Here is a 143,868-nt window from a genome sequence, read left to right as displayed (position 1 = left end):
ACTTCATAGGCATATACCCCAGCATGCAAGGTCCTGAATGCTCTAAAGAAGCCTTCCAGCAGCAGTAACCTCAGCTGCACTACATCTGAGAGAGGACTGGTACCCATCTTACTATCACAAATCTCACTAATGCCTGGGAAAAGTTAGTTTAACTCAAGTGGGGTTGGATTTCCTACTGCACAGCTCCATCAGGCAAATCACAGGACACATGCAAGGTGGAAAGGCAGGTACTAAGCACCTCTAGGAGTTAAACCCAACTACAACTAGTAGTACAACAACATTGAAGCATCTCTTCAGGCTTCACAAGCATCAAAGGCTGAATGCTGTACCAGGCAGACCAAGGAGAGCATTTTCACTAAATCTATACCCACCAGCTCAAGCCTCAACCTATTCACTCTCCCAGCACCGTGGTAAATAAGGTATGATGGTCCATTGCTGAAAAAAGCAAATGGTTTGAGTCACTCTCTTGCCATCTGATGGAGATGTCACTTTCATTTATCTCACCAGTGATGGGTCACACGTGACTTGCCTTAGGACACTGGAGATGCCAGCGCATCTCTTCTAGGACACTGCAGAGACTGCAGTTAAACACTAGGGCCTGCTGCCGGCACATCGCATGGTATCTTCCAAGGTCCAGTGGGATGTCTCTAGTGGCTGTTATTAGAGAAGAGGTGGATGCTGATTCACTGGTTCAGATGCCAGGCTTGTCTTCAGAAGACCATCCAAAAGATAGCCTGTTACTCCCTATGAGATGCGTAAGGGAAGGTTCTTACAGGTTTCTCAGTACCTTATCTCCTACTGAAACCAGATAGATTATAAAGGCCAGTTTAAGCCTGTCTCAAATTAACTTCTCATTTAAATGACAGGTTAAAACGCCACTTTTACTCACAGAGATAAATATAATATGGTCTACTTGGCCACCTGAGGACTTCACAGACTTGAGGATGCCAAGTTGCAGAGAGAACACTCCTCTGGCATGTCAGCAGTACTCCCTCATTCATCCCACTGCAGTCTGTGACACGAGTGCTGCCCAGCCAAAGCCATTTAAAGGTGCACTCCATGTACTTCTACTTGCATGGGCACTTCCATCAGCATCAATGCCTGGAGTCACAGAATAGTTGAGGTTGGAAGGAACCTTTGGAGATGGTCTAAGAATGAAGGTCTGTGACATTACTACTGTATTTGGTCATAAGATAGGATCTTATCTCTTGTGATGCTAAGGGTCCTCATAAATAATCCAGGATACATGTTCATTTGTCGTTTTTCTCCTCGTGCTCACCATAAGTAAAGACCAAAGCGGTATTCTGGAGGGAAGGGACTTGTGACTGGAAATCACATGAAGAGTGGCATCAAACAGACAGATAATATAATCTTATGTGATGGCTTTCAGGTTCCTGGTCAACCCAGGGTTTTTTGAGGATCAAGTTTCAGATTGTGAAGCATAATCACTAAAGACTATTCCCAGCACTAACTTGTCTCACATGGACAGTCCCAGAATCGAGGTGCTGTGGCACACCGCCACTGGCACGATCAGCAGGATGAGGTGGGCATCTCCATACACCTAGAGACATCCTTAATGGCTTCATGAAGCACAAAATTTTCACCTGGATCTAGTATTTGGGTTGGGGCCTGGAGCAGAAACCTGGGCAAGATGCTTGCTCCAGACAGCTGCTGGATCAAGGATAAACTCTACAATAAGCATTGCCCTGTAATTGTCCAGTATAGAGAATTATAGTCCTTCATCCTGCAATACTCCAGCTGTTAAAATAGAAGAAAAATAGGAAATGGAGGATTGTATTATTTTTTCAGGTGTAGATCAAAGAGGTTTTTCATCACGGCAGCTCCTTACCCCTTCAAAACAAGCCAAGAAATCACCTGGAGACAAAGGTGGTTCAATGGCAGGCCAGCAGTCAACCAAATAAAAGAGTTCTGTGGAAGTAGGAACAGGTTCTTCGGGAAGCCTTCTCACTGCAGCACAACTACACTGCTCCCAAAGGACATCTCTGCCAGCAAACAGACTCAGTATAAGACAACCCAGAGCATCACAGCTAAAACCCCTCTCTTCCTGTCGAAGATGTCCACATCCTCCAGAGCACACAGGCCAGCCGCGTGAAGCTGGGAGAAGAGCCGCTGCGACTGATGAGCAGCTGTAGCAGAACAGGCTGCTACCTACATCTGATGGGTCAGGTAAGGAGAATGAGCAGCACTATCCTCACGAGAGTTCAGCTCAGGACAGACAACCACCATGACTTGTCGTGGCTTGACACAGATGAAGGCATCACAACACCTTCCCACTAGGCCCCAACATCTCTGACAGCGCAGTCTTGGGATTGAATGAGAAAAGATCTCCTAGAAAAATCTGCCAACGTGGTCACACGTGCATGCCCTTGACTGATGATGAACTCGTACATCAGCTTCCTTTCTGTCCCATGTCCTCATGTGACATCACGCACATGGAACTGAAGAACTTAAACAACTGGTGGTTGAGGGAGAAGCCGGTCTCAAACAATATCCTTGACTGTGATGGGCTCTGCTTGAAGACAAAGTCCTTTCTTCAAAGCTTGCTCTGATCTTCATCAGTCAAGATTTCAAACACTTTGAATGCTACGGACCAGAGCCACAGACACTACCATCACTGTCTATATGAGCCACGTACACCCAGGAAGAGTATCACCTACCCAGGTACTTGGTTCTCATGCTCCTGAGACAGCATCTCCAGGCAGGAGACCAAGAGATGGTTTCCTATGGGCCATGCTGGGCTCTAGTGCTGAGTGACCCTGCTAGTCAGTAAATCATGCAGTAAGAGGACAACTCTGGAGAAATAAGGCACTCTTGTGAGATGAACCTCTACAGGTTGAGATGGACATCAATGAATAGAGAAGAAAAAATACATGAAGAAAAAAAAATATGAGTGCATTACAAGCCAAAGGAGGGCAACAGAAGCCCTCAAAAATGGAAAATTTGAACCCAAGGCATGACATAGACAGTGCTCTAAGCTGTGACTGCAGATGATGCAAACACACCGAGTTCACCTAATACCAGATAGGGGGCCATTCCTACACAGGTTGCCACATGCACAGAGTGACAATTTCTCCCCAAAACGGTCAGACCCCATTTCACTTCTCCCGGGACCCCCTGAAAACCAGAAGAGGGAATGCGTGCAATGCCCACGAGGCTCAGACAAAGCACGTACGTGTTTGAAGGAAGTGTGGGGAGCAGCACTGGCTCCGGTTTCCTCCAGGAACTCATCCCAGTTGAAGTCTGCATCCTCAATGCTGGAGCCTTCATCTGTTCAAAAGAAAAAAAAAAAAAACAAAGGAAAAAAAAAAGGAAAGAAAAGCAGCCTAAAACACAGCCAAAGAAGGTAAAAGTTGTGTCAAAGAGTTCAGGGTGAGAACAGCAACCAGTATCAACATCAACACAAGTGAAAACAGAAAGCTTGTTTTAAAGATCTGTGCTGATCTGTTTTGACCGGCTCTTACTACGCTTTCAGCGGACTTTAGGACTTCAGGAGCCAACACTTTAAGACCAGAAATGACTCTGCTTTCATGGCAGTGGGAAACAAACGCATCATACTAAAACAGGCACTTGTGCTCTTTTATTTTGTATTTGATGACTCTCTTGCTGCAAGGGAGGTGGCTGCTTGCCCACTATCACAAGGGTGCAATGGCCTTGCTCATGCCCCAACAGTGGGTCACCCAGCACTGTTACTTAGAGCAGTGTCCTAGCAATATCAGAAGTTGCTTCTGTTGGCTGAGCGGTATGTAAAGAAAACACCCCAACCCCTGGGGGCTGGGGACACCCATTTTCAGTCCTGTCACCCTTTCTCTCCTTCCTCATCAGCCCTCCACCCAGAAATACCAGCCAAGGCCCCCATGCCTCCCTCTTCCACCGAGACTACAGCTGATTTCCCCCAAATCCCCCAGCACCCCTCACCAGATCACTATTGACTTCTTGCTCTCTGAATTTGTCCTTGACCCATTTCAGATCTGGGGCTCTGCATCATGCTGCCCCCATCCACACCACTGCCCCACACAATCCTTCCCCACAGTGAAGGACTTGACATTACTACTCTTCCTTTTATTTATTTTTGTTTTATAACTGTGTTGAGTAGAGCAGAGCTGAGGCCTCAAACCATTGCTGAAACACACACAATAATTAAAAATAAATCTTCTTTCACTTACAGAAAAATCAGCCAAATCTGATTGTTTTCATTTTGTTCCCAAGCAATCTCACAAACTCAGTTTCATCCCCAGAGCAAAAATATTTACAGTCTAGCAATGAGCTCTTTGCAATAAGCATTTATCAGGCCAAACTCTGCGAGACCCTTACCTGCCCAAACATTCATCAGCGTGGTCATGATGTAATTAAAGTGACTCACGACAAACTGAATTAAGAAACCTCCCCAGACAGTTTTATGAAGAAAACGGCAGGGTTAATTTATTGCAATTATTGCTACAGGTCTTCAGTTTTCAGGACCAGAAAATTATGCTGTGCAATGGGAATCTCTTATTATTAAAAGGGGAAGACACAGGTTTTATTTGCTGCCTATGGAGCCAGATATACACCAGCAAGGGGAAGAAAGTGGATCAGAAGAAGGGTTTTGAGACAGAGCTGGTGGAGGGTAAAGATCTGTCTGGGAGTTCAAAGAGGAGCACTGAGCTGTCAGTGCTGTTAAACACTTTGCACACTGCTGCATCAAGTCTTAAGGTCTGGTTCCTTGCCTTAAACTCAAATAGCCTGCTTAAATATGGAGATGTAAATCAACATTTACTCCTGTGATAAAGTGGCTACCAGATGACTTTTCAACTCAGCAAGACAAGAAATAACCCAACCCCATGATTACAACCTGAAAATACACAAATTCAATGTAGAATAAGGGATGAGCTTTGTTTTGTTTCTTGCAATTATTGCAAAAACCTCCAGGCATAGAAGCTGGCTCTACTTGAGATATTTGACCTAAAATGAGGGGTTTGTTCATTCTTGACTGAAAGATAAGCCACAGCTTAACCACAAGGTAGGAGCTTGGTGCAAAAATTGCTAAGAGTTTCCTTTATCTGTATCATGCAGGCAGGCAACTTAGATGATCAGGGAAATTTTTCAGCCTTAATGTCTGCAGCCCTGGGGAGTTAATGTTTTAGAAAAGAGCCAGATCCAGAGATTTCAAAGGCTGAGCCTCTAAAATAAAGTATGTTAGTCTGTGAGTAGATGGGCAGATATGGTTATCCAACCCAGGCTTAAAATTACTCCTGTGCTTAAGCAGCTTTTTACCCTGAGTACAACCGATCCCTGTCCCACTAAAACTCAGAACCATCTGACATGAAAAGCTAAAACTTCATCTCCTCTGCCTGGCTGCTCCCTACCTCTGCATCCATCTACACCTGCGGTGTTAGGATGGGCTGCTCAAGAACTGCAAGGACATCTTCAACTCAGGACATCTGACATGGACAGGACATTTCCTGTCCTCTCTTCTCTTCTGCTCAGATACTTCCATTTCAATGCTTGAGGCATTTCCCTCAGCACATGATGCTGTCTGTATATTCTCAGTTGTTATTCCTGCTTTTTGCTCTAACCTGCTGGGTGAATCCAGGCAAGTATCTCCTTTTCTCCAGCCTTCCTTGGTAGTCTTATGGGAAGGAGTCATTCCACAGAGCAATGGAAGCAAAGATTTTTATACAGTTCAGTAGATAACCTCCAGCCCTTGCAGGGATCAACATTTCCAGGGTGGCAAAATCGTCTCCAGAATTTGGCAACAGCACATTAATTATGTTAGCGTTACAGATGCTAGTTATGGATGTAACAAGTCCTCCTATACTTCATAATGTTATTACCCGTGACCTGCCACCTGCCAACACAGAGAGGTTCAATGTCCCCAATGTTCCCACAACCCCACCAGCAGGTTCATTCACATGCAGTCCAGCAAAACTCACAACAGCACCTGTTTAAAAAAATATCACCCTGATCTCTCCTTTCTAAACCCAAACAGAGTCGTCAAGACCCTAGGGGGAGGCTGCATGAGAGCTGCAGCCTTCCCTCCCTGTCAGTTCATTTCTCTCTGACACATCACAAGTATGACTCCTCTACAGTGTTTTATCTGCAGACTTTATCAGGAAATTACTTTTACAAGGTCTGTAAAATAATGTCAGAGTACTCATTTATCACAGCATCAGTGTTTTATTTTGTTTTATCACAAAGGACTTTGAACGGACTGTAAGTTTCCAAAATTTTTTTTAATAGAATTTGTTCCCTTCTAGAAACCTGTCGGGGGGCATCCAGAGCAGAAACAGCGTGGCCCAAGGATGAGACCAGCCCAAGGGACCCAACCCCATCCACACACATAACAGGACTGTGCACAAATTTCTTCATCAATCAGAAAAGCCCTACTGCTGAGGAGCAGAGGACACCTCTTACCAACCTCTCTCAATTGCCTGGAGATCCCCCAAATTAAGAGGCAGACAGAGAAATGCAAAGTCTCTTAGTATATGACAACAAAGATTGTGCCCACTTGAGAAGCAGCTATCACAAAGCCGATCTGTTCATCACTCCAAGTCACGCACTCCAAGAACAAAGTCCTGGCTCTGCTGGAGAGCTGCAAAACCCCAGGTGCCAACATTTCACAGAGTGCCCTGCGAGATGATAAATTTGGCATTAGGCCTGTTTTACTTATCAGCTCCCTTTCCAATTATTAGTACTTAGGCCCAGTGCTCTTTCTTAATGAAAAAGTCAAGGCTGGCTAGCCTACAATACAGTGATGTATAAACAAGCCCAGGATGGCAAATAAAATCAACAAGTCATTATCTGTGAGCCTCTCAGTAGCTTTAAAGTGCTCGTGCACAGTCACTATAAAAAATGCAACTGTTCCAGCTGTTAACAGCCTCCTGGGATGTCTGGCTATGGGAAATAAAGGGGATAAAAGACCCAAAACCCGTGGCTCCAGAAACACAGATTTTTCTCAGGCTTCACTGAAGGAGAACATATTTGTGGCAAATTTCTTAGTCAACTTATTTAGCACATAGAGACATTCATGACTTTTTGAGTGAACAGAGAACTGAAATGCTTTAACAGTTAACCCATCAAGCGAGGCAGGGCGGGGAACCCAATCAACCATAAACTTCTAGCACGGCCTTGGGAGAGTCACCAAGATCCATATCCCCAAAGAAACTGAGTCAGTTCTTCTCATTTGAAAACCAACATCTGTGGTTGGCCAACTGAATCTCATCCTAGAGGCTTCTACCTCTCTCCTATGGATATAAATGGTGACTAGATCAGGCTGCAGGTGTCCACTCTGGAAATGTCTGAATTAGAGGACATGAATCCCACCTCAAGAGAAGGGTCTGCCTCTCGTGAGCAACAAGGATTGAGATGTTCCCCTCTGCTCCAGTCAGGGTTAGCTCTCTTCATCCTCAGTGGGGAGAAAGAGCCAGCTCCAGATGGCAACTCAACCCAAAGGCAACCCGGCACCTGTGTTAAAATGGGATGACTTGCTTTCTGGAGCTGTATCTTTCTCATCACTGGTGATACAGTCAGCATCAGATGACTAGGTTTTGTAAGGTGTTTTAAGGCACCTCAGCTCCAGATTCAGATGTTTAACTCTAGAGAACCCTCAGTAGTTACCTCTATGAGTCACACTATAGAAGGAAGGGTCTTTCATGTCTATAGGAGAATTCAGGGTAATATTATGTTCTTACCTAAGGCAACACAAGAGTGTCCAGCTTTCTTTAGATGGGCTGAATCCATGCTTCTCATCACAACCACTCCATACCTACACATCCTCCATTTCACAGTGCACTTTTCTTGTATGATTTGCCTCCTCCTGGATGCCTAGAGACATCCACTGGATGAGGGTAACCATCTATGATTCCCCCCACAGGTAAGTTCCTATTATTCAACTATTTCTGGTTCAGGGATTTCCGTGAGACAAACATGGTTTCTAAGCAGTTAGTACGCTGCATCTTTCTTCCTTAAGCATGTCCAATTTCCCTTTGAAGCCATCTGAAATAACCAGAACCACTGCATATACCATGGGAAAAAAACCAAAACTTTGGCTGGGCTAACAATCCCACAGCACAGGAAAGTTTCCATTTCTCTGTGTCCCACCTAACATGCAGAACTTAAGAGCCCCGTTAAATCTACAAGCATCATGGCAAGACCAATTGGACTACCCCACATTTCAAACATGTTTTCAGTGCAACACAGCCAGTTTGCATTTTTTATAGGACAGTCCTCTCATTTTTCCCTACTGCTGCTGACCTCTTGAAAGCCCACCTGCATTTCCATTTCAGTTGCATAAGCATAATGGAGTTGCTTGCTAAAAGCTGCCCAGGTGGTCAGTGTCAACCTGCAGGCCAAATGTCCCACCCCTGTTTATTATTTACATGGTAAAAGTTGCAGAAGATGGTTGCATTGCATGAGGGGTTGTGCAACACACCTCACCCTAAAAAGCTTACAAAGTCACCTCAAGGACCACAGCTCATAGTTTAACTGGCATGGTCTCACATTGCTCTGAGTCTTCTCCTCACCCTCAACTCATTAGCAAATGTGGCAAAGGTTCAAAGACCAGTCACAGCTTTCCAATGGTGTCCATGGAAATAGGAAAATCACCAAGTCACTACTAGAAGTCAAGAAACTAAAGGCTGGGTGGCCAAATTTCTGAGGTGCTGAGAGAGAAAGTGAAAAGCAGAAAGACACAGCTTTGCAAAGAACTTCAGCACGGAGCTGACCAATAAAACAAAAACAGCACCACCGGAGAGAAAAGATGCAAAAGACACTGAAGGTAAAGCTTGCAGAGTTTTAAAGCAGTCACCCCAACACTGATAACACTGCATTTGAGGAGCGTTGAACCAGTGATTCACCACTGGTGAGGGCACCTATTTCCATGGAAGTAGACTTAACACATCCCTTCAGGAGGCCCATCTGCAAGCACAGACTCATCTGCCGTTTACATCTTAGGATCCTTTTATCACGAATAGCTCTTACAGAAGTGCTAGCAAATTCTGGAAAAGCATTCAAGCATATGAGCACCAACACAAGTACCACAATGCAAAATGTGTATAGATTAACTGACCGATAGCTCAGTGTTGTTCCCCACAAGTTCATCAGTTGAGCTTTCCCATGCAAACACAGAGCAAGGATGAAGTTACAAGTTATAGCTGAGCCAAATTAATAATTCCGTGCCACTGGGAGAGGTCCCATTCCCACCAGCATGTGCTCTAGCCCTCCCTCTTCCTCCAGCCAGTTCAACTCACAAAGCTGGCAGAAAAGTATTGGCCTTTTAATTACCTTTCTGCTGTGTTAGTGAGCCAGCTCAGGGTGTGATGGGCAGCTGAGGTGGTGCAAGAGAAGAGCTGATATAAAGAGGGGTCTCCCAATTTGGCATCAGAAAGAAAGTAGATTGGGTCTAGCAATAATGTGCAACTTCACCATAAGATACAGTCTCCTCCTGTTAACACTAGATATGGGAAGTTAAAGCACCTAATGCCAGAAGAAATCACCAGAAGTTAGCACTTATTTTTCTGTGTCTACCATGACGATGCCCAAATTTAGCACAGTGAATCCTCACCTTTAGGTGCCCATCCCAGAGCATCCAGTCATACGAATGAGTACAAGGACTACATGCTGCCTAGTCTAATGTCTAACCCTCTCACCTGAAGCACTCCCCTGCCTAGTCTAGCCCTCTCACCTGAAGCACTCAAAAAAATTCTGGAGGAAGTGAGAGTGAAAGGTCAAAACAAGGGAGAAATACTGTAATTTCTGAATGGTCATTTCCTCCCTTTAACCACAAAACTCCAACAAAGTAAAAAAGGGTGGGGAAACAGGAAGAACATGATATGATGTCCTGGGAAAGGTTTTCCATTGCTTTTTGTTTAAATTTTGAATAGCTGATACATACTGTAGAAGAGATCCAGAAAAAGAAAAGCTCAAATTTTCCAACCCATCACCCATGGGACACAGTCTAACCCATAAGACCCAAAAAAGGCCTTCAAGCTGTACAACCATTCCCAATGCTCCCCTGATGACATGGCTCTCCCCACCCCTACCTATGACCAGCTGGAGGGCTGTACCAGTGAAGACAACACATGGGGGTGAAGGAGAGCTCACCTGAATCAAACTGCTCCATGCTGCCATTGGCCAGGCTCTGACCCTTCTCTGGGGAGAGATGCTGGGTCTCTTGCATGGTGGCGATGAAAGACGCTCTTGTCTCCATGGTTCAGAGGAAGAGGCCTTGACTTCCTAATTCATCCTGCAGCAGGGAGTGTCTAGAGGACAAGCTAAAAGAAATGAAAAAACCCAATGAGTGATTCGTTCTGCCTACACCAACCCATTCCCTCAGCCTTTCCAAATGGTTTTCAAGTTATCCCATGTTGATTGTGACCCATGTTGATCCTGCTCTCTCCTCCAAGGTGAAGCTAGAGTTGGATGAGGAGCTGCAACAAAGGACATCTCCCCTTAGTGGCAATAATACCAAAGCAGCAATAACAACATACAAGCTAGTGAGGTAATAAACTACATCCACAGTATTCAACACAAAGGATTCACATCTCAAAGGTAAGTCCAGCTTCCTGTATCACCAACAGAGAGGGAAGGACCAGTCCATAAGGTGGCATAACCCATGCCAAAAAAAGGCACCCAAGAAAGGGCAACTCAACCATTCTCCAACAAGTCCAGCTCTTGGCATTCAACTTCTTGATGGTTAACACTGCGTGAGCTGTATCCCACTCCATAAATATTCAAACTTCCGAAGGGGGATATTTCCAATAACAAAAACAGGAAACACTGAAGGAAGAATGCTGGGGAGAGACTAGAAAAACTCTAGAAAATAAAGTTCAGCATGCAAAATACAGATATCCTAATGAAATAGTGCTGGCTGCAAACTGTTTTTCAAATGAAGACTGACCTAAGGTAACTGCACCAGTTAGTACCATAGAGGGTAGCAAATATTAACTCAGGTGTAGATTGCACTCTGTTGGCAGAGGAGATTATTCTAGAAGGAATGGCCACAGTAAATACAAAGTGGAATAAAAACACGCAGAGATGAAAAATGATGTGAGAAAGGGAATACAGACTGACTAGATCTTGAATCAGACACCAGACTAAGTAAGAACTGTATTTCTAGCTACAGTAAGCCACTAGGCAAGCAATACCCAGAGATACACCTTTAGGAGTAGATTAAAAAGAACTCCAAAGTGAGCTTTTCAGTAAAACTCTCTGAGATGGTGATGAATTATGAGGTGTCAAAGGAGGACTGAAAAAGAGAAACCAAGAGCTTGGGTTATGGGCACAGAGGGAACCAGCTATTCACACAAGATATGCTAAAGCAAAGACAGATAGTAGGGAAAGTGTGTGTCCAGAATATACGATGTGGAGGACTGGTCCTGCTTATTAGTGGATGCCTCCAAGACCTGCATGACAGAGAGGACTACGCTGGCAGCACCGGCACCAAATGCTCTGCAAGAATCGTGACTTAAGTAGGAAAAAAGTTTACTGCCAGAGGCCAAGCAAAGCAGGAGGTAATAAGATTGTAAAAATATTATGGGATTTTTTCAACTTTTACTACTCAGGAGGCATATTCAGCAAGACTAGATATGGTGGTTATAAAATAGAAAGAGGGAGAGTGTTCTGTCATAGATTTTTCATTCCCAGTTTTTAAGGCTGTTCCAATGAAAATTGCGAGGAAGAAATGGACATGTGTGAGCAGTTATAGGAGGGAAGAACTGAAAAAGATGAGGAGCATGTCAAGCTTAAGTGGAATATCCATTAACCGAACCATGGTGGGACTGTCAGCTGGAGCAATCACAACAGCATCGTGGTGACTGCAGTTAAACCATGCTAAAACCGTGGGTGTTTCACAAAGCAGGTGATACAACACCCAACTGAAGGTTGTTTGGGCAAAGTTAGATCACCATCAGCTATTTGTGTTCCCCACCCCAAAGGACCCTGCTAACGAAACGAAAAAAATATTTCTAAAAAAATGAGACCGTAAACCAATTCAGAGCAATATGCTTGTTGGTCTCTTTGCAAAGTGCTTAGTATACTTCAAGCACTCCATAAATAATAATGATCACTTCCCCACTGTGATGGCCACTACAGCACTTCATCTTTATTCTTTGTTGACATGAGACTTGCTAATGAATAAAGTGTATTATATACTATGAGTATTTTGAGTGCAGCTAACCTCAGAATATATGTATCACTCATCCCCAGTGTATATTAAGTTTCAATTAACTATGAAACTAGAAGCAATCAGTCTACTGCAAGTCAAAAAACACTTCTCCTTTGGTAGAGAATACTTCCGTAAATATCATTAATAATAAATTGGTTAAGTATCAGGATTTTACATCAAGCTTGTTAAATGTGAGAGGAGGGTAGGTGTCAGATAAAGCTAAACCCTGCGTCGATTCAGCTGTTTTTATTTTTGCCTAGGACCAGACAATGATGGAAGGTAATCTGGGTCTATTAAAAAAAAAAAAAAAAAAAAATTCTGAGGACAGAAAGAAACAGAGAGATCAATTTAAACACAAAAAAAAAAATCCATCATCTTAAACAGAACTCAAGGATAATGATATAAAATACCAAGAAGAAAGATAAGCCTCTTGGTAGTGTAGTTAAATCTTGTGACGCTCCTATGATGCTGATAAGACAAAGTTATGAGCTGATAAAAGTGTCCAATCAGACAATGACAGTATTTGCTGTTTCTTACGCAGTCAAGCCCCAAATCTGCCACCAGATCCATGAGAAAGGCCCATTCCCCTGGGTCAAGGAACTTCCCATCAGAAATGGAAAATGGATGGGAACCTGGATGGTGTCTGCAACACGGCTGGAATCCATCCTTGGTGGCCACATCTAGGGCTGGGCTTAAGCCCACTTTGATTAAGAGGGGCCAATGCAGAATCTCTTAGCCATATTCAGCAATGTCATCAATATTTTTGTTTGTTTAACTCTATTTTAATGTATTTTTTGCTTAAGCTACCCACAACTTATTGTTTTTGAAACGTCATGTCAAGAGCATCCACATCCCAAGAAAACTGAATCTGTCAGAGGCTGTAGTTTATCTTCTTATTTTGGGAATTAACTAGTTTACCATTTATGGTAGGAAAGCATTTAAGTATTTTCCCAATACTATGTGTCAACAAGACCAAACTCTTATGCAAACATAAGCTTCAAGATAGCTCTGAGCCTTGGTGTTGATATAACTAACTAGCAAAGAAAGCTGACATAGGGTATTAATTTTTCACTTCTTATTAATTGCTGCTAATTAACACTTCAAACACAGTCCCCAGCCATACTGTTAACAGTAGCATGCTGACTGGCCTGCAATCACCAACATTAAACAAGCAGCACACACGGTTGTACTCTGATTTCTCTGTCAGTCTGAAGAAACCTGTGTCCACTGGAAACCGAATTAAGGACCACAAGCCACACTGCCAGCCTGTAAACCAGGGGATGGGAAACAACAGCAAAAGAGGCTCAAGGTGACACTACACTAGGCAGGAACACAAAGGAAAATATTATTAAATGCATCTGAAAGAGCAGGGAGGGGTGAAACTCCCGGGTTTCAGATCCCTTGTTCATTGTTTCTGCACAGTGGTGGTTCAAACCGATCCGATTCTTCCCCCACACAGCTCCCTTTCCCCTGGTATTTAATTCAGATCCAGACTCTTAATTCACAGGCAGAAAGAGCCAGCCAATATAAAAAAGAATCTCTTTTATTTCCTCCTTCCCACGGCTGTCAGTCTCAGCCGCACCATTATCGCAAGCACGCTGCCTTGTCATCTGTATCAATATTGGCTCTTTGTATAAGTGCCGGAGTGTTTCTCATCTCCTGTTGACTCCACCCTGGTTTTCCTTCCCTTGGAGTAAGCCCCTGTAGGGAGAGGTCCCCTACCCACACACAGAAATCCAGCACCCTTGGGCTCTCCCTTACAGTTATTTCGGAAAAACCTACTTTCTCGCTCCAACATACGCTTGGTTATTTAGGAATGACATAAAAAAAGGCAGGCTACTGAAACAGAGGATGTAAAAAGATCCTACATCCTTGAAACCTTCTACCTGGACAACGCATCCGTTGTGCCAACATACCGCTGAGTCCTGAATGGTGGAGAAGTAGAAATCCCACTGCTTCCCCAATGACCTGACCCCTGCCTCCAAAACAGAGCAACATTCTTTGACCTGAGACGGTCCCACCTCTCAGTAAGAAGCCACTTGATGACTATAGCAGGGGTGCAGTAAGGGCCACCAACATGACCCCACGTCCTTGGTAAAGGGATGTGGCCAGTAGGAGGGTGGGTCCATGGACTCACTGCATTTCCAGAGCTTGCCCCTAGGTATGTTGGGATATAAGGAATCCACATTTCTTTTTCCAGCCAAGTTGGAGGGAAGCTGAACATGGGGTGGCCCCAGCAGACTTTCCCAGTGAATGTACCTGCTGATTTCACCCAGTCCTCTCAAAGACAGGTGCTACCATGTGCAATTTCATGTAGCCTTTACAATCTTCAAGCCTTTTGCAGGACCATGAGTGAAAAAGCCACTGCAAAGCAATCAAGGAAACCATTTTGACAGAGCTGTGCTGAGACCTGCCCTGCCTCAACCCAATCTCGGAGCCAAGACACCAATCCAGTTGTCTCCTCTTCTGTGCTGTTTCCAGAACACATCATGTCCCCCACCTGGTCAAATGGCTTTATATCAGGTAAAATGGGGGCACCTAGGCCTGAGCAGATGGAGCAAAAGTCTAGGTAGGACACAGGTGATACTGGACCAGGTCCTGACTTCATTGTTGACTTCACCTTTGGGTTTTCCAGCACAGCAAATTCCCACAAAACAGCACTACAAGAAACCATGCCCCCCAATCCTACCCACCTCAGGTGGGATTTACCTCAGCTAGTCAACCATAACTGAGAGAAAGCAGTTCCAAAGGACAGTTTGTGTGGTCCAAGTCAGACACCCAAAATTCAGATGAGATGAACAATCCTTGGGGGGATGCCTGCGTTTGCACAGCACCTGCTAAGATTTTAGACATCCAAATTTGCCAGCAAACAAACTGAAGAAGTGAGATGCTCAGATGCCACATGGTACTGGCCCTGTACGTGGAGCAGAGTGAAGGGGGACTCAGCCCTGTGGGACTAGATCTAGGATGCATGCAAGCTGGCTGCCACAAGAGTGATCCTGAATCATGCTCTCCCTCCTCAGGTGACCTACTAAGGCACCTTCTCACCCACAGGACACAATATGAGACCAGACGTCACCCAAGAGTTAGGGCTAAAAATACCAAGTTGATACCCTGCCCACCCTCAAGCACTCTTCTCCACAGCATCTCCTTTCCCCTTTGGGACTCTGACCCCACACTGTGCTCCTGCGGCCCTTCTGGTTGCCTCCATGGCCTGCTAGCCTGGAGATACCCATATCCCAGTGGATCTCAAATGCAGTAAACACTGAGATCAGTCTTCCCAGTAGCCACACTGCAAAACACATCACACACAACCTCTGATTTTTACAGCTCAAGTCAAGAGTCTAAAAGTCTGTAACTCCATTCCTTGCTTTAAGCAATGCAGATGACCTTTTTCAATGCTCAGAGACCACCTCCAAGAGCGTGCAGGCAGTGTAAGGCAATAAACGCAGTCTCCAGCTCCCCAAAAAGCTAATTCATGGGCAATGCTGCAAATCATCCCATTGCATTTAACATGAGGATGCACAGGACTAGCACTGTCACTGAGAAGAAAGTCTGCCTCTCTAGGCAGAGGTCCCTAAATAAAACCGTACTTCAGGCAGGATTGCTAGTGGCAGCCTGCCACAATATTTACACCCCCTGAGCATCTGCACAATGCAAATGGAAGCTCATTTGGAAAGGCTATTGAACACATCAAGGAACAGCTTTCACCTCCTAGAGAAAGAGCCTGTCTCTCTTCTCAGACAAAGTACCAGTTGGAAACCTTTTAAGGATCACTTCTTCCAAATTCCTGTCCTTTTTTTAATTATTTATTTGAGAGCTTCCCTCGCCAAATGTTTTCACTTATATCAAGTGACAATTTCTCTTTCATATTGAACACCCTACAGGATTTTATTAGGGGAAAACTACTGCTTTGAACAGCACTGTATTGGTTCAGATGTACTCTGGGGTGGAAGAAACAAATCCCATCTAATCTGGAAAACTAGGAATGTTCACAATATTCAAATATATAAAAAATAGCTGAACATGGAAGAAGTATAATCTGTTTTCCATGTTCTCGGTGGATCGAAGAGGAAGGCTTGGGTTTAAACTGCAGGAAGGGACATTTGATTTGGACGTGAGAAGAAATTGCTAATAATGAATCTGGTGAAGAAGAGGGACAGACTGTGGGAAGGGCACAGAGCCTTGCTTTTTGGAGGGGTTGGGATGCTGATCTGTTCAGAAACAGATCTTGGTACAGTTAATCCTGCCCTGGGGTAAGAGATGGTCTGTACAAGCCATGAAGGTCCCTTCCAGCCCTCCTGCTCCAGCCACTCAACAAAGCTGATCCTTCTGCTCTTGAAGCCAAGCATCAGGATCATTTGTGCACAGAAAAAAAAATTACTAAGCCTGGGGGGAACACATGCAAAAATGGGAAACTAGAGGAACCATCAGAGTAGGGATGGTCTGCATTGTCCATCCCAAAGGGAAGAAGGACAGGAACAAAAGTTCTCCGAAGACACATGGTGAAGAAGGGATGACGTGAGGTGGTGACAGCCCTTTGTAACTCAGCAGGTCCTTGCTCTCCTCTCTTCTTGCACCGAATACCTCATACATTTTATGCCAACAGAGACAAACCTGTTTCACAAAGCAATTTTCTCATCCTCCCTACCTGGCACACCCCGGAGTCTAGGATACACACAGAGATAAATAGCGGTAAGATAAGATAACAGAAAGTAAAATAAACCTAATTAGAGAAACTAACTTGTTTACAGCAAAAATCCCTGCAGTATTAGGCAAAAACAAAGAGAAACAGATAACAGGCAGGCACACAGCCTTAGGTATACATCCCACTTAGCTGTCCTATGTGTAAATACAAGCTAAGGACCTAGAGCTGGACTTAAAGCAAAAACCTGCCACAAACTTCACTGAGGACTAGATCAAACCTCTAAAATTAAAAGCACTTTTTCATCAAATTTCCCTTCTCCCGAGTGAGCTGGACGTTTCAGAACCAAGGGCTATAAGGCATTGCTGCCACACCTGTACCCCTGCCATCGCCCCTGGACATCCCCACCTCCAGCATCCCACAAAGCACATGTGCATGGCACGATACTGTCCTCAGAGCCCACGTCAGCTGGTTGGGGGAACCTCCCCGATTCAGCTGCCAACAGCAGGATCTTGCCCCAAACCACCCCGCAGCATTGTCACAAAGAGCTGGGCAAGGCAAGCAGCTGCCTCCCCTCTGCCCTGCATTTACGTTACTGATGCTCGTTCCATGCAGCTGTAAAATCCCCTCCTGTCACAGCACTGATCTCTTACATCCTCTTTCCATAGATATAAATGTCAGTGTAAGGTGCCAGGCCAGGGAGAGGGAGGTCATCATGTACTAATCTTGTTCTTCCACTTACCAGGTGGCCATCACCTTCTCCACGACTCAAGAGGCCATTTCCATGATCTATCCCCGCTTTGGTAAAGCACTTCTATCCATGATAAGGACCCAACATATACCAACTACTTTGGAGATATGGCATATTTAAAATTAGGCATCTTCTAAAGCTCTCAGTTGAATCAGGGCCATGAAGAAGACTGAATTAGTACCCCCAATGCCCTTTACAACAGGCAAAAGAACTGCAGGGAAGAAACACAATGGGAGCATCAACCATCTGCAATGCCCTGTCTTCTCCCACCTCCATGTTTGAAAGGGAGCTGAAAAGAGGAAGCCTTTTAGATGGGTAACTTGAACACACACAACTGCTTATCATCCTGAAACATCTCATCTGACGTTTATCATCTCAAAATACCAATGGACCAAAAAAAAAAAAAAAAAAATATCAGTCAGACCCCCTAAACTGGACTGATCAGCCAAGCGATAGAAGTCACCCAGTGGGAAACACAAAACACTGTTTTCATGGACTTAATTTAGGGCCCAATTGAGAAGTCCCTCATCAGCCAAAACTCCCATTGCCTGAGGCAATCAGTTCTGCCTTCTACGTTGCAGCGCTTTGCAGCAGTCAGAGTTGTTTGCAAAAAAAAAAATACGAGATGCAAACCAGAATCCAGGAAACATCTGCCATCTGATTCCAACACTTTTTAGGAAAAATGACATTTTAGGTCTTGGCACTGTTTGGTTCATTTAAACAGCACAGCTGATCAGCATTTGGGCTTAGTCCTACAAGCACCTTACATCCCTCTCAGCACTTCACATCCAGAAGCAGCTTCACTGACTGGCAGGATCTGCCAAAAAAATAAGATCCAGCCTTGCAGCCATCCCCTGCCACCCCTTGGTACAACAGCAGGAAGAGGAGGACCCTTCCCTTCGCCAAGGGAACGTGAGAGCAGCCAGCAGACCCTTGCCAAGGTCTATCCAGAACCACAGTCCACAAGACAATTTAACTCAAAGTTCTGCAAGTCACATTTATGGTGCTAATTCCAGCCCATTTCTCCAAGAAGAGCCAAATTGTATTCCCTTTCATTGCACAAGTGGCCTCTAAGACATGCCATGGTGAACATGGGAGCTGCTTGCCAAGACATCCAGGTTTAATGCCCCACCATCACCCAAACAACAGTGCATCATGGAGTCTGGTCTTCACCTACACCTTGCTCAAAACACCTTCCAAGAAACAGTTAAATAATACTTTTTCTTGTCTTTTCTTTAAAGGAGTATTTTTAATGCATCCACAAAAGCTAATGCTTTCCACCCAAAAGTCTCCACAAGGGACTTACAGCTCCTTAGACTTTAACGATCCTCAGCCCATGGTCATCTTGTCTGATCTCCTACACTGCAGGGGCAAGGATAACATCACCCCCTGGATTTTAGTGGAGGGAATTCATCTTCCTTTCCAAGCAAATAAACACAAAGCTTTCCAATAGCTTATAGTCAAACTGGGTCTCAGGACTTTGCCCAGGAAAACAGGACTCCCTTGCACAAACCACCCAGTGATGTCAAGAGTATTCATCATGAAAGCAAGAATCATGAGTAAAAATAGCAAGGATACTGCCCCTACCTTTTTTTAAGCCTCACACCTACTCTCTCGGTCAGCTGTCAAGAACTGCTTGGGTTTTTTTCTTTCTTTTATTACTATTTAATTTTAGAGAAAACACTTCTGATTCTTAAAAATGGAGAAACTGTGAACATATTTTCCAAACCAGCCCTCTCAAGAACGCTTTGTTTAGGTCTTGCAAAAGGCCAATCTCAAAATAAACTTTTTCAGGAGTTTTTTAAATGTCAGTGACAGAGTCTTTCTCATACTTCTGCACTCCCCTGTTTTGCAACCCAAACATTTTTAATCACTGTCAGAGTCATACCTGAGGCATAGAAGATAAACTAAAGAGAAATCTTCTGGTAAAAAACCCATAGGATGGATTTGACTGTTTTCATCAGAGATGACTGTCATTCAAAGATCAACAGTTTCAAACGATGAGTTTTAAATATTGACAAGGTACCACTGGCTGCTCTAATCCTAAAAATAACACGCTCCTGGGGACCAGCATATTACAATGATAGAACAAACTCAGTATTTGCAAATAGCATCACTATTAACGACAGCATTTCATTTTCAGCACTGAGGACCCTGTTGCACCAGCTGATATACTCTGTATGTGTCAATATTCACAGTAAGAAAATACTCCTGACACCTCCATCGCCTTCAGGTCATCTAAAACACGGGCCCTGCGGTCACCACATTAATTTTCTCTGTGCACCTTCAGAAACAAGCCTCTGGCTCCTCTGCTTCCAGTTTTGGCTACTTGTCCCAGGTTTTGGAGCTTTCCACAACTCCTTTACTTCATCACTTGGACACGGTCAGGGACCAGCCACCTCCTTCAACCACCACCACCACCCTTGAAAATGCCCTCGGCTGCTCTCCATACATCCCCTTACTCCACATTAACATGAGTTTAGCCAGCAAAAAGTCCTTGAAGAAACAAGACAGCACCTTCTCTACCATGTCCCATCCTTCAGCAAGGTAATGTCACACCCCCTTGCTGATGCTCTCACATCAGGCCAGCATCCCCACAACTGTGAAAGGCCAGGAACGGTGACCCAAAATACAGATATGTATTTCATGGGCCAGCAGCACGCTCAGCACAGCACAAGCCAAGGGTGTAGGAAAAGCAACCCCAGTCTAAAGACTTGATGGTTGTGGTGTTTATTCTATTTCTAGTAACACTACCATAAAGTTTTAATAAATGCTTCATTAAAACATCAACTGTCTGTCCAGCCAGTCATTTATCACTCATAATCACAGCTACATAACTACATACTGTCTCCTACAGATGTTCTTACATCTGTGCGAAACACACTCTCCACCTCTGCAACATCCTTATAACATCTGTTGAATATCTGTAAATGTTTTCTCAATATATAAATGAGATTATACTGTCTTGCTTATAATGCATCTACTGTCCCACTACCCCGTGCACCCCCTTAAATCATTAAAAAGGTATTTCCTTGTTGTTTACGATGTACTAGTCTCTTGGCAGCCCTTTGCTGTATCTATTTAAATGGCTTTTAGATTTTCACTTAGTAACAGATTACACCAAGCCTCCATCTTATCACAGGAGTTATTAGGACCTAATCCTTTATAAGCACTAAAGTTATTAGACTTGTGAGAATATTTTCTTCCCTTCCATAAATAATCTGTTGGAGAAGAAAAGAAAAGGAGGAGAAAAAAGCCATTTGCATCCCTGCTCACCCAGGCAGCGGTCCCAACCCCGGAGAGAAACCCTGCCTTGCCTGCTCCTCCTTTGACCCCCCAAAGGAAATCAAATTTGTACCTCAAGGCTTCTTAGGAGGAAAAGCAAACTGCACTAAATCCCTGCCACTGCACAAAAAAAGTCCTCAGAGGAGGTTTGCCTGGTGCGACCAGAGCTAACCCTAATGCAACCTCGCTGGCGCTACAGGAGGGGCACACGTGGGCTTGGTGCAGCAACAGGACCTCCTCTCTTTGAGGGAAATAGGAGCAAAGATGGGGGGAGCAAAGCAGTCCCATAAATACAGCCCCTTTGGCTGAGATGGGTGTCCCCTGGCTGGCAAAGAGACCAGGGCAGGGGGTGGGAGGGGGGGGTCACCCCAACTTTGGTGAGGTGTTGGCTGCAGAGCCTGGAACAGGCAACGCTGATGCAAAGCAATGTGTTCCCATCAGAGAGCGCAGTAAAGAACCATTTTAGGCTGCTTTTTCCATTTTTAAGCAGATCCCTCCAAGGCAAAGAGGAAAAAAAAGTGATGACAGGGAGGAGGGGTGAGACCCCAGGTACAGAAGGATCCCCAGAGACCGTTGCACCCCCTCCATCCCCACGTCCACCGCATGCAACCAGGCGAAGCTGCTTCTCTGCTCATGCAGCAGGTCTCTCTGCTACAACATTTTCTTCCCCAAGAGCACCAGGGGCACAGACTGATTTTAAAAGCTGTCCTGTCCAAAGGGCGGCAAACCTGGGGATACAGAGACGCCCCGCGGGGGGACTGCTTCCATTTTGCAATGGCTCCATCCCTTCCCACCCCACAGGCTGACACTACCCCACTGCAGCTCTTGGGTTTTGCCACCCAAGTCCCACCACTGTTCCACAGCTGCCTTCCAAGCTGCTCTGCTTATAATTAACCCTGTTTTCCGCTACTTTGATAAGAGATCACAATCCTTTCCCCCTCCGGTCTCCTTTGCCCCCCTCCCCACCACCATACCCTGCGATGTGAGTTTGCTGGCTCCCTGAGCAGCGAAGCTTGGTCCTGGCAGGGGCTGGAGAAAGGTGGGGAGAAATGGGGTGGGAAGATAGAGCAGAGCCCCTTTGGAAGGGGAAACCTCAACCTGCATGACAGTGTGTGCAAACATCATCTCAAACTGCTTCTGCTAATTAAAAGCATGGTGGGTTTCTGGAGAGCATCTCCAAGAGGCACAGGGAAATGAGCAGGCAGATCAACTCTCTTCCTCCCCCCACCCAGGATCCTCCCTGGCTCCTCCATCCCCACTTGGGCACCGACAGCCTGCGATGCTGGAGCATCCCATCACCTCCCACGGCTACACAACACAGATGCTCCAAAGTTAACATCTCACAACCGCAGTGAAACAATCCCAGAACAGCAGCAATGAAGCGCTCCCTGCCCGGGAAAAAGGAAGTTTCTCCTCACTCTGAAGCAGCCTCTCGCTCCTCCACTCCCCTGGAAAATACATTTGCAAAAGGCAGCTGGGAAGGGCACAAACAACTCCCTGAAAACTCCTAACAAACTCTCATTTGCTTGCTTTGCAAAAGCTGCAATTCGCCTCCGTCGTCATGGGCTTTTTAGGGTCTCTCTGCAAAAAGCGACGCTCGTTGCAGCACGCACGGGTAAAGCCACTTGTTTGGCAGCCCCAATTTCCGTGCGTAGCAATTTCAGAGCGTTTTTTGCTAAACAACAGAAAAGAAAAAACAACAAACCACCACGCATCCCCAGTTGACTGCGCCGAGGCGAGCGGGGAAGGCTTGACAGTTCCAACAGGACATCTCATCCCACGACATGTCTACTGGTAATGCAAAATAAATCATTGCTGTGTCTCTCGGCATTTTTTTTTTCTTTTTTTCTCATGGCACGTCTGTAATTTTGGCATTCAAAGGCAAATCGGCCGGGCTGTGAAGTCTGCATGTCCTTTTCTCATGGTTTCTCCCCAGCACTCACAAATGCCCTATACTTTTCCCACCAGTGAGTCCTGTAGTGGGGGGGGGGGGGGGGGGGGGGGATGACCCCTTGGACAGATCCCATCCCCTTCCCTCCGCATTTAATTCACCAGCGCACCTCTCCGAGCAACAAAAGAGAGTTCAACCAAACGTGTGGCACCTGGTCTTTCCTCTTTTCTTCCTCCCAAAATGTTTATTTTCAGTTTTTAAAAGACACCTTAACCCGCCATGTTGAACTGACAAGCTTTATAAATATTCATTTACCGCAGTTCGGGAGCGCTACGGGAAAATATGTATAGATCAGGGCTGCACATTTTGGCACAGCCGATTGCTTTCTTTTCTTTTCTTCTCTTCCCCTCCGCCTTTTGCAGCAGATTTTTTTTTTTCTCCCCTCTCCCCTGCAGATTCAGAAAAAACCCACCCGCACACCCAAAATAACTCTTACCGAGACGTGCATCACCCTAGTAAATTTGAAAGGAGGTCGCACAAGCATTCATCAGAAAAGCACCAAAATGATAGATATTACTTAAATAAAAAAATTAAAAAAAAAAAAAAAAAAAGCGGGAGGAGGGGGAAGAGAGAAATGAGAGCATCTAAAATACGATACGCTGAGGCAAAAAGAAAACCCCTGCACGCCTGCGATTAATTGCACAGGCACTGCAAACCCTGTCCGTGACAACTCCGGCGTGCTCTGCCCACGGGGGGCAGCGGGGGTGGGGTGGGGGGGGCACCCGCGGACCCGAGCGCAGGTACCGGCTCCGCCGGGGGACCTGCCCGAGCCGCCCCGCCACCCGCACGCCAACACTTCCCAACAACTCCACCGCCGTCTGTCCCCCTTTGGAAGAGGGAAAAAAAAAAAATCCACAGCTAGCTTCCACTGGTAAAAAAAAAATAAAATAAAATAAAAAGATTTTTAATATATCTTAGAAGGGGAAAAGCGACTCTCTCCACCCAAGCGGTGCAAACCCCAATAATTAAAATAAAGGGAAATGCCAGCCGGGAGAGGTTTGGAGGAGGGTGGTACCTTACCTGGGTAAGTTTGGCTTTTTTGGGGTGTTTTTCTTTTTTTTTTTTTTTCCGCGCTTCAGCGGTGAGACCCCTGCGGTGCGCGGCGCTGCGCGGCGCGGAGCCGACCCGTCCCTCTGCCCGCACTCGCGGCAGACTCATTCCAATATGGCATCCGCGCAGTGCGCATGCCTGCCGCTCTTTTTAGGGCTGCTTTTTTTTTTTTTTTTTTTTTTTTTATTTAGCAGCCAACTCCTTCAGTGACCTTTTTCAGCAGTTTCAAAAAAAAAAAAAAAAAAAGAAAATCACACACACACCCCAACCACCATCGCCCCGGCTGCGCCGCGCTGCGCGCCCGCGGTGCCTCCGCGCCCCGAGCCGTGCCTCCGCCGGGGACATGGACTAAATAACCGAAGGGAGGATTGAAATTCACTCGTGAAATTGATGCCGCGGTTCCGCCGCGCTCCGCGGAGCGGGGCAGCGGTAACACGGTCTGGCCGCCCGCGCGTTAAATGCGATAAAATACCATAAAGCTTTTTATACCGCCAGCAAAGTGGGAGCTCTGCCTCCGATCTTCCCCTCCCCACCGCTCTCCGCATCCTTTTATTTCGGTTTTTCCCCACATTTCGTGTCGCGAAGAAACTTCCAGGGAGGGAGATGGGGAAAGGAGGGAAAGCAAAAAGGCACCGCGTCCTCCAGCCCGCCCGTCCCCTCCGCTTCCCCAGGCTCCTGCATTACCTGTTTATTCCCTGGTGCAGAAAATAAATAAAAAAGCAGGCGAAGAAGGCACAAGGCAAGATGTAAAATCAACTGGTGCGCACCCCTCCGCCCCTCCCGGCGCGCAGGCACACTCACAACTTTCTGCCGTTTGCACGTTGGGTTCTTTTTAATATTTTTTTGTTGTTGTTATTTCTTTATTTAGCGGTTGCAGGGGATTCACGGCAGAATTGAGCTGAACGCCGGTGTGCGAGGCTGAGCTTGTGTGGGGGTGTTTGCACGTACGGCCACACTGCGGGATTTTTCTGATTATATATATATTTTTTTTTTCTTTCTTTTCTTTTTTTTTTCCCCCCGAGAAAATCGGCCCCTATGCAGGGCTGGAAAGTCTGGCCAGACACTATTGCCCATGCCCACGACTGTTCCTGCTCCCGGGGGTGCCAGAGAAATCCCCAGAGGCGGGATGGGGATAAAAGCCCCGTCTGCACCCGGGGTTTTTCGGGATGCTCCGAGCGGTGGTACCCGGCCGGCTCCGGAGCTTTCCCTACTCGGGTTTGCTCAGCTGCGGGGCTCTGGGTGTATTTTGCAGGGATTTCGCTCCTTCTCTTGAAGCCCTGCCCATGCTTCTTCCTGAGGATTTTTGGAGCCCTGATCGGGCTGAGGATGTAAGTGGATGCTTTTGGAGCATCCTCCGGGACGGGGGCTGGCGCAGCGCACACATATTCAACAGGTCTGGAGGGGAGAGGAGGGAAGGAGCATCGTTGCTGCCAGGCAGCAACCAGCCCTGGGCTTTGTCCTTTCCACCGTGAAATTCACCCCAAACGCTGCTGTGTCCGTCCCCACACCCGGGCTGTCAAATTTGCATCTCACCCCACAGGCTCAGACGCAATCGCTGTCTCCACTTGCTTTTCTCCGGCCATTTCTGAGCCGAGGTTTGAAGTTTCTGGGTGATCTTGTGAGCACCCCTTCTTGCAGGAACAGGGGGGTGTGCAGGGAGGGGTGGTCTCACACCTCGGGACGCGGCAGAGCAGTGGCACTGATTTCCCACAGTGGCCACAGCTCTCCTCTGTCCCACTGCAATCTCCCTTTGCACTGGTTCTTACTGGGGATTCATCACTGACCCTCCCCATCCCCTATCTCTTCCACTCTCCCCACACTTTCTTTTCCACCAGCCTCTCACACCACAGGCAGTTTGTTCAAGAAGACAAGTGAAGAGTGTAACAGAAATGAAGAAAGGTGTGATTATTTTTTTTCTGGGATGCATTCATGGAAAAGATACCAGAGACTGGAGAAAAGAGCAAATATTGCAGACAGTGCATTTCTTCACTGCAACCCACCTTCTTGCCATTCACTGTCCATCTCTAAAAGGTCATGGAGATGGGTTCAGCCCCTCCTATTCCAACAGAGTTCCTGTAAAACATACAAATCAAGCAGTTCATATTTTTCAGGCTTTGGGTTGGATGGGCTTTTAAAACAGCAAGGGAACACTGTCAGAACTTCAAAATAAGACCAAAAACCCAACAGATGCCAGGAAAGCATTGAAGTCCCATTTCTCCAGATGATAGTGGAAGTGGTTGACATTTTCAGCATGGTGACATTTCAGATTTTCAACATACTTTTGAAAGGAAGATGCTCTGCAAACGCGATGTCTGTGTTTTCGCTCCTTATAACCTGCTCTAAATTAGGTTACACTGAGATTCGTCTTGCTGCAGCAGATTTTGATCTAAAGCTGGTGACAGGTGACACTACCATCATCCAGCACAGGGACACAGCCACCGTGGCTCTCACAGCATTTCAGATGTTTCTCCATCTCCTTTCCATTAACACCGGATGCCTTTGTGCTTTATTTCCATTCACACTTAAGTGCTCTTCGCAGGAGCTTTGGTTCCACTGACTTCTCTGGAGCTTCTTCTTCCCCCTTGGCCTTGGTTTTCTCTGCCCTACCTTCTTTATTTTTATTCACCGACTATTTCTGAAGCACTGACAGTGCATTTGGCCCTGCACAAAGAGATGTAGAAGAAAGCATTATTCTTATCCAAAGAGTTTGTGATCTAAATTAGCTCTGTGGAAGGTGTCCAAAGAGGTGGATTTAAAAAAAAAAAAAAAAAAAAATCAAGGCTGAGGAAGAAAATCCCTTTGGAATTTTTTCTAAGTGGCTGCTACAATAAGACTTTCAGATATGAATGAAAAGGTGCAGATTTATTTCAGGTCTGATCTGAAAATGATTGTAACAGCTCCTGTTAGCAGCAAATACTTTGGATCTTGCTCATAGCTGAGAATATAAATTGGTTTAGTGGACATGAACTGCAGTAATAGCTGAGAGATTTCATTTTAATACTACCTTTTAGAGCATCACTGGGAAAAAGAAAGCACTTTGAGGAAAAACTGAATTGTCCCAGCATAGTATCCCAAGATATAAAATGGATTTAATCCCTGGTGAAGAAAACACACTGAGGTGAGCTCCAGTTTTAGTCTCAGTGACACGGTGTTCTCAGGGATGTATCTCCAACTGATCAAAAGCAGCTTGGCTCCATTAATTTCACTGCTATCCACGCTGTTTAATGCCACATCTGTTGGCAGCTACATGACACCCAAATGAGTATTCCAAGCTGGGAATAGAAGTTTCACATCTGAAATTTTTTGTTGCTGGTTTTAACAAAAACACTTTTATGCAAATAGCACTGATAAAAAAAGATATTTACCTGAGCACCAAGTCCCCAAGTTGCTATGGTCGTCCATCTGTCCTTGCCTCTGATGATCACCCCCAAAGGATATAACTGTTCACACCCCAATTTTTTCATAGCTGAACAAGAGAAACGTGTCCAACCCAGTGAAATTCAGCCAGTCCCATTACTTTAGATCAGATATCAGCAGTTTCTGATCTCTGGGATAGATTATCAATACACAAAACCTCTCCCATTTTCCAGGCTGTCATCTTCAGCAGGCTCAGGTTTTTGGAGGAAAGGGGGGATGTTAAGAGATTCCTGCACAAAGAGACCCAAGCACGTACACACACATAAATGTTACAGCGTTAGCACTCCCAATTTCTCTCTTTTCTCCTGGCTCAGGAAGATACATGCCCTGGGGAACATTATACGACTTGTAGATGAATGTGCATTTGGGTATCCATTTCTGGCCCCAATTTAACCAGGTGCCTGAAGGACTCAGAGTACTCCACAAGCTCAACATGGTGCTGAGGTCTGTATTTGCACACAGTGTCTAGACATGTTCATAAACAGGAGGAAATGGCATTAGCCTCACAGGTAGTGCAAATGGTAGGATCTGAGCCAACCTTCCTGTAGGTGAAATGGCAAAACTCAGGCTCTGGAGGTTCATCTGTGATAAGCACTATCAGACTGGGCAGAAGTTTCTGGGCAGCAGCCAGGTTTATACTCAGAGGAGCTCCAGTTTGGGGAGATACTTGCCTGCTTTGGGATGCTGCCGTCAAGTCGCACAGCACTGCAAGAAGGAGTAAGGCTGTGCAGCTGACAATGGTGAATTATTGGGGGATGGTTAGGGGTATCTAACCTGAGTCAGCTGAAGCAAGGAGACTAACAGAAGATTGGTGTCAGAGAGGAGACTCGTGGGACATCGTCTGGGCCATCTCCATTGCCAAGCACAGCTCCTATGACTTGTTCCCCTGACACAGGCATTTCCTTTCCGCAGGACTGCTCCTGGGTTCATAGTGAAGGTACTCTGCATTTTCTCCCCTCCACACAACAAACCATGGCCTTCAGCTTCTAAGTCTTACAGCATTCAACCCACCTTATACTCAATCTTTAGAAGAGGAAAAAACACCATAAGGCCCTTATTTCGTGCCAGCCGAGGTCTTGGGGCCAGGGCTATCACTTACTTACACCTTCGTTTTCTTTTTATTCACCAGCCCTAATTCAGAGAGAAGTTGGTCCTTGAAAGCTGGCACTTTGATGCTGAAAGACTAGTTTCACAGTGCCATCTCCTGGAGAAGGATATCACACTTAGGCTGCATTTTGCAGATACCTTTTTTCCTCCGATTTACCGTTGAGTGCCGGGCGCTTTGAAGGCAGGTGTTTAAGGCATGATCTAAAGAAGAGATTAGCATAAGTGAAGTTAATCCAAAATTTAAACTCCCTCGTTACGCTTCACAGTAAAAGTCCTGCTCCTTAAATGCTGTGAACAGCAATGAGATTATTGGCTTGGGATTCATAAAATGTTCACCGGGTTATAGTCTCACACGGCTTTGCACCTCTTTCTTGACAGCACCAGCCCTGCGTGCAGTGGTTGTAGAGGTAAAAAGCCAGTCCCTTGCTGTACCCCTTCTCCGGCAGCAGATCAAGGGATACCGTGGCAGAGGGATCATCACCTCTCAAATGGGAGGTCTCAGGGCCAAGCATCCCCGCAGCCTCCAGCAGCAGCTGCCTTGCAGACCCCCGCCTGGGACACACACAGCATGCAGAGACCCACACATCAAGTCCACAGTCCAAAACAGTCTTCGTTGCAGCTTACTTACCAAATTTTATTTATTTTTATTGCCTGTTGATTAGAAATCACTGTGCAGGGGTTGTGACTATTCAGTAGAGGGGCAATGACGAGCTTTAACACTAACAGGAAAATCTGAGCCAGTGCGTCATGTCTGCAGCTCAAGAATGCCTAGAAAGGATGGTCTCAGCTCTAAACAGTAGCTCTTCCACCTTAGGAGCAAATGAAAAGGAAGCACACGTTATATCCAATAAATCACAGCACTGAGGTTCAATACTGAGGCTCATAGCTATGAGTCTTATTGATCATGCCTGCACTATGGAAGGCATCCACTCCCGTATCAAGAACTTGCTCATTTCTACCATTTATTAATAGTTTTCTTATTTATTTCAAGGATTTACAGGCTTTTCCTCAGCAGGAAAACACCTCCTGGTTTGTTTAGTCTCTATGAGCTGGTGTTGGGGAGAGAGGCTGGGGACACTGAGGCAGGAGGAGCTGAGCTCTCACACACAGATGTGCAGTCCCGGAGAAAGGCTGCAGTAATGGAAATGGATGTAGACCTCAGATGTGGGGCAGCACGACACAGTGGTTATAGCTTTCACTTAACAGGGGTTTTTCTGCCCAACTCTGTGATGCTAAACAAGTCATTTCTCCATTTCCCTTCCCTTTAATACAGGAGTGTCCATAATGGCAGAAGAAGGCCAAAACCCTGACTGACAAGGATGACCAGGAGCTCACATCTTGCAAATTGTGCCTCATATCTGCATTTTTCATCATTGCTGCAGCAATCCAACAGGGGATCAGAGCAGTTGCTGCACACTGAGTGAATTCTGTATCATAGTATGCAAAATACTGAGTTGTTGCAGTTCTCCATGTGCCCTGCTTGCACCATGGGCTCGAAAGCCAGCCCAGGCACTTCCAAGGTTTTGGTACTGAATCAGATTTATGAAATGGTCAGTTATGGGCAGAAATGCCCTGGCAGGTTCCCACAACAGCCCAAAAGCCCATCCACGACATGCTTTGTGCTCCAGTTTCTCTGGCCAACATCTCCCCTTGCGACAAAAACTATCTTGCAACCATACTCTTGACCTTCTCCTCCCTCCTTCCAGCCCCCATTCACCACAACAGCCAAAATAACAGTGAAGAACTGAAGGGGCATATAAGTGAATTTTTTTATTTACAAAACAAAGATGAAAATGATGCATTTGGAAGCATCTCTCTGAAGCTGACTGTGAAATGGGCTTGAGGATGGCTTTTACTCTTTTAATGGCTCTTTCTGTATTAAGGAGGAAGATTAAGAATGAAATGCCACTAATTGCACATAAAGGCCCCGGCTTCCACAACAGTGTAAATGTACATTGTATTCAGTTTAATCTCCATCTGCCCCTAAGAGCATAATTGATTTTTTATTTTAATTTGAAGAAGCTGACACTTCTATTTCTTCACTGCCAGGTGGCTAAGCACATTTAATAAGAATGCATATGAATGGAGGAGTCTACAGTATGCCATTAAAGGTAATAGGTAACATATTTAAGGTCATAATGAGCTCGGGACTAAGTATTTCAGTCCAGGGATCAGGAGGGAAGGTGTATAAATACTTTCCTTACTAGGACTCTGTTGAGCAAGATATGGCTGTGGGTTAATAGATAAAGAAGGAAGCAGAGCTTTTTTTCACCAAGAGGATTTTCTGATCTCATTTCAGACAATGCCCCTTTGGTAGTTCACGTCCTGCCTACAGGTGACCATGGTTTTACTCTAGACTGGCTGAACTCTGACAGCCTCTGTGCCTCAGTTTGTCCATCTCTAAAATGGAGAGAGGAATATTGCCCCAGCTTTATAAACTGCTTGAAGAATTCACTGCAGAAAAATGCCAGTATCCTGTACCTTATAATTGAGTCTTGCCAACCCAGTGAGCCTTTTACTCCAAAGCAAATCCTGTGGTCCTTTCCTGTTACATCCCTCTTCTCCACTCTCCAGGATGGAGATATGCAGGATCCACTCCCTCTTGAGATAATGCAAAATCTCTGAAATATACCTAAAGCCACATCGTTTTTAAAAACATCGTGTGCTCATAGGTCTTACCTGCACCTCTGATAAACCACAAGCCTTGAAAATACTGTTTCTTGAAAAGAAAGATTTGAAAAACTAATATTCCTGGCCAGCTTGCATGCACAGATAATCCTCAGCAGCAACATGGTGATTTCTGGTGTCCTGCTTTTCCTCTTCCTCAGCCTTGGTGAAGGCTTACTGCTGGGCAGCTCATTGAGGTGCACAGGGCTGGGGAGGTCAGTGAGGATGAGGAAGGCAGCAGTTATGATGACCCACATCAGCTTTCCGCCCTTATAGATGGAGGGGTTTTTAACAGAAAATAAAATACATCCCTGTTAAATGAGATGTTTTCTCATTCTCATGTGAAGCTAGAGGCCACACAGCAGGATGGGCAACAGCCATTACAGCTCTGTACACACAGCAGCCTGGGACTTCACCTTCACCACACCCTGGAGCTCTCAGTGGACTGCTGGGGAATCAAACCACGCTGATTTAATTTCAATGACAAATATACTAAAAGGTATTTGCAGCAAGAGCTTGATTCTGCTCCGGTGCTGTTTGGATCCAGAGGACCCAGAGGAAAAAATAATCCTTGCTTCCCCCAAAATCTTGCCTCTAGAAAGGAAGCACTATACAGCTTGGAGACTGAATTCTAGGTGAACTAAAAGCTAGGTCCATAGAGGTATTTACAAATTTAAATCCTTCTTTGATTTTCTTTTGTAAACAATAGGCTTGAGGAATGTAAGAAAACTTTTAAGAAACCCAAAATGCTGTAACCAGCTGTGGAAGTGACCCCAGGATCTCAACTTCTAGGCAAGCATCAAGGCAGTTTCCTCAAAGTCCTTACTTTTAGTATGACACTGATATCCTTTTCTCCACTTTTGGACTACCATAAGCCTGCCCAGGACATGTCTGGTTACATTCAATCACCCCCAGGCTTCTACAGAGCCTTAGTAAGATTTAGTCCGATAGCAGCATCTGGTATCTTTGAAATTTGCACTCGCTCTGAAATCATCCAGAGAGACTCAGCTCCTACGTCTGTCACAGAGTTGCAGCCAAACCCAAAAAACTCAAGCTTGAAAAAAAATTGTAGCTGCTGCCACGTGTAGAGCCAGGCAGACAGAGAGGGTGAAAATCCACAGCACCCATCCTGGCTGCCCAGAAATACCTATAAAGGGGATGAGATAATACAACTTCAACCCCAAAATGCAGGACTCTTTCCTCTGTACCACTCAGTGAAAAGTGACTTAGGTTTTTCTGGATCCCAGTGGGCACAATAAAGGCTGCGCTCTCCCATAACCCAACCATAGACCCTGAAAGGATCATGGAAAAAAACCTGGATTTTGGCTGTGTGCAGACATCCTCACCCAGAGCCTGTGGTGCCAGCAGAAGAAGATGCTCACAGTCACCCAGCTGTGCCATCTGAGACAACTACTCTGATTTATACAGTGGCACCGATCTGATACCCTAAAAACACGGCATGGGACAGGTCAGTGAGAATTGGTGACATTTAATATGTCATAGATATTGTGCAGTTCAACTGTATTGTGACTTCCCTTTTGATTTCATTAACTGGCATGGCTGGAGGCCAGGAATGACAATGGATCTGGACAGTGCTGTTTGTCCAGCTGTGGGCCAATGTGAACATCTGGCCATCATCTAAATCCTACCTCAAAGTCAAGGAGCAGAGCAGGAGCAGCTTCTGACATTCATGCTAGCCTGACTTTTCCATGGGCTCAGCTGTACTGTGGAAAAAAACTACTTTCCCAGCTTGTTCCTGCCACTCTCACACCATAAATATTGACCAACTACACACCATAAACATTAATTCTGTCCCAGGTTTTCTTTTGGATGGAATCAACCAGTTCCCTGTGAGATGAAACCCAAGTGCGTTCAGGGGTTGCTTGAAGGATTTTCCTTTGTAAGCAGAATGATCCATGATAAATTTACCTCCCTCTGTCCTACACAGCTCTCCAACCCTAACCCAGCAAGACTCAACCTCAAGTACCCTTAGGACAGTCTGCCAGGATCCCATGGGAGGGATGAGCCATAAAAGTGCCACTCCACTGGGCTGCATTTTCAGGCTTTTTGCACTGAAATTTAACTCTTAGGGCCAGAAAGATGCCACAGGACTACCAGAGGAGACCATGGCCAAGTGCTAATGCAAGTTGACCATGGCCAGTGGCCTTGAGAAGAAGCCAGCCATGAGCTGGATGGACGGGACTTGGCCTGGAGACTAAACATCTCCTCTTACAGCAAACAAGCAGGGTAGATGCAGTGATTCACCAGCACCAGATGTGTCTTTTGGGGTGTTCACCAGAGAAGATACGCCACCAACAGCTAAAATATTTTAACATGAAAAATATCTCCTCCCTCCCCATTTTGACCACCTCATATTATAAGTCTGTGGTATAAATGTAAAACCTTCTTGGTACAGTGTTTTGAGAAAATAATAGGCTTTAGTACTCTGAAAAGTTTTTATCTAAAGGAGCGTGTCTTTTTGCACTGGGGGAATCACATTTTTCCTCGCTCAATGCAAACAACTTCTGTTTTCTTGTTCACATCTACAACTTCATATTGTAAAATGAGAGGTTTTACCCTGACAAATCTTCTTAGTGCTTGTCTCAATGTCCTTTAATTTGCCTTCTTACACACAAAAGGATGTTGCCCAGTCCTGTCAAGAGGAACTGCTTGCTAAAACACATTGGATTTAAAGTAGTGTTTAGGTAAACCAATCACGCTCACAGTCTAGTGTTAATTGATTATGTTACTGTCTATGAAATATCCTATTTATCCAGGATCCACAAAAGACAGCTCATTACATTAGCATAAATAAAGAGCGCAAAGTAGGAGCCATGGCAAAGGGGGACTTGGCAAGAGATGCCAACAAGGCAGGGCCAGGACAAATATTCTCTGTTTAAAAAGCAAGAAGTTAAAAATGTCAGGGATTAAAGCTTATGTGACAATGCCTTCTTAAACTGGCAAGTGTAATGTCACTGTCACATAATTGGGATGTGTCAACGGATGTGCTTGAAAGGTTTATTTCAGTGGGTTGCACTTCCCTCCATCAGAACAACACAGTCTTCACAGCCAGTGCTCTTGACTCCTATTTGGTTTTACAAGAAGAGTATCTACAAACCCTGCCAGTGTTTGTAATGATGCCTTTTAACAAGGTTTCTCCAAGCATAATTCTGTGATAAGCAGCAAACAAGCTTCACATATTTATAACTGGGGTAGAAGACTGTTTCTCTTAGCTTGACCAGCCTCAGCTGGCCTAGGAAAATGTTCTGGAGAGCAAGGTAGAGCAAGCAGTGAGGGAGAAGGGCTGTGGACAGGTCATTCTGCATTGCCTGTCTACCTCCATTGACTGGCTTCAGAGTCTGGACAATTAGTCTGACGAGATGCCTGAGATGTAGCTCCAGATTAACACACAGAGATCTCGGATTCACCAATGTAGGCATCTCCATGTGGGTCAGGAGATGGATTCAGATGCCTGAATGGAGATGTCCAGTGCCATTTGTTTTGTTTTAGGGTGTCCCACCTGGTCTCCAACTACTGCTCTGGAAGGGTTGGATCTCTGACACGTCTTCTGCCACATCTGCTAGAAAGTCTTCTAGTTCAGGTCACTGACACCTACCCTAGGTGTCCAAAGTCAATGGAGATCCAGCAGTCAGCTGGTCAGGGGGATCTGGAGAACAACAAACAAATGCAGCTACCAAACTTAAGGGTGAGATGAACTGCTTTCTAGACTTGACTGTCTGCATTGACCAGGTATCTACCAAGTGTAATGGGAGCTCAGGCATATGGAGGCATCTCAAGTTGATTTTTCAGATTAATCTCACTCCTTACATACTTCAGTAACACCTTTGAGACCTTCTGGGGTACCGACGACCACATCCAAGAAGCAGGAATTGGGATTCTCTTCTGGGGAAATGTCAGTAATTTGGGGAAAGTGTCATAACTTATTATGAGCACTGTGGAAAATCAGGAAACTGAAGTAGCTGGGGGTTTTGGTCTGACAACTCTTACGTTCTTCTATTCTTATAAAATGACTTGTGCCCACCCAGCAGTAGGGTGGGAGCAGTGAGCTATGTCGATAGAGACAGATCTTGATCTGATCAGTGTGACAGCACAAGGCAGAGAATTTACATTCCTTCTCTGCTGAGTGACAACAGAAGCCAAGGCAGGGAAGGAATTTGACTTCCCTCATGACAAGCTTTGAAACGGACTTGCTTTTCACCTCAAATTTTCAAAAAATTGAGCCACTAGAAGTAGCTTTCCAGTCATGGATGGGACTGCACCTCCTGGCAGAACAGACTCCAAAGACATTTCTCCAGCTGTTTTAGAGCGCTCTGCTACAGCAAAAAGCCAGAAAACACAGCATGCAAAGTCATTCAAAGGTATTTGCACAGCAAAGGCAGAATTTTCAAAGGAGCCAGAGCAAATTCAGACCCAGTGGGAGAGGGGTAACATTTCCTTTGGACTGCGTGGAAAATCCTCCCTGTGTGTGCTTAGAAAGGTAGCCCTTGTGAGGGCAAACCATGCACTTAACAGAACAATTTTCCAAAAATATTAGCGCCAGCACTTGCACATCCTTGTTGGAGGCACAGAAAGGTGACTTTCCCACGTGACTGGTCACAGCCCAAGGAACCATCATCAGGCCATTCTGCCTCCCCATTTTTCATCTCACCAGGTAGTTTTAATGCTAATCTGCTTAAATGCCTTTTTATAGCTGGTAGCTGGAGGCTAGTTGAGTTAAGAAACCTTTACAGTTGTACAGTCGTTTACAGGGCTGCTTTAAGACATGGCATGTTTTATGTATGAAGTTTTATAACAACCATCCATATCAGAGCTGATGGAGAACATGAAAGCAATACAGCAGCACTCCTTCCTACAGCACTTTGTTACAGGTGACAAGAGATAGGAGATCCAAAGACCGAGTAAAAACGGTAGCAGGAAATTATCTTCCTAAGAGACTCCTAAAGAATGTAATGATAAATAAGACTTTTAAAGTTACTGTGAAACAAAGAGCTCCTTTAATTAAAAAGAAATCTGATCCCATAAAACGTTTAAGGTTGTATTCATCTGTCCGAACTAGGATATATTGAGATAACACTATCTGGGGTATTAATCCCCTTTGTAATTGGTGAAGAAAATCACTGTAGGGACTTGGATAGGAAACTCATATCACTCTAGGGTAAATAGCAAATGTTGTATCCATGCTTGAGACTTCCTAACTCCCAAGTTTGAGTATTCACTCCTGTTATGCCCTGTCTCAGTGCACGTAAAACTGGCTCCTAGGACAAAAGCAGCCTGTGAGGCCCCTTGGTCTGGACCTTCAGGTGAAAAGAGTCCCAAATCCAACCCAAAGCCAAGAAGAAATCCTGGTCCCACAGATTCTGGTAGGGAGCAGAGATTCCCCATAGGGTCACTACTCATATGACAAAATTATGCATGTAGTTATAAGTTTTGCTACACTGGACCTACACTCCTTTGAATCTCTTTGAATTAAACCCTAAATGAGTGCCATCACTGCGAGGAGTTTTGCTCCCAGAAGTCAAACTAGAGTCTGCAAAACTACCTTAACTTCACTGTCACTGTAATCCTTCCCAATGCACACAGAAGTTCAAATCATCCTCCTCCCTATCCCAAAACACAGCTGTCAACTCCCATCTCCATTTCTCAAGGCTGATTATAAACAGAAAGTCTTGCTTCTCCTGGAGTTTAACCAGTTTTTCTTTCATGCCAAAGTGGAGCACAAAAGTTGAGTTTCACTCTTAGTGATATCAGCCTTTCCATTTCCAGAGAGCTCAAAGTCCAGCTCCTGTGAATAAAACCACTTCCCCTCACTAAATGCTTCTTGTTTACACCCACAGAGCACCTGGGCAGGTTTTCCAAGAAATGCATTTGTGTTCTCACTCCTTCCCATGGTGGTCTACCTCCAGGTAAAGCAAACTTGCATAAAGGCATTATAAGAAGTTCATAAGGAAGACATGTAGTGTCATGAGACTAAGTGAAAATATATGTAATGAAAGCTTGGAGTAAAAGCATTCTCTCCTAGGAGTGTTATCGCGTTAGCAGCACACACTGGTTACGAAGAGCTAATGTCCACTTTAGGTGGTATCAAGAGCTGGAGCAATTGAAAGATAATAAGAAGAAAATAAGTAATGAATCAATTTTATTGTGTGCCGTTGAGCAGTCCTTGCTGGAAGAGTGTGCGTTGATACTGCCCAATAAAAGGGATGGATGAGAACTGACAACAGCAGGCACAAGAACTCCCATGCTTTCTGAAGAAATAAATGATTTTTTGAAAGATTTTTGCCTTAGCTGATAGGATCCTTCTGAAAAAAACAGAATGCTTTCTTGTGGAGTTCAGTTTAGACACAGCAAGTGAAGAGCATGTTCTTTATTTATGGAGAGAGAAAATACCATCTTATTGGAGAGACAAACTCAACGTTGCACCTTTCTTGAAGGTGGCCATGCTGGCTTCCTCAGGAAAGGTGACACTTCTGCCACTCAGATCTCCCCGTGGGACTCATCTCTGCTGCCACATCTCCCTTCTTCATGTACTACGTCTCTGAGATGCCGCTCTCCATTTCACCTCTTAGATTTGGTACAGGTTCCCAACTCACTCTTGCATTCATGCTGCACACCTATCCAGAAAAAATATAGTTGCTGTAATACATTCCCTGTTGAAAACAGAGTTAAATGAACCCACACATGTATTTCTTCCTGCTACAGCAAGATTAGTTCCTGCAACCAAGCTAGCTTGGGTGTCTACACTCTAGGCTGGATGGTGGAGATATATTTGTCAACCATTGTCTTCTGAAATGACACTCTGTGATGTAAAGACTCCCTGATTACTTAGGACCATTTCACACACAAGCTTGTATCCTCAGTTCACCACTGCAGGCTTCCACTACTATATAATTGCCTGATTTAGGCTGTCCAGATGCTCATTATGGTTAAACAGGCACCTCCAGAGAGTGATCCCAAGCACTGGTGAAGGGCCTGGAGCACGTCGTACAAGGAGCAGCTGAGGGAACTGGGGGGGTTTAGTCTGGAGAAGAGGAGGCTGAGGGGAGACCTCATCGCCCTCTACAACTACCTGAAAGGAGGGTGCAGTGAGGGGGGATGAATCTCTTTAACCAAGTAACAAGCGATAGGACAAGAGGTAATGGCCTCAAATTGCACCAGGGAAGGTTTAGACTAGATATTAGGAAGTATTTCTTTACAGAACGGATTGTTAGGCATTGGAATGGGCTGCCCAGGGAGGTGGTGGAGTCCCCATCCCTGGAGGTGTTTAAGAGTAAGGTTGACTTAGCGCTTAGGGATATGCTGTAGTTGGGAACTGTCAGTGTTAGGTCAATGGTTGGACTGGATGATCTTCAAGGTCTTTTCCAACCTAGACGATTCTGTGATTCTGTGACTTCTAGATATTTGTCCCACACAGGTGGAATTACATATCGGAGGTATATATGTCTTTGCCTGGAAGAGCTATCTAGACAACAAGCTTAACTTAGAAGCCCAACTTCTCTTGGCTAACCCTCAGTAAGATTCCCCCAGCGTAAATGCAGTGCCTATATGGTGAGGTTTTGTCTTGGGGTGGACACAAACTCATCGTCCTGATGCCTCAATCCTTTGTCATGTATCTGTGAGATTGTCAAAAGGAGTGGACCAGGAGAAGAAAAGTCAATGATATTTCAGTTCCATTGTGATGAACAAGTTCCTCTTCTTACTGTTTCCTGTGATCTGCTTTTTTTTCATTCCTGTTTAATTCTTCATCAAAGCACAATTTATGTTTAATTTCAGGAATTTGGGTCAGTTCTGAATCTCACTGACCAATATGATTTCCCCCCTGTGTTAACTTGCAAACATCTGTGATGCCAAGCAGATGTCTTCTGGCCTTTGGAAATCCCTGGGTATTCAGGGGTTTCTGTTTCAGTTGTAACATCCTGAAGTGAAGAGGCAGGAGGACAAGAACATATGTTCTACGTCAGCATTAAGCTAACAGGTCTGCTACAACAGCAGCCTTTTATTAGGGCAAGGGTGAAACTGGAAGTAACAGTAGAAGAAGGTAGAAACACCACTTGGAGTGAGTCTGAAATAAGTATTGAATTCAAGAATAAATCCTAACTGAATGGTATATAATAACAGACCAACTCTTCCCAGGCAGAGAGGAAAAATCTTGATTTTGGGACCCCACCTTGAGCTATGCCAAAAGCTAAGATCTCGACAGAGGTCATGGGGCAACAGGTGGCAAAAGTCATTAGGCACGGATCTCCTTGTAAAAACTTAGGTTTCCAGCCTGTAGAGTTACTATTCTTGTGCAATAAGTAAAATTTAGGTCAGTTAAAACCTTGTTTTCAACTGTATGTGCCACAGGAAGACAGCTGTAAAACTTCACCCCTTCAATGATGCAACACAGTCAGAAAAACTTTTTAAGAATAGACCTGGTCTCAGACACATACAATGACTGTGGATTTGTAAATCATTCTGACAAATACCAATTTTCTATCACTTCTTTGTTATAAAAAAGGACTTTTTGCTATGTTATGTTAGGAAAAGCATATTCAGGTTTTTCCTTCTGAACCAGCTATGGGAAAAACCACCTTGTGAATGCTACTTGCGTAGTTTACAAAAAGCCTGCGGGCATCTTTCCATGAGTATGCCTGTGTGTGCTTGCCTAACTATATTCCTGAATGAACCACTCTGGCAATAAACCCTGATTTACCTACAGACACTTTTCAGCTTCCAAGAGCCATATGTCAAATCATTCCCTAAACAGAATAACCTTTGCTCAGCTTCCCCAGGGAGCAAACACTGGATCAGAAAATCAATGTCTATTTGTCACCAATTGGCAGAGCCCAGAAGCACTTGCTGGGGAGCTGTGAGTGTGGGTACAGAACCTCTTACCTATTGCATGGTTGTCTTCAAGCAAAGCTCCCTAGCGGCTTAGATAGGACATTAAGAAGACAATACTACATCTTCCTTGGCAAATACCAAGCAAATAAGTAAATAAAAGAAATTCCCATTAGAAACACTTTGTCACATTGTGAAATAAGTGTTTCGGTTATGAGGGAGGCTTTGTTTTTGTCCTTCCTTTGCAATAAAATTGAAAGGACAATTCCTTGAAAGGGAAAGACACCCTCTGCCTCAGGGTTTTAGCCATCCCTTCTAGCCTTGGACAATTCAGCTATTCCTGAAAGCAGTGTCCACCTCCACGTGCTGTATGACCAAGGCTCCCTCCCAAGCATAGAGGAGACCACCACCCTTACTCTGAAAACTGCCATTCCCCACATTGTGAGAGATCGTGGCCATCTGATATTAGACACCTCATTGTACCAGAGAATGAAAAGAAGGAAGAGGAAGCAGATGAGATGTACAGATACAGGAGCTGGAGCAACAACACAAGCTGAAGTTGCAAAACAGTTTAAGTCCTGTTTTTCAGAGGGTCAAACCTGCTCAAATGCATGTGGGGAGGGGTCTGCAATGCAATCAGGCAGCTGTTGGGACAGACTGGGATTTCTAGCCAAAGACAAAGCAGGGCAAAGGCTGTGGTTCTTCTCAGCTAAATGTAGCTGTTTAGGAGTAAGGTGTCTAAATCCAGCGGAGGGAGATCACACTGAGTGCAATTCATCTCACTATTGCAGACAGCAGTATTAAGAGGAGATGAATCTTCTTCAGAAAGCTCTGTTTCCCTTCACGGGCTCTGGAGGGAGCTCAGACAGCTAACTTGGACTAATGATCTAACTTTGGACAGCTATAATTGACTGAGACAAATCCCAGCCCACTGATACTCAGGTCTCAGTGAGAGAAGATGACTTAATGGTCGTGGACATCAAAAAAACCCAGACCGAAGGTGCTGCAGCCTCCTTAGGGGCAACAAGTGAATGTGCTGAGCTTATAACTACCAGCCTTCTTTGTTATAACTGCCACCACCTTAGCTCTCTCTTTTCTTAATTACATTTTTTCAGCTTTTTTCGGCAGAATCAGCATTTTTTAATCATGATATGGTCTCGGTGACAATACTTTTTTCACAGGCAAATTGGTCTTTCTTTAGCTATTTCTATAATTTGAATTTAACTTCCTCTATGAAGATGTTATCTACATCTGCCCAGGGATGCCCTTATGTTGTTTCAACTCCCTCAATGAGAATTAGAGTAGGATTCAATCAATTAAATGCAGCTACCTAAGGATGATGTCTCTATTTTAAGGTTGGGGTCCAGGCTCCCTCAGCAGTCGGTGGAGAGAGATAGACACTTACAGAGGGCAGTTCAGATCACGTCTGCCACAGGGTAGGTGGATGGTGAGAGGGCTCCTTTCTCCCCTTGCAAGTCTAAGCTGGTTGTCCACAGGTCAGGTTAGGTGGGATGGATCCTACCACTAATATTTGTGCATTGTTGATCCAAATATGGGGATGCTATCACCTGCAGGACTTCCACTTCCCATGCATCCTCATCCCCTCAGTGGTGTTAGTTTTTGGTCTTAACCCACCGTTATGTTGTTTTCCATCCAAAACTCATGATCTTCACTGGTTATGTTCTGCAACCTAGCAAATTCTGCTCAATTTTTCTAACTTTAAATCAGGGTATTTTCATAAGCTCCTTCTGAGACTGCCTGCTTTTTTTTTGGAATGCCTATTCCTCTTCATGGCTACTCTCAAGTGAAGGATTCCACAAGTCCTCTGAAAATGCACCTTTAACTCAGAAAACACCGTTTCTTCACACTTTCTCAAATCTTTTCCCTGGTTCAGTATTCACTAATGCATGTGACACCTTTCCAAAACTTCATTCCTTGTAGAAGTGCCAAACCTTGCAGCACAGTTTGAAATTCAGTCCCAGCATCTGAAAGAGCCACTTCCATTCAAAATCTTGAGCAGCAACATCAAATGCAAAAAGCTGGCATGAACATTACAATGCCTGTAACAGAGCTGCAGATCTGGAATAGGCACTGCGCTCATGAGCAACCACCCCAAAAAACATTTGGAGAAATATAGGAGTTTGTACAGCTCCATCACAAAGATGCCTGTCTACGTGTCAGAGATCTTAAGCTGTTCAAAAGCAATATACCCAGCACCCTGCAGTCACAGTCTCCTCTCCAAAATTGAAGGAGAAAGTGAGTTCAGTATGCATACATAATTTAAGCTACAATACTTCCACACTAAGAGAAGTTGTATGTTGGGTATTTGTGGCATGGGTCCAGTGTTTGGGAACTAGAATGTGAAAACACATCTCCAGTAAATGGACTCATTCGGCCGAGATTGTTTTGTATCAGATCTCATCTAAGGGTGCGATTTACAGATCTGATCTAACGCCAGCTGGAGCCAAGAAAAAGATCCCCCTTGAATTCAGAAAACACAGGACTGACCTAAGTAACCTCATCACTGTGTTCATTGCTTTGGAAAACCACTGGATATCCTAATGAATGAAAAATAATAATGGTAAAGTTATTATTTTAAATAAAGTGCATATTTTACAACAACTTGCTTTATTAACCATCACCAGATTTCAGGTTACCTGTCACAGGAGAAACAATTACCCCTTGATATATTTTTTGTGACTTTTGTGTTCTGGCTTAAGCAGAGGAAGTCACTAAGCAGGGATTGAACCCAAAATCAAGATTCCACCACTCAGTCCTCCAGGAAGAACTGGTTCAGGCTAATCTGCCTTTTCCAGCACGTGCCTCCTACAGCACAAAATCAATGTTTGCATGTTGGATGATGCACGGGGCTGGGACTCACGCTGTCTGATTTCCTGGGTAGGATCCTAAGGATCCTAAGAGAAGTAACACAAGTCTCATGGATTTTATTCCTCCTTCCCATTTAATTTCCATTGTGAACTCACTTGTGCTTCTCATACAGCTACCAAGAATTTGGCGGTCTCCGCACTTGACTTTTGTCCTGAAGAAAGGGTGTGCATGTTTCTCATCGGAGACCAGCTAGGAGAGTAACAAACAACAGTTTTAAGACAGCTGATGTTTTTTTTAGCAATCCCTGGGAGGAAACACTGTAGGTTAGCACAGGGGCAGTTCTGACTGAGGTTTCCAGGCTAAAGTCAGATTTCTTCCTGAATCTTAAGAAGGCATATTTTCTGCAATATCCATTGCATTGTTTCTAATCCCAACACCACCAACACACTTTTCCTGCACACCCAAGTGTTTTTCTGGAAGGAAACACCCCCATTAATCCAAAGAGTGAAACTTAGCCAGAGCATCAGGCCCTCTTCTGAAAGCTTTTTTGTACCTGTGAGGTTACATCATGCTCCTAACCTGTAGTTCTGCAGCTGAGATTGCACCATAAATATGAAACGGAGTCCTGAGGAGGTTATTAGCTTAAAGTTAGGTAGCATTTGCTGTTTTGGAAACATCCCAGGAGAGGTAACTGAGGTCTCCTTCAGGATGACTGTCTGCAGCCTGAATTGAAGTAGTATCTCTACTGCAGCTGTAAAAAATGCATTAAAGGAAGTAGAAATGATGTCTTAGCTGTAACATTTATAAAACATCAAGGATGGCTTGTGAAGGAACCTGTGGTTTTCAAGTGCTAATGGAAGAACGGCTTGGGAGAGGTGAATATTTGCCAGGTCTCAGCAAATTAGCATTTTATTTCAAGACTCTCGATGAACGATAGAACTCAGGGGAAAATAATCAAGGTCCTCTCTGGTTCATGCTACGTGAATTTTGTGAATATTTAACATTTTTCCAGTTGGGTAGGTCTCCATTTCTTAACTGATCTTTTCACATAAATAGGTACCCAGGCAGGCAGATTCCCACATCCAGCAAACGACCTGAAAGGACTCATCCAAACCCATGACCGTGCAGAGAAAAAGGCTGCCTGTTCCCTGGGGAAATCTCAGCTCTGCCAAAGAGACAGAAGAGCTGTAAAGAACAAAACTGTATTAGAGCTGATTTTTTTCTCTTTACCCTTTTTTTCGCCTGAGGAGGAGTCTGATCCCACTGAAGTGGAAAGGTGTGAGACAGGCGGATGGGCAAGCTCTGCCGCCTCGATGCGATCCCTGCCTGAAATAAGCCCAGGTCGGGTCTGCCCTCAGAGGGGGGTGGCAGGGTAGTGATGTAAGCACCAGGGATTGATTGACAAGATGAAATACTGCCAGTAGCACCTCCAAGCAGGATTAGGAGTCAGATCTCCAAAAGCATAGGATTAGGACACTGCCTGTCTGTCCAATAAATAACAATGCATCACCGAGAGAGGCTGGAGATACAGGATGGCTAAAAAAAGCATGGCAGCCCAGAAAATGCAGCTCATGGAGATCAACTCATCCATCCTCCTACCCCAAGCAGAAATTACCTAGCTGTCCCTGAGAGAAAACTGTCTAAAAAGATGGATGTTCTTAAAACCCTCCAGTGGCAGAATTTTTCCCTCTTCCCCCAACAACTCACTGTACCTCTTAACTAGCCTTATTCCTGAAAAAGGTGCCTTGATGCCAACCTAAATCCACACAGTTGCAGTTCAGATCTTGGGTGTTCTGTCTGGGCCACAAGGGCCATAAATTCAAGATCTTGGGGGTTCTGTCTGGGCCACAACGGCCATAAATTCAAATATTATCTCAAGCTTGAAGGAACCTGTATCTGGCCATCCCATTCTCACAAAAGATGGGCCCCAGCCACGAATCTGAATGTTGAACGCTCCCAAAGCTCAGCTCCATGGCAGGAGGTATAGAGAGGAAGCTGAAATTGTACTGTAATTTTTGTTTTATGGTTTGAGAGGAAAGTTTAATTTTCAGGAAAGAAATTGATCTGAAAAGCAAATTTTGAGCCTTTCAAACAGTTATCTAATCAGTCACAAACCTGGAGATCATCTTTTCACTAAAAAAACACATGTTTGGATTTAAAATTCTGGTGTGAAGACTGTCCCACATGCACTTTCACAGCACCCACGAGAGAGCTCTCATCTCAGATGGGGTTTCCTGGCACTGCAGTGTTACAAATAATAGTTAAATGTCCTACCAAAATGAACCAATTCAGGAAATCTAGAACTGCTTCTGGGTATGCTGAGGTGGGTGCTTGTACTCCAGTTTTAGACTCTGTGTTTGGCTTTCTCCTGTCATCTGTTAGAACACAGATATATAGGGTACCTTCATCTCAGTGGCAAAGCTGATTTAAGAAATCCCTGCCTCTTGCCCCAGCTCTGCAGTTCACCACCCTCATCAGCTGTGTCATGTTAAACTTTTTAGGAGTTTCCCTATACACAGGATCAGCAAAGTGGTCTGAGTTAAAGGTGCACCAAATCATGTCAGTAATTACTTGAAGGGCGGCTGACCCTTCTGGGCTAGCTGCAAGCTGCTGCACTACAGAATAAAATGAGGCCATGCAAACTATCATCTGCTCTGGTGGTTCAAACAACCTTCATCTCGCTCGTTACTGCGATGGACTAATTGTGATCCATGGGCTGTAAGGTGTCCTCAAAATGTGAAAAATTGAAAGAATTGTGGTTGTCCTCCAGTTTACTCAGAGGAAGAGGAAAATGCAGAATGATTTATTGACTGGTCCAAGATAATGTACAAATACTGTAGCAAAAGCCAGCCACTGAAACTGGAGTTTCAGTCCACTGTCTCAATGATTAAATCATGCCTCCTTTAAGCTGGATTCCTACTAACGGTACATGCACTGGTCAGTCCAAGATGGGCTCTGCACTCCAGTGGACCAGCAAGGAAGAAAGGTGATTTTTCTGCTGTTGTGAGCTCTGTGCCTGACTGGGGGAGTGGGGTCTGGCCTCCAATTGCTTCCACTGGTAAAGATGAGCTCCACCACCATCACTGAAGCCTGTAGCCACTGAGATGGTGTAGGATTATCATCCCCATAGGGATGCAGGGTGAAGCAGAACCGTTGTCCCTATACAGATGTAGGGTGATATATGACCCTGAGAGGGTCAGCCCTGATGGAGGATCATCATCCCCGTAGGGGTGGTGGGATTTGTAGGAGGTTCCTCTGTGGTTATGTAGGACATGCCACTTTTTCCTCCTAACGGAGGTGAAGGGTGAGTGGGACATGCTCGTGGACTGATTTGCACAGCTGAGGTGTTCTGAATGAGGGGAGGGAAAAGGGAGGCTGAGACCTGCTTCTTTCTGCATATCAACACAGCTTGACACAGACCTGAAAGCCACTTCCTTCTGCCCTGCTGTCTTACACAGCCAGGGGTGAGGTGGGCAAACAATGTGTGAGAGCCTCAGCTCCAAGCCAAACGCAGCATGCCAACAATGCCACAGGCCCTGTAAGGTATGAAATTATTCCCATCCATTCAGAGCAAGACATTGAGCATCTCGTAATAACATAGCTAAAGCACTTATTGGAAATACAAAAGAATTATCTTGACAGTTACTCCTTGGAGTATCCTGCAATATAAAGTCTCAGCTGATATAAAAAATGGTGTTGGCCTCCTGCTTGTGAATATAACCTAGAACTGAGTGTTAAATGTGCTAGGCCTTGTACAAATGGGTAATGCAGCAAGAATAAGGTCTATCTACTATTTAATCAGCAGGGATCATTGCTGCTGGCAGTATGAATAAAGTCTGCTCCAGGTATCAGTTAAAGGAAGTTTTCTCAAGAGACCTTGTTTTCAGAAGCAATTTCTCCATCAGATGAGAAATAAAATCAGATTAATAATTTAAATGAGTGTCATCCTGGAAAGGGCAGTTTCCTGTGCCCTCCTCCAATTTACCACAATAACCACCTCAGACCTGCCGCTGCCTCTTCCTCATCCCCACCATCACACTGAGAACCTTTGGGGTACAAAACACCTGAGTGCTTACAGGGCAAGTGAGTTCCAAAAAAAACAACACTGCGTTGTTATAAAAAAACAGCACTCATGTTTTTGTGACTGTTTTCTGACACATGGGGCCATCACTGAACTGCCTGGGGATGGAGCAGACTTACTTCATCTGAGAGCTGACCAGAATGAATCAGAGGAAGATGTCCTTCAAGAGGCTGTCTCCAGTGGCTATGAAAGGAGCCAGGAGACATCTCAACAGGGGACATCTAAAGCCAGGTGAGATGGATCCCACCCAAGAGTAGATTGTACAGAGCGGGGACTGGCTTTTTTGTCCTGTGATTGTACCAGGACTGCTATAAGGGCATCCAAGGCCATGGCAACATTACAAAAAAGTAATAGACCTAAAAAAACCAGCAGGTCTTTGCACACAGAGAGGGGAACGCCGTCTCCTGCACTCTTATTTCCTCCTCAGCTGCTGCAAGGAGTGGCAAATGCAAATAAACTGGAGCCCCTGGCCCAGTGCCGAGTATCCTGCCTGATCCCAAGCCAGCAGCTTTTCACAGCTAAGTGCCCTTGAAGTGAGGAAGCCTTGAAAAACGTGTCCTCCCCCAGGTCTGTTTTGAAATCGGAGCCCAGCCACACTGAGGGCTCTGCGTGTAAGCCGGTACCTGCGTTGCATGTCAGACATCCCAGACGGTTGTGCTTGGGAAGGGATGATATGCAGGCAGTTGTCATTAGCCATTGCACTGGGCTGGACAATTCTCAGTGCTCCAAAACACCCTTTTTTGTAACAAATGACTGATTTGTCTTTTCAAACAAGGGCCAAAACCAAAAAAAGCATATTCTCCTCAAGGAATACAGGCAGCCCTTTGCAATGGAAGATAAGTACCAAAGGTCAAGAAGAAAATGAACAGCGTCTCAACACTTTTGGGATAAAATAGAGCAGGATTACTGGGAAAAAAAAGTGCACTCTAATGTAGTTCAGCACCATGCACTTATTTTACAATGTTTTCTGGCAAATGGCACTGCTGGTTTCTCTAATCAGATCTGTCCAGCCCAAAATGCTTGCACTGATCCATGCTGCTACTCTTACTGCTGCTGCTCTTCACTGATGTGTTGAGCCCACATGCCACACTCACACCACACAGGAATGGCACAGAAGGTGCCCAGCTGTGATGTCCCCAGTCAAGGTTAGGTTTTAATGAGTAACGAGATATCCTCCCCTGCCCGGACTCCAGTGGTGATGGGTTCCATCACGCCTACAACTCAAGTGAACGTAAAAGCTCTCTTTAAGCCCAAAATGAACATCTGATTTTTCTCAGCCACTGTCTTCTCAGCCAGAAAAGATGCATAAACATCTCATAATGGTGCTGTCCTTTTGAGAAATGAACAGGTAGATGTAAAGAACTATTCTAATAGTTTTCTCTGGCAAGTTTTTCTAGTAACTTTCTCTGTACTGGAATAGTTTTGCCACAAACCCTGTTCCTCCAATGACACCTATTATTCCTGCAGGTTTTTCTGTGGGAAAAAAAAAAATCCCATTTCCTTTCTAATTCCTATCTTCTTAAATTCTTGTCATTCTTCTTGCCTTTCTCCAGACTCCAGCGTGTATACATCTTCCTGCAATAACAAAACTGGGCTGAACCCAGCAACTGCCCCAAGTTTTCTATAAAACACTCCAGATAACCTCCCAGAACAGGATGTACTTTCCTCCCAACACCTTTTCTGTTGACTCACATTTTGTCTGCAGGCCATTTACAGCTCCTGATCCTCTTTCCAGCCAGCTCTGCCACTTCCTGCCTCCTTCCCTCCTTATCACTCATTACATTTCATTCTGACTTCTGAACCACCCCTCCAGTTTAACAAAAACATTTCTAATTCTCACCCTAACCTCCCAAATGTTTGCAGACTCTTCTAGCTTGATATCCTTGATCGTTGCCTAAGGGTGTAGTTTATCTTACCTAACTTTAGATGCCTACTTCAGAGCCATTCCACCTCTTTCGATGCAGCAAAAAACAGCTTTCTGAGCAGTTGGTGAGGGTTTGTCTGGAGGTGGTGCTCCTGCAGAGCTCACAGGAGCCATATATTCCCTGCTTATTTATGAGAGAGTCACTAGGGCAGCAAGAAAAGCCTTCCCCAAGTCAAGATACAGCCAGTCATCCTCTCAGAGCAGAAAATGAAATTGGCTTGACATGATTTAGTCTTGTCAAATCCACGTCGGCTGTTTTTTATTACCTTATTATCCTCTAGGTGCTTATAAATTGATTGTTTGATAATTTTTATAATAGTATCTTCCTGGCTACTGGAATAAAGCTGGCTAGTCTCTGATTCCCCAGACTCTCATTCCCCTCCATCTCACAGACAGGCACAGTGTTTGCCCTTCTCCAGTCCTCCAAAACCTCCTCGCCAAGTCCCCTGTGATAACTTCCGAGGAGCCAGACTTTACTCTGCCCACTTCACATCTACTCCTGCATGGGTTTCTTCAGGCCCTTGAATACATCAGACTTGCCTCCTCTCATCTTTTAACCTGTTCTTGCTGGGCACTGTCTCTGCTCCCATTGTTTTAAATTAATTTTGCTTGCTAATACTTTTTTGAAGGGTGAAAAAAATAAGGTATTTTCTGAGGTTTCCATTATTTAGCTTTCCACTCTCTGAGAATTCATGGATTTACTCCATCCTCTTGCATTCATGCATGTACAGAATTGCCTGGATTGGTTTTTGCATCTTTTATTACTTGAAACTGCTTTGGTGGCTTGGCTTTGATTTTATGCTTACGCACATGGCCTAATATTTAAATTCAGTTTTCTTGGGTCTTTTCTTTTTCTTTAATGACACCTTTATTAATTTCTATTTCTTAGGAAATTTCTTGTTTGGCTACTTACTTGGTTTGCTTTTCCTTACTTTGCTGTTTGGTCAAACGTCATCAATACTTCTCACCAATATCTCTGTAAGCTCCAAAGATGAATGGATAGATTGAAGTAAATCAGCATAAACTGACCAATGCACTGTGAGACTCTCCAGACGTTTGTCCAACCAAGGTTAAGGGAAAAGAGAAGAATTGCAGCAGTTATCTTCTCTTTTCTGTCACTCTTGCCGCTGACATTGGCTGGAAAGTCCTGCCATCGCACGGCTTTGGAGACCCTTACCCTGAACAGATAAGGGAGCACATTTGCTCTCTGAACTTCCCTGCTTGCAAAACAGCTTTGCATCAACTCAGGATAAAATCCACAACCCCAAAGGAAAATTTCCCTAAGGAAAAGAACCGGTTGAGCTGCGGCACCTGAGGGCACCGACTCAATGTTTGGGTTTAGCCACCCTGAGGGTTGCAGCTTGCCCTGCTCACAACCAGGAGGACAAACACTTTGGGAATGGTGCCTGGTATAAACCTGATCTGGTGCCTCCCTGTGCATCTGAGGAGAGATGGAAAACCCTGGGGAAAAAAACAGGGAGACAGCTGTGGGGCATCTTCATTGCCAAAATAACATAGCAGAATTTAGTAGCCAGAACTCCCAGACTCCACCTCGGATACAGCTGAGCCTTAAGGGCATTTTGCATGGGTTCAGAAAATCCAAATATTTTGAAGTGCAAATCATGCTTTTGATAAAGTAGAGCTGTGGTTTCACGGTGGAGTGTCGACCAGCAATAGCCACTAAAGGATATCTGCCTCCTCCTGCAACGAGGGGTGAAATCAAGGGGTTTTCTGTTTATTGCCCCTTATAGCCTGAGTGTTTTCACACGTATGAGGTATTGTGCTCTCTCGTAAATGTATCAGCACTTGAAAACACAGCCTCAGACAACTTTGCACTGCTGAACACAGCAGAAGGGAGAAATCACCGTTAATTGGGCTAACGAGAAAAGGGAGGAGGCACAACTGGTTTGGAGAAAGCCTTATGAAAACTGTCCCCTTGTGCAGACCCATGCAATCCACTGATGCCATCTCTGACAGATAACTTGCAGGTTATTCATAGAAAATGAAATTTTATTTAAGAAACACTGATCTAGTTTAAATGTCATTTTTTCCGTGTGTTCGCCAATTGCTGTGCCATACCTGGGCAAATAGAGTCTGAGGCAATTCCCAGGTGAAAAATTATCATCCAGCAACCAATTCTTGAAAACAGTTCTTTAGCAGCAGCCTAGGAAATCTGAGAAAACACAAAATGTTAGAGCCTGAGTACATCTGTGTTAAGATATGCATTTGCCTAATAGATGCTTCCACATATGGTGTGTTCCACTGGCTTATACAAGAGTATCAACTTTAATATTTGAGTTAGAATTTAATATAAAGGCAAGGGATTGCAAGACACAATCAGATTTACCAACTCAGGGGAATGAGCCTTTTTATGAAACTAACAATTACACATACAAAATCAGCTGAAAATGAGTTAGCAAGATCAAACTTCCAGCTTGCTGACTGAACTCATGATTAAACCGTGATTAAAATCGGTGAGCTAAATGAACAACTATCAACCCAAAATTCAATTAATCCTTGAAAAAAAGGAGGGACTATTTCTGACGGGGGTTATTTCAGCAATGTGGAGTCAGCACGTTGGTATCAAGGGATGCGCTGGCTCAGTTGAGGGGCTGGGAAAATTCAGTGCAGGCAGCAACAGGAGGAGGGACAAGCCTCCAGCCAGCTTGTCTAACCTCTGCCCGAACTGCCTGGCACTGCTGACCTCACCAGGACAGGGGATTCCCAAGGCCCTACATAACCCAATTCCCTCCTGTGTTGTAAACAAGACGTACGTGGGAAGCAGGCCAGCTCCCATGATTTTCTTGTCTCGTAACATTTACCATTGTTTTTGAGGCCATTGCTCAGAGTCGTATGATATGATGAGATTTGCAGCCTCTTTGGCTTTGTAACTAAATGCAAGCTTCTGTCTCTCAAAGTCAGGGAGGAAAACTCAAGCGCGTGACCTCAGTGCTCCTTAAAGATGGTCTCAGGTATACTGAAAAGAGAGAGAAAATGAAACCTACCCTCTGGGGAGGAGGCTGTAAAGGGGAATGGGACCAGTATTACACAGACTAGCAAAAAAAACAGGTTTGAGGCTGCAGTTTGAGATCCTGACTCCATCAGCAGACCCTGCAATGTCTCAGATCATCTTGCCACAGACCACAAGAATAGGGCCATAGGATAATTTGTGTTGGAAAGGACCTGGGGAGGTGTCTGGTCCAACCTCCTTCTTAAATCAGGGTGAGTTCTGAGATCAGACCAGGATGCTCAAGGTTTAATCTGGTCTTGAAAATCTCCAAGGACAGAGCCTGTTCAGCTCTGATCATGGGGCAGCCTGTGTCACTGCTGTCCTGGAGAAAACAGCTTTTCCTTACATCCAACCAGATCCTCTTGTGTTTCCATTGATGCCCGTTGTTCCTTGTCCTCCCACCACACACCACTGGGAAGCATCTGGCTCTGTCTTCCCGATGTCCTTCTCAAAGGGATCAGCAGGCTGCTATGGGCTGTCCCCAAAGCTGTCTCTTCTCCAGCTCCCTCAGCCTCTCCAACCAGGGCAAGTGCTGCAGCCCTCAGCATTCTGGGTGCCCCCAGCCCAGCACCCTCAACCCCCCCTCCAGGGCTGACTCCCTGCTCTCCCAGCCCAGCACCACCAAATCCCTGACTAGCACCATCCCCCTCCTCTCCCAGTCCAATAAGCCCAAAGCCTTATTGGGACAATCTTTATCTTCACACTATGCCTGCACCCCTGACCCTGCTGTACACCCCCATGCTCCCAGACCAGCACCCCCAAAGCCCTGCTAGGATGATTTCATGCACCCCCCCTCCCCAATTCCCACAAGCCCTGCTGGGACTCGCTCTATCTTCCCCAGCCCAGTACCCCCAGTCACCCTGGCAACCTTCCTACCCTCCCCAGACTGGTACCCAAAACTCCACCAGGATTCCCCCTAACCCAGCACATCAAACCTGCCAGGACCATCTCCACCTGGTACCCCAAACTCTGCTGGGTCCCCCTACCCCAGCCTAGTACCCAAACCCCACCAGGACCCCTGCAACCCAGCACCCCAAACCCCACAGGGACCTTTCCAACCTGACACCCCAATCCATGTCAGAATCTTCCAGCCCAGCACCTCAAACCTTACTGAGACTCCCCCAACCCAGCACCCTAAACCCGACTGGGGTCTCCCCATCCTGACACACCAAACACCTCTGGGACTCCCTCAGCTCAGCATCCCAAACCCCAGCAGAACCCTCACCCACCCAGCCCAGCTACCCTATCCCCACTAGGACTCCCCCAGCCCAGCACCCCAAACCTCACCACAACTTCCCCAACCTGGCAAACCAGTCTCCACCAGGACCCCTGATCCCCATCTCCACCTCCATCCCTGTCCCCATCTTAGTCCCCATCCCCATCTCTGTCCCCATCCACATCCTCGTCCACACCCACATCTCCATCTCAATCCCCACCTCCCTCCCTGTCCCCATCTCCATCCCTATCTCCATTGCCATCCCTTTCCCTGTCCCCATCCCCTTTCTCATCCCCATCCCTGTCACCATCCCCATCCTCGTCCCCCTCTCCATCTCCATCCCCTCTCCCATGTCCATCCCTGTCTCCATCCCCATCTCCATGCCCATCTCCATCCCTGTCCCAATCCCCATCTCCATCTCTCTCCCCATCCCTGTCCCTATCTCTGTCCCCATCCACATCTGCATCTCCATCCACATCCGCATCTCCATCTCCATGCCCATCTCCATTCCCACCTCTGTCCCCCTCTCCATCCCCATCCCTGTCCCCATCCCCATCTCCATCCCCACCTCCCTCCCTATCCCCATCTCCGTCCCCATCTCCATCCCCATCCCTGTCCCTGTCCCCATCCCCATTCTCATTCCCATCCCCGTTCCCCTCTCCATCTCCATCCCCTTTCCCCATGACCATCCCCATGTCCATCCCCATCTCCGTCCACAACCCCATCCCTGTCCCCATCCCCATCTCCACCTCCCTCCCTGTCCCCACCTCCATCTCCATCCCTGTCCCTGTCCCTGTCCCCATTCCCGTCCCCTTCTCCATCTCCATCCCCTTTCCCCATGTCCATCCCCAGCCCCAGCCCTGTCCCCATCCCCCTCTGGATCCCCATCTCCATCCCTGTCCCCATTCCCATCTCCGTCCCTTTTTCCCATCCCCATCCCCACCCCCGCCCCGCCCTCCCCCGCCCCCGGCTGTAGCCACCGCCCCCGGGGGCGGGAGGGGGAGGCGGTGGCGGCTCGGCGCCGCTTTTGTGCGCGGCGGGGCCGCTCCGCTCCGCACCTCTCCGCTTCTCTCCGCTTCTTTCCGCGTCTCTCCGCGTCTCTCCGCGTCGCTCCGCGCTCCCCATGGCCGCCCCCCGCCCGGCGCAGCGCTGCGGTAGCGGCGCGCTGCTGGGTCGCTTCGGCGTGTTGCTGCAGGCGCTGCTCGCCCTCTGCGCCTTCAGCACCCTCATGCGTAAGTACCGCGGGGGGCCGCGGGGCCTCCCCTTTCTTTGTAGCCAGCACCAGGCTTTGGGGTTTTCTACCTGTAGGGTTTAGGGCGGAGGGACGGGCGGTGGTTTTTAAACTCCTTGCGAGCTGGTGGCAGTGGAGCGCCTCGAATTTGCGGCTGGAATTATCAAAACGGGCTCCGCTTGTGTGAGCCAGCGCTGAGCCGCGCTTAGAAAGTTTTAATGAAGCGTGAAAACTAACGGTGTAACGCGATGATTCACGAGGAGGAAGCGAGCGGTTGCGGGTACAGGGTTGCTCGATTAGTGATGGTGCCCTTAATTGCGTTGTTCTGTTTAACTTTGCTTAAACTTTAAAAGTTTTAGAGCTTCAGAGGCTGGGAAAGGAGGTTACTGAGGGAAATGTGTTTTGCTGATTACTGTGAAGGGGTAGTAGTGAGAAACGGTGAGGAGCACTAATAATGAAAGTTTATTAATGAGAAAATTTAGCGTTGTTTTGTGCTGCAGCTGCGTTCTACCGAGAGCGACGTCTGCGTTGCTCTTCTTTCGGGTTAAGTCGTTTAACACAAGCTGAATAACGTGCCAGAACTTGATCTGTTTTCCCTCTTTAAAAGCCTGCAGTGATGGTGAGCTAAAACTTCCCAAGTTTTCTGGCTAAGTAGCTGCAGATTTTGAGGCTTGCTTGTCCCCGTCTGCCTCCTGGAAACCACTTTCAAAGGCTCCAGCGCTGTGGTTAATACCAAGCTGCCAGGGAAAACGGCAACAAGTTCTTCCTGGGATAACTGATAGCTTTTTCCAGCTGGAGCAACCCAGTTGCAACACTTCACTGCTTGTGTTTCACCAACCATTGACAGTAAGAATAGATCAATTTTGTGTGTCTGTTCCCCTTGGTGATGTGCACATATGGGTTAATTGCCCCATAAACTCCATGGGGTGTCCTATAAAATCAAGGATGTCAGTTAATCATAGCAAAATACTCCTGTGGATGAAGGCTACAGAACCCCTGCTAGCAAATCATCAACCCTGGGCTAACTGTTGTCCTCCCCCTGATGCAAGGGCTAATGTTTCCTTGAACGTTAACAACCTCTTGGTTAATGAGAAGACGAAAGCTGATCCTAGGCGGTTTCATTGTGAATCTGCTTGATGACTAAAGCTGTGAAGGGAACTGCTGGCTGGGACCCCAGAAGCAGATGTGTTTACAGCCTTGGGATCTCAACCACAGCACCTCCCCCGGGCTGGTGGTCCGTAATTCACCCCAGATGTTTCTTATCTGTGCCCCATTCATGTGCTTGCAGCTGGAGACTTTGTCAGATCTGCTGTTGGGGCTGTTCGTAGGCAGACTTCTAACCCATGGTGGTTGTAGTGGGCTTACCAAGGACTTTATGTTAGGTAGTAACTTGCTTTGAAGCAGCTTCTGGGCTATTCACGTGGCCAGTTCAGTTGGCAGCCTCTCCTGGGGAGGAAAAGGTGCCAGCAGCTGGGAGGTATGGGATCCTTGTGGGGTGTGTGCAGAGTCAAAAAGGTTCCTGGGAACTTTAATTTGCATCTTCATCAAGCCCACCAGCAAGTTGGGCAGTCCCAGCTGGCTGACTACCTCATCTAGATCTTGGGGCACTACTGTCACTGGAGTCAGCTCTTCTTTGATACTTCTTCCTTCAGTACTGTGACATTCCTGGGTGTGTATTTCTGTCATCTGTATGTCTGGGATTTCAGCTTTACTGGGATGTTGTAGACCAGCCTGCTTGATCTTGCAGGTCAATGTGGGAAATTCTGCTCCTGTCTGAACCCAAGCTGATGCCTTTTGCGTTCCTTCTACTTTTAAAGTACCCATTCAGCTCAACTATAGGAGCACCTGAATTTGAATAGATTTCCAAATTGTGCGGATGCTGTTCACAGCACTTGAAAACATCTAGAGGAGCTCAGGCTAACAATAATGTGGTGTTCTGCAAAGTTTTGCAGGTGCATATGGAATGTGCTCACAGATTATATACATCAACAATATTGGTCCCAGGTATAGCCCACTGCAGGAAGGATAAATTTATATTTAAATTTTGGGGGTTTTTTAATATTTCAAAATATAAAAAGTTGTGTCTTTGAATTTCTGTCTCTTGGGGCTGTGAAAGACTTATCTCCTGCCAACCTGGTAGGAGAACCCAACGGAGAAAGAAGTCAGTCTTGCATGACTGTCTGAATTGATGCTCTGTGTCGAGTGTGTATCTGGGTTGTAGGAAGCACAGCTATCGTGTGCAATTCTGGAAGAGAATTTAGTGGCAAAATGGAGCTGTCATCTATGGTTTCACATGTTATTGCAACAGCCCGCTGGGTTTCTTGAGGCCAGATAAGCCTGTTGCAAAGGCTAAAAAAAAGTCAACCGAGAGCACAAGTTCTTGGGCAGCAGAGGGAATACCTGTTTCCCTGTAATGGGATGAGTGGGATGGTTGCTGTCCATTGCTGTGGGGTACAGGAACTGGGTCCTTCATGTGGTGAAAACAGGACCCAGAAGTAAATGATGGCCATATTAGTCTGGCTAACTACCATGAGCAACAGTGATGGCAGAGTTCCTCTGAGCCTGAAAGCACTCTCTTGCTTTTCCACAAGAAGGTCTGTAAGGTTGTAGTCAACCCTAACTCCAGTATGGTCCAGGGCTTGCTCGGGTTGCACCTTTGCCCATTTGGTAATCAAATGAAAATGAGTTGTTGTCCTTCCCAACTGCCTGTGGTAGCTTTGGAGGCACTTTGGTTATAAGGATACTTGCTACAAGAACTAAGACACAAACACTTGAAAGAAGAGGCAGTAAAGCCTAGCTTTAGTGTGTGTGTGTGGCAATCCACTTTCCTGTACAAGAAGTTGCCCTTAGGGAGGTTGTGACATGAAGGAGTGTGGATAATTGGGCTGTCCCATCTGAAGTAGTTTTTAATGCTCTGCCTTGATCATCACTCAGTTGAGTGGAGAAGGCATGTTGCAGGTATCTCCGCTGCTGATGCTGGGTGTGATTTGGGAGTTGGGTCTCCGCAGTTGCTGCTATTTAAGTTTTAAAAAAATTTTTGAGGAAGGGGTTGTAGACTAGCAAAACTTGTCCAGATTTGCAACCTGGACAGCAAAATGGGAAGTCTTGTGTAGAAATTTTTAGCCATAGGAGCTCTTGTGGATTAACTGGAGTGCAAGAGAAACAGATTTTGGGAGTGAAATTATCTTTTAATCCATTGTGAATGGAGAAAGCTTTCCCTGGAGCTGGTATACTTGTTTTCTACCCCACCACAAACAACATGGAGGACATCTAAGAACACTTATTTCTCTTCCAACTTCCTCTTTTCCTGAAACAGTCCTGGCAGCCCTCTGAGCTCCTGAATGAGGTTTAGCAGCACTTGTGCTGCAGGTGTCAAAATAAATTTAACTCTTGGAGAGAGTTCATACTGCAAGGCAGGGAGAGCTGGACAGAGCTCCGTAGCACTCTTCACACAGCGTAACCTGGTTTTCAGCTTGACTTCTGAACATGTGTTCATCCTGCCTAATGTGGCACCAGCATGGTCCCTTTATGCTCCTCTTCCACATCACTGCTGGATGCATTCTTCCAGCACATTCTGCCTTAAGCTTAGCCTAAGAAGGCAGAGCTGTTTTCTGCAATGACCCGGGTGCTGACCCCCCAGGCACGTCTTGGTGATGGGGGTGTGCTGTTAGCAAGCAGGGTGATGTTTTCTACTCTGGTCCAAGTAGCTTGTCCTGAGGCAGGACCACAGAATAGGAATTTGCCAGACTGACTGTAAAAGAAGTGGTGGCTCTTGACTGGGGTTGAAAATTTGTGGCAGAGAATAGAAGTACCACCCCATTGCTGGTGTTTTCCTGGACCCTGTGGACTTACCAGCTGACCTTCCAGTGCATTTTTATCCAGGATGGTGGGCAATTGGTTAGTGAAAATGTCAAACAATATCCTAGTGTATGGAAGTGTCTGAACTTTGAGAGGGACTAGCAGAAGCCATGGTATTCATCTCCATCAGATAAATCAAACTTAAACAACCTTTTATGACTTTTTAGTAGGCCCTGTAGTGATAGGCTAAGGGGTAAGGATTTTAAACTAAAGGAGGATAGATTCAGACTAGATAGAAGGAAGAAATTTTTTATGATGAGGGTGGTGAATCACTGGCCCAGGTTGCCCAGAGAGGTGGTAGATGCCCCATCCTTGGAAACATTCAAGGCCAGGCAGGACAGGGCTCTGAGCACCCTGATCTAGTTGAAGATGTCCCTGCTCATTGCAGGGGGGTTGGACTAGATGACCTTTAAAGGTCCCTTCCAACCGAAACCATTCGATGATCCTGCCCCAGTGCTAAGTTCAGTCTTGTTGCTATACATACTTTGAATTGCAGCACTGTTTCTATGCTTCAAAACTATCCTGAGTGCTACCTATGTGGTGTTCTGGATTTTACCCTGAAAATCTCTCATAAGGGTATGTGGAAGTGTGAGTGCATGTCAGGAAAGAGAAGAAATAAATGGTAGATCGCTTGATCTGTCCAGACTTCCATTCTGTTTTGAAATAAATTTGCCCAGGACGCGAAAGCACTACAGGCTTACTGTGCTCAAGATGGGCTCTGCTGACTTTGCTTCTTCTAATGCAAATGTGTAACTATGTGTGATTTTTTTTTTTTTTTTTTTTTTGATTATTCACACACATGTATATTTAAATGGGAACTTCACTGCTGCAGATGCCTTTTCCCGCTAGGGGAAAACAAAACCACTAAGGTTAACTGCATCTAGAGGTGTGAAGCATGGGGCTTAGAGGGCTGCAGTAGTCAATTTACATGTAGGTTTGTGGGTTAAGCAAAAAAGCTACATATGGCAGGACTCTCAAGACGTTTTTCTTCTGCTTCAGTACATCTGAAAACTGACTGAGCTTGAAAACGCATGTTGCGCTTTGTAGGCTGGAAGGTCTGGGCAGCACTTGATGTGCTTCATTAAGCTGCACGCTGCTTTCTACAAAGCTTTTGAATTTCAGCTGTTGATTACGTTGACCTCTTCTTGCAAGTCACCTTTTGAACAGCTAAATCGAGCAGTGGAAGCTGCATGCTAAGTGGGGACTGTGAGGTCCTGTGAGGTTTCTGAAAGAAGAAATGGGTTGAGTGAGCTGAGAAATGAGCTGGCAAACTAGAACTGCATGAAAAGTTATCTGTAACCCAAGGGCTGCAAAGCACCTTGTTGAATTGGTTCTGCAACATGTGGTGAACGCTTGATATTATAGGTGACTTTTAACTCTGTACAAGAAACTTTACAGGGAAACTAGTCTTCTGTAATTAAGAGGTGGAGCAAGTAAAGCTTTACGGAGTTCTCTGTTAAATTTCCAGCTGTTTTTAATAGCATTTGTGAGAAAACTGTATGTCAAATAGACTTTAATGATAACTACCAGCCCAGTTGCATCACTTCATTCTTTGGGTGTTCTCTTAATGATCTCGGATCTTATTGTCTTAAGATACAGTATTCCCTGTTGAAAACTCATTTTTCAAGGGACTGACCTGAAATACAGTGATGCTTTATATGGAGAGGTCACTACTGCCTACCCCAGGACAGAGTTAGGTAAAACACTCTGCATTTGAGCTGGAGCCCAGCCCCAATCCAGGACTCCTGTAAAACCTAATGTGTCATCAACTAATATGATCTGTTTTCAATGTGCAAAGCATGTCTAATGCTTGTTGTCGCAAAGCTACAGTTTATGACCGGTTGGCTATAGTGACAGCTGTAAAAATTGGTGTAGAAGTAAGACACACCGGCACAGTTGTCAGTTTTAGGCTCTAGCCTAAGTACTATGTGGCCTTCATTTAGGCAGTCTGAGTCCCCAGATGGATGAGTGTTCCAGCTGAGGCTCTTGATATGTCTCTTCAGGGTGGACAATGGGAAGGTGGTGCTGCTCTGTGGGTACCAGAGCTTCCCCTGCACTAGACCTGTGGATGACTCTGGATTTGTATAAGGGATGGGAACAGATGGGCTGAACAGTGTCAGCAACTACACAAGAAGGGGGAGAGGAGCAGCAGTTAGGTGGGATCTTGGGGAGGAAAGATGTTCAAGTCTTTTTTTTTTTTTTTTTTGTTAGGAAAAAGCAGAATTATTTCTTGTGGTCCACCTGCATCAGCCTGCGAGCTCCAGCGTGCAGTGCCATGCAGGACTTCGCACAGGGCCATTGCTCCACCAGCAGCTCCCTGAGTGCCTGCTGTCCACACGTGCTCCTCTTGCAAGTGAGAGCACTCTGGCCCAGAATAAACTCTTAGTATCTGAAAGATGCTGTGGAATAGCCCAGCAGTAGGAGCTAGTTCGATCTCTATACTTCCCTGCTGCCTCATGTCGTGCAGACCCAGAGATAACTTAGAACATACCCTCCATCCCTATTCCTTCCTTAAAATATCCCCTCTGCCAGTTACTTTTGCTACAGGTGCTTACATGCTTGAAGCATTGGTAAAAGGGTATTTGGCAGGAATGACTCTGCACTGGTGAGGCCATACCTGGAGTATTGTGTCCAGTTTTGGGCACCTCAATACGAGAGAGATATCGAGGTGCTGGAGCGAGTGCAGAGGAGGGCAACAAAGCTGGTGAAGGGCCTGGAGAATAAATCCTGTGAGGAGTGATTGAAGGAGCTGGGACTGTTCAGTTTGAGGAGGAGAAGGCTGAGGGGAGACCTCATCACTCTCTACAGCTCCCTGAAAGGACATTGTAGAGAGGTTGGTGCTGGTCTCTTCTCACAGGTGATTAGTGACAGAACAAGGGGGAACGGCTTTAAACTGCAACAGGGGAGGTTCAGACTGGACACGAGGAAAAAATTTTTCCCAGACAGAGTGGTCAGACAGTGGAATAGGCTGCCCAGGGAGGGGGTGGAGTCACCATGCCTGGGTGTGTTTAAGGGTCGTTTAAATGAGATGTTGGGGGATGTGGTGTAGGGGAGAACTTTGTAGAGTAGGGCTGATGGCTGGACTTGATGATCCCAAGGGTCTTTTCCAACCTGAATGATTCTGTGACTAAATATGTCTAATGCAGACTAGAGCATGTAGATCAGTAGCAATATCTCCTTAAACCACTGCTAGGACTTCTGCTGCTCCCTGAACTGATGGAGGGTTTATGTTTTGAGCCTTTCCAGCTCGGGTGTGCACTTATCTCACAAGCAGCGTGTTGGCTGCTCTCTGCAAACAGTGGCTGCTGCTTCCTCCCATTGTGTCTCGGGTCGAGCTGTCTGAGTAGCTGCATGCTCAGGCTAAGAATAGTGCAGACCCCAGGGTTTTGGCCTCTGTATCCTGCATGTTGGCTTCTTTCCTGCCTGGGGCTTGGAAAAATCCTGGGAAAGGGTGTGTCCTTCAAAACAGGTTGAAATGTGTTATTGGAGACTATACTGCCTATAAATAACACAGAGGTTGGGCAGGGGAAGAGCTTCTGTTTCCTCCCTGGTACAGTAGCTCTGAGTCCTCTTCTGCAAAGGCCAGAAATAAAGTACTGAACTTCTTGCCCCAGAGATGGCTTTGTGGCTTTACAGTAGGCAATTTGGCTAGCCCCACTCTTAAAAGCTGTGGGCATTGCAGCCTTTACTTTTGCTGGACCATTCACAATATTAAGTATTAATGCTGCAGCACGTTCTCTGAGTACTTCTAATATCAGGTTCATTTTCAGTATTCATCCTTGGGGGCCTGTTGCTGAGCTTGCTGGGGTGAGGTTTGCATCTCCTGTTAATCGAGTCCTAAAAGCTTTGTCTGAGTTGACATCTCCCTTCCAAACAGCAACTTTTGAATCCTTTGGTAGACTTGGTAAGATTTATCAAGGAGGTGGTCCGACTCTCAGACAAGCATACCTAAGCTTCTCCTAGGGAAATAAGTTTCCCCCTTTAATTTTGTAGAAACCTTAGTAGTCTGTTTTGCTAATCAGCAGCTAGTTACTGCTGCAGCTAATCCTGCCTAAATTAGAGTTTTTATTTCCAAGAGGGGTAAAAGGCACCTGTGCTGATGCACACATCTGCAGCAGAGTTGTCTGAATGCAATGTAGGGTCAATAGGTGCAAGGGAGGACGTTGCACATGGGAATGTTTTACCATAAATGTGGTGAGGAACAGCCTGAGGGAATTGGGTGATCGGTGCTGTGTTTGTCTTGATTATAATAATCAGGGAATTTGTTTAAAAATAAAAGTAGACTGTGGGGCAGCATTGCTGCAGACTTGGGTGACTTCAAGGAACTATATGTGCCTAGGGCAGGCAAAGCTGTCCCCTTTCTACTCCATCAAGAAAACACCACAATAAATGTCTACCTCTTATGATTCTGGGGAAAAAGTGAGGATAGCTGTCATTGAACTTGTATCTTCCAGTTTTCTGACTACTTAGATCTATAATGACTGCTCCCAAACACTCTCTTTTTTCCCCCCCCCCCACACTTCACAGGTTCTTCTTAAGATGTCCAACTTCCACCCAGCTTGGTGGTCCTGAGAGAATTTCAAGTGTATCTGATCTTTATTGTCCTTGGCTGAAGAGGAAGGGCCTGGGAGTATTTTGTTTCCTGCCCTGACCTTTCTCAGCCATGGGCAGGGTATGTCTCTCAAATTGTCACTCATCTTCCTTCCCTCTTGGTTTAACTTCGTGGTGCTTTGTCTGCAGTAACTGGAGCCAAGCAGGGGGAGAGTGGGAACTTATGAGGACAGCAACTTGAGAAGGCAGGCTGTCATCTCAGTGATGCTTTACTCCTGTTTAATGGGATAGACCTGGGTCCCCTTCTCCTGACTTTTCTAGGAGTGTCTTCTTCCCACCTGCCCGGCCTTTCCTGGGATGCTTTGGACCACGTGGCAAGTCTAAATGGTCACACAGCAATTCACCTCCACGCCGCAGCATGGCTGTGCACCTTGGAGCAGCCTGTATGCTTCAGCTTGGGACTTCTTGAGGCTTCCTTTTGTTCTTGAGGGACTGTCTTTGAAGCCTTTCTGAAGGAAATGCATTTCTACAGTGTGAACCATTTAACAGTAGAGTTAGGTGGATGTCAACAGTAAGTTGAAATTTAAATGGAATCATTCAGGATCAGATTGAAATGGGTTCAGTGCAGGGTTAGGTCCTGCAGGAAGAATCTGGACAAGCAGTCTCCATCTTCTTCTGTTCAGCAGCTTGTTTTTTCATGGTGCTTGCTATAACATCCTGCTCTGGGACAAGGACCCTCAGCCATGAACATGGTGTGTTCAGGTGTGTTTCATCCAGCATCTCCTATCAGCCTGTGGTGTCTCTGCAGCAGCAGCACGCGCTGCTGGGTGGTTTTGTGCTGTCAGAGGTAGCTGACTTGACACAACTCCCAAATTTGCTGCTCTTCAGAACACAAATAGCTCTGCTCCGTGATGAAAGGGGCAACTCAGTAGGCCATTGACACTAGCCAGGACTCACCTTAAACATGCTGCAAACATCCAGACTTTACACCACCAATGGAAATGCGAGTTGAGGCTGATTTCTCAAGCTTCCTTGCTTGAAGTTAACCCTGGAGCAGTTGTTCCCAACCCACATTCAGCTTGGAGGTTCACTGGTGCTTCTAGACTTCAAAGATTTGTCTGAAAGCTTGCCTGTACTTCCACTGGTGTTTTCTTCCCTTTAGAAAGATTTTGGGGAGGGGGGTTGTTAGATCTAAAGGTTCACGTGAATTTTACTTGCTTTGTATGTTACTAGGGCTGTTTTCCTGTTTAGTGGTGATGTGAAGAGGCATGAAGTGAGATTGGCAGTCCTTACTCAGTGTGTGTAGCATGCCTGCAAAGACTTAAAAAGCAGTGACTAGTGTGTGGGTCCGTGAGCAAAAAAAAAAAAGCATGCCAGAAAGCTGGGAGACCTGTGCTTTCCTGGCCTGTGATGTGGTCCAGACCGCTGCCCTCACTAGGCTTGCAGGTATCTGGTAGTTTGGGAAGATCACTTAGCTATAGAGATGTGCAGTGACATTGCTTCCTTGCAAAGCCAGCTCACTTTCCCTTCTTGGCTTTGTCCATTTGTAAGCAGAGTTAAAATAATCAGTGTGGCTGGTAGCACTGTTGTTTAGACAAATACCTGTTGTCTTCTGGTGTGGACCCAGTACATGCTAGTCTCATTTTTAATCTAGTTGGATGGGGGTTCTCTCCTGTCTTGTGCAGCTCTGTGTGGACTAAACTAAATTTTTAATTGGCTACAGGTGATAGAACTTAAATATCGTATTTCTTGTCTCCTTCATGTATGCGGAAGCATGTACAAGTCTTGCTAAAATAAATCTTAAGGGTGGACTGATCTGTCTGAGCCATGGTAGCAAACCCATGTCTATAACCAGTGGAAAACTGAGTTGACCCTAGTGAGTGGAGACAGATTTTGAGAAGAACAAAGGTGACTTCAGCCTTTCTCCAGCCCCAGTCAGCTGAGCCTGTGGCTGTGCATGCCATGGCTTGGCTCTCTGCAGGGCTTGAGGGAGAAGAGGGACACTTTGCAGTTGCTGCTCAGCCCATTGCTCCAGAGCCCTACTGTGCTTCCTGAACACAAAAGAAGCAGTGCTGCTTCAAAGAGGACTTCATCAGCTCCATGAGTTTTCAAAGACCTGGTGCTACTTTTACATGGATTTAGCATCACCCTTAACCTCTGGGTCACAACTGCTGAACAACTCTGCTACCTGTTTAAACCCTGGTAATCTTGGCTGGATTTCTGGTCTAATTTGGAGACAGCCTGCTGCAGCTCTGCACAGTAAATGCCCTATTAAGCAGTTAATTATTTCTCTATAATACTAGCTTTTATCTTTAATACAACTGTTTTACTGTCTCTGATAATTACGCAGTCTTGGATAACTCTCTTAAATCTAATGAGGCATGACAAGCTGTGTTCAACAAGGCACCACACCATTAACTTCTTACCTCTTACTTGTCATCTTATCACACTGAATTACTGTATTTCTAGCCTGAGTGGCTGTGGATACATAACATGTCACTTCTCATTAAGACAATAATGAAAATCATCTCTGGTGCTCTTGCAGTGGGCCTAGTGGTCAGCTGGCAGTCCTGGTGGCCCACAGACCCTTCCAACAGCTTCTCTGCAGCATTGTGCTCTTTGCCTCATAAGCTGAGCAAGCTGGTTCAGTTTAAATACTTCTGACCACTCACACAGCTTGGTTGGCCCATGGGTCTTTTGCTTGTGGGTGGGTGAGATGCAGATGGCCCTTTGAAGGGCATTGGTGGTGACAGATCTTGTTTGTGCTGATGGAAGTCATTGCTGCAGGGGTACAGGGGTGGGATTTGACTGGGTAAGGGAAAACAGGCTCTTTTTTTTTTTCTGGGCAGAGATAGGGCACAAACTGCTGCAGCAACGCCTGGTGTAACTTGACATGACTCCTGCTTTGCTACTCGTTAATGGTAATAGCGGATTGGGTCATTGGAGTGCTGGTTCTCTGTGGATTTGAGTGGCACCGAAAACCCTGCATATGCCTGACTGAAGTCCTGGGGTTAGGGGGATTGTCTTTTTGTATCTCATCCTGTCACCTTGCCAGTAAAAGGAGTACAAAGTTGTACTTCTGAAATGTCGAGGCTCCAGTCAGGGAAATTCCTGCATCCTTCCAGGCTGGCCCAGGAAGGCATTTGCCAGGGGAGTGAGCCCAGGCTGTCCCTTGGGCTCCAGCTGGCAGGCAGAGTGCTCAACTACAGCGGGCCTGAACAGATCAGTTCATTACTGCCTAGGTGCAGAACAGCACAGAGCCCTTTACTGGGAAATCAGCTGTATCCAGCTAATGTTTTGGTGCTTCTTCACAGCCTTCACTGAGCCTCCTGCTGACTCTGCTTTTGGTGCTGGCTTTGCCTTTGTATGAGTTGTACTGTTAAAGCTGTGTATTCCCCCCCTGAGCAGGGGAGGAAAAAGGCTTGTTTCAGGTTATACCCTGAGTCATTCATGTTCCCTGTGAGTATTTTCTGGGATGCCCATAGGACCAGCTACTGTGATGTGCCTGGATTAGATCAGTTCCTGGCTCTGAAAGGGCAGTTTTTACTTGGAAAGAAGCTGTTAACTTCTCTGGAGTTTCATTAACTGAAAGACTAACAGCAGGTGGAGTGTAAATCTGAATACCAAGATGTGTATCTAAGACTAAGAGCTGGATAACATGTTGTTTAAAATTGTGCTGGCCTTAACAGTATTAGTGATCTAAAATGGAGCAGAGGTGTTAGTCATGCCTGGTTCCTTCTACAAGCAGTAAGAAAACTCCTGTCTACAAAAGTGCATCTCCTTACCCCACTGGAGAGCAGGCAGAAGCATGTGGCTCTGATGCCCCTGCTTTCATCTGTGGCACTCTGGGTCCCTGTCTTCACATCCTGAAGTTGCCCTGGGAAGCATCCTTGTGTGCCAAGAACTGTCAGCAGTGAAAAAAGTCCCTTTGATTGTAAATTTGAAGGCAGTGGCTGGTTACATGTAGCTGGAGGGGGGGGATGAAGAAAGAATAGCTACGACAAGTGGGATGGTGTGTGTCTGTTCTGGCTTTTGGTTGCTTTTTAAAGGAGCAGAGTAGGCTAACAGGGCTCCCAAGGGTGAAGATTTAGTGATGATAAAATAGATTAACTGCTGGTCTCTTTAGGCTTCTGCAGTCTGTGTACTCTTCAGTACTTACTGTGCAGTGATCTGCCTGGTATCAAGCATAATTGGGACGTATAGAAGAATTTGGTGATTAATGCTTACAACATGTACTCTTGGAGTAGTTTCTTAGGTTGTACATTACACATTGATTCATACTCGTGTCCTGCTTTCAGGCTCTTGGTTTCGCTAGATGGCACCACCAAGCAGCCGCTCTGCTCCCATCCCCGACTGGACTGTCAGGAGTTAAGAGAAGATGCACTGATTTTTTTTTTTTTTTTGAGGGAAATTAAAAAAAAAAAAAAAATCATAGCTCATTATTTTAAACTCTGAATCTTGTTCAAGCTGGCAGCATGTTTGGGAACTGATTGTGGCAGATTTAGCCTGCTGTCCACCCTTGAGCCCATTAGCACCAGTGAGGAGGAGTGTGGTTCCCGCACCCTGTGTCTGCCTGAGGTTTGGAGGCAGTGTGCTTGGGGCAGCTGCTCTAATGGTGATGTCTCTAGCTATAGATGTAGCTGTTAGCAACCTTACCACAAAGAAAGACAGTGCCACTGAATGCCCTTTATTTTTGGGGTTCTAATTAATAAATCTAATGTAGTGGAAAAGCCTCTTCCAGGTCTGCTTGTTCCAGAGCATTGGTGCCTGAGGGTTTAAATGGAGAAGAGTTGGCCTGGTAGCTGGTGCTTTCTAAAATGGGCTCCTAGCTGGAGTGACAGCAAAACAGTCAAAAATGACTTCTGCATGGGACGTGGTACTTGATACTTTTCCATTAGCAGCTTTTATTTGTGTGTGTAGAAGAAGCTGGTTGAACCTAAGGAAAGCATCAGATCTGTGACAAACTAACTGGGAGCCTTTGAGATGCTTCTGAAATGCTCAGACCCCACACTGAGCAAAACTAGGTAAAAATCCAACTTGCTGTTGTCTCCGGGTAGTAACTAGAGAAAGCTCGGAGCAGCAACTGTGATAGACAGCACTGGAGGACTCTCCTCTGTGGCCAAAGGGACTTAATTTGAAGAATCATAGAAGGGTTTGGATTGGAAAGGACCTTTAAAGGTCGTCTAGTCCAACCCCCCTGCAATGAGCAGGAACATCTTCAACTAGATCAGGTTGCTCAGGTTTTCAAGGAAGGAAGAGCTGCTTCAAATATCTTTTTTCAGGGCGCGTGCTTGCTGATACTGAAGCCATGTGTCTCAGACTACTGCTCCACAGTGGTAGCCAGTGGGCATGCAAAATACTGTCTAATGAAATAATGTTTTAATACTACCTGGCGCAAGCTTGGAGCTGTGCCCGCTTGCAGGGTTTTGGAGGTTGGCACACACTTAGTATACTAAATGTAGGTACCTTTATGCTGGAGGTGTGTGCAAGGTCCTGCTTCCTCGAAGGTCCTCTGGTCCTGTTAGCTGCAAGGAGGAGATGGCTTTATTGTGCTGCTGTGACTCAAAAGCTTACAGACTCTTGGGCCATATCGTTTCACTGTTGATACCACAATTTCAATTTGCCTGGAAGAATTATTAGGACTGGTAGGTAGTGACTTAGGTCACTTTCCATGGCATGAAAATCCTGCTGCTGAAGGATGCCAGAAGCACACACCTGCCTCTCAAACACCTCTGCTCTTCATCCTTCTGACCTCTGGGTACATGCATTGTCTCTGGTTAGTTTGGAGCCAGGTCCTTTAGCTTTGTTCACCTTTAGACTGGCAGATGCTGAGAGTCCTCCAGATCTTTTTGACTGCATTTGCATTGCAGTTGCAGACTGCGCACATATATTGGTTCAGCTCTGCTGGTTTATGTAACCTCTCTAATTTTCCTTGCAGTAAAACGATTTAAGGAACCAAAGGAAGAGAGGCGTCCCTGGAGGATATGGTGAGATTTTTAATTTGAAGCTTGAAAAGACCATGTATATATAATATTATTTTCCTCTTATACTAACAATCTTCTAGGCCCTCTGAATATCCTGCATGGTATGTAGTCATTAAATGAAATGCTCTGCTGCTGCTTCCCAAGGAGACCTCCATAAAGTAGCTGGTGTTCCCTAGAAGTAAAATTCCCTGCCTACTCTTCCAGAAAAGCTTGTTTTTACTGTGGGTGATTGAACTGAAGGGTTGTGGCCAAGAAGGCCAATGGCATCCTGGCTTGCATCAGAAATAGCGTGGCCAGCAGGGACAGGGAAGGGATCTTACCCCTGTACTCGGCACTGATGAGGCCGCACCCCGATTACTGTGTTCAGTTTTGGGCCTCTCGCTACAAAAAGGCCATTGAATGACTCGAGCGTGTCCAGAGAAGGGCAACGGATCTGGTGCAGGGTCTGGAGCACATGTCGTATGAGGAGATGCTGAGGGAACTGGGGGGGTTTAGTCTGGAGAAGAGGAGGCTGAGGGGAGACCTCATCACCCTCTACAACTACCTGAAAGGAGGTTGCAGAGAGCTGGGGATGAGTCTCCTTAATCAAGTAATGAGCGATAAGACAAGAGGTAATGGCCTCAAGTTGCACCAGGGAAGGTTTAGACTAGATATTAGGAAGTATTTCTTTCCAGAAGGGGTTGTTAGGCGTTGGAATGGGCTGCCCGGGGAGGTGGTGGAGTCCCCATCCCTGGAGGTGTTTAAGAGTAGGGTCAACATAGCGCTTAGGGATATGGTGTAGTTGGGAACTGTCAGTGTTAGGTTAATGGTTGGACTGGATGATCTTCAAGGTCCTTTCCAACCTAGATGATTCTGTGATTCTGTTGTGGTCCCCTTCAGTCCACTGGTGTACCTGCACATGGGCTGTCTCCCAGACAGGGTCAAGTGTTGTTCTTAAATTCAATTAATCACTTTGGTGTCCCCTGACCCAGATCAGGCCTAGACCAGGCAACACGTTTAGCTGTGTTGATGTAAGGTAGCTGGGTATAGCTGTTGGCTTCCAACACCTCTACAAAGCACTTCTGTATTGTAGGATTTATGGACTGCGGAGAGGTGGGTGTATGTTCGGGATCAGGCTGCCTTGGCAGCATGGAGCTACCAGCTAACATTAGTGATAAAGGCCTCTCAGTCTCCTCAATCTGGTCCTTCCTCTAAAATAACTTGGGAATTCAATCCAATTCCATGTGGATGGGTACAAGCTCAACGCCTTCCCTGCACCTACTGCTGATTGGAGAAACTGAGGCTGGGCTGGGCACTGGAGGGTGAACTGCCCTTTGCTGCAGGCTAAAACTCTGCAGCAGGTCTGCAAGACTAAGCTGCTAATAAAAGGTACCACTAAGATGAAATGGTATCTTTTTTTAAGTATTTGGAGTTGGCCAGACTGCCCCTTTTCACCATGTACAACTTCTTAAGTCTCAGGAATGCATCTTGGAGGAAAGCAGACCTATGCAGGGCCTTCACTTGTGTGATTGCTGGGCTGCTGGTGCCCCAGGGCACAGATCTTTTTGCCTTTTTTCTCCAGGTTTTATGATACCTCCAAGCAAGCAATAGGTGCCCTCTTCATCCACTTTGCCAATATTTTTCTGTCGGATCTCACTGAAGAGGACCCTTGCTCTCTGTAAGTACACAAGGTGCTTGCATTTGTGTCCTACACATGTAAAAGGAAGAAGCAAGCCTGTTGGAAAATGTGCTATGTGGTGGAAACTGATCCATTTGAAGTACTATGTGGGGATAAACCGTGCTGAGCTTATTTTTGGGCTCCAGGTTGTCTTCTGGTCTTTGCAGTCTGCTGGTCCTATGGAGATGAAGTAGTGCAACCATGCTTTTTGGATGATTAAAAGCACCTTGAAATATACTGGCAAATAGCTGCAGTAAATAACGCAGTGGTGTCCCATGCAATTGTAACTGTTAAATATGCCACTGGTTTGCACACCAGACTTTGTAATTTGGCTGGTCTTAGAGCAGGATTGAGAATGCTTTCCAAACTATGTGGGTGAAGGCATTTGTAAAATGTAAAGATTTTTTTTTTTGATATTCAGTTGCCTCTACTACATGTATTCCTGTAGTCCTGGTTGGGGGCTTTCTAAGCCAGACTTTGGACTTAATGTAGAAGTGCCACCTTTACTTCAGACCAGCCACTTTGCAGCTATAAACTTAGTTTCAGAATTAACTTTATCCAGTTTCGAGAAACTCCTCTAGGCTTCAAAATGCTGCTGAAAACCTCCTGGTCCATCTCCTTTTTATTTATTAAAGTGCTCCACCTTCATATGTTTCTTTAAAAAGACACAAGTTTGGCTGGACCTAAATATAACCTCTAAAATGATTTATTGTTGTTTAAAAAATGGACACTGTTTTAAAATAAACCCTTTTGTGCTTATACTGTGCACTTTTTTTTTTTCTCCTTAAGGTGTGTTTTACCTTGCCCTGTGCTGCTTGACTTGTCATACTGAATCAGGCAGCTTAAAACTCTACAGCCCTGTCCCTGGGCTTTGAGGCTCATGTTTGTATCGGAGTACTCTGATTTCAGCAGTTGGAAACTGTAATAAGTTAGTCTGAGCTTTTGGATGTAGAAGAACTTAATGTCATGTTTTCAAAGTGGATATCAAAAGCAGATTGTTATTTTCAGTGACTTTATTCAGAGGCAGTATCAAGTTCTGGAAAAGGAAATGTTCATTCCTGTAGCTCTGTGCTTGGTATTTTCTTCATGCTGTAGAAGTCTGGCCTGATCTAGCAGAAGATATTCCAATAATGGAAAACTGGCCAGAAAACATAGTCTGAGTGATATTTTTTTCTCTGGAGTTCATTAAAATACCAAGCCCTGGATTAGAGCTTGGATCCTGCAATCCCCAGAAGGTCTCTGCGCTCTGTCCAGTGAGGCTTAAACATCCAAAGCTGCAGAGAAAACCCATTGAGCCCAAATCTCCTGGGAGGGATGGGTTCAGCTCCTGGATCTGCAGTAGGGACCCTGAACTGAAGGCTTTTGGGGACCCCACGATGCCTGTTGTTGAGCCAGAGCTTGTCACCTCTCCCAAGACCTTCTGCCTCTCAGTCTGTGTCTCTGCTCGTAGGAGCCTCTTGCAGCTACTCAGTAAAATGGATTTTTTTTTGCCTCTTCTTTTGCACAGTTTGCAGAGCAGCTGTGGTGTCTGAGAAGGTTCCATTTCCTTGTATGAAATTCCAGAAAAGTTTGGTTCTGTTTCCCTGAAACTTGGGATTTCATCCTAATAAGAATAAAAGATGCTGTAAATGAAAAGCCTCCTTTTTTGAGTACCTCTTATGCAGGGCTAGCCCAGGAAGTATTTAATGCTATATGAATAAATGAGCAATGCCAGAGAGTTGGTGGAGCCTGCTCCCTTCTCTGCTGAACAGGCTTTTAAGCTAAGAAATTTCTGGTAAGGCTATAGGAAAATCGAATAAAAGAAAAAGGAAGTGAGCTTGGACTATTAAGTGGGGATTTTTAAATCTTGGGGATTTTTTTTTTATGGATTCCCATATTGAAATAAGATTTCCAATAAGTCTTAAGAACACAACTGAAACCTGAATTTTCCTCTGCTCTTAGCTACCTTATTAATTTCATCCTCGATGCCACGCTGGGGATGCTGCTGATCTGGCTTGGTGTGAAAGTTGTCTCCTGGATTGTGCAGCATAAGAACTACACGTACCTGGTCTTTGGAGAATATGGTAGGTGTCAACCGCTCTGCACTGAGGTGGCTTGTTTGCTCACAGCTATGAATGGAGAGAAGAAGATCGCAGAGACTACTGTTTGGGGATAAAATATGTGAGCAGCCTGCTTCTGTTATCCCTTCTTCAGAGAGCTCACAGAGCATGGTAGTGACCAGCGTGTTAAATGCTGGGACATCACCAGGTCGCGGGTAACTCTGCCTGCTGCCTTGCTAAGCATGCTTGAGCGTAGCAGGTTGATGATGAAAGGCTGAATGTTTCCTTGGGTGGATAATATACCCCAGGATGTGCGTATGATGAATGAAGATGTTTAGGTGTGGTGGTGGTGACTTTTGTGGGCTGCTTTTAGAGATTTTTTTAATTTTTTTTTTCCTAGCCTCTCAGTTCAAAACGTGGAGTTGTTCTTGCATTTCCCTTGAGCTGTAGCAGGCATCAGCAGGCCACAGCCTGGCCCCAAAAATGAATTCTCAATTGACTTGGGGGGGACGGGGGATGTTGCCAGCTGAGTTTTTGGAAAAAAAAAAACAAAACAACAACATCACCAAAAAAAAAAAACCCACCAAAAAAACCCCCCAAAAAACCCCCAAAAAAACTCAAGCAATTTTAAGCATGCCACAGTCAGGCTCTCTCTTCAGTTCCTGCATTGAGATGGAGTTTAAAAAAAAGCCTTTCTCAGCCAGCCCCACTAGAGGGTAGCACTTCTCTTCAGAAAGAGTAGAGCCAGCTTCTAGAGCAGTGCTGCTCTGTGGCTTCAGGGAAGGGAAAAATTAACCCTTTGCCTATTTTACGTTGTGTCTAACATAAAGCTGAATTCAGTCTTTAGAAAATACATCCTATTCATACCCATCACACTCCCACCTTTAAGACCTTAATCATTAAGTCTGTTCTAAAGGCAGTGTCATTCCTTTTGTATTTTTAGTAGCTGGTCTGATAACTGAGCTAACTAGGATTACAGTGGAGACCCCACTGACTTGTGAATTCTTATGCAGGCTCACATTCAGCATGTGTAAGTGGGTGTAAATGGGCACAGGATGAAGGGGACGGTTGGGTTTGTGAGGCGGCAGAAGCAGCTACAGACTGGCAATGAGGTGACAACAGAGCGGTTGACATGATGGGATGTGGCAGGGTCAGCTCTCAATAAACCTGAGAGTGGCTTTAAAGGCTGCAGTGGTCTTCAGAGCAGGTTCAGCATCCTGACAGCATGCATTTGGTGGGAACTACCTTTTTTTCCCTAATGGGTTTTTCTCAAAATGCTGAGGAGCCAAGCACGGATTGCTAAAGTCATTCAGATGAGACAGCAGAGGAATCTAGCTATTCTTGGTTCAGGGACTGGCATTTTTCTGCTTTTGAGCAACAAGTACTCAAAGCCCAACTAGAGGCATCCCAGGGCAGAGCTTCAGCCTCACATGCCACGTCTGCAGTTGAGCAGAAGCAAGGAAGTGTTAGAGTGTATTGACAGCTTGCTTAACCTTGCAGAGCAGTGATGAACTTCCCTTGAGCTATAGCTGGCCCCTCATGAAGGCTGGCTTAGACTACAGAAACAGCTCACTCCTCTGAGGAAATCTTGCTTTCATTAATAAAAAAAAAGTTTCTGCTGTTGCTTGAATTTAGCTCTTAAATTGGGGATTAAATACCTCATCCACTGAGCACTGCTGTTGGTGCAGGTCTCTGGCCAGAGTGACGACAATGGAAAAGTTAGGTAGGAGTTGAGTGGCATGTTCAGTGCAATCCTGCTGTGGGGCTAGGGAAGGAAAACGCTGCTGTCCTCGTCGTGGGTGTTAGTAACCTCCAAAACAGTTTGGAAGACGCTAGTAAACTTTGTACAGTTTGATACAGGCTCCAGAAATATGATTCATTTTCTGGTCTAATTGCTGTACCAGACTTTCTGTTGCTTTCCTCAATTCTCCTGAGGAGCAGAAGTGTCTCTTGCAGTCCTGCAGAGGAGGAAGGGCAGGAAAGCACCAAATCCATGTGGCAGACAGTGGTGAGTGCTATTGCTCCAACCACCAGGAAAGAACAGCTATGTCTTTGTCCAGTATAGCCAGTACCCACCTACCTACATGGTCTTCAAGCAAAAAATAATGTTGCAACTGCTTCCTTTCTGACCCTTCAACTCTTGGTTGCATCCCTGCAAGTGATACAAACCTCTGCAGTTACCCTCTGGTTTGGGCTCTGCTCTGCTGTTGGTACACCTGTGTCCAAGGCCCTGGGGGGTTCTCTCTGTGTGACTGCAATAGCTGCACTAATGGAGAAACAAAGAAAAGGGAAAGCATCTAGATGTATGCTACTATTTTAAGCATTCAGCCATCCAGAATTGTTTAGAAAAATCAATTACTTTTGTATTTCCAAAAACCAGGAGATGGCCATTTGGGGATCAGCCTCTCTTGTGCCTGAGCTCTTAGCCAAAGACCACTGCCCCCAGGAATGACCTGGTCTGTAGCTAGTGGAGAGTCAAAGGCTCCCATATGCTTAAGTCCCTCCATCTTTGCTCAGCAGCTTTTGATGACACTTTGGACTGCCTCTAAGCACAGGAAACTGCATTTTTAAAAGGCTGCTGTCTCTTCTGAAGATGCTTGGCTCCTAAGATCAAAGATTGGAGAGGTTTGTTCTTCATCTTGGTTCAAGTAGGCTTTGGAGAATGATGGTTGCCTTACACATACTCAAAGCTAACAAACTCCAACTGCTCTGTGCACCATTGCTCTGGCAGGGTAGCAGCAGGCTGTGTCTACAGGTGCTCCCCATAGGGGACTTCTGCAGGGAGGAGAGCAAAGCAGAGATTAAGCTGCAAAGTACTTTGGAGGTGGATACCCAAGGTCTTGGAGGTGCTGCTGGGCCTCTTCAGACTGAGCAAGGGAGATGCTGGCTGGAGTCAGAGTATGCAGATGAAGCCTGATTCAGCTTTGTGCCCCACTTCCAAACTGCTCCAGTCTTCCCTCCCCTGTTCCCAGGGCAATAAGCAGCTCCCTAGAGGGAACCCCTGGATGGCTGCAGTGTCCTGGCATTGTAGTGGTATCTCATAATTCTAAAGTATTACCTTAGAGTATTTCTTTTAGTTAACTCTATGAATTTGCATTAAGAGATGGTTTTGGCAGTGTGCAAGTAAAATGCTGAAGAGGAGCATTAAGAAATAACGTGGAGAAAAAGAGGGTGTTCTTGCTTGAAAAGGCCTCTCTGGATGCCCATCTAGATGGTGACTTGTGTATGACTGTGGCTGCAGTCACTGACTAGTTTAAGTTTGATGCTTTGTACTTATTCACTGTCTGGAAATGGAAAGGCATGTTGCTTGGAGGCTTTTAAGCATCTGTTTAGTGGCCTGTTGAACTCTGCTGGTCAAATTTAGTTGTAGGAGAATGTGCTGTGTGCCAGCTGCTGAGTTTAACTGAGGACCTGTGTAGGCTGCTTTTGGCCTTGTTGTGATGTATGAAATTTCCATAACAAATATCCCCATGTCCTGATGCAGCCAAGGGAGCTGGCTGCTAATGCTTGAGGCATTAACTGCTGAAAATAGCTCTAACCTGAGGGGCTGTCCTGTCTTCAGCATGCCTAGCCTTTCCACCGCCAGGGCTGGGGAGAAAAAGCAAGGAGAGGTCTGAGGATCATCCTCAAAGGGTGAAGCGTGTGGTCAGGTGCCTTGCTCTGAGCGGGAGTGCAAGCCTTTGAACCTTCCTGGATCTGACTGATGGTAGCAGTGTTTACTGCAATGCAATAGCAGTATCTCCGGGGACCAAAGACCCAGTGCAGTGGGGGACTGATTCCAGCTGTACACTCTCTTGTAGTTGAGATGAGGGAATGGCAGAGAGGGCTTGGGATGTCCACTAGACCCATCTGGTTGCTCTGATGCCAGCTTGCCCTGCCCATAGCTGGTGCAATTGCTGGTTAGTTCCCAGTCTCTGAAAACCTGTTCTTACCCTCAAAGTGAGCACTTCTGTGCAACTCAGATGCTTTCCTACTACGTCTTGCCCTTCTCTGTACTTGACACCGATAACTAGATTCCTTGGTTTGGTTTTGGAGGTACTGTTTGAATATCTCTTAGGAGATTTTTATTGACTTTTTCTATCCCCACCATGTCACCCACTGCAACTTGCAGTGCTTTCAAATATTTGGTTTTCCTCAACCCCTCTGAACCCGCTGGTTTGGCTGTGGTTAAGCTTTTTTTTTTCTTACCTGCTCAGTGCATACACAGTCCCCAAAAGACAGTAAATAAGGCTGCCTGGCAGTAACATGTGGGCTATGCTGACAGCTTGGTACCTTAGACAGCCTGGATTAAAACTAATCCTGTTGTGTGGTAACTCAAATACCTCAAGCAGTGCTGCTTTTGCTCTATGAGCAGTGGGGCTCCCACACACAAGCAGAATATGAGATGTGTGAGGTTGCTGCAGACACCAGTGGTCCTAGGTCTGCACCAAGGAAGTCTTGCTGATGGTGGGGAGAACCAGCAATGCTGCTGGAAGAGAACAGTCTAAATGCAGCATGCAGCAAATGCAGCTTTGGGGTAAAGGAGGATATCTATTTCTATCAGGGTGGGAGATGTCTATAAGAAAAATTGAGCAAAGGGTGTTCATTAAGCTAAAAGGAGAGGTTGGTGGTAGAGTCATGGTGTAGAGCTGATGTGTCCTGTGTTACCTTCCAGCTAGGACCAGGAACAAGAAACTGGAAGTGTTCAAAGGGAGCATGATACAAGTAATCCCCTAACAGGTGTGATGTTGAGGCTGCAAAGATCCTTTGGGATCCCACTCTCCTACCAGGAAAGGGAAGCTCTGAACACAACAAAGAGGGCGGCATCTATTTGGTTGGTTGGGGGGTTTTTAGCCTCCAGGCAGCAATTAGTTTTTGCTGGCTGGCAATCTTGAGTGCCTACAGGACTGTTTCTGCCACACATCTAGATTTATGTAATGGAAACACTTGATGAAAGAATAATTCTATCCCATCCATGGAGCAGGGCACCTCTGGACAGCAGCTGGACCATTAAAGATATTAAGTTGCATCTGAGGATGCTTCTGACCATCTTGCTGTAGGCAGCCAGCACCTAAATGAGGTGTATGGATAGCTGGGATCAGCTCAAGATACTCAGCCTTCCTTCCTAACTGTGGAAGGAGGGGATGTGGCCAATGACTTACGGGCTTGTCCAGGGACCACACCAAAGGCTCCCTCTTACCCGATGAGATGCCAACAGATGGTGACTTGTATGTTACTGGCATTGGTCGGAGTTAGATGAATTACTGGTGAGTTAGGCTTGGATGATGGCCACTCTGGGGTGGATCAATGGTCCTTGGATGACTTCAGACCTGCTGAGGTAAAGAGCAGCCAGACAAGCTCCTTGGTGAAGAGGAAATGAACTACTGTGTATTTATAGCTGAAATCACCCTTACAGCCCAGTGGGCCATACTGTTGTTTCATTTTCATCTTTGTCCTGAGTCATTTTGGTACTGAGCATCCTCCTGTCCTTGAGAGATGCAGTAAAAAGTAACTGTGGAGACCCTCTGATCTTCCTGTCGGGGTGGAAATGAAGTCCTAATTCTGTGCTCCAGGGTGGATTCCTGTATAGAAGCATCTCATTCCATAGTCTGTAAACAAAGCTCAGAATGGAAAAGGAGGAGGAAGAGCTTGCAAAACAGTAGCAATTTTGAGCTGCTTAAGGTGATAGAGCAGATGGCCAAGCCTGGTCTCTGCACAGGTCTGTGGGTCTGTTTCCGTATGCTTCCACTGTCTACCCTGGACATGTCAGAAGTGCTGACGTCCCTCTAAGAGTGGAGGAGATTCACAGCATCTTCTGTAGGTGATGCAGGAAAGACCACAGTGAGAAATATGAATATTTGAAGCTCCATGCTGTGATGGAGGCACCTCTGACAAAGTGAGATGTGGTGGGTAGTAAGGGGTGCAGGTCTGTCCTGCTTGGCAGTGCAGGCTTGCTTGTACCACTTCAACGTGCCCTGTACGCTTACCCAGTGAAGTTGGCCTAACTGGGGCAGACCTCTGCTCTGGGAGAATTGGGGTTCTCTGGGTAGGATCTTGCAGTTATACAGTAAAAACTGTTCTTTAGCAAAGGGAGAAAAGATTTTCCTTTTCCAAAGGTTGTCGAACCCCAAGAAAACTCAAGAGCAATTTGATGGCTTTCCTGTGAACTGAAAGTGAAGGGAAAATTTTTTGGGTGAGGAGCTGTGAACCTTGGAGATGTGGGCAGATCCATGCCTAGGGTGGGTTAAGAAGCAAGTTGTCTTTTTCTAGTGTCTGTGTTATCAGCCTGGTTAGCCAAAATCTGACTGGGGCTGTCTAGTGCACAGTACGCAAAATTAAGAGCCATAGTCCAGTGTTTGTGATGATGAATGGTAGTGACCTCTTATCCACAAAAGGGTGTGAGGGGGCAGGTATCTGGGAGAGATCTCAAACTTGCTGCTGCTTTTTGGGCAAGCTGAGGTGACAGAGGGAAGTATTCCACAAGTGTTAATCATGACTGAATCACAGAAGAGATGACTTGCAAAGGGTGCTGTGGCTGTTAGTCCTGTCTTCCCATGGGGGACAGAGCACAGCTGACAACACAGAGCAAAAGGGAAAGAGTTCAAATGCAGGAAGGACATGATGGATATGTTTGTTTCCTGTTTTGTTTGTACTTGGAGCCCTGATGGGCGATAGTAATCTGGGAGTTTGTAGGAGAATTGGTCAGTCTTGGGGTACGGGGCAAAAAAGCCCCACTATACCTAACCTGTGCCAAAGACAACTAGGTTCCTGAGTCTATCAGGAGAGGCTGTCCGTGCTTCAGGAGGATCAGAGCCTCTCTGACACTGGCCTTTAACTGCCAGCTGCCTATAACACTGCTCCTGTCTCCTCTGCAGACCACCCATTAAGCTGTTGCCTGCCAGGAAGCGGAGACGTGTGCTTTCTGAAATCCTCTGCAGGCTCTGCTCTTGCACGTAACCTTCCTGGCTCCCTCTTCCTTCCCTCCCTCTGGGCAGTTGCCTGCTGGTCTGGTGTTTTCTGCTTGCTGTCCTCCCAGCTCAGCAGCCTCTCTGCACCCTTGGCCTCCCGGTCCTTCCCTCTTTTCTCTTTTGCTTCCTTCTCAATCATGGCTTGAGTAATTAAAAAGTTGGGATGCAAGGTGGTCCCTTGGATGTCTCTGGCATGGAGACACTAGCTGGATGCCTCTACTTAGCTGTAGCTTTGCAATGAGGCAAATGTTTTGGTGCGTTGCTAACAAATGACAGAATAAGGACAAATATACACGCAAACCTGTTTTGCCCTTGCTGGGAAGCGGATCCCTCTAGAGCTGGGCTTGGTTGGATACCAGCTCTTACTAAATCCCAGTATGCACTGCTGGTCTCGTGGTCACAGGTTTGCATAGTGGTTTGGATAAATGGGCTTTTGCAAACTGCTGGTGTTGCCTTCCCCTGCCACGTCTTCAGTATTGTGGTGAGAGAAGTGGGGCAGAGCTCCCAGTCTGCTGCCATCCGACAGCATGTTGAGCGCTGGCATCTCACGGTGGGTTGGGTTCTCTTGCACAGATGCAATTCCAAATTCTGGCCCAATTATGCTGGAAACAAGTGTTGCCAGGGGTTATCTTTATATTCAAGTGGTAAGAGGAAATGCTGCAGCTTTCCTAAGCCAGATACTGTAGCTCAGTTTTGCAGACCTGAGATATTCTGATGAGCCTGGGAAGATGATAACCAGCTGGCAGGGTGCTTACAGAGGGCTGAAGCAAGCACATGTAATAGATATGGTACCATTATCGTTGTTAACAATGCAAATATGCTTTTACTTATTACTTGGTAAGTACCCCACTGGAAACATTCATATTTAATCAGCATTGATTCTTTTTGAGTGAATTGCTTTAAAACCTGGAGCAATGGAGCCCCTGTCTCTTGCTCAGACAGCAAGTATCGTATAACCAGCTCTTCACTTCATCAGCAAAAAAAAAAAATTAATTCTCTTTAGGACTGAAAGCTTATGCTTCTTGTATTGAAATTGGTGACCAGATATTTTCAGACTGTTGCTGGCAACTGGGTGGGTAAGGCTTGGCAGGAAGCAAATTGCAGGTGATGTCTTCAATGACTGATTTTATTTTTTTTTATAGAGGAGTGTGCAGGGTATGACTGGTCTTTGTATAGAGGAGGGTCAGTCCAGCAGTGTCTTGTTTTGGGATTTGCAATTGGGATTAGCTTTAATTCAGAAAGGTCTATCAGTCTGCTGTTCTAATCAAAGCAGCCACGATTTTGTGAGCTACTATGAGGCTCCTACCCACTGGAAGGGTGGGGGGAAAGCAGAGGGGACCCATCTCTGCAACCCTTTCTAGGTTTGCCAAAGTGAAGAGAAATTAGATCTCTAGTACCTTGCAAAAAGGTACCAGACAAGGGGCAAACAGAACAACTGATGCCCCAAAGCAACACCTGCTTGTAAGGAATCATTGCAGTAGGATGCTGAGGTTTCTGTGCTTTGAAGCCTTCTCTAAGGAGGAGTTTAGTGGTCTGTACTTTGGGGAGAGGGGGTACTTGCACCCTTTGGCAAGCAGAGCTTCCTGCCCTCAAACCCCTGTATCCATCCAGCTCAAAAGTAGCTCAGTACTTGGGGTGGGTACTGGCAATGCCCACTGGAGGCTGAAGGAGAGGGAAAAATGCATCTCCAAGGCTGTGTGCATCCTCTTCCCCAAGTAGAGGAGAAGATGTTTGTTATCCAAACCAAGATTCATAGAAGTTGATCTGTTTGTCTTAGAGTTACCAGGAATGGTTTTTCCATTGGGCAGTCATGATACTGCTGAGGTGTGGCCCTTGAGAGCCCAGGAGTGTTTGCAGGTACTGGGGTTTCTGGATAAACATGGGGAATTTCAGGTCTTCAGGCAGATCCGGAGTTGTTTGTCTCCCTTCTTACTGAAGCTGCCTGCCTGCCTTGTAGGACATTTGTAGATCTTGCTCCAGCAAAGCAGTTGATCTAGAAAGGACAGGCAGTGGGGAAGGAGATGCAAGGCAAGAAGATTTTTGGTGGTGGTTTTCTCCCCTTGGTGGATTTTGGAGGCAGGTTGGTGGAATGGAGAGCAGGGTAGGAGGAAGATGAATACAGATAACATTAGCATCTGGGAGGTAGGTGGGGCTTTTTGAGTCACGTCTGAAACTCCTTTGTTACTTGCTTGCCCTTCAAATCAAGCAGAGGTTTGGTTCATTGCCATCTCCATTTTGGAATCTACACTAAAAGGAGTCCAAAAAGAGAACCGGCTTCTAGAACAGAAGGCTGGTGGTGGTAGTGGTGTATGTGGTATCTCATGAGGGAGAGCTCTCTTGCTTATAGTCAAGTTTGATTCAAAAGCACAACTGCAATATGAAAGACAAATAGCTGTCCTGATACAGGGGGTCTGCACAAATGGAAGTGGGGTGTGGTTTTGCCTTTCTGTGCTTATTTTTCTACATCAGTTTGCAAAGATGCAAAATGAGCTGCAAATAGTAAGGAGTGCAAGTCTGCTAAATTTTCTCTAGTACAAGTCAGATTTATTCTTTTTTTTTAAACTGGAAGGATTTGAGCTTAGATCTTGGTACATTTTGATCTTCAGTGGAGCAATGACTTGTAGACCCAGCAGGCACCCCAAACCTTTCTACCCCAGGCATGTGCTCATACAACTGTAGATAGACAATCTCTCCACTAACTTTAAGTTTGGTATTGAGTATTTGTCTCGCTGCAGAGCTTGCAATATGGAAACATTTTCCCTGTCCCTCTAACCAGCTCAGGTATTAAGCATAAGGCAACTTTTCTGCAAGGCTCTCTCCTCCCGTCCTCTGTCTCAGACTTAATATGCTGTTTTCCCAGGTGACCCTCCACAAGCTGCTGCCTGGATTGGCCAGTGTATCCTCTACTTGCTGATAATGGTTTTCGAGAAGACTGTGATTAGCCTTGTCCTGCTTATCCCTGGTTGGACAAAGGTAAGCTTCTGAGCTGTATTTTTCTAGCCACAGTTTCTGTGGCTTGTTTCTTGTCAGCTTTGCCTTATTAGTGGTCCCCATCATCACAGGTCTTTAATCCTTACAACTTGTTGACATCTCTCTGTAATCATAAGCTATTACTTTAAGTTTGGGGAAACAGGACTTTCATAACAGTTTGGCTTTCGGAACATTCTCTTGCTAGTCAAACGTTAGTGGAATAAGATGCGTTTTTAATTTTCTTTTCCATCCTTGGAAGGATAAAATGGGCTGGGCTGGCAGCTGAGCTACTTTAGTTCTGCCAGAGGATTTCTACATTGTCTTGTCAAGTCAGTTCATGTTGGTGTTTTGTGATTGCATGCCTAAACTAGGGGGACTCTTAGAGGTTAATTTGGGAAAACTATCCCAGTAGTATGCTGTCCTTTCCCCTGACCCCCAACTGCTTCTGTATGGTAGCTCATGCAATGGTAATTGTGTTGATCTTTAAAAAAAATTGTGTTTATCTTTAAAAAAAAAAAAAAATAATAATCCTGTGGCAGTTGTAACCACATACATGGCGGCAGGTAGATGTGATGGGTATAAAAACTAATTCTGGATGTTGATGAGTAACTTCAGTACTGAGTGCATTTCCATGTAGTGCCTGGTACCTCACAGGCAGATGTGACTTGACTGAGGAGTTATTTACAGCAGTCTGGGAGCACTTATCTGTTCCCGTTAAGGGCTTGTCTTTCTAACGCAGTAGCCTACAGTGCTGACTTGGATGTGAATATGTTGTTCAGCAGCATGCACTGCTAGATCCAGAGATGCTGCTGGATTCCTCTCCACACTTATCACACATGGCTGGTGTCCTTATTTTCCAGCTAGGCTCCAAAGAGCCAAGGCAAGTCCCACCAGTTGTCATGGGTAGTTAAACTGAAAGACTAACAGTACTTATCTCTTGATCTGTACAAAATTCTGTGTTTGGCAGCTGGGCTAGAGGAATAGCTCGTGTAATCTTTCGAAGAGCTGGGCTAAAAGGCTGCAGAGCCCTACCTAAGAGACTGCTGTTGTAAGAAGGCAACCAGTTTGCAGCAAAGATCTCACAACAGAGCTGTTCAAATAATGCTTCGGAATGCTTTCTCCTCTGCAGCTTCAGCAGATCCTCCTGGGATACATCCCAAACCCCCAATTGGAGCTCGTCCTGGTCATGCTTGTTGTGCCTTTTATAGTCAATGTAAGTGATGCCTCTGCAAGCACTGGGTGGGGTGGTTTGGAAGTCATGGTCCACTCCCATGGGGAGCGTCTACGGGAAATGTCTTGGGCTGCCTTGAGTAATCGAAGTGGCTGGGACACAGTGGAGGGGACTGGAAACAAATATTTGTCATGAATACACAAATATGTCACTACCGCCCTGCCACAGTTTCTGTTCCTAATTCCCACTCCCTTGTCCAAGCTGCTGGGTGGCTGACTTTGAAGAAAACTGGTGTTCATTAGCTGAGGGCTGCATCTTGGCAGCAAGCTACAGGCGTGGGAATGCCCCAAAGCCCTTTAAGTTCCTATAGGATGGGTTTTTTCTCTTCACTGGGTCTTCAACAACTATGGAATCAGTAAGTTTTATGTAAGAAAGGATGTCAGGAATTTGACTCCTCCAATTCCCATGGACACACATGATGCAGAGTTAATTTAGATATTCAATTAGGTTGATCAAGGCTGGACATCTGGAGAAACCAAAAGAAGAAGAAACAGCTGTGATTGAATGACTTTGTATTTTGGTCTCTGATCTATTAATGCAATTTCTTTCTCCCCAAGGCCATTATGTTCTGGGTTGTGGACAGCTTGATCATGAGGAAATATAAGCAGAAGGACACTCCGGACGTCAGTGGATCCATAGAAGCTCCTCGGGCTAGGAGGACTGAGGAATCTCAGGTAAGACCAAGAATGTCCTGTGTTTCAGACCACACTGCAAGCTTGTGGCATGGTCTGTGTGCTTCACCACCATCATGCAACATTGCCTAGACCTCAGGTCATGCTTTGTGCATGCGGTTGATGACCCTGCTAAGTCAAACTGACTTTCCATGCTTGTAGCTGAGGTCAAGAGAGGGGTGTTTTCTGGGATGATCTGGCCCTGTCTAACAAAGAGAAATATTACAACCCACAGAGTGTTGCTGAAATAGTGCCCTAAATGATGGCAGTATCTTGTAAGGGATGAGCTAGCTTTTGCTCTAACTTGTGTGGGCTTGTTGCAGTGGCAGGCTGAAGCTGGTGGGTATCTCTGCACTGTCTCTTTCAACTTTCCCATTTTTAATTGTAATTAATCTTAGCTTAGAAGAGCTTGCTTTCTTTACTGCAATTCTAGAGGTGAAGGCCTAGCTGGGAATCCTATTTTTGTCAGTGTTTGATATTTTTTCAGCCAGATGATGGTTTCTTAGCCGTAGGAAGCTGTATTTTTGTCTAGTCTGAGCTTGACACTTAAAAGTTATGGAGGGGAGGAAGTGCTCCAGTCCCAGCAGACTTTGTTCTTGTTAATAACATGTGGTTTGCTGGGCAGGTGGTGTCTGTGTTTCTCATCTGCTTTTGGGCAGAGACTACAACCTGAGTCACTGGGTTGAATTCCCTTCCTTCCCCTGGCATCCAGACCCTGTTTCGAAGTGCTCTGTGTATGACTGCTGATATCCCGCAGTTTGCTGGCGAGACTTGCTGAGATAAGATAGCTTCTGGCAGTCACAGGTTCCTGGAGTAGCTTCTGCTGAGGAGTTTAGGATGAACAGAAATAGCCCTTGCTTTCTGAGAGCTCTTTTATAAAGAGCTTTTTTGCTGATGGGTGGGATGGCCAGCTACTGATGACATTGAAACACACACAGAGGCAATAGCATTTAACAGTGTGCTTGGCAGTCCACACAGCAGCAATGGCTTCCACGGCTCAGGGGTGCAGTGGGGAAGCAGCTGCTGCTCATGGGGATGCAGTGTTGGAGGCATCCTCCCTCTGGCAGGATGGGCAGGCAGATGTGAGCAGCTGTTGAGACAAGTGAGTCACCCCTCCTGGCCCAACTTCCAGATAAACAGCTGTAGTTTGGCAAGATCACTAGAAACGTGTGAACAGTGTGCCTCAGGGAGTTTTTTGAGTGGTGTGTGTGGTGAGGGCACCCTCAAGAAATCTTTTATTGTTTTGGAGAGAGGAGGGAAGAGAGATCTGAGCTGGGCAGTACCAGTATGTTTCGATAGTTGTTCATTGAAGCCAAGAACTCATACCTAGGACATGGAGGTGGATTAACTCTGGGCATGAATGTCTCCCTGGTTATTGCACAGTCTTGGTTTCTTAGAGGTGATTGATGTTCAAGACTGGTACTTTCTTGAAAGAGGGAGGTTGGAGGTCTGCTCCAAATGTAAAAGCGGTGGTGAAGATCTGCCTTACTGACTGGGTATGCTGGCGTGTCCCTGGAGGCTTAAGATCGGTTAAAATTATACTAGCTCAGAAACAAGGGTGAGGAGGTGGCATCTCTAGTTGAGACACCAATCTCCTTTCCAGCCTTTCAAACCTAAATTTAGAGCATCTATAGATGGCTTGCTGCTGTGGATACCAGATGGTATTGCAGTTAATGGTTTTCCATGAAAATGGAGCTGATCCTCTGCCTTGCTCCACTGAAGGTGGGGTAAGTGTTTTGTGGCCTCTAGCTCAGTTTTGGATAATTTAAAGGGAAGATATCTGTTAATCTCCAGAAGCTAGGAAAGGCTCTTCTGGTAGCTTCACTAGACAGGTTGTTTCAAGTGGTGGAAACTGACTCCCAGAGTCTGACTCTTATTGTCAAAAGCTTCTTCTGTCTTCCAAGTACTTGACTTTTCCTCAAATTTTTGCTGAGACCTTCAACGTGCAGGTCATCTGTCCACCTTGAAACCCATCACTGCAGTGGAGCTACCAAGGGGACTGGTTTGTACCTAGAGCAGTCTGAGGACTACCTTCTTGCTGCTCAGACAAGTTCCTGTGCTTCTGGCCCAACAAATAGTTTGGGCACAGGAGGCAGGTAATGAAGAAATACAGAAGTGGGTGACCTGCTTTTCCAACTCTTTCTTGGCACTGGACCTTGAGGTACAGCCATAGGCTCCTGCTTCATGTGTCAACTTTTTGGGTTATGAATTAAAGATTATGTTGGCTGGCTGGGCCTTACAGTTAGATTGGTTGGAATTTAGGCTCAAAAACAGAAAATGAGGGTTTGCTGGGCTCTTTTCTGCTAATAACCTGTTCAAGTGGGGGAATTTCTTCCCTCCCTGCTGCCCCACGGAGAGGGAGGGAGACTGAGAAGCATCTCTGTACAGGGCAGAGCTGGCTGAGGCTAATGTGTCCCGCAGTTTATCAGGGTTCATCAGGGCTGTCTAGCAGCAGGCGCCAACAGCTCCCCATCATGCTGCCTTCTTGAATTTCAACCCTCTGCCTATCTCGCCAGTAGAGAGTGTCATTATTTTCACTCGAACTAGCAGTTTGTGTTTGGAAAAGGAAGGGGAGAGAGGAAGGAGAATGGAAAGGGCGGGCTGGAGTTAACCTGTTAAAAACCCACACTCAGTATTTTCTATAGGGATAGCAGGAAAATGCATCTTTGACCTTGGCTTGGGAGACCAGCTGGGTAGCAAGAAGAAACCCAGCAAGCAGCAATCCTGTCACTGGTGTCACTGACTCCATGGCTGCAGCACAGACCAAAGAACTGGCAGTCTCTTGTAGGCTTTAAAGCTCTTCTGGTGAGCCACAGATGCGATGATGGGCTCTTGCTTGTAATGGAGCAACTGCTGAACCTTTTTACACTGAAACTTGGAAAGGGACAACTCACTCTTATGGCTGGAAGAATTTCACCATTCCTTTCAAGTCAGTCTTAAAGCTTTCTTTTGTTTCAGACTTGTGCCCTGCCTTGGTAAATCTTCGCAGTCTTTTTTTGCCCTCTCATGGGATGGAAAGAGATCTCTCAAGAGAGCCAGTCTGAATCCAGTGCTGTTCAGGCTGGGGAAAAGCGTTCATCTGCGTGGCCCTTATTTCTGCTTTTGATGTGTCCTGCCCTTGACCTGAGTCTCTTTTCCCTTGCCCTTGCAAAGTGCCAATAAACTTTAGATCTTATCAGCGATTTCTTTGTTTCCTCCACTCAGGAAAACAACTCAGTTTTAATAATGTTTTATTTGATCTTTTTTTGAACTTGTTTCTATTTCTTTCCCCAAGGGTGGTATGTGACTTTCTGCTCCTTTTCTGAAGGCTTAGATTTTTCAGAGAAGAGCCTTAAAGCAAAATTCAGTCTAAAAACAGTGGTACTTGTGAGAACGATTAGGGTGAAACTAGAGACTAGTTAAAGGTTGGGAGGAAAGCTAAATGGGGACCTGCCTTTGGTCAGCATGGAGTTCAGCACCTATCCCCATTCCCTTCACAGAAGCTGTGACTGTTGGCAAATCCCTAGACTGAAGATGCTGGAGAATGCCAATATCTATGCTGCTTGCTTTTAAGTATTGAAGAATACCCCAAGAGCAAGACTGACTTGCTGGTTGCTTAACTGAGCTGATTTTTAAATAGCTCAGGGTGAACTAAGGTGCCGGGTCCTTACAGGGTAGCTAAATGAAGGTGGGCATAGAGGTGTCTCTGGAAGGAGACTTCCCCACCTGTCAGTCCTACTGATTCATGGGAACTCATCGAAGCTCAGATGCAGGAGGACAGTGGGATGGTTCCTGCCTCTACACCAAGCTGGTGGAGTTTTAGGCAAACAGATTTTCATAGCTAGCAGGGAAATGGCCCCAGAGCTCCTTTGTTTTACAACATGTGTCATAGAGATTGCACAGACGGATGAGAACTAAGTGTTACGGAGAGGGCTTGGTTATCTGAAGGCTCTACTTGGATGGAGTACCAAACCAGTAAGCAGGCTCTTCCCCCAGACAGGAGGGTTTGGCAGAGCACGTGGGCAGTCCTGTTTCAGTAGCGTGACCCATGTTGTTTTGCAAGCTGCTGGCTTCCTGGTGCGAGGAGGGATGCATGAAGTATTTGAGGACTGCTGAGTGAGACAGTAGCACATTGTCCTGGGACTGGAAGACTGTGGTCCATTCCCAGCTGTACCACCGACCTGCTGTGATCCTGACCTGGATGCATCTGCAGGGGAAGTGCCTTGTCCAAATTGGTCTGAAAACTCCCCAACTGGAGTTTGGCTTGAAAACCATATCTGAGGGTATATCCCATGACTGTCATAGCGATGAGGTGCTGTCTCATGATGAAGCTCCCTGAGGAACTGTGAAAAGGTTGCTGGGGGACTGTTGGCTCGAGCAGCTTCATGCAGGTTGTATGGTGGGCAGATACTAGCCTGAATGGGTCTGGATGCACAATGTTTAGTGCCTGCTCAGCCAGCCATGCTTGGCTGCAATGGGAGTTGAGTTTGCAGCTGAAACTCACTGAAATTACCAGTTTTTCAGACCCCAAAACTAGCCTGCTGCAGCCTGTCAGAGTTCAGTGCGTTCATAATGCCGTGTGTGACTAATTAACCACTCATTTTTAGGTTCAACAGCATCACAATATTAATAAGATAAACAGAGGAAGTCTTCACTTGGAAGATATGGAAACTTTCCAGTGTATGTCTTGAACCAAAAAAAATTCCTTGAGACCAGTGGGGGAGGGGGGTGCACAAGAGAGGTTAATCTGATCTACTGCTATCTTTTGAGTGTCTGACGTGCTACTGTGAAGATAACAACATCAGATGGAGGGGCTGGAGTGTGTGTGAGGGTGGGGAGGAAATCTTCCCCTGTGGCTCTTCGGCTCCTTTGAAGCCATTGACTCATTGCAGTTTGTTTTTCCTGTTTAGTTGTCTTGTTGCTGTGGTGACTGGCCCCATGGTGCTGCCTAAATGCTAACAAGTGGAGGGCATGTTAATTCACAACTGTGCCCAGAGGTAGCAATGGATAAGATTAATTCCCCCATGCTCCTGGTTTTGCCCAAGCTCCGGGACTGGCCGAGCTGTTGGGGACACTCTGCGGGTGAACGTGCTTGGTTAAAAGCCTGTGTACCATCCCTTGACTTTTGTGCCTTTGAGCTGGGAGGCTGCTGTGAGTCGGGCACAGGGAAGCTTCATAGTGCATTGGTTCAGTCGTTGGAGCAAAGTGTGGTCAAATGGGGCTGAGGTTTGGGTGAAAGACCTACACTGCCTTGCTGGAGGAAGCTATGTTTGTGGGGGTGGTTGTGGGACCTGCCCCTTGTCCCTGAATCGGTCATGAAATAATGATGCTCTTTGAGTTCTGTGGTGGGCAAGTGAAGGAGAGGGAGAGGGCTGCTGGTATTGCTCATCTAGGGAACTATCACTGGAGGCCTTTGTGCTGTTAGGCTTGTGCCCCTCAGAGTTGGGTGCTGAGATGCCAAGGACCTGGCCAGGCTTCTGATGATGTGACCAGTGTTACCAGAATCCCATGACTTGACCAAGCTCCCAAGTACTGCTGGGTGTGACATAAGCTATAGCACAAGGGCTGGCTGCACTGCAGCTGTGCTGAGAGCCAGCTGCTGGCAGGGCTAACGAGGGTAAGGCTTCTCTTGCCCAAAACTGGGGGGTTGAGGTAAGAAGAAGGGGTAAGATGGGGCTGAACAAACAATCCGTCAAGCCATGCAAACTACTCATCCATCCAGCCTGTTGGCGTTGGGTTTCAGTTCTTCTGCAGTCAGTGCAGCCGTAGCCTGAGTAAAATCCGGCCTTTTTCTTCTTCCAGATGATGTGGCTGGAGGATGCCCCACATGTGGCTCTGTCTGCGTCGTACAAATGCTCCAGGCCGGTGGCAGCCAGTTAGCTCAAAACACCCTGTTGGTAGCTTCAAGTCTGAAGTTAAGCTGCTGAAAGCGTAGGTGTTCCTGGAGGCAATGGGCAGCCTTTTGATCGTGCAGCAAAGCTGTGAGCTTTCTTACCTGGAGAGGTACTGGTGAGAGGTGTCAGCGCTCTGTTTTGCCTCCCACGATTTAGACTGAGCCAGGAGCTGCTGTGCCAGGTGGAAATAAGATGCTACCAGGCTAGGACACAGCTCCTGAGCTTGCTGGCCATGGCTGAAGCTAACTCTGTAGCTCTGCTTGCTCTCCTGGGTTAGTCCTGGAGACAGCAAGTAGCTGGGGGCCTGGGGAAAGGTCTACATTTGGTACAGCTGTTTGCAAAGTATGTGGCCTAGTTTTTGTACATCTCCACTGAGGCTGCAGCCTGGCCTGAATGTGCATGTCCATGTGTGAGTCCTGGCCTGTGGGGAACAGAGCTTTTAGCTGCCTGTTCTGGTCTTGAGGTGGGGGGGTGGGGGACACACCAGCTCATCATGGTGTCTGTACCCAAATCTGTCTGGCTGTTGTTGGAGAGATGCTCAAACTGACCTTAAGACCCTTCCCATCTGCCAGAGAGGATTAGATCTTGCAGCAAACCCCTCTAGGGTCTCAAGCAGTATCAAGAAGAACTGAGGACTTTCACTCCATCAGCTTCTGTCTGTTCTCCTTTCTAGGTGTTACTCTCTCCAGACATGGATTTTGATCAGTCTGAAAGCGACCAAGATATTTCAGGACTCCAGGGAACAAACCAGAAGATGAAGCAGCCCAGCTATCAAGTGGTCATCTGACAGCACCGGGACAAGGGAGGTGGAGGAAGGGAAGTAACACTGTGATCCTTGAGCTGGCCGAGGAAGGGCAGGGTGGGGAATACCCGTCGATCCCTATGGATCTGTGGAGATCCTTTTGCCTGCCTCATCTAGATGTGTCCTTCTGCATTTGTCTCTTTGGGATGGTGTCTGTGCATCCTGTACGGGCTTGAGCAGTATCTGCTCTACCTGTCTGACCCTAACCTGTACACATGCAGGCACATTGAGGTTAGGGGTATGGATATGTACTTCCCCTGGCTGGCCAGCTGGGTATAACTTCTTGTCAGGGCTAGAGTCTGAAATCAAGATTGTCTGCTTTCTTTTTATAGAAAAGAGAAAAAAAATCTATCCTGTACTACCTGAAATGTAACACTTTTACATTCACAATACTCAAAAGAATTCATTCACAATATGTATTTAAATGTCTTGAATGGGGAAGATTGTCTCAGTGGATCTGATGCCTTTTACTGTTTTATAAGGAATGTAATAAATATTTGACCTAAAACTGCTTCATAACTGAAACGCCTCCATGTGCTTAATGTTTCGCAAGACCCTAATGCTGTAAAGGGGAGGAAGGGGATCTGTTGAAATCTTTCCTGACCGGTTCCTCCCAGGGCAGGTTGTCTTTCTGTAGCAGGGCTATCCTAGTAAACCTACAGAAGAGCTGAGCCACAGTGCTCAGTTTCTGTAGATAGGCTGTATGAGCCACTTCAGTGCAGAGCTGATGCTGCAGCATCAGCCTGGGCTGGAGTCCAGACTGGAACAGACTGGGAGATCAATCCCAGTTGCCACCTTACAAGTGAGTGTTTACTGGGAACTAGAAGTTGACCACTTCCCTTTTACCTAGTTTAAAAGAAACCCGTAAAATCTTTGCAGGACCTGATTCAAAAGCTATGTCTGAAGAGTCACCTTGAAGCCCTGTGATCTTCTGGGTGTAAGCAAACAGCTTCGGGTAGGACTGCTGCAGGAGAAGACCCATGGCACCTTCTGCTTCAGGTGTGAGGTGCAGGGCTTTGTCCTTGCTCTCTTGTTAACATACTGTATTCATCTATAAACACACAAAAATGCAAAACACTTCACAGCTCTCCTGGGGGGAGAGAGCACAGAGCAGCTGCATAACAAACTCCCAGGCTGGGTGCAGATGCACAGCTGTGGTGAGACCCTTACTGAGTCCAAGTGGTCCAAGGGCCTGGTCCAGGATCTACTGAACTGGACAGATAAACCTAGTTGAGCCACAGACAGGCCTTGTTTATTGCAAGACAGTACCCAGAAGTTGGGCAGGAGTTACCTTTTTATTTTTTTTCCCCCTCTCACTTGTATTTTTCTGAAGAAAACATGTCTTACGAAGCAGTAGGAAATAAAGGATTTGGATTTTCTAACTTAAACAGCTTTAGACTTTTAACAGCTGAGCTCAGAGCGTGTGAAGTTTTTTGTTGTTTTTTTTTTTTTTCCAACTTCAAAGTAGTTCAGAAGCATTAGATGCAAATCTAAGTCGTGCATGCCCCTTAGTGAACTAGACGTGCTTGGCTACACTTGCAGCTGTGCAGCCTTATACTGTATTTCTGGAAATTAAGTCCCTGTTTGTTTCTTCCTTACTTAACGAAGGGTCAAAATCCTACTTGTGCTGGCACATCAAATGGCTTTTGGAACACATGGCACACAGCTTTCTGAATAGATCATTTATATTGCTTGGTGAAATCAGTTTCACAATGCAACTTTTGCTTGTCTGGCAGAGCTCTAAGCTGGTAAGGGCTGGAATAACTCCTGTGCTGTTTAAGGCCTTGACTGAAAATAGATTAAAACAGCTTCCCTATTAGAAACTTGGTCCCTGTTTTGAGGTGTACTTGCACTTTGGTTTCTGTTCATGTTATAGGGCTGCACAGTGCAATGCTGCAGTATGTGAAGAGTGCAAATTCAGCCACAGCGAAGTCCTTGTCCTAAAATGGAAGGTCAGTGATGGGATCTTGGGTGGGGAATAAACATGACACTCTTAGCTCTTGACTGAGGCTGGCCAAAGAGACTTGCAGTAGGTGACAGCTGGGCAACCATGATGTGGGGGAAGGTTGTCCCTCTCGAGCATTGCATAGCCAGTGGTGTTTCAGCAATCCTAAATTCAGGAGTGCTGCTCCCTTGTCTGAAATGGTGGTGTGCAACTGTTTCCATTGCACTCCAAAGTGATTGCTCAGCCCCCGTTCCTGAGCTATCAGCTTGCAATCTTTAACCATATCACTGCAAAACAAAGGGTTCTGTGATGCTGTCGGAGATGAGAACAAACGTATGCCTGCATGTGCAGTTGTTGCAGTGCACTTGCTGGAAACTCTCTGTGTTATGACAAAGGGCTGTGAGGGCCAAGCCTGGACACATTCTCCTTCTGAGAGAGGGAAGTGTTGTGATGTCCCCTTTACAGATGGGGAAAGATGGAGTTTACAGTTCATGATGTGCCTTTGCTCTTACTAATCTTGGGGCAGCAGGAGAAAAAACTCTGGTTTTCCATGTCCTATGCTACTGTATTTAAAGGCAGGATCAGTCTTCTCTATGTGGTTAAATTCTCAGTTTAGTGTGGGAGTAGACCCCTAGGCTCTGTTCACATAACACACTTCTTGCTTCTTACCAAGTGTATAGAGGCTGAAGAACATCACTGACCTTTAATTTTCTGCTGAATTTACTTTGGTTCCCAACCTATTGTTAACTTGTAAGTGGTTCTTTCAGCCATCTGGTAACATGAGCTTGTCCAGCAGCATAAAACATACATAACCTTAGCTTCAAAGCTCATTTTATCTTTGCCAAATGAAAGCTTCACTGCAGTGTTCACTGTAAAATATTTATTGTGAAATGGATAACGGGAGCCTTAACGAGAACTTGAGTATATTACTCCAGGTGCTTCATCTGGCTGCAAAGTTGGACTTGATCATTGTTCTTTCCAGGCCCTGAAAGAAATATGTTTCCTTGGCTGGAGGAGGAGGAGGAAGAGGAGTAATGATGCACCTGAAGCATTAGCAATATATATATGTGTGTATATATATACACATATCTATATACAGGAGAGATGAGACGAGAGGAGAGCTGAAGCCAATCGCTCCCCTTAGCAATACACTTGAACAGCAAAATGTGGGAGGAGAGTGAAGATTTCAAAGAAATCTCTTTTCAGTAAGGATAGTATGAAGAAGACACCTGCCAAACCCTGGACTGTCTATAAGTTCACTGCCACTATCCTGTTCACCCTGCGCTAGTGAAATGGGAGGTTATTTGGAAACGGGCTGGGTGATCTTCCCACTGTCTTCTTGGGTGGTGAAAACTTCACAGATGCTCTTTCTCGTCTCCTTTCTGGCCCACAAGCACGCTGCAGAGCGTTAACCTCTTTGGTTATTGCATGGTCAGGACTGTGTGGAAGGTCTTGCCATCAGTTCTCCCTTGCAAGAGAGCTTTTTCTCAAGATAGCTGGGCCCAAAGCAGTATTTTTTTCTTTAAGTTTTGTTCCAAAGCATGAGCCTTGGCATGAGTTTTGCACTAACTGAGCTCTCCGTAAGGATCTTCTAGAGTGCAGTTAAATCTAGCTGGTTGCTTTTGGCTGTTTCCTCTTCCCCACAGCACATGGTGTGAATAAGTAACCATGCTTTTTACCTGCTCTGCTGCCACAGTGCTAGCAGTACTAAACTAGATGATCAAAGCAACTGGAAAAATCACCACCCCACCCCCAGCAGCTGGAGCTCCTACAGCAACAATATGATTTAATTGTTAAATATGCAGTCAAGATTGAACTTATTTCTGTATGTCTCTGGCAACTCTGTTCTCTCTGAACACATGGATATCATTTAGCTCCTGGAGATGCTTCCACGCCTACCCTCCTTCCTTACAGTTCTGGAAAGGCAGAGTATACATGAGCTCAATTTGGCCTTGCTGTGTAAATGTCTTTGTGGTTGTCAAAGTCCCCTTTGGCCAAGTTCTCTATGAAGCAAACTCCCCTGTGGCTGATCTATAGCATTATTCAGTGATGTCTCACTTTAAAATAGACCACAGCCTTGCACTTTGGGTTTGGAGGTTTCTTTACAGAGCAGCACCACCTGCAGTGGGGGTGGCTGGCGGACCCTTCTGTAACCTCCTGCTGCCAAATTCCTGCTGCATACAAATTCCTGCAGTGTAAGGAAGGAGAAGGAGCCAGGGGAAATTGGGATGAAAATTTTTTGACAATTTGGAGTAAATAAAGACTTCCTTCCTGATTAGAAAAGCAGCTAGAAACGTCTAGTCTAAATTCAAAAGGCTGCTTTGTAGGGTCATAAGCTGTCACGGGTGCTGGTTCATCATCCTTTAGAGAATTTAAGTCTCTGCTAAGCAGGAGTGATACTCTGCTCAAGGAGGTGGCAGGTCTGTTGGAAGCTCACAGTGGAACTTTGTTTCTCTCTGACGGAGTCAAGACTCGAGTAATCACTAAACCTGCGATGTTATTTAAATGAGATGCTCCACGGAATGGAAGCCTGCACCACTCCTGTTGCTGCTGAAGCCTGGAGGTGCTTTTTAAGCACACGACCTGTGCACTGAGACAGCAATAAACCACATGAAGGTTTTCACCACTGTTTTAAGAGTCCGTAGTCATTCAGGGAACATCATGCTTAGTGGCAAATCCAGACCCTATCCCAACAACCAGGAAAGCTGTTGATTTAAGGTTTTGATTTTTGCCTCTGATGCTAATGGGTCACTGCAGATAAGTATCTACCCACCTCTCCCCTCTCTCTTCTTTCCCCAGGGACCATGGTTGGAGCAGGTGCTCCCAGTCACTTCTTCGCAAGGTGTATCACCCAAGGTTGTCTCTCTAGATAGGCACTGTGCTGTACATTCTGTGCCTCTCACTGGGTGTACTCATCAGCCCCTGGGGGTATTGCACAGATCCCTGCATGGGTTTATTTCAAGGCCAGCAGCTCTCTGCACTGTTCGATGTGAGTGCTAGCCCATTTCTCCCTCCCTTCCCACTGGGAGAGCACCGATCATGCCTTTAACCATGTCCTCAACCCTTCCCCCTCAACCTCCTTGTCTTCAGGAATTTGATGAATAATGTTCATCTAGCATGAAAGAGAGACAGCTGATTTCCAAGGGAAAAAAGCCTTGGTTTCTTTGGCACCAAAAAGTAAAGACATATTCATAAGTTGCCTAGCTCTAGAGGCTTCAGAAGGGAACCGCTGTCACACATGCTGTTGTAATGCATTGCTATGATCGGCCTTAAAGGCTGTTAATCATCCCAAAGCTGGTTCCTGTGTCAAATGGATGAGACGCCAAATAGTCTTTATAGCTCCCGTCGATCAATTTGTCCGCATTGTTTTTGGCAAACCAGCAGTCAACTTCCTGCTGGCCATTGTAGATCCTCCTCTGCTTCCACACCACAGGAACGAGCCGTCCCTTCACTTTCAGGGTATTTGTAGGGTTTGGCTTTAATGCTTCAGTTTGGTTCTGACCAACCTGCTGATGAGTTGTGTTTAGAGAGTCCTGAAGAAGTTTAACTTCATGGTTCAAGAACTGACCTGCAAGGCAAGATAAAATAAGAGTTCATGACTGGCTGTTCTGTGCTTGTTTATAAGTTGGTGATTTTATTTTTTTTTTATTAGGCCATGTTTTGAGGATTCTTAACATATGGGGTTGTAAAGGGCTTCTCTGCAATAGCAGGATGAATCTAGGCCTGCAATTCTTTTCTAAGTCTCACAAACACAGAGATTAGAATAAAACCCATTTCTTTTTTTCCACTCATCAAGATCCATTGGCTGAGCTAAAGAGTTTTTTGAGCTGCTAGCAGTAAGTTCCCTTCTGTGGGCCACAGTTACTAGAGGATAATAACCCATACAATGCCCATCAGTGAGCAGAAAGATCTAGGCCTGAAGGTCAAAGTTCTCTTCCCTTGCCTTCTTGGGGACAAGTTCTTTTAGGACAAATCTAAGAGTGGATTTTGATGTTTGTGCACGTGAATGGCCTGAATCCAAAACCCCACTCCTGAGGGATCATCTCCTGCTTAACCTGGGGGTGCCTGAATGTCACAAAACCTGTGGCTTCAGTCTCAGAGTTCTGCACCTGTACATGTCCATAAACATCACTATTTCTCTGTGGTTGAAAGAACCCAACCATCTAGACATTCTCTGAGCCTACCTAAAGCCTAGTAGCTCTCAAAATGTGGGGATGGCTCTTTTCTCACTTCACGTTTGAAAGAAAGGGGCCACAAAAAGTAGCAATGTTTCTTGATCTCCATCAGGCTTGGGTGTAAACATCTCAGTCCTGCAAAAACAGACCCTGTGGACATGTGCAAGTGCAGCACTTGAAGGCTAAGCCAGCGATCTCTGGCAGTGTACTAGCTCTCTGACTGGAGCTCTCTTTCAGAATCTGTAAGACCTCAGTTGACTATCTTCTCTGCCTAGAGAGATTCAAACTCTACTTTGCTATGTCCCTGAGAGCACAGTAGCAGCTGGGCTATTCTGAATTAGAACTACTGTTAGAGTATTCAGGGTTCTTGTGCAATACTTGGTTTCTGTCTCTGTTGGGAGCATAAAGCATGTGTTCTAGTGACAACTGTATCATAAAAGGAGTGGAAACGTGAAAAACAGGCACAGCCACATAGCTAGGATAGTGGGAGATAGCTCATACAGAAAAAAGATGGAAGAGGCGTTGGGGATACTAGCAATAGAGAAGTTGATTGAGTGGATGTAAACTTAATCCCCACCTGCCTTGTTCATTACCTCCTGTCTCTATCCTTTAAAACTGTTTGAAAGGATCATTTTTGTCTGTTTTACAGCTCTGAACCCGAGAACCTGCTACCTACCCAGTAGCCCATGGGAGTCAGAAGAGAGGCCTTTACTGTTGGAGATGTAGAACCCCAGGTGATTCCTCTGATACGGGGCCGGCTTCTTGTAATGGTGGATGAGGATGACAAAGCTGATTGTGTCTCGTATCGTCACAGTGATGTTGGAATTAGCAGAGATGGACACCTCGAGGCTGCTGCTTCGCACAACAGCACTCCGATCACAGGACAGAAGAAGTCTTTCCCCATCATCCAGAATGATTCTTTTGGGTGTGATCTCTAGGTAAGATCTCTCTGGCTTATTGCTGAGGATCGTGATCGTGCTGAAGTAAGTCCGATGCTTCTTGTGGCCGTTGGGTGGTGCAGGAGCTCCAATTAATTGCCCATTCACAGTTACACCTTGAAGGAAAATAATCAATAAATGAAAGCTGGAACCAAGAATAGGTCTATTGTCTCAAAGATACAAGCCTTGCAACTAAGGACATGCAGGTGGTGACCTCATGCTCGATTATTTCGCCTACCAGTATTCAAAACAGTATAACCAGTCTGTTACAAAATGATTACCTTACACAGAACACCTGAATTTACCCAAGCTGAGAAATATTGTCATTTCCTGGAGACAGGTGCCCCCAGCTCCATTAGTCCTGACATTGTATACACAGTGCTACAGGATAGGATCAGCTGCTCCTCAGCACGGCCACTTCCTAAGCTCCATCCAACTTTAGACCTACCTATGACTGAGACAATGATGTGTGGGGATTTTGAGCCACATAAGACAAATATTTATCTCCTTGACTGCTATAGCCTGATCAACCGTGGTATGATTTACCTAGACCACCCATTTGTTGGTGCATAATTCAAACCTGGGCAAACATACCAGATCTTGGAGGACTAAGAAAAGCTGCTGGCAGGCCTGCTTTTCCTCATATCACCAACTGGCATATGGACTGAACTTCTAGGAAGAGGACCTGGGTGTATCTGAATGCCGCTGTCTCAGAGAATCTCAGAGTAGTAGACAATTGTGGTTTGATGTCCCTCTCTACCTGACTCCTAAGAAGAGAATTAGCCTGGGAAGCCACAGAGTAAGGGTTATTTCCTTGGCTGACACACTAAAGACTGAGTGGGACCTGTAGAGGGAATAGCCTGACCTGCAACAGTCTGAGGTGAAGTGCTGAACCTCCTCAGATGGCAGTGTAAGAAATTCAGGTTCTCTTTGTGTCTCTGCAGAAGAGGACCCTGAACCCTGCACTCCCATTGGGTTATTCCCAGCTTCACCAGTGCTGCCTTTCCCACTTCCCTCAGTTTTTCCCCAAAAGAACCACTTTTGAGTAGTCTAAGGTGCAGCTCCCACTGAGTCAAATAAAGCCTAGATGTCCACAGTAAGATTCCCAATCATTAAAATTATTTTTGTGACGTGCTGTCCACAAGACAGCGTCTCACTTCCCACAGGCCTCTGAACAGCTACTAGACAGTAACAGTAAAGGAGGAGACTTGTTGCTAACCCAAGCTAGACCCAAGCCACCAACACTGAGATGAAATATCTCCATATCCCATCGTTCCTGGGGGGAATCTCTCCTTTCTGTCTTCATAGACTCAACTTGCTAGTGCTACAGAGTCTGTTTTTCTCAAGCTCATTTTGCATTTGAGCCACAGAATCATTCAAGAGGTAGCACAAACACAGTCTGTAAAAGAAGTTTAAGGGAAACATTGCCAGGAGCTGGATCTTACTCATTAAGGCAGGCATGAACACAGAAATATGGAGGCTAGACCACTGCCACACAGAACAGAATTCTTATAACTTTACTGTGGGGTTATTTATCTTTAAAACAAGTCTGTGCATTGCTCTGGTTTTGATACCCCTTCCTCTCACCACTTCCCTGCTCAGGACATAATCTGCTTATTAGCTGCCCTGCTTAGAATTCCGGATTGGATCAGACCACAGTTGGGCCCCTGAGGATCAGACTGGCTTTGGACAAAGCAGATCCTGAATCGTGTGGGTTTCCTCAAGGCTGTCATGACCCAGTAAACCAGTTTGTTAGTCTTTTCACTGAAACAGCCTCAGTGCTTGGTTAGCCTGTTTGGATAGTTCCCTCTGTCCTGAAGTGAACACTACTGTAAAAGTAAAGAGTGAAGCTCCAATAACAGAGCAGTTTTGGTGAGTCCAAATCTTTTATTTGCCTGTTGTGACTTTGTAACTAGAGGGCTGATGAAGTTGCACTGTCAAAGAAACGCACTGTTGGCACCAGGAAGCTGAAGCCCCTGTGTAATCTCTCAGTACGGAGGTGGCTGCACGGTTTATGCAAAAACTACATGCAAAATGCCCGTGGCTGTTCATTCAGCTGTGGCTGTTGCAGCACTGGTCAAGTGCAACCCCCAGCCCATACTGGGTCAAATGATCAGGAACTGAGCTCGCCAGTCTAGCTGGACTGAAGGGGTGCAATGTGGTCCTCATGCACTCAAGTGGGTCTCTTGGCTGTTTACACATAATTGCTGCTCTCTTGATTCCACTCAATGAAGACCTGAACTAGGAAGAGTTTGGATATACATAAAGGCCAGTTCTCTCTATGGCTAGGTCTACTCTGTTGACAAACACTTCTGTAGATAAACTGTGTATGTAACAGTGGCCACGCCTCCTGTGTGCTTAGGCTTTCTGTGAATTTACCCATAAACTATGCTAAAGTTGGATGTCAGTAAGTGCAAGTGAGCAGTTTGCCTCCCCTTCTAATCCAGGGGATTAGAGCCAGAAAACTGGTGTGCACTAATTTTCCATTGCCTGGCCAGAAAAACAACTTTTTCTAAATTCCTGCCACTTTCTTGCCTATGAAGCACTTTGGTGCTTAGTCTTATTGCTAGAGATCTGGCCTTGCACTTCAGCTTTCCTCCACAAGCAACTGCTTTGCTTGGCTGCTCACCAGATTCCTTATGATCAGAGACCAGTCGGAGAATGTCCCCTGGTTCTCCATCAATATTGAAGCAGACAGAGAACTTGCTGGAGGGAAAATCAATGACAAAGTGAGGGTCTCCATCCGCTGAGAAAACATGGAAAAAGAGACAAATGTGACTTACACAAAACTGCAGTGTCCAAGAATGAAACAAAACTGCTTTAACAAAGTGTGTTTGTCCCTGTTTTCTTAAGACCTCCCAGTTTGTTGGTTTTAGAGGGTTGGACAGAGTTTGCCAGGAAATGCCACGTTTTGCTTTGTTTTTCACAAAGATTGTTATTTTGTTTTGGTTTTCTCACAGAAGAGGTTGGGTTTACAATAAAAACGCAAAATCTAAAGCAGTCCAGGTGAAAATCAGGATATGTTCTTCCTGGAACATCATTTCAGTGATTTACAGGAATTGTCATGCAGGTGTTTTATACTCCTCCATACTCTGTTGGGAGGCTACATCCCTCACAGCACTCAAAAATGTATTCTCTAACCAAGGACTGCTGCATGGGCACACCTACACTGAATCTTCCTGGTCCTCTGTATCGGATTGGAGCAGTCAACAGCAGATTTTAAACAATCCCACAACCTTAATTTTTCAGCAATTTTTGACCCATCATCAACTACCAGATACTTTTTATTAATAATAAGACAAGGCAAACCCCTAGTTTTTAAGGTAAGTTTGACCTTACTCGGTGAAATTCAAGTCTAAATTCTTAATCTGGGTTTATTCTTCAGTGTTCTATGTATGAAAAGGATGTTAAGTAGAGGTGCAGAATCAACAGGGAAATAGCAAAACACTATAGAATTTTTTTTTTTCCTTTACCAACACTTTTTAAATTTCAGCAACATTACTTTATAAAATGGTTTTTGACTAGTTCTAGTACAGAGAAAACTTGCTACAGAAGTCTCAAACATGAGGATCAAGAGTTGTAGATCATCTGCCTTGCTATGTTTACTCACACATCTCATTACTGATCCTCTCTGTATTTTGTTTTTGTTTTCATTTTTCTCCTTACACTGCAGGTCTAGTAAAAATGATTTTGGCTGATCTGTCAGGATGGTTATACCACAGTGGCATGCAACTGAGGTTTCCATAAATCAGCCACTATTATTTTGGATTATTAAAGGCATGAAAACAGGCACTGACCTGAAGTTCTGGAGATTTTAATTCTTTGTTTATCTTGCTGTCTGTGTAGACCTAGAAATGGGGAAGGACAGTTACTTATTGAGCAGCAGAAACAGCCATAGTATAATAATGTTCTCAAAATATTATTCAATGAGATTATGGGACATATTCCTGCAGCTACTTTAAGCTTCATTTAGAATACCAATTTTTCTTCAATAGTTTCTACAGAACAGTAAGTGGTTCCAGGGGGTAAGGTGCCTAAAAGGTTTGATCAAGGTCACCCAGCCCACAATTAACAAAATCAATATGAAAGTCTTCTGTTTACCACCCATCGGTTCACTGGCTAGATCATCCCTGTTGCCAAAGTCAGCCAAGAGACATTACCTATGCAAAAAGTTTTCTTACCAGGACATGGTTATTTTTCCCTCGTACCTGGTGGTGCCTTATGTCCCTGCAAGCTCTGCAACTTCTCACCGATGCCATCGGTAGAAGGGCTGATAAACTCCTCTTGAGGTGGTTCTGAATGGAGCCCAGCCTCTCTCATCTTCAGAACGGTGAAGGGAGTGACAAAATTGTAAGTCAGGGCCATTGACTTGGCTTTCTCCATCAAATAGTCTTTTTCCTGACTGTCATCACTCTTCAACCGGGAGTTAAGTAGTTCCTTGATGGTGAGGTAACTCCATGCCCTCTCAATGTAATTTTTATCACCTTTGCCATCTTCCAGGCCAGGGACACCTCTGATGTCATTCCTGCTTGGCAGGTCAATAGCCACATCTGTTTTGAGGAGGATGTACTTCTTGGAGTTGCTAGCAGTCACCTCCACGTGGAGACTATCTGAGGTGTGGTTGATGAGTTTGCCAGCTATTATAATTTCAGAGCCATTGAAGTAGTTAGGGAAGAAATTCTGGGTGACTTGCTCCACATTGTCTTCAGGGTAATCAACACGGATGTCAGAGAGAAGGGGTGTTCCTATTTCATCATAGAACCTTAAACAAAGACACATTTTTCACCATTAGTACTGTTCATGCAAGTGTATGCACACACTCTTGCACTTATACATGGCCAAGGATACAGTCAGACTATCTAATACAGCTCCTAAGACATCCAGGAGGAGTAGGAGCTACAAGGCCCCAAATTTAACTACTGCATTGACTGTAACTTGGCCCAGAGAGATGGGGGAGTCTCTACCCTTAGAGATTTTCAAAACTTGAGTGGACAAGGCCCTTAGAAGCCTCTCCTAAATTTGAAGTTAGCTCTTCTCTGAGCAGAAGGCTGGATTACATGACCTCCAGAGGTCCCTTTCAACCATAATTATTTTCTGCCTCATTTTAGTTTTCAGTGTTTCTTAGGCAACTGAACAGAGTCTGAACAGAGTATGTTCAGAAGCGTCCCTGCATGGTCTGGCAGTCACCTACCTTCCACTCTGATTCAAGAGCTCTGCAAGGAGATATTTGTGACCATCTAAGTTTGCTTAAGAGGTCCTGTCCCTCAAAAGTAAATTCTTGGTTTGTCAGGGTCACAGAAAGCACCCCAGTTATTCCAAAATGTACTTTGAAGAGATGCTGTTACCCACAGTTTTCCACAGGAGAGCTGTTACCCACAGTTACCCACAGGAGAGTATCTGAACCAAAGCTTCTGTACCACTGGAAGGGCCCTAGATAATACAGTTTGAGATGGTCAGTGTGGGACAGGCAGGAATGTGATTTTCCGAGGGGTAGAGGAGAAAGAAAATCAAGAAGGAATCTCACTATGCCCACATAAATGAGGACATTTCCAAGGAATGGAGGAATCCTAACTACTAAATACAGGAGGACTGGCAGAAGAGAACTCACTGCTACCTTATTGCTGACTTTCTGTTGGAGCAAGTAATGACTTCTGTGGAACCAGAGAGTTTAATCCTATAATGCTTTAATAACATGACCTACCATACTTCTGAAAATATTTTGCACTGGACAGGTCAGAAAGCCTTTACAAGGGGTCAAGGCCTAAGTTTACAGTACTGTGTTTTCCCTGCAGCAATGTGCTTTGATGGATCTTCCCAAGCTGCTCCAAGAATGCCATATTTCCCATTTAAATGCCAAACTCCACTTGGCAAGTCATTTGAATCTAATTTGGTAAATAAACAAAGAACTGGCCTCAACCCTTATTTTAGTTCAGGCTGCCTTTATTTTTCACATCTGCTTAAACAGATTGTCTGGAAGCTAAAGTCACACTCTCTGTTTTATTCTCTCTCCAAGGAAACCCAAAGCCTGAATTGGTGGGCCTTATTTTAAAGTCTCTCTGAGTACTCAGTGTCTGATGCAGAGGCCTCGATGCATTTCAAAACATGAGTGAATTAAACCTGAGAACTTTCTGTGAAATAACTCCTGGGGTATAACAAATAGTGGAGTGAGGGATACAACCTGTCTTGTAGTACAATGCAAGGAAGTAGCTGTGTAAAAATACAACCCACTGACCACAAAAATCAAAAATTATATTGGCACCCATGTAGATTTTCCCTCCAATGGTGGTTTGAATTGGCCTCCAGCAAGTGATCGTGCCTTTCTGTATAAATTTGGCACCAGATGCCAAATGGGTTTGCCATCAGCTCGATAAACAATCAGCTGTTTATCAGATAGAGGTGTCTGAACAAGTACTTGCAGTGCTGGGTTCCTGAGGCCCAATCAATCAGCACATCCTTCATTTGCCAGGGAATGCCACTTGCATGCATGTTCTGAGAAACAAACGACATGGGCAGAGTGGCAGATGCACCTACAAAATCTGGTTTAAAAGGAAGACGCTCTTGTCCACGCATAACCACCACAGAAAGAAAAGCTCTCATGGAAGGTGCATGGTCTCATTGCTCCAGATGAATTAGACACGAGCTAGGGAGAGGTCTCTGCTCGATGACTCTCTCTTTTTTGGTTTCTGAGGTTCAAAACACTAACATTTTGGGAGTGAAAGCCAAACACTTCCGCCTGGAAGTCCTGACACACTGCCTGATATTTTAGACAGAGCTATGGTTCAGATATCTTTTTGCTGTTCCTCACTAGGGTCTCCCCTTGCACTACAGTTCCCTGATCACAGAAGGGGAACATAATCTCTGGTCCTACTGAATGATGAGGATTACAGGAAACTTGTTAGGAATTTGGGTCACAAAGAACGAAGGAACAAAGCAACTACATGATCATTCCAGGAATGACCCTTGTGTGATTTTCAAAGCCGAATATTTTGGAGTTTGGGCATAAGGTTATCTTTTTCAAAAAATAAAGAAATAGTTTTCTGCTCCAAACTGGGATCTCCATTCCTGAGCCCCTCCATGCTGTTTACGTTGTCAGTTTGAAGCGAGCGATGCATCCTTTCCTCCCTCCATCCACTCATTTCTCCCATCTCTCTAGGTTTACATGCCTAAAACAATGATCTGAATTATGGAAACAAATGCCTTGTTCTGAGGGGCTGGGAAGTTCCAGTACAGCTCAGAGCATCTGCTAGGAAGGAGACATTTTCTGGGTAGGCATCCTCAGTTTCTGAGCATACTCTGCCTCTCTCAACCAGAGTTGAGCTTCAGAAAAACTCCCATCTCTTGTGACATCCCCTTAGAGGATTTTCCTTCCCAAAAGTCTTGCCCAGTGGACCCAATGCAGATACAAGCACAGAAAAAGCAGAACAAACCCTTTCAGGTGGCTGGCTGCATCCTCATCCTCCTGGAAATGCCTCGTCATGCCGCAGTTCTCCAATGCCATCCTCTCCAGCAGCTTGTGGTCCACATCGTTGCCAATGCCGATGGTGAAGAGGCAGAATTTATCACGGATGGTATCCTTGACATTACTGAGGATTTTGGACGACTGTGTTTCCCCAACAGTGGGCCTCCCGTCCGTGAGGAAGATGATCAGAGAGACGCTCCTGGCATCGATGTCGTTCTGAGCAATGTAATCATTTAGCAGCTTTGCACCAGTCTGGAGAGCACCATTAATATTAGTCCCTGGGAAGGTACCAAAATGATTAGCACACTCCTCCTTCCAAAAGTGGTACAAATAATTTCCCTAAGCTACCTTTAGTATGATGACAGCATCTCTGTTCAGTTCTGTTACTCAGCACCAGTTTGGGATAGGTGTTTATAGTCTCATGAATTATGAATTGCAGTTTATTATGTGCAATTGCTGTATCCTTTAATATCTTAATGTACAATAGTCAGCCATGGTAAGCAGAGTCACAGCACATAGCATGTCCTGCCCATACATACAAAAACAGTTAAACTTAATTAGGGGCTCTCCCAGATGGTATCTGAACTGGGAAAACAAGTTCTGCTCATTTTGTCTGAAGGGCACAAGATTTGAAGAGAGGAAAAAAGCCTTCAAATGGGAAAACAAGTGGTTGGGTTTGTTCTTCAAACCCCAGGGGCTAACAAAGTTTAAAGAGAAGAGAAATGGCTTTGTTAGCTGAGGAGTCTGTTTTCACAAAATAACTGGCTAGCAAAGAATGGAGCTGCCTGAAGTGGGGAGAGAGGGACAAAACAGAAAATAAATGAAGGAATAGATGTACTTTAGAAGAATAGCCATGAAAAGGATTCAAATCTACTGCTTGTTCAGAAAAAAAAGCAAGCAGTAAAATGAGTACAGGTATCTCCTTGTTCCATGTATTTTTTCTGCTAGTCAAAGCAAAGAGGGATTGGTTGTGGAACATTTGTGGCATTAGTATGTCTAGATTAGGAACAGCTCTCAGCAAAAAGAAGGTGAAACTGGTTAAGAGCCATACATAACAGACTCCTCCCAGGGGTCCAGAAGGGGATATCTGGGGAGGTTATCAGCAAGGATGTGCTAGCAGGTCTGACCATGCATCATGTATCTAGACACAGCAGACACAGCTCCAGCGACTGCAGCAAGACAAGGAACAGGAAAAGGGCTAAAACTTTGGGAAAGTCCTCAAAATCCAGACTGTGTTTTTTGCAAAATGGTTTTGAAACAAATCCCTGCACCTAAATATCCTAATACGCTCTCAGTCTCCATCCAGATCCAAAATTTCAGAAGTAATTTTTTTCCCCAGAAACAGAAGAAAACCATTCCATGTGGCAGTTAGTGTAATTTCAAACCCAGCCATATCACAGAAGCTACCAAGCACTGAGAAGTGCCTTTTGCCACATGCACAAATATTTAGCAGCAATGTTTTGTTCCCATTTCTTCAGTGTGTGAGTATGACACAAAGGTGTAAACACAGCACGTTCTTCATGTGTGTGATCTCTGAGCCTGAGTGCATTCATGTTCACTGGAAGATCTCAAGCAATAGCACCTTTATAGGGAAAATGCAGAGTTAGCCAAAAGTAAAGTACAGCAGGCCTGTGGTGGAGAATCATTGCACCTTCCTGTTGAACCTGAGTTAATCATTTCCTTTTACTTTTGTTCTCTGGCAGGTTCATGGGTAAACTCAGCTGGTTCCTGCACAGCTCTTTTGGCACTTCAGGAGTAAAAAGTTTTGTACTCTGAGTTTAGTCCCACTGTTGGTAATTGTTTAACTGGGCAGGTCCCTTGACCACTTCCTAAACTCTTCCTCTCACAATACAAACAGTACGGCAAACCATCCTGTTTGCTGTGTTTTTCCACCAGAGAGTTTCCTTTGCTAGGAGTGGTCACTGCTCGGGGGCAGCCATGGGAAGGCCCCTGTCTGACCTTCAACCAGCTGTGACTGCTTACATGGGAAAAGATTTGCATAGGTCATTTTGCAGCTCTCTGCTTACCTGGGGAGTGCTCAGCTAGGAAGGACACAGCTGCCAAACTATGTTTGATTACAAACCTCACTCTGTTTTTTTATACTACTGTCCATAGCCTCATATGAGACCACTGTTTCAAATTCAAAATCATGCCGGCACTCTGCCTCTGTTCTGGGGTCTCCTCCTCTTCACTCCTGACAACAAGGCACAAGCCAAAGAGGACAATAAATTCTTAAATGTCATTCTGTCTGCTCCTTGGTAGAGACAAGACAACAGTACTAGGTGAGGAACCAGCTCTTGAAGAGGGCAATCCTACAGCCCACACTGGGTAGTCTACCCGTGGAGTTTCCAGCCCAGACAAAACCCCGTGCCTGCTCTTACACAGGCTTTCAGAAACTCCACAAGTACTGGCTCTGTGTGTCCTTCACCAGGATATGGTATTTTTTCCTTTGTCCTCAAGAAATAACCTTGGGAACTTTCCCACTCTGAGGGTCTCACAAGATAAATGGGAGAATGGGCCCCACTTGGCTTTAATAAGTATATCAGGTCACACGACTGGATCTGGGGACACCTCCCCATCATGTACACTGAGTAAAGGGCACATATCCTTATGTCACATAACCCTGAGGGGAGGTGGGGAAGGGCTCCCTTTGTTCCACAACCCAATATCTTTTTATTGCTACATGATAGAGGACCACATTCACCACTCTCCATTCTGGTGTAGTTAACTGGATAGCAAAATTAATCCGATTTGTATCTCTGAATCATACCTCCAGTAGGTGACATGTTATGAATGTACTTTTTGGCATCTCTTATATTATTTGGAGTAACTGGAACCAGCCGATCCTGCTGCCAGACCTTTATTCGGTTGGAAAAGCCAATAATATTGAAGTGGTCTTCAGGCCTTAGGTCCTGGAGAATTGTGAAGAGAGCTTCTTTGGTCTAGAAAGAGAAGAGAAAAGAGACCAGTAGGCACAACTGTCACTGCTTTAGTGGGCAAGAATTTAATTCTTAAGAAGTTTACTGATCTTACAGATATTTCTACACTGCCAGTTTGGCTTACAAAGAAAACTGGGATGTCCTTCCCTGTCTCAAGGCCTGATCTCTGTGGTGCCAGGTGCTATGCAAATATAAGATGAAAGAACAACTCTTGCCCAAAAGATCTTGCAAAGCTGTGAGACACATGTCTAGACCTAACTAAGCTTAAAAATTATGCATAACAATTAGGATAAAAATCTTCCATTGACTGGAAGAACCATGCTCTGAACTAAGAGATACTGAATAACGTTGGCTAATACCAAAAACCTCATAGAGTTCTTCTAAAGCCCTCTAGACTTGCTGTAAGTGACAAACTTCAGCTTAATAAGACCAGCTGAGAGAAGACGCCCAGAAGCAGCCTCTGTCCCTGCAAACATACCCTATATTTGGATGCAAAACACACAGGAGGAATACGAGGAAGTAGCTGTAAGTAGAGGGATCAGCAGCTTCTCAGCTCTGCCCCTTCTTGGCCACCATTAAGCCTTTCAAATTCTGAGGAAAGCTATGCAGGAAATAATATGGTGGATTCATCAGCATTTAAAGATTTCTGTCATGCCTATCAGGGAAATATGTGAAGGGCTTGACCAGAAAAAATACAGAAGGTAGTATCAGTAGTGCTAGAAACCACATGTTTCTAGGAATGCTGGTATCAAGATGTTGCTATGTAAAGAAAGTTTGTAAAGGAGCTAAAGGACTGATCAGACTGTGTCATCAATATCCCTCCAGACTCTGCATCAAAGCTGATGATGCAATGATGCAACTGCAAACAAATTACCCACTGCAGTGGAATCTCTAATCCTCCCAGCTGGTGACTTGGCTTCCAGTCCATCTGAAGTTAAGGGGAACATTTCCCATAGCTTCAAACATTTTGGAGCCATGTCTGGAGTCCCTCCCTGCATGTTTCTGTTCTCTGTAATAACCATTTTTCTCTGTAGGGATCTCAGGATTTATCCCTCCATTTGTTTAGCTGGAACATTGCTCCACGTCTCACCACCATGCATTTTATGAATGTTTCATAGATAAGAATACTAAACCAAATGCTGGTGGAAGAGGCTCTTTCAAAGAGGAGAACCCCACTAGGTTCACATCATGACATGCACCAAATAAACCTTCAAGATTAATGCCTGCCCCAAACACGAAGGCTATCTCCCAATCTAACAGTCCATAGAGAACTTGCCAAGATGAGCTAAATAGCAGTTATCTGAAAAAGAAGAGGTTTTATGCTCTCTCATCTCTTTTACAGTAGCCTTTGTATTGTAAAAATGCATCAGATAATACATGACATCACTCTTCAGAGGACACCTCACAGTCCCATTCTACAGAAATGGAAACCGAGGCACAGACTACTTTAGTAATGATGTCACAGCCTCAAATAGCTTTCCAAAACTTGGAGTTTCCAGATCATGATCCAGTAGGCCAAACCATCACTCATGCATGCACAGAAGGGCAAAGCAGCAATCACACAGTAGAGAAAAGGACTTGGATTTATTCTATGATAACAAGAGAGGCCCATGCACTTGTTCCTCAAAAAATGGGATCAAAGTAAGCAGAAGGTGAAAATGGAAAATCTTCAGTCCTGTGTGAGTGTGATCAGGCCTTCATGCCAACCTCTGGTGAAGGAAATTTGGGGTAGGATGTTAAAGCAAGAAACAATGTGACCACAACAGCTCCTTACGTGTAACATACCCCCTCCACTAGCTCCCAGGGTAGGCAAGGGAGAGAAACAGAGGTGCCTAGAAGTAATAATTTGGAGGGAAGCTCCCCAAATCTCATTATTCATATTATAGCTCTGATTATAATTAACATCGCTTGACCTTTCCCATTACAAACCCTCTTTTCAGTTTTTTGCACTTCTGTCAAACTGCACTTTTCTCAGAGGGATTTACTGGGCCCAAACAGCTCTGTTGTTTCTGAGAACAAGGCAAAAGGAAAAATAATCATGCTTTGGCCTTCTTGCAGGGAGACTGCATCTCACCTCCAGTGTGCTCAGAAATTCCTTTTGACATTCTTGCCTGTGTTCAGCCAAAAGAAAAGTAAAAGAAAAGATGAAACAACGCAGAGCAGCGTGTGTGTATGTTGAGGTACACAGCATCCAAGCTAGAATTGCAAGAGGAGGCAGGAGGGAACTGAAGAAGACTTTCCTAGAAAACCCATCACTTCCCCCACACCCTTACACAGGGGCCAAATGTGGGGCTGGGACCATCTCTCTCTCCCCTTCTTTCATTCTCTCTTTCCTTATTTTTGTCACAGTTAAGTCAGTTTGAGTCAGTTTTTCCCAGGAAAGAGTTCTGTCATATTTTAATGCACATGTACAGACAGCCTGGATTCTGGCATCTCTATGATGTGCTTGCCTCTGCAACTTCAATAAAAAAACCTTTGAATTTGTGTAATATATATACACGCAAACATATGTACACAAACATAAGTGTGCGTGTGTGGATATGGTTTTGTTCCAAAGCAAACAGAATAAGGGAGGCCATATGGTTCATTCTCCTGTAGCTTTTACCTCATCCCCAGTAAAAATAAAGGGTGGGATTCAGCTTTCCCAACACAGTCATCAGAAAGCTGGGCACTGAATCTAATCCCTCTCTAGGCAGGGGAAAACACCTCCAGAGAATAATCCATCCCATCTGTTTTGGATAGGGTTTAGGATGGGCTGAGTCATTGTCTGGAAGTGCCTGTCTCCCAGCATTGCCTCCAGGAGGCTGAGTAGCTCAGCTATAGAGAAGGTGGGACTCACCTCAAGACCTCATCCTGCCCAGTCCTGAGCATTATAGTGCTTACTGGAGCCAGAAGGAGCTGAACTGGCTCTCCACCTCTCCCAGAGTGCTCTGAATTGCCTGGCTCATCCTATGTGTTTTCATCTCTCCTCCCAGCCCATAAGGACATCCAGATTTATCCTAAAGACTGCAGTCCTCACAGGGTGGCAACACACTCTTTACTACCAATATTCCTCGCCCATAAATGGGCTGCGAGAGAGATGTGACTTCCCTCTGGAGGGCTGGATATGATTCACAAGCTGGCAGGCAAAAGCAACTTTAAATAAGGAGAATATCTTGGTAAAAGTGCACTGCTTGAAATCCTTGTGTGCAGCTATGACTGATGCTCCGGGTGCCCAGCCCTCTCCTCCAGTCTCCACCAGCCCACAGGCAAGGATTTCCAAAGCTCTTCGTTCAGAGAGTGCCTGGCAGCGGCTTCAGTCGGGACACAGCAGCAGGTTTCTCGTTCTGGCCTTGTAAGGCCACAGCTGGAACTTCTCCTGGCTCTGAGGAGCCAAGGGCTGAGGCTGCCGTGGGATTCCCAAGCTGCTCCGCTGCCGATGGGGTCTTTGCACTTCCACTCCGGTCTGGCCCCAGTGAGTCATTGCACTGAAACTCAACTCGTGCCATAGTCACTCTCCTGTGAGGCAGAAAATTAACCATTTCTTCCCTATTGAGGCCCAGATCATTCCTTTGTGGCTGTGCATATGACACTGATTCATTTTGGGGGTCAACTGGGCACAGATCTAACCCACCCGCACTGAGGAAAACAAGTTTAAGGGTCCAGTGCCCTCATGCCAGATGCTGCAAGGTGAAACACCTCTCCCAACATGTTTGCCCAGGTAGTTGCATTTTTATGTGGAGGGTGAAGCAAGGACCAAAGGACAGGGTGGCAGGAAGTAACAATACAGAACAGCTGGAAAAGGAAAATCCATTTTTGCCAGTTGGGAATGGTTTGTGGCTGTCAGAAACAAGTTTTAAATGAGGATTTAAAAGAGGATAACTTGGTAGGGGAAGATTCCTTTGTTTCCCTCAAATTAGCACGGACAAAATTGAGCTGAGAAGTGGAGACTGAATTGCCATTCCAGTGCATTCGAATTGAGAAACTGTGCTGGTGAATGAGCTGTCAGCAGGGCTTGAAACAGTCACCCCCAGGGCTACATAATATCGCTCCCCAAACCTGAAGCAGAACTATCATCGTCTACAGTAAGGGACAGGTGGGAGTGATCACAGTTTATGTCTGTGCTTCAGAAATTATGAAAAGCTGAAGATGGGCTCACACTGTCTAAATGACTGATGTGCAAACAGTGTCTTCCCAAGCCTACCAAGGTCAGAGACAAGCCAGCTCCCAGCCACCACTCTGGTCTTCATTGTCACCTCCACACCGATACCTGGACATGCAACACAACTGCTGCTTTTCTGGTTATTCCTTGCTAAGGGCCCTGCATCATGGACAAGATGATTCGGGGCTGTATGACCCCCAGCAACAGTAGAAGGAGGAGAACCCTCTCAGCTACACTCCAGTTCATCTATGAATTGTCACCTTTGTACCTGGCCCTTGGGCCTAGCTCTGACTGACCTCGTTTTGCTTAAACACTGGTGAAGCAAAGCATGGGAAGAGACACACTCCCATGGGAGAGCTGAGAGCCTTCAGCCCTTTCTTGGGTCAAAGAGCTGCCTCAGAGACATCTGGGATGATGTCAGACCAGCTGGGCACCTTTTAGGAAGAAACTGAGTCCCGGTGACATTTCTCTCACAGTCTCTTGTTTGTTTGAGTAGCAGGGTGAGGGTGAAGCCTGGCTACCCTGAAAGCTGTGCAGTTCAAAGGGAGACAATGTGCAGCTGTTAGATGCCGTGGCACTGCCAGACATTGGCCCTGCTATGAAGCAAGGGAGGAATTCAAGCATCTCATTATAATGCATGTCCCAAGCTCATGTATTCACACTTTCCATTGCCTAGGAGCACTTGTAAGTGCTTCATCCTAGGCCCACGTCCTCTGTACAAGCTTCAAGCTAGCCCATTAAAAAAAAAAAAAAAAAAAAAAAATCAAAAGACTTTCAGTTCATGCTGAATCCAATTCTGTATAGTGGGTCTCTGCAGCACTGTAGTGTAACTCAGCCCCTCTTGGAAACATCTTCCAGATGCAGAGGGAGGTTCCTCAGCACCCACCCCACCAGTGCCTCTGAGATCACTTGGCAATCCTCGGCTGCACCCTGCACGCCCAAACACAGCTGGCATCTGCCCTCGCAACGGCTGGGCAGTAAGACACCCACACCAGTGACACAGCCCCTTTCCAGCTTCAGCCAGCACCAGGGAACCGTGTGGGCTCGAGATCAGTCACTCGAAAGAGAGTGGCTAGCAGAGAGGAAAGCATTCACAACCAGAGCCTCTGGAAAGCAGTACCCATCAGCTGAAAGAGATGCACGAGAACAGTCTGCAGATAGCAGACATGGGACCATCTGCAATCATATGCTGAAGGATGCCACAACTAGAAAACAAAATTTCAGTAGCCTTTACTTCATCCTTTCAGGTCCCCCGTGAGAGACCAAATTTACAAGAAAGAAGCTCAGGCACAAGATGTAAGCTCAAAGGGAATTAGGAGCCCATAGCTCTGTCCAGTAACTTGTCTGAGAGCTCAACAGTGCAGGGAAGGGCTCAGAAACTAGATCTCCAACAGCGACAAGGAGAAAAGTACAAGTAAATATGTTGTTTGGCAAAACACCGCAAGGAAGCACAGGGAGGAAAAAACAGAAGAGCTTCCCCCTCCCCTTCAACATCCTCTATGCTTTGGTTCATATCTTTCCCTTTCCAAACATGCACAGGCAGCTGATAAAAAGGTCCAGAACTGTCTTTTCCAAACTACAACAGCCCTATCTGGTCAAATCTGCCCATAGTCTGTCAGAGGGATTAATACTGTGACTTAAGGAAAGGCTAGCATCAAAGTCACACCTGAAATGGTGCTATCGAGGTCAGACAAGGTACTACCACAGACTTGGTTTGGGATCCAGTAGCCAAGGGAAAGGCAGTGTGAGCACCACAGCCATTTTACAGGGAGGACATGAAGTACAAAGAGAGCAAAGGTTTGAGCAGCATCATTCCTGCTGAGGGTTGAAGCCACATCTTGTGAGTTTTTGCTTTCCTCTATGTCCCAGTTTCCTTTCTGCCCACATAATGCAGATCACATGCCAGTTGCCAGCAACAGGGACTTTTGTACCAAAAAGGGGTCTTAACCCAGAAGTGTATGCTTGGATTAAAAATCTTCCTCCATCCCCCTCTTGGAGAGGACAATCTCCCCTTTCTTCCTCTACAGGGAGCATCGTGCAGTTCAGGGACTGCAGCTCACCCTCTCCCTGTCAATGTATCTTTGTGCTTTCTTCCTGGCAGACGCTGATTGCGTAACCAAGGAAAACTCCTTCACAATTCTGGACAACAAGCATTTTGTTTCACACCAACACTGGCATGTGACGAGAGGGAGTTTGGTTGTAGAGCTCTGGACAATTAAGGTCTGTCTCCAGTCCATGGTCCAGTCTCTCCTGCCTGAACATCACAGATCCCTTGCTAGTAACTTGAACACTGCTGACTCCCTACAAGTCCTTAGGAAAAGCTGCTTTGTATTTTCCCGGTCTGCAAAAGAAATACTCCATCATTTAGAGCAACTGCTTCTATTGCCTTTTCTAAAAAAGTTTTTCCACATAACATTGAATAAATCACTTAGCTCCCCATATGTGCAGGGCATTTAAGCACTGGATTTCTGCTCAGTGGAAGATAAAACTGTCTTCAAGCATGTGGACAAGTTAAGCTATCCGTTGGGATAACTCACTTCTCTAGCACCCAGCAGCATGGTGAGGATAAATACATGAAAAACTGCAAGATGATCTGATTTCTCAGGAACTGGAGTTTCATGTGCCCAGATGGCACAGTAGATGCTCAGTCTTTGCAATCTCACTGCAGTGTTGAGGATATAAATAAATGCCTACACAAGATTTAAGGAGGCAAGTTCTTATCAGCACCAAGCATCATTACTTCAAGTCCTTATCGACAATGCAGTGTGGATTACAGTTGGAGCAGTAAACATTTCTGTACAGTAAGTCAAAGGGAAAAGTTTAAAGGCTGCCCCACAGTGCCATACTGAAATAACCCCACTGGAAACAACGGGGCCAGCTGGGCAGACAGCCAGACTGACACAGCAGTGTATGAAGGCCACATTCTTGTTTTGTGCTTAGCTCAATTTAAGTGGGATCACATCCCATAACATGCCAGTCAGACACTCAAAACCCCCAGCCTGTCAGCATGACAAACAATTTCCATGGAGCTAGCTGCAAAAAGGTCAGCACCAAGGGAGATGTGCCCCATGCCCTCAATGCCAGAGCTTGACATCTCTCCCTCTACCCACCTCAGAAGATGGAGTTAGTCCCAGTGCATGAAAACTGTTCCAACAACCTTCATTCTCTGTCACACAGATCAGCTGCCGACACAGCGCTGGGAAGAGCTGACATGCCCAAGAGGCTGTCCACAGCACATCTCCTCAATTCCAGCAACCATTAGCTGCTACATTATGCACCAGAAGTTAGGCTGAGACATAGGTCACTATGCTTTTCATACTGACTAGCCTCCATTCCTCATCATGTAGCCACTCTCTCACAGTGGGTGCCTCAGCAGTCAGAAGTCTGCCAGGTTTGAAGCTTCCTAGACCCTTTTCAGAACATCCTACCTCTTCATGTAACCTTCTAGGCAAGATGCATTGCTCCTTCACAGAGAGATGTTTCCTCTCCATGCAGAAAAGATCTGTGCTATTTCACCAAGGAGGGATTGTGCCATTCCAACTCAGGGAGGAGGTGTTATTTCTCCATGAAAAGAACTGCTGTACTTCCACAGAGATGAAGTATCTGTTATCCCTCTGCAGAGGCTGTGACTCTCTAGTCACCTCCTCTCATAGCCCTGGCCCTTTTCCCTTGAACTGTGATACCTCTTACTTTTAGATGCAACTTCCCCATTTTCATCTCCAGTGAAGGATGGTGATGGCGGTTGGTTGGAGCAAAGACCCAGTGCTTTTGCTCAGGGTTAGCATTAAACAATACAAGAGCACTAAATTGTTCTTTAAAAAAAAGCAGACTTGCCTGTTTTCCCACCTGAGAGTCTGCCACAGGGCCCTCACAGTCCTCCAACACCTGTCTCCCTTCTGATTTTCCCCATTTCCAAATCCCCTCAGCATCTCCAGCTCCAGAATCCCCACTCCCTCCTGCAGATGTCTGCCTCCAACCCTTCCTCTACCCACTTCCACCCCAAGTCACTGCCTCAGACATGAGCACATGCCAAGTCTTTGCCCAAAACTTTGCAAAGGAGAGAGCAGATGTTTCGGAGAAGATGAAGTCACTACATCAGGGGTAACTATCCAAGCAAAATCTCTCTCCTGACACAGGTATTATCATGTCCCTTATTCCTAAAGGACCTCAAATTACATCATGTGGACCTTAGAGTCAGAACTGCCTGTGAACACAGTTTGATGACTTCATACAGTAACATAACATGGAAGACCTCACTCCAGCAGGCTTCCACATGAGGTCCCACAAGCACTTCTGAGCTTCAACTTCTTGTCATAGTTAGACTGTCCCAGTTGACCAATGTGTAGTACATACCCCACATTAGGGTGAAGGGGTATTTACTTGGAAATAGCAGTGTTGTTGCAAGCAATGTTAGATTAATAGCTTAAGTTTTGGCAAACATCAGGTGTTTTGTAGACTTGAGGGATCTTGTACAGCCATAAGCCCAGCCATAGGTTTACCAGCTAAAAACACAAGACTCTGCAAAGAGACAAGCACAGACAAAGAAAATAACCTACCTAAGTTCACATAACTGATCCATGATGAAAACATGAATAGAAGCCAGGTCTAGCTTCCAGGTATTGCTCCAACAACTGCAAAAACACAATTATGGCTTGGAAAGGACTACTAAAGAAACCCAGATCTGTAGCTTCATAGACTTGCATGTATATGCCAGGCCTTGAGCATACTAATAGGTTTTAATGGCTCTGACCAGACCCACCTGGGGCCTCCACACTCCTGCCCATTTAAGCTCCAGCCTGAGCCTTAAGTCCTAGTCTGATTCTCAGACTAAGAGCTATGCTGTAGCTGTCTTGAGCTCCATTACACCTATGCCTGGTTACAGACCTCAGTGACCCTGATCCATGGACTGAATGCCCAGCTTGATATTACCCCTTTTCACTATGGATTTGTCTAGTGATCACTAGGCTGTATCTGCTACTTCGGTAGCACCTGTTTTCAGTTCATCCTTTGATGAACTCAGCAAAGGCCCCACTGAAACCCTTGGGAGAACTCTCAGTGTCTTCATGGGGTTTCAGTTCAAGTCTCAACAGCATTTCCATGCCAGACTCTGCACTTGCCTTTGCATCCTATTTACTCTGACCTCAGTTAAAGGACTTGCCATTTACAGGTAGGCTGGGGTCTTTCTGTGAAATTCTGTCTCTACTTCTACTGCCTCATCAGGGAGCAAATAGCTGGGGGTATATTGGCTGATAGTCCTGAGACCAGAAGGAGATGCTCCTTGTCCTGAATATCTGAGGGCATCTTGTTCTGAAGGTTATTTGTTTCTCTGTATGACCCTGTCATTATTTATAAATTTTATGGTTTGGGAAAAGCAGATTGTTTTGCTGCATGACAAATACTTGCATCTGTCTTGGAAGCTGGGCAATTAAAGACTATATGGATCTGACATTTTATTTATTGTGGTAGTTCCTATATTCCATATTCACATCTACAGAGAGGACCGAGATGCCACTGCTGTTATGTGTTCCCAAGTAGGAGGCAGCTGCACACAGTTGTCCTCCCTGGAGACACTGCATACAGTTATTCTGCCTTCACTCAGGTTGTTGCTTTCCAATAGAAATGCAAAAGCTGACAAATCTTTCCTCTTCACAGTAGCTTTAAACCCACTAAAGGCTGTAATTAGAATTAGTGTTTTTCCCAAGGTCCCCTGGCGATTTAAGGTAGTTCTTTGGACTAGTAGTCAACAGGCCCGCAGCCAGCTCTGCAGCAACCAAGAGAAGTCAGTGGAGTTTGGAGTGAGAACATCTAGTGTTCAGGTGCTTGTTTGCTCTCTCACCACCCTGAAACTGCTCCGAGGGGGTCTGTGTGCTGAGGCACAGAGGTTTAGGGATATGTGTACGTAAGGCCCTCGGGCCCTCAGAAGGGCTTAGACAGTGTGGGTCACAGATCAAGGGTACTGACAGTGCCCCTTGGATGGACACAGGCAAATAAACTGAAGCACTTGCAAATACGCAGCAGGTCCCAGCTTCAGCTGAGTTCCTCCTAGAGCAATTAACCTCAAAGAAAATTACAGTCTGGCACACTACCATTGACAAGTTGCCAGGCTTGCGGTGTAGCCAACTGTTTAACTGAGTGTGTGGGCATTTATTGCCTGTGGGAAAGGTAAGGTGAAGTGAATCTGTGGTTGAAACAACTACATTTTACTGCATGTCTGCAAAATATTGGCAAATCCATCCTCTTGTGGACACATTAATAGTTTGGAACATACTTGTTCTATAACACTGAATTGCAGGCTGATAAAGGTCCTTTTTCAGCATGTTTAGTGAAGCTGGGGATAATCATGGTAATCACAAAGTGGTGAACCTATAACTGGCCCCTCTTTCACCTACTTATACCAGTAAAAACTGCTATGTCCCCCTCCACCTGGCCAAAGGTATCATAAAAATCAGCAGGTCAGACTGCTCAAAGGGCAAATCATTTTGCTCCCCAGTAAACCTTGCAGATATAACCTGTTCCCCAGGCTCTTCTGGCTCCTGTTAAAAGCAACTATTCTGCACAGAGCTTACTGTCTGTTTGTAAATGAAAGAACAAACCTCATGAGGACAAGACCAGCATTTTCCTTGCCAGTGTGACAGAGTAATGACATGCAAAGTCTTGAATACATGAAGAATTTTTTTATCATCATGCTCAAGAGTTTTCTCTTCCTGAACTTTATCTCCCTGCCAGGGCTAGCTAGAAGGTGACTGTCTTGAAGGCCCAGATTGTCAGTGGAGGTGGACTGCTGTAACACATCTGAGTCTGTTAGACATCACCAGAGTTCAGAGGCTGTGAAAACTCCAGGAGGAATATGTACATTAGCTGATCTTCCCCACAAAGCTAATATATGTCTCAGTGACGTGAGGCGAATGTCTTAAGGGTCTTAATGATTTGATTTAAACTGATCATCCAGTCTCACTATATGTGTTTGCAGCTGGATCTGGACACCTTGTTCCTTCAAAGACTGAGATAGCTCAGGAAGAAAAGGATGGCACAAACAGATAAAAATTCATATAGGAAAAGGAAAACCTTGGGAGAGGAAAAGAGAAATGACTCAGAATTAGATTGTGGGAACTGCAGGATGCATGAAATCCTGATCTCATTCAAGTCACTTTGCTAGTTACTTCACAAAGGCAGGTGACTGAAGAGTACAAAATCTTGAGCTCCTATAGAAAATGGTCCATAGCTGATGTTTCTCATCCTTACTTATACAATCCTAAAAACTGTCCTTTGCCACAGTTACTGCAGCTGACCTGCAAGAGCACTCGTTCACAAGTTCTGGCTGTATTTTTAGCTGATCTTCCATGTGACTCAGCAGAGAGAAATGAGGAAAGGCAGTCCCATGGGAATTCCCAGCTCTCTACACACCACCATAGATCACCACAGCTGCAAGAGTCCAAGAGAAAAGAAGAAAAGGAGGCATTTCGTCTGCTCAGATGTATCCTGCCACCAGGGGACGTGTCTGTAATTTAACAAACATCTTAATAACAACAACAATTGGTTTAAAAGGCCACTGAGCAGACATGGATCATGGCTGTGACAGATCACACTTTCTTAGTGTACCAAAAGAGGCATATTTTTCAGCCAGTCCTAGATTTTTGTCTGTCCTTGACTAATCTGTGTGGGGGTTTTTTTATGATTTAGGTCATAATTCCTTGGAGTGCTATTTTCTGGAGCAGTTGATATCAGAGGAAGGTAAGTGCTTCCTGCACACAGTGCTCCTCCATAATCTACCAATGGTTCTCCATGAAAAGACTATACTGAGATAACAGGCAAAAAGTTGGGTACACCTACAACAAAGGCTCTGGCGAGACACTTCTCTCACTTCAGGCTCAAGAGGCAACTATTTGTAGCTAATTAACCCAAGATTCATGTATGTTTAGCAGTAGGAGCTGACTAGGCTATGAAGTAGACCTTCAGGGGTTAACCCTTGTTGTTTCTAGTAAGTATATGAAAAAGAAACACTAATAGGCTCAGGAGGAGAATAAAAGCTTTGATAGTACAAGGTTAATCTGCTGACCCAAGGCACTACTTGCGCAGCTCACAACAGCACCAAAGCCCTTTGGAGTCTTAATCACCCTGGTTCCATGCTGTATCACTGACTGTCTGCTTTTAGCACGCAGAACTGGGTGCATTTGTGCAGTGTCTGTTTATTCTGCAAGGCAAGGCAGACATTTTTCAGCAGAAGGATAACAGAAAGCCAAGAGCCAGGCTCTGTCCACAGGAATTTGTAAAAGATTCAAAGGCATCTTCATTCAAGACCTCATTCAGCACAGTGCTCGGTATGTTTGTTAACAACTCTCTGTTTGCTACTCCTGTCACTGGGGAAGATAATTAGGAGCCATAAAAGACATACTCCATTTTAGATCACACTGGCGTTAATTTGACTTAATAGGGGACACAGCTTCTAAATTAAGATTTATGATCACCATTGAAACCAGATAGTAAAGAGAGAGAAAGGCATATATACCTGCAATGTCCTTGTTCAAAGACAGAGAACTGACAGTGAATGACCACGGTCTGTGTTTGTCAAGAACACCTGGGCTAGTGTTGATGGCCAAGGGAAAAAAAAAGTCTCTCAACCACACTTTCCAGAAATATCACCATGTTCCAAGCAGGCAACCAAGGAGCCTGAATGGACTAACTAGAGCTCCTTAACTGGCCAAGATACAAGTCCAAGCCATTGGCCTTCAGTCATTCTAGTAGAGTTACAACAGCACACCAGCCACACAAGCTGAAACTGCCCCATATTGGTATCAGCCTATGTGGAGAGTGCCATTAGTGCAGCCGTGGTAAGAAAGGAGAAGGTAAAGATGTGGCCAACCAGCAGAGAGAAGCCAACTAGCTTCTCCATATCTCATGCCTGTGGGGCAAGTCTTCAAATAGAAGGAAACAATACTAGCCCTGCCAGGACTTGTCTCCTTTTCTGCACAGGCATATGAAATGGAAACTGGACTTGCCTCTTCAGTGTGAGTGCAGACCTGAGATATACCTGTCAAATCACTCAGAACAGAATTGAAGTCTTCATTCATCCCTGCTTCTAGTTTAGACTGATAATACTGTGCTGAGAGAAAGAGTATATTCCCCCAGGCATGGTGCCCTCCCAAGCCAACTACTTGGCTTCTGAACTGGAGATGGTTTCCATCTGTCCAGCTCAGAGAACTAAAGAAGCAAAAACATTTAGGCACCAGCCTGAACCCTCCATGTCAAAGGTCAATTTTAAGTATTGGTGATGTGCCCTCCATCTTGGTATATTGGCTCATGTTAAGATCTGTGCCCTGGAAAAATGTCTGAGATTTGTGCTGAAAGACTCAGGTTCTCAAGTAGGACAAACTGACCTTTCTTTCAACAGAATGCACTGGGTTATACATTACTAAGGGTTTTGCCAAGGTAATTTAAAGACAGCAGTACCTTCTCTCTGCTGTTAAGCTGGAGACAATGGTCTGCTGAATGCACTTTGCTGGGAATTCTCCCTATTCTGCCTCTCTTCAAACTGCCCAGAACAGAACTGCCCAGGACAGTCCTATCTGCAGCATCCTTGCTGTTTTTACAGCCCTGACCTTTTTTAGAGAGGGATGAAGTCCTATGCTCTTCTTGTTCCCATTGCACTCCCATTAACATAATTTCTCATTGCAGTTAAATCATCTCACCTTGAGGTGTCTCCAGAGCCACCTCTCACCTCAGACATAGAAAACATTTTGCAGAAGAACCCATCTGGTGAGACGAAGCCTGAATCAAGCTCTCTGCAACCTTACAGCCAACCAGTCTATAATAAATGCAGCGACCTCACCTGTTTCAGTTTTGTTCCCACCATGGAAGCACTGCTGTCAAGCACAAATACAACGTTCTTTGGCAACGGAGGAAGATCTGTGGGGGCGAAGTAGTGCACGAAATACCCATTAAGAATCTGTGGAAGAGCAAGGAAGTCAGGAATCAAAGGCAGATCATGATGCAATATTCCACACACATCATTATGGGATATTTGGTTGGGCACACCTGATCCTGCTTTCAATGTCTGTGTCTACATTGGATGGTATGAGCGCTCCTTGGTATCCCTCTTAATCCCAGTCCCCTGTTTATCTAGACAGGGGGAGCCTGCTGGAGCTCTTCACATCTCCTTCCATGATGGACATTGGGGTTTCCTTCCAAATGCAGTAAGGATATAACGTATGTACCCAGGGATCAGAACCACAACATGCATTTGGGGAAGTGGCCTTATATCCAGATATGTACAGCCAGTATATTGAGAAACTGAAAAGCAGATGCAAAAGAGAAACTCAATGAAGTAGGCACCTGTGGTTTTTAAGTTCATCTTGTGGCTGCCAACTGACTGGTTTTATTTTGGATAGTTCTTACAAGATGGAGAAGTAGCCTTCACTTGGAAAACATTTTCTAGGACATTTGGAGCACGCAAGACAATTGAACCATTTTAGTTATAGTTAATAAAACAGAAAAGATGAGTCATATGTACAGTACCTGAATGTCCCCAACACTCAGCTCCCTGTTGACATCGTATCTAATTATGAAGTCTCCCAAAATGCCATTTCGGGCAATCCTGGTTTGCTCGACAACACTGGGATTGAATGTAACTTTAGCTAAGGTTTTGGTATGTCCAACTACAGTAGAAGGAGGAGGAGAAACATCACCTGTTAAGATAAAACCACAGTATTACATGTTTTTCCCATTGTCTCACAGATGTCTAAGCACAGCACACACAGTATTACCATGGAGTCAGGTCAACTAGCATAGTTACATACTGGGATTAAATATTCCGCTCACCAGTGACAAAATAAGAATTTAAGAACCCCGCCCCTCTAATTCTAAACTGAATCTAACATTGCAATGCTATCAGGGATATAAATGTTTAGGAAAAATTCCTGTGCTCACTTCTGTTTGGGGGTCACTGAACTCAAAAGCCAGATACTCTCTGTATGACTGTTAACTGCTTTCTGTAAATAATGAATGCACAGCTTCAGACATGTATGTGGTATTCATTCCAGCCAACTCTAGACATCTAGAATGCAGATCCTATACCTAAGATCCTGCCAGTCAATGCAAGTATGATTCATTTGGCCTGTTTAAACATTTCCTCTAGGATTAGATGAATCATACTGCAGATTTCTCCCTATTGATTATAAGGAGTTCTTGAGGTGACTTGTTCAGATGCACTGTAGGCATGTGAGGTGGGATTGATCTGACTAATGGATGGCTTGATCTGACAAGTGTCTTATGTGTAACATCTACATCTGAACAAGTCATCTTAGCTCCCTTTATGTTCAGCAAGAGTTGTCAGGATAGTCACTGCAATTTCAGTCTTACTGATTGAGACAAAATCCAACACTTACTAGTGCAGTCATGCAGACTGCACCCCTGAGATGTAACTCACCCTAATCTCCTACAGCCATTCCTGAGTCAGTGAAGAGAGATGTGCCTTTCAGAGGGCATCTCAGAGAGAGACAATAATTTAGGTCTGAGTCACCCTGAAGGAACCTCTGCTTGTCTTGTTAGCTGTGTTCATTTTCTAAAGTTGAGGGATATGGAGATTTCTTGTTGTCTCTCTGTGTGACCAAAATCGCACCTTACTCTCTTTTGGTGTGCCAACTCTTCATTCCCTCTGAACTCTGCAAGAACCCTGACATGAGACTGAGTAAAGTTCAGATTTGGCCTTGAACCGCCCCAGATTTTGAGAGCTTTCCCCCTTATCCTAACTATCTATTGAAAATACCAAAATAGATTCTCAAGTGATGTTCTTCTTGGGTGCTTCAACTCTCACAGTGATTATTCCAACACTCCTCTGAGGCACAGAAGTTCTATTATATCTGCTCATGTGCTGATTAAAATTGGTGGGAATGAGCTGCTTAATTATACTGTGGGGTGGGGGTCTCAAATCCTTGCCAAAGCCCAAGAATTCTGTGGTATGGCAGGGAAAAGAAAAGATAGGTGAGATTCAGTTCCTGTTTAGGTGTTCACAATGCAAGTACCTATGTCTCCTAGAAAATTTCTATGCTCAATGGAGATCAGGTCAAGAGTGTCAGGGGAGATTAGGGTGTGATACATCTGGCCAGACACAGACATCTGCTTTAGGATTATTCTGATTATGTGCTATACCCCATTAACAATACCGATCACCGTGACAAGGTGCAGGTTGTCTTCGAAAGCTCCTCTTCAGAGCTTCCTGTAACACTGTCTATATAACAAGGAGCGGCACTTCTCCACCTCTGTAAAATCCTTTGAGCATCATTAGAAGAATGCAGCGTGACATCTCTATGCAACATTGAACACAATCCACCTCAAATCCAGACGCCACAGTGATTTACAAACTCAGATACGTATGATTGTGTCCATTTAACAAGTGGGAAAACAGAGGCATGAAGTGGTTGCCTAACTCACCTGACTTCCCACAGGTTGAAATCCATAGAAATGCTGGGACTAAGGTTCTTGTGGGTTTATAAAATGGTAAGCCAAAGCTGTGACATTTACTCCAAAGTGCTACATATAATCTAGACTCCTCTAGGCAAAGGAATGAAAGTAAGAGTCATAAATCCATAGCACACTAGGATGTTACTTCCATGTCAATTTGGCTTTACTTTTATAGCTCTCTGTGAGTCCATTTGAATAGAGAAGTCACAAGACCATACTACTGAGGCAGGGAAGAGTTTCCTCACAGGCCAAATTTCTATACAAATAAATTGTACTTGGAGGACCTGCAAAGTGAAACAAACTCATCGGCAAAAGTCCTGACCAAAGGAGTTTGAATGATACATATTACTCAATTTCAGTAAAGTCAAGAATTTACTCTGTGGCTTCTCTGACTAAGCCAACTCCAATCCATCCATCCTGACAGAAACAGAAAGAGAGGTCACAGCCAATAGGTTGAAGTCACTTAAGGACACTAGTGTCAGATCTTAAAGGGGGCTTACAAAATGATTACTCAGAGCTTTGACATTTATTCCTAAATCTGTGTACAGTTCAGATTTCCCCATGCAAAGATAAGTCATAAATCAATAGATCTATAAGATTTTGCCTCCATCTTGATTTGTTTTTACTTTTATAGCTGCCCTCTGATCTGATGAATCAACAGATGTAATATGTTTTTAATACACAAGGCATCAGATTTGCTTGTATTGGCCTTCCTGGATTTTCCATCTGTCTTCTATTACTTCCAAGATCCCATTTAACTGCCAGTGTGTGGGAAATGCCCAGAATTCATAGAAATAGCTTAACAGTTCATTCGTATTTTCTTATCTATTTGAGGGTTTCACATTACTTCTCAACTGCTGAAAAGCAAGCATTGTTGTCGGTTAGGCTGCCTGACCCCATCACAGCAGGGTTAGTGATAGTCTCACACTGGGAACAGAAGCTCTCTCCTTATACCTACTGCACAGATACATCCGTGGTTGTGGCCTTTGGACTTCACTTCTGTGTTTCTCTGCCATAAGTACATTGATTGGTGAGCACAATATGCTGTGCACCACAACAGCATGAGTTCCAGTCCTAGCATTTCTATGGACTCTGACCACCTGAAATTAGCTGAGTTAGGTAACCACTCCATGCCTCAGTTTTCCCACCTGTTAAATGGGCATAATCACATGTATCCAGTTTTGTCAAGCACTGTGGACTCTAGATGGGATCATGTGGATAACAATGCATTCCTCTATGACTCCTCAAAACACTCTTTGGAGGTGAGAAATGTCATCCCCTGTAACACAGACAGTGCTTTAGGAACCCCTGGGCAGGAGGTTTCCAAGGCTGCCTCAATACAGCCATTGTCAGTGACAAGAATAGCTGAGGAAGCTCTCCCATCTTCTTCATAGCCACTCCTCTCCCATATCCAGGATGGAGATTAAAACCAAAAAATAGTCTGATAGAAAAGGTCCAAAATAAGCTTTTTTTTTTCCCCTAGAAAAATAGAAATCAGGTCTGCAAGGCAGGTTATCTAATTCATCCCATGTTTCCAGACCAAATCGCTTCCTACTTGGTTTTATGACATGGTCTGGAAACACTCCAGATCTCCAGTAATGGAAACTCAGTACCTGCCCTTGCCAGTCCTTTCCAGAGCTTCACTTTTTCACCGTTAGACATCTTCAATGTCTAATTTACATTTTTCTTTCCGGCTTATAAACCCATGACTTCTTGTTCTTTCTGTTATTGACACAGAAAGTACAGTATTCTTTTCCTCCTTGCAACAGCCTTTTATATATCTGAATACAGTCACTATGTCTTCCCCCAGGTTTGTTTTTCAGGCAGCACTTGATATCTGGATCACAATAACTCTCCTCTGTTTATTGGCCCAGTTCTTTTCAAACAAGTGACTGAGAGAGGAAAATCTATGAGATATTGCAGGGTACAGAGCATGGATGAGCTCCAAAGATGTGAGCTGGTCTGTGCTCACACTGAGGTAGTTAACAGGGTCTTTAGACAAACTTTCCACCAAATTCAGCTAAAGAAGTAAACAGAGCAAGAAAAAGCATTTTTCACATAAAACTGTAGTCCTCACATGATGAACAGTTAAACCTAAATTATTTTGGAGACTGACAGAGTCAGGATTAGAGCTCAAATGCAAAGTTCATTCTCTAACACTTGGAAAATTCTAGACAACTGTGATAAGAAATAAAAACCTTTCTGAAACCTACGACTTTGAAGAGAAATAGTCATTCTCAAGCAGCCTAATATCTCCCTGCCCAAGTCCATGACTAGTTGTCACACCGCTGTGCTGGAGGAAAAGGATGAGGACAGTCAACCCGGAGGATGCTGGGTCATCATTCAGAAAATGGTTCCATTCTGAGGTCACCAGAGAAGGCTAGGATCACTGGCCTCAATGTCTCCTGTTTTGGAGTGTGTATGAGACAGAAGACAACACCTGCATGTGCCAAAAGATCACCTTCCAAAACTCACATACTTAATATCTTCCTTTGAGAAAAATACAAATCCCAGTTGGAGCTGTGTGTGCAGACGTCACTGTCAAAGGAAATATCCTGGAAAGACCTCTCATCACATTGTCTCTGCTCCATATTCAGAGAGGATATATGCAGGACTTTCCAACAGCCTCTATCTACAGAAAAGCACAGGTTTCCTTTTCATAAATCACTGGAAATTTGTGGAAACAAGTCCAGTCTTTGTATCTTGGGCCCCTACAGCCAAATGCAAGCAGAACCGGACTCTTTACTGCTTCTGCTCCTACTACTGTGATTTCTGCACTGTTTTGTAAACGGCAAAAAAAGGTTTTCTTCACTCTTTCTCATCAAGGGACATCTTCTGTCTATAGGTCTTCAAGTTTTATCTCTTTTGTTCATCACAGACTGTATGGATACTAGCAGCTTGCCTGGAGTCAAAAGTGTAAATCCTGAATGACCATTAAACAGACAAATTGTTTTTTCTACTATGTGTCCTGCATGGTACATTGATTGGCTCTATGGATTGCATGTAGACAGCACCACAAATATATGAAAGAGGATTAGTCCACGAAACAAAGGCAGATCAGTCATTCCTCCACTTTTGCTCATCTAAACTAATGATATTTTTTTCATTAGTTTTGCTAAGAGCATTTATTGCCACAACAGGTTGGCATTTCAGTTATGAACATCAATCACTGTTTGTGCTCATCTGGAGCTGTGGATGACTCCAAAGCCAGACATATTTGATTTTCAACTTAATTTGCCTATCCTACCTTGGATCTTCAGGATCCGTACTCAGAAAAAGAATGTAGTTTCTTATCCAGGTCAGTCAGAGTCAAAAGTATCTACCAACTGACTTGTGAAGCTACATCCATCCTCAACAATGGTTTCAGGTTGGTGGCACTTCGGACATATTACTCAGAATGCCATTTAACTGATGATTTGATGTCACAACACATTTTTCACCCAATACTCTCAAGGTAATTTATTAATACTTATCAAAATCTCACATTTTTTCATTAACAGTGAGATCCTATAGACATCTTTGTAGACATAAAAAACTGAGGAAGAGAGTTTTCACAACATATTCAAAATCAAGCCTGTCAGGCAGTACTATTTTCCAGTGTGCAGGCCTCTGTTCCTTATTTGGTCATTTTTTTAAGTCATGACCTCTCATTTGGGGCACCACAAGTAACACAGTATGGCAGCATCTGGTCTGGCATCCTTTGCTGGCCAGTTACTTACTAGATTGCTATCATGCTCTGCAGTCAAGTGATACTGGAGAGTTTTGAGCCACAGGAATCCGAGACCAGACACTGTCTTTTTCCTGGATTACTCCCAGTTTGCAGACTGTCTGCCATGCAGCCACTCTTTAAATGTAAGACTCGCAATTCACCTGTCTTTCACTTAAAAACCCATAGCCTTCCCTGGAGATCTCACTGGATGTGCATATCTCGTGTGCTCTTGGGTCTTTAGGTGAGCAAGAAGGTTTTCCAGGGAGGATCTAATGACTTCTGCTTTTTGGATCAAGCTTGAGAGATGACAGCCGACTGGAATATAGTAGATTTCCAAGTGAAATGCTCCTTGCCTTGGCCTTGCCCTCCCTAGGAGTATTGTGGTTTCCATTTCTGTTTAGGAAGGCAGGAAGTTCCTGTTGTCTGCCCTGAGCATGACTGATCTTTTTGGCCAGAAGAGGTCACAAGCAATAAATCCCTCTTATCTGAAACAAGCTGTCCTTCTCTGCAACCTGTATTAAACCCTTCTGAGACCCTCTGCCAATTCTTTTTTTTTTTTTCTTCTTTTTCGGTCTGGCTGCTGGTAATGTCCTAATTTTGTCTTGCTTTAGACCAGAAAGAGGCTCAGTAAACCTACTGAATTAATTAACCCTATACACTCATCTGAGTACCAATGAAGCCTTGATCTGGCAGAGACACAACCCACTCCTGACTGCCCATGATGGACCCCAAAAGTGTGTCTGGCATTTCAGTGATTTCCATGGCAGTGGTTTCAACACAGCAAACAGATTTCACTGACTGTATAGGGCAATTCCAGATAGAAAGGGTCTGTAATTGAATTCTGAGCAAGGATAAAGCACAGGGAATCTGAGCTTCAGTTGCATTACCCATGTTGCAGTGGGACATCTATTTTATATACATTTTACTGGCTAGGGAGGATTATGGAATCCTAGAGCTTGGGCCCGTTTTTATATGAGCTGCTTGAAATCTGAAGCATGGTGCCAAGAATGATCAGTGCTCTCAGATTGCCATTTGGATAGCAAGTCACGAGAGTTTTCCCTGTATGTCATTTGCGTATAGGAATTTCCATAGTGCACTAGACCAACAGTGTGTCTGCTCTGCTTAGTCTGTCTCTAAGCTTGATCAATGCCAGATGTTTTGCAGGAAACCGTATGCCACAACGCACTATGATACTGCCTAATAGGTGAAAAAGGCTTCCTGTCTCTCCTGATGAGGAGCAGAGCACACTTATCACACAGTGCATGGATGTACAGCAGAGAGACTAATTACCTGAAGCTAGTCCAAGATACCGAGAGCCTTGATTTCACTATGATTTGGATGAAATCAGTGGGAGCAGTTTAACTCCAGTTCACATGCTTTAGGATCTTTACCTAGCAAATGTGAACAGCTCCACTGATTTTGCTGGCATTGGGTCACTCAGAGTAACTGAGGATCAAGTCCCACAGGACACTACATCCTGCTTCCAGGTCAGACACACCCTCTTTTTTTGGTGAGGGTTTTTTGTCTACATGTAGCAATCACAGTATCTTGTGCTCCTCACTGTTATTTTATACTAGAAAAATTACCTTTACACTGTCTGAACAGTGAGCGAGGACAGTTGGGGGTAAGAGTAGATACTCAGACTGCTCTTAATGCTTTGGCAAAACATGGATTTTCATCTTGGAATTTCCCATGTTCTAAAATGCAGGATTTCCTATCTGCCTTGGCATGGATGGATGGAAAAAAACAATTTACTTAAAATAAACTGTTCCCAGGAGATATGGAGCCAGGGAAGAGCCTGCTCAAATGCTGAGCACAAGGCCTGAAGGTCCAGTTCAAAGCTCATAAAGACAATAGAAGAAAAAATTCCTATTGAATTGAATGGGATCAGCCCTATATTCATTAAGCTTCAATGTTCTCACATGCTTATGCACAGATACCACATAGATACAGTCATCTATCGAAAACAGAACAAAAGCCACCAGCCTTTATGACCAGACTGAATTCCCACCACTGAACTTCACCAAGTTTATAATCCTGAAATCCCTTTCACATTGTAGCCATTATACCAGCTTTCATGAACCTGGAGATTACCCTGCCAGTGAATGAGAGATCTCTAAATAGGAGTTGCTGATGGCCTGCAATCCATAGAGGCCTGCTTGTCACTCAGATGCAGCCACCTCTGGGGTGGAATGTACCTGTCACACAATGAGTGCAGCAAGAGTTAAAAAGGGAAAGCAAAAAATGTATCTTTCTAAACAAAGTCGTAGTTGGAATTTGCTGAAATAATTCATGCCTAACGAGGTGTTAGCATTCATTTTTCTTGTTGTCTTCAGGAGACGTGTCCTCTAGTTTCTAATATAGTCTTGATCTTAGACAATGCTGCTTTAACACAATGTCAGGGTTTTGTTTAATGCCTCATTTGGAGCAGAGGGAAAATGAATGAAACACCAGTCTACACAATTATCCAAGATTGTCTTGGAGAACTTCCAACACTGCCAGTCCAGTTTTTGAGAAGTGATTAAGGCCCAACAAGTAACAGAACCATGGGTCATAAAAACTCTCCTTACCTTCAACTTTCCCATTGCCTTTATGCTTGCTGTTTCGAAGGGGAGGCACTTCCAGTGAAACTATGCCTGAGTTCTCCAGGATGTTCACCTCCACTCGTAACCTCCCCACCAGCTGCTGGGGCCGGATGCTGACTGTGTACTCATATTTTCCCAGTCGCCTTTGCAAAAGCTCTTCATAATGCAGTAGGAACCTGGCCTGCATCTTGCGAGGAATGAAGACAGAAGCTTTGAATGTCTCATAGCCATTCTCCCTGGAAGGAAAATCCAAAGACATCTTCACAGCCCATACACATGACACACCACCTCCTCCAGTGAATGATGAATCTGGATTTTGTTAGTCTAATAAATGTAATTCCTATCATTGAATATGTGAAACCGGCAAGAAAGAAAACATAATGCTTCACAAAGCATTGGGCACACAGGAGGCTTCCACTGGAGGAAAGGTCTTAAAAGATGAGATGACTTCTTACACGGAGGAATATGACAGACATGTATAACACGGAGCAGGGCCAGAGGAAAGGCTGCCGCTTGGTTTCTTACACAGAGGATTTGCAAGACCCATGTTTAATTTTTGACTTTGTCACTGTGGACTCATTGCAATATCTTAAGCAAAGTACAAATTAATTCCTCCTCCCTAATATTATCTGTTTATAGCTACATACTCAATGGGGAGAAATAGGACCCCTATGACAATTCTACCATTGGACACTTGTCTAAAAAGACTCTTCTCTTCTGACTGGCCACAGTGTGCCATCAATCACTCAGTGTACAACTGACAGTCAGCTTTCTGTTGGCAATTTGAAGTGAGATGAATTCCCACCTTTAGCCTTTATTGGCTTCAGCTGTCCTTCTGTTAAACAGAGATAATTTAATATGCTCCACCTCCCACACAGTGCTCTGTAGTGTCCAGCTACCAGGCACTGATATGATGCCAGGCACTACTATTTGTGAATGGAAAATAAAAAAGCCACATAACAATGAAAAATGGAAACTTTTAATGTCATGCAGGGGTAACTTCAGAACTCAATGATATGAGATTTTGGGTATGCTCACAATTCAGTGAGCGTTGAAAAGGATTTAAGACTTTGATTTCTCTAACACATCTGAAAAGATTTTTTTTTTTAATGTTAAACTTTAGGACAGTTGGAATGATGTAATGACAGGTAGTGATCACCTACAGAAAAGGATGCAACAGGGCATGATGAGAGAAATATAGTGCTTCAAGAGAAATACAGAACTCTTTCATGTTCTGCCAGTCTGTGTCTGGATCCTGAGGCAGCATCCTTTGCTATAGGTTCCTGATGGATTTTTCTTACCATGAATGCATCTAGTCACTTTCTGAACCCACAGTAAGTTTAGCATGCACGATTTCCAGTGGCAAGAAACACAGTTTATGTGAAGAATACCTTTATTTTGGCCATTTTGAATCTGACATCTGATCATTTCATTCAATTTTCTCTAGTTTTTCTATGAAAGACAGAAAATAAAAATTCCTTATTCTCCTTCCAAATATCACTCATGAGTTCGGATCTCTGTCAGACCTCACTCTCCCCACAGTTCATAATTTCTCTGATCTGAAAATCAGTCTGTTTAGCTGTTCCTGATCATGTGTTCACGTTGGAATAGTGCTACTATCCCAAGTAACTGAGAATAGTACAGGATTTTCCAGAGCAGCAAACTCCATCCAATGGTGCATATTTCTGAGAGCTATTTGGGGGAATTTGGGCACCTGTGAAATCAGAGTGCTGCTGAAGAAGTGCGTTCAGGTGAACATACAGGCTTTTAGATCATTAAAGGGATGAGTCTTCCTGCCAGTGCTTGGCCAAGAGGACTAAACACAGTCAAGCACTAAGAACAGGGTGAGTAAACATGACTGCAGAAGGCTGCTTGTGGTTCTGCCACTGACTAACTTTGTAGTCTTAAAGTTGTAACTCACTGAGTTTCTGTGTGCCTTAATTTTCCTGCCTGTTATTCAGGAAGTAACAAGATTTCTCTCCCTCTCAAGTATATCCTGGAGCATCTTGGAAGTGAAAATGTTGTGTAACAGGGATAGAAGAGGCGACATGCAATTTTACATGACTTGGAGTATGGGAATGACACCAGGCCGTGCAGACAACATTCTGTTTAGCTGCTTCTTCCTATAAATCCATGAATGAGTATGCCCAAGCAGACCAAAATAAAGATGGGAGAAGAGTATGTCTCTTCCCAGAACACAGTCAAATGCACAACACTTACCTTCCATCTGTGGGGCTTGGAGGTTTCTTGTGCCTTGCTTTGTCATCACTGCTATGTTTCTTTTCTTTCCCTGTGACCTCTCCATAATAAGTCTTGTTGCCGATGCTCCTGGAGAGACCAGAGATGTCAGTGTGACCACTCTGCTGCACCCACGGACAGAGACAGATGTGCAGCTTGATGTGGGAGGGTCCACAGACTGTGCACATGTGAATGGGCTGTGTGCTGCTGGTGTAACTCTAGTCCTAGAATCCACTCAAGCCACTGAGACAGAAGCCGACTTAGAAGTTCCCTGGCTGGTTATACCAGCAGAGTACATTTTTAGTCCAGGAGTTTACCTCTCTAAAATGCCAGTTCAGTAGGTAATCTCCAAAGCATAAGGATGCAAACCAGAAAGCAAAGCAATTGCCAAGAATCTCAACGAGCACTTTTTTTGTTTGGACTCGGATCCACCATCTGTGTCAATACACATGGCAATATTCAGGATGATTGCTCTCAATTAGCTGCCTCCTTAACTAAAATGCTTCTTGCTGGGGATGAGTTACAGGGCCATGGATTCCATACGGAAACAGCCCTTAACATACATTTTGGCTGGCCAATGGCAAAAGACTTTTTTCCTCCTATTCAGCCCAAATGGAAGTCTTTCTAAAAGAGCTGGTCACCTATCTGCTATGGTTAGGTCCAAAGTTGTGGCCCCAATATCTACCCACAGGGGGGATATGAGCATGACCAAACCAAACATGTTTTTGAAACCAAGACCTTGATTTATTCCTTATTGACCCATTTCAGCACGAGCTTAGTTGCCCTCTGCTTGCTGTTATACACAGAATGACTAGCACCTTCAGCAGCAAGTCCACCTATCTGTTAGCTGCAGTTGACTCTCCTCCTCCATTGGAGAACCTGGAACAACAAGGAGCTTTTTAGGCACCACAGTCAGTTAGGCAAGATAACTGTTGTACCAGTGTTGCTGAAACTATAGTTGGAAAGGTTTCTGAGGGATAGGAGAGACTTTTTCATCCAAATCAAAAAGCGACAAGGAGAAGGAAGTTGTTAAAAGACACTCAGATGGGAAATAGAATAATTTTCTTCCCCAAGTACACTGAGGGCTTGAATCTTAGCATCCTGTCATCCAAGGACTTGCTCAGTGCTTTGGGGCCATGACCAGTCTTGGATGTAGTATAGCATGTGTCTGGTTTTATTTTTCCCACAGAAACGGAAAAAGACCTTGTGATAGAGCCCTACTGCAGTCTAGCTAGCTTTTGAAATCTCAAAGACCTATCTGTGGATGGAAGAACCATTGTCCATCCAGCTGTCAGCATTACTTACTTACATGGTAAAGTTGGAGATGAAGGCTGCAGCTGGGATCTGCATCTCAAACACACCTTCACGTGCCTCAGATCCACTGTTCACCATTGTGCAAGACACTGTGGTGAAAGCATACCGAGAAATGATTGTGGATTTCACAGTGAATTCGGACATCCGAGGCCTGGTTTCCTGTAGGTATCAAAAGGTTATCTGTTAATACTGGCAGCTACATAACTCACCCCTTCAGTGTTTCAATGGCTTTAATACTTAATATGCTCAAGCAAATAACCATCCTATCAGTATTAGCCTCCCCTACGAAAAACAGTCAATGGCAAGCAAGGTGGGCTTGCTCTCAAAATTTCAGGTAAGCTGCAAAAGATAAACCAGAGACGTGGCAACACCTTTGTTCAGGTACAAGAGCAAAGGCCACAGTCATTCTCCAATGCTTGGGAAGAGTCCAGGAAGGATGAGAGGTTTGATTATGCCAGCCTTTATGTTGTGAGACACACTAACAAAATCCACTTGTATCCTAAATTGCACCCTTCAACTCTGACCATTGGAGAGGATCAGGATTAGTCCCTTATGGTCTGGGAAGAGAAGCCCAAAATATGTCTCCATACGGTCCAGAACTGATGTCAGAGGAGCTCCCCATGGACTGTGCACAAGAGCAGATAGATGTAAGACCTCTTGAAAGACTGAAATCCCTGTGTTTGAAGCAGCACCTTCAAATTCATACAGTCAGATCTGTAAGTTATGTAAACAGAAAAAATGCTGAGAATCCATCCTGGAAGTCTCAGGCGATGGATGGAAGAGATTTAATAAGAAACACTGACACCGTGACATCTCAAGTAAAATATTTTTTTTAGCCCACACTGGATTCTTTCCAGCAGAGAAGGAGCAGAGACTACAAGAAATGACACACGATGTAGCAATGGAAGCTGAAAGCCAATTTCTGCTTCTTGGGAATGTGTTTTTGTGCATAGTCCTGGGTTGGAGCATTTCTCCAGTCTAATGTGTTTTTTGACAGCAACGTCTCCATGGAGCTGAACAGTTTTCTTCCTGGAAGAAGTATATTTAACTATAAGCAGCCCATGTGAAAAAAGTTCTGTATGTTGCCTTAAGCCAAGACTGAACCCTCAAAAGCAAAAGGAAGCTAAGGAGTAAATTACACTGCAAATACAGAGCAATTTCACTAAGCCAAATACACCGAGACTCTTCCTATTGAGGTTGATAAAAAGTCACAGTCACAGAAGACTTGTGAAGACATGAACATGTTCTTCAGTTGCACTTCCAGGATTATTTTTTTTCCAAACAAAAATAATTTTGACAAATTGCTTAAGAAAGGGAGCAAGAGTTTGTATGAGCAAGTATGAAACAGGAACATTTCTGCAGTAGCTGACAGCATCAGAAGCAGTAATAACTGAGCATCTAACCAAGCTGCTGGGCTAGTGAATTCCAGGCAAATGGAAGAATGAAAATCCACTGGAAACAAACACAAAACTGTCAACAGACTTGGAATAAAGCCCCACCTGCCTACACTTTTGAGTCTTTGAAAGACTCTGGTAAACGTGTCTCAAATGAACCTAATCATGATAGATCTCTTTAACAGCTGGAGAACGTGTGATGTGCTCTGTACATCCTGCTTAGCACAGGCTCAGCTCACATGGAGCACAATGACAAGAAATTAGTACTTCTAGGGTGTGATTCTTCTCACCGATTTCAAACAGCTCAGTGCAATGGATCTAGACCAGAACACATCTGTTCAAATCTCATGTCCCCCCCTTAGGCTACCAGTGGCTTTTACTCAGTCGCTATTGATTAGAACTAGATCCTGTTATTCTTAAGACCTTCCCTGATACATAGGCATGGCTTTCCAGTCTCATTATCCTGAAGGTGGAGAGGATGAGGAGTTTTGATAGGAAGTAGTGTTGTAGGAATGTTTCCAGATATAATGAGCTGATGTTTCATTCAGTCTTCCATACCACTAATTGCCTGTGGCATAGCAAGAGATACAGAGGATTTAATAACAGAAGTAAAATAAAGAATCTGAAAATATGGCAAATTATTCGGCTCCAGATCTCCTGCACCCACTCCCACGTTCTGCATTTCATCCTAAGCTGTGGGCTCAAACACAGTTGACAGCTCAACAGCAAAAGAGGATCAAGCCCTTTGACTTTCACTTGAGATACAAGTGGTTCTGCAGTGACAGATCTGACACTGAGTCTAACACTGTGAGTGCAGTGATGGATTCATCTGAAGCCAGAAAGTCTTCAGAACATGACAGAGGACATGGACTTGCCCTTGTTATGACAAGAATATAAGAATGGTTGTACTGGGTGAGAACAAAATCAATTCTAACCCTGTAGCCTATCACTGGTAGAGACCAATAGTACATGCTTAGAGAAGAGTGTAAAATCAGTCCAACCTGTCCAACATGCACTGATACTACCCAGAAATATTCTCTGAGTTTTCAGTAATTTGTGGCTGAAGGAATCCCTGAGCTGAGGGTGGTTTTTTTGTGCTTAGTAAACCTCTGTAGATTTTTCTTCTATGACTTTACACAGCTGCTTTTTGAATCCATGTAAACCTTTAACATCCACAACATCTCACAGCAAGGGGTTCCACAGCTTAATATTTTATATGAAGAACCATATCACTTAGGGTTTTTTGCTGAATCCACCATTTGATGGCTTCAACTGATCTCTGTCATATCTCTCTATCCCACTGAACAAGCTGCAGCTCTGACATCCTCACAGCATGAGGAACAGCAAAAACAAATGAAAAAAAGGCATTCAACACCTCTCCCTCTTCCTGGTTGTTAGGAGTTGATGTTGGAGAAAGCAAACACTGAATAAGGGCATCACATACAACTGAGGATGAAAGAACCAATTCATCTTCCCATCCCTGGAAGGGGTCTGCCATTCCTTATATTCAAAAATATAAACAGTGAAGGCAGAGACAGTTTCCAAACAGGTTGCTAGGTCAGGCTTGGCGGGCAGCCCAAGTTCCAGTTTGCGATTCTTGCATGTTCCCTGGAGCTCTTGCACAATCCATCAGTGCCTGATGCTCTGACTTACAGCTGCGCAAATGCCTGTTTGTTTTCTCCGCTTTTTATTAAGGCCTTCAGAAGATGAGAGGCAGCACAAAGGAAAAACCAAAACAAACCATTTGTTTAATATTATTATTACTGTGACTTATTATCCCTATTAAAAATAAAGCTAGGAAACACCAAAGGGGCAGATTAGCACACTGCTATGAGGCAGGTTGGCTGGATGCTTTAATGAAGGTGTCCTGGAAGCTGAAATTTTCTTGCCAAACAAATGATTTTATGCTTGTTTACATCAAATGTTTGGAAAGACAGAAGAGAGCTGAACATAAATACGTTCCATGTTTTTACCTTTATCAGTTGCTTTCATCAAAACAAATTGACCGTATCTCAGATTAGAAGCAATAAACTGGCAATAAGACTGAGAGTTGCACTCCTCTAAGCTGCTGATTCAAATCTGTCAACGATCAAAGGGACCAGAAGCTATTAACACGATGGCTGCTCAGTGTGTGAAATGAGTTCCTCCAGTTCTCAACTGGGAAGTCCCCATCCCTCAGAAAACCCAGAAAAATAACTGGCCGTGAACAGCAATTTCTCTGGTGGCCTCTTTAGCCAAAGTTTTGACCTAAGCTGTGCAGCATTCAGTGCAGCAATATAGCCAGATCTCACAGATTTGCTGTACACCTAAAGCTTAGGTTCCCATGCTGAAAGAATATTGGCTTCCTTGTTTTATTCCTTTCTTCCAGAAATTTCAGACAGAGAAAAACAGAGATCTTCAAATTTCAAAGCAAACTCTCCCTTTCTCTTCAAATTCAATGAGATTTCATCAAGCCTATGTTCACTACATGGTTAAGGTTTGTAACACTGGATATTCTCTCTCCAAATCTGGGGTCGAGAAGATGGATTGGGAAGTATTAGAAGAACCCATACCTGTTGCATTGATCAAAATGAAGGTTTTTTTTACCTAGAATCTCACTCTACCATCACCCACTGACATTGTTCACTTCTGGGCACAGGGGTGCACACACACATATATACATAGAACAAGCGTAATTCCCATGAGGTGAAGTAAAGACACAGTGTGATACATACCAGCCTCTGCAAAAATTTGGCCTGTCTTGGAACACGGCGTGCAACCTGCAAAGAGTTAAGGGAGTTAATGGAGCCTAGTCAACTTACAGAAGACACATTACTTGTTTAAATCCAGACACATGTTCCTCTGGTTAAAATTAAAACCTGAATCTCTTCTATATTAACAGACTCGTTGATCAAAGCTCAGCAGTGGAATGCGGCTCTCGCAGGCAAGGAGGTACTGTGTGTTTTACAAATGTTATTTGTCAAGAGACGCTCTATATGAAGACAGGAACCTCAGCCTTTAGCCCTAGCCCTGGACGCTATGTCTTGGGCCTGGAAGTGTATTCCCTTATAGCTTCTAGGTGTCACTGTCCTTGCCCCATTGCATGGTGTACGGCACATGATGAGAAGGGCCGCTAAATGGTCCACAACGCTCATCAAATGCCACACATGGCCCATCTACACCCTCAGGTAAGTAAAAGCCAAAGCCCATTCCCCAGCCCAGCTGTGGTTTTCATCTGTGCAAGAGCACTCAGCACACATGGTGGGTTACAGACAGTGGGCAGGGAGAGGGCTGAGGGCACGACAAGCCCAGTCACCAGAGGCTGTCCTCAGCTCAGCACAAGTGTGGCTGCTTTGAGCTTGAGCAGCGACCAGGTTAAAACCTAACACCATGTGGTGGGGCTTAGCAGGCATAACCCCATTCTGCTGCACGTCTGGACCTGCTCCAGGGGAGGACTTGTGTAAATTAATGTTACCGTATCAGCTTTATTGATATTACCTCAACAGCAGATCTGTTGCCTAAAAATTCTCCACAGGTGCTGTAGATTTTGCACAGTGACAGAAAAGCACTGGTCATGTGCAAAAAGGGAATAAAGATATTTAAACTCAGCCACAGATTATATTATGAAACGAAGTGTTTCACCTATGACAATGCAATCATACTCATTGGATCGCCCTTCACAACAACTCCTCTGACTTCTTCCCTACACATGGTGCAAGTCTCAGTTTAGCAACATGTCCAAATCAAATCCCTCCCCAAAACAGAGTACAAGTCTCTTGTCAATGAGGTAAGCCAAGTGACTTCTTAAAATGTCGGTGAAACTCCAGAGAGCAGAGGAATGCAATGATATTTTTTTACCTGATTTGCCCTTTCTGTTGATTTACACTGGAATAACAGCAGTCCTTGCCAAAGAAATTATTTTATGTCTGTTTATATCATGCATTGAAAAGCTCAGGAAAGCCCAATGGAGAAATTAAAGTCTCCTCTGCTAGAGTCTTTATTATTTCCTTCTGCACTATTTTAGCCAACATCTTGTAAAATTAGAACCAAGGAAAAACAGCTCCCTTGGGAAATTCTCAACGGAGAGGAGAGAGAGAGGGGAGAGGGGAGGGGAGGAGAGGGGAGGAGAGGAGAGGGGAGGAGAGGGGAGGAGAGGGGAGGAGAGGAGAGGGGAGGAGAGGGGAGGAGAGGAGAGGAGAGGAGAGGAGAGGAGAGGAGAGGAGAGGAGAGGAGAGGAGAGGAGAGGAGAGGAGAGGAGAGGAGAGGAGAGGAGAGGAGAGGAGAGGAGAGGAGAGGAGAGGAGAGGAGAGGAGAGGAGAGGAGAGGAGAGGAGAGGAGAGGAGAGGAGAGGAGAAGGGAGGAGAGGGGAGGAGAGGAGAGGAGAGGAGAGGAGAGGAGAGGAGAGGAGAGGAGAGGAGAGGAGAGGAGAGGAGAGGAGAGGAGAGGAGAGGAGAGGAGAGGAGAGGAGAGGAGAGGAGAGGAGAGGAGAGGAGAGGAGAGGAGAGGAGAGGAGAGGAGAAGGGAGGAGAGGGGAGGAGAGGAGAGGAGAGGAGAGGAGAGGAGAGGAGAGGAGAGGAGAGGAGAGGAGAGGAGAGGAGAGGAGAGGAGAGGAGAGGAGAGGAGAGGAGAGGAGAGGAGAGGAGAGGAGAGGAGAGGAGAGGAGAGGAGAGGAGAGGAGAGGAGAGGAGAGGAGAGGAGAGGAGAGGAGAGGAGAGGAGAAGGGAGGAGAGGGGAGGAGAGGGGAGGAGAGGGGAGGAGAGGGGAGGGGAGGGGAGGGGAGGAGAGGGGAGGGGAGGGGAGGGGAGGGGAGGGGAGGGGAGGGGAGGGGAGGGGAGGGGAGGGGAGGGGAGGGGAGGGGAGGGGAAATTCTCTGCAGTTTAAATTTTTGAAGAAAATTTCTATCTGGGTCTGTTATCTCAGGCAAGTAAAGGACCTCAGGAGCCTGCTGTGAGAGGCTGCAGAGTCTCCATCACTGTAAGTTCTTCAGAACAAGCCAGACAACTGTCTGTGAAATTGGTCCTGCTTCTAGCAATGCCAGGAATGAGAGATCAGTGGTCCTCAGTATGTTTTTTACCAAAGAATTACCTTTTGGAACAAATCCACCTGTCGTCCTGTATGGAATGGTCACAAAGGTTTTTACTGACTAGTTGGTGAAACTGGAAATTTGGTTACTGGTTTTATCTTTCCCCACCACACACCCATTTTGTTTGCTTGCTTATTTGCATAAGAAAGCTTTGTATGACTTGGGTCCTTCAAAAGCTACCTTCTAAAGTATTGAGGATAACCAGTAGACAATGGTGTGTAGCTAAGGATCACCAGATAACAGTATTCTGTCTGCTAGGACTTCATGAGTACTGCGAAAACACTGCTGCAGGATTTATGATACCGACTAGTCCATCGACTGTTTTGAATCAGGCAGCTTCACTAGCATCATCTAATGGAATAATTTCAAAGTTACTATCAACCTTTAGCTGTAAAGCCTTCCAAAGCACTAATTAAAGCCCAATAATTGCTAGTAGTGACCCCATACCTGTTGCTGCCTGCTAGTGTTAGTATGGTATACAGAGAATAAACTGGGCAGTAACAACCCAACTACCTGTGAAGAGTTGTCGAGAAGAACTACCTCTAGTGCAACAGTAATAACTAGCAACCTTGTCAACTACCTTAGCAGAGTAGGACCATTGGATAAGTCAACAAGTAATCCACACTCATTGCAAATACCACTATCCTCCAAAGACCTGTGTCTGTACTTGCCTTTGTGTAGGAAGATCCTCCCAGGATGGTACAGTTAAACGCAGCCCTTTACACTTTCCTGAATCTGTTAGAGATTTGTTTATAGTTTAGAATCTTGATCTAGGCAAGCACCTGCCTGTTCTAAACCTGGCTCATGTCTTCAGTGAAGACACATAGATGTCCTCTTCTAGATCTGGCTGTCCCAGGGGACTAGGTCCACCACCTCTATTTATACATCACTGCTTTTTTGTTGGAAGTTATTGCTGTCACTGTTCTGCTGGCAACACAGCTCCTGTGAAAACACCCTCATTGCCTCAAGCAAGATCAGCCAGATTATTTCAGCACTGTGAGCCAGTTGCTTGAGCTTTGCAACTGATCTTCCCCCTAAAGCAGATAAGTGAGTGTTCTCAGATACCACTCCACTGGCAAGATAGCGGTGGAGATATTCTCTGCCTCTTGGACAGGTGGGTCTACAAGACAATGTTGGTTTGTGGCTGAATTCTCCAACAAGGAATATGTGTTTACAGTAATCAGGATCAACAACGGACTTGTTGAGGTCCTCATAGTGGAGAGACATGGGGACTTCTGGAGAGAGATTCTTCCCATTCTAGGTAGGATGAGCGATTCAATGACCAACTCTGAGATGGGTACAGACATATGAAGAATCTCATTCTTCCCACTTACTGTATGGCAGAAGATGCCAAATACAGGCATTCACTGACATTTTAGTCATGCTAGGGGATCCCACCCGGCCTCCAGCAAGACACAAGTCTTCCATAGGTCCTGTATTGTATCTGCCAGTCCCACATAGGTGTTTCAGATATGACAAAGCCTCCCAGATCTGATCAAATTTAGACAACTGGTTGATGCCCTAAGCGACCCAAAGTCATACATGATAGCATGGACCTGAAGGATGTGAGCACAGATCTGAAGCTCAGCATTTTAAATCACAGCCTCCCAAACCACCACCCAAACTCTCTTGCTAACTTGCAAAAAGTTCACTGTCCTTTCAGCCCTGCTTCCCCAGAAAATCTAAGGCACACAGTGACACAACATAACAGTCCTCACTTGCAGAATATTTTTTTTTTTTTCTCTCCTGGTCAAGAAGCATTTTACAAACTGAAACTCGTGGTTCATTTCATCCAGCATGAGTTAAAAATCACGTACGGTAAGACTGAGACCATAGGCAGAAAAACTTTCCTCCAAGCCTGAAATACTCTGAATTACTCAGACTGGCGTGCGGCCAGGACACTGTGTTAACTCTCTTGTCCCTTTGAAACGCCTTGTTAGCACAGCTATGAGGATGTCAGATTTGAACCCATCCCCTGGCAGTAGCACCCATCATGGGAGGGTGCCGGTGCTCTCCTGGTCTAACACCTCCAACAACTGCCTTGCTCGTTAGTAGCAGCCTCCCATGGTGCTGAGCCACAGCCATGGGCATGCCACAAGGACGGGTGCAATAAATGCAGTTTTAGCAAACTGCCCTGTGTGTTGATACTGACAGTTAAGAGGGGACAAGCCAGCCCCAGCCACCCGAACGACAACCGCCTCAAAACCTACTTGCTCCATGATGCTGTCGTCTGCCATCAGCTTCTCTTCCAGGTACCTCGCCATCAGCTCTGAGTCGGGCTGCCCCGCTGAGGTGGAGAAGCCCCAGCAGAACCACAGCCAAAGGATCATGGTGGAGGGGAGCGCAGGCCGGGGCTGCCTGCCCCGCAGGTGAGAGGAAAGCCCCGCTGCCTGCAGCTCCTGCCTGTGCTGCCAGACGGGCTGCGAGGAGGCTGACAGGAGGCGAGACGACCCACCCTCTTCTCCTCCTTCCCAGCTCGGGACCGGCCCCTTTTCCACTCAGGGCGGCTTCCCGTGCTGCCCGGGGCTGCGGGGGATCCTTGCAGGGTTTCCATCTTCCAGCTACTCCCCTCAGCCGGGAGTCCCATGGACCACCGGCCAGGAGCCACCGCCATGCCCCTCTCCATGCCACCCTCAGCCTCAGCTCCCATCTCGCCTCAGGCATCAGAGAGGGGTGGCACTGGGGGTCCCTGAGGTGCTGCTGCCTGTCATTTTGGCACCAGCAGTACCCCAGCCCCGTGGTGGCCCTCAGCTGGGGGGAAGGTT

General features: G+C 45.2%; 2 protein-coding genes across 3 annotated transcripts; one reads left to right on the top strand and one right to left on the bottom strand.

Moving 5' to 3' along the window:
* The first annotated feature begins 53,952 nt into the window (after window positions 1–53,952).
* LOC141923862 (store-operated calcium entry regulator STIMATE-like) lies at window positions 53,953–91,267 on the top strand. 2 transcript variants are annotated; one of them, XR_012623418.1, is made up of 9 exons: window positions 53,953–54,166; window positions 68,513–68,561; window positions 70,120–70,215; window positions 72,157–72,278; window positions 82,062–82,174; window positions 83,301–83,384; window positions 83,960–84,076; window positions 89,855–89,983; window positions 90,620–90,710. XR_012623418.1 is itself a non-coding variant. In XM_074825505.1 (8 exons), the coding sequence occupies exons 1-8, from the start codon at window positions 54,058–54,060 to the stop codon at window positions 90,731–90,733; spliced, it is 804 nt and encodes a 267-aa protein (XP_074681606.1). In that variant the 5' UTR covers window positions 53,958–54,057; the 3' UTR covers window positions 90,734–91,267. The 2 variants fall into 2 exon arrangements, 1 of the variants encoding a protein (XP_074681606.1); XM_074825505.1 differs by lacking the exon at window positions 89,855–89,983 and having other exon boundaries at window positions 53,958–54,166; window positions 90,620–91,267.
* A 2,291-nt stretch (window positions 91,268–93,558) lies between these two features.
* On the bottom strand, window positions 93,559–143,500 carry ITIH5 (inter-alpha-trypsin inhibitor heavy chain 5). The gene is made up of 14 exons (XM_074828048.1): window positions 143,314–143,500; window positions 138,756–138,800; window positions 134,643–134,806; window positions 133,316–133,423; window positions 131,081–131,331; window positions 122,858–123,027; window positions 122,172–122,288; window positions 108,036–108,207; window positions 105,234–105,543; window positions 102,015–102,568; window positions 101,604–101,654; window positions 100,436–100,552; window positions 97,545–97,922; window positions 93,559–96,261 (listed from the first exon to the last, which is right to left on the bottom strand). Exons 1-14 carry the CDS (start codon window positions 143,431–143,433, stop codon window positions 95,963–95,965), a joined length of 2,856 nt encoding a protein of 951 aa, XP_074684149.1. The 5' UTR covers window positions 143,434–143,500; the 3' UTR covers window positions 93,559–95,962.
* Between the last annotated feature and the right edge of the window lie 368 nt (window positions 143,501–143,868).

The sequence above is a fragment of the Strix aluco genome, chromosome 5 (genome assembly GCF_031877795.1).
Source record: "Strix aluco isolate bStrAlu1 chromosome 5, bStrAlu1.hap1, whole genome shotgun sequence".
In the NCBI taxonomy this organism is placed as follows: domain Eukaryota; kingdom Metazoa; phylum Chordata; class Aves; order Strigiformes; family Strigidae; genus Strix; species Strix aluco.
The sequence above is the reverse complement of the archived record's forward strand: the minus strand, read 5'-3'. Positions and strand labels throughout refer to the sequence as shown.

Coding starts and splice junctions, on each gene's coding strand:
- LOC141923862 (XM_074825505.1), top strand. CDS start 54,058: ATGGCCGCCCCCCGCCCGGCGCAGCGCTGCGGTAGCGGCGCGCTGCTG. Junction 70,216..72,156: donor GAAGAGGACCCTTGCTCTCT/GTAAGTACACAA, acceptor CTCTGCTCTTAG/CTACCTTATTAATTTCATCC. Junction 84,077..90,619: donor GGAGGACTGAGGAATCTCAG/GTAAGACCAAGA, acceptor TCTCCTTTCTAG/GTGTTACTCTCTCCAGACAT.
- ITIH5 (XM_074828048.1), bottom strand. CDS start 143,433: ATGATCCTTTGGCTGTGGTTCTGCTGGGGCTTCTCCACCTCAGCGGGG. Junction 138,801..143,313: donor ACGACAGCATCATGGAGCAA/GTAGGTTTTGAG, acceptor AACTCTTTGCAG/GTTGCACGCCGTGTTCCAAG. Junction 133,424..134,642: donor TTCATCTCCAACTTTACCAT/GTAAGTAAGTAA, acceptor TGGTCTCTCCAG/GAGCATCGGCAACAAGACTT.